The 144,179-nt window shown below is 41.1% G+C and overlaps 1 protein-coding gene and 3 long non-coding RNA genes across 4 annotated transcripts; 3 read left to right on the top strand and 1 right to left on the bottom strand.

The window, feature by feature from the left end:
- The first annotated feature begins 33,113 nt into the window (after positions 1–33,113).
- On the top strand, positions 33,114–38,563 carry LOC140609977 (uncharacterized). The gene is made up of 2 exons (XR_012011750.1): positions 33,114–33,572; positions 33,785–38,563. It is a non-coding gene; the product is annotated as an uncharacterized lncRNA (long non-coding RNA).
- On the bottom strand, positions 37,321–139,179 carry SHQ1 (SHQ1, H/ACA ribonucleoprotein assembly factor). The gene is made up of 11 exons (XM_072785377.1): positions 138,942–139,179; positions 134,119–134,183; positions 131,135–131,257; positions 130,188–130,348; positions 121,408–121,520; positions 114,162–114,289; positions 104,529–104,683; positions 102,673–102,726; positions 100,098–100,221; positions 81,891–82,011; positions 37,321–38,757 (listed from the first exon to the last, which is right to left on the bottom strand). Exons 1-11 carry the CDS (start codon positions 139,082–139,084, stop codon positions 38,205–38,207), a joined length of 1,740 nt encoding a protein of 579 aa, XP_072641478.1. The 5' UTR covers positions 139,085–139,179; the 3' UTR covers positions 37,321–38,204.
- LOC140611283 (uncharacterized) lies at positions 95,999–97,878 on the top strand. Its single transcript, XR_012012561.1, has 2 exons — positions 95,999–96,288; positions 97,438–97,878. It is a non-coding gene; the product is annotated as an uncharacterized lncRNA (long non-coding RNA).
- Positions 109,076–131,124, top strand: LOC140609978 (uncharacterized). The gene is made up of 3 exons (XR_012011751.1): positions 109,076–109,254; positions 128,649–128,870; positions 129,866–131,124. It is a non-coding gene; the product is annotated as an uncharacterized lncRNA (long non-coding RNA).
- Positions 139,180–144,179: the final 5,000 nt, after the last annotated feature.

Raw genomic sequence — 144,179 nt, 5'->3', positions numbered from 1 at the left:
CCGAAGGACAACCATTGCCCTCAATTACACCATAAAGTCATTTTGCCCATTCTCAAATGTGCATAAATGGAATCATGACATATTTACTCCTCTGTCCATAATTTGCTTTCTGCGGCGCTGTGTCTGTCGGATTCATCCACGTTGCTGTATGTGGTCTTAGTTTGTTCACGCTAGCTGCAGCATAATACTCACTGGTATGGATATCTGTTCTGTAGCTGAATATCTGGGTTGTTGCCAGTTGGTGGCTCTTACAAATGGGGCAGCTGAGAACATTCCTGAACATGTCTGCTGGTGCATGTACATGTCTACATATACATTTCTGCTGTCCAAAGTGGCTAGGTCCATTTACACTCCCACCACAGTGTAGAAGAGTTCCAGTTGCTTTACTGCCTCAGTGAGACTTGGGATAGGCTCTTGGTTTTGTACTAGACATTCTTCTGGGTGGATGTCAGATAACTTTTAGGTACAGGGGCAGAGCATCAGACCCAAACATTTCTAGAGCCATGCCTAGCCCGGTGCTGCACACTTGGAGGGTACTTGAGGGATATCTGTTGAATTAATAAATGACCCCAAAATGCTTGTGGTGTTTTTTCAACAGGGTTCTACTGTAGGCTCTCCCTCAGTCCCAGACTCCTGCATATCACAGGCTCTCCTTTCTCTGAAACTACCCAGAAAAACAGCCTGACATAACACCTTCTTAGAAACTTATAGTCAGTAGTGAAAGGAAGCCAAGGCAGGTTGTGAGTTGACTCAGAAGGACACAGGCACAGCCACAGGGTGGTGGGGTCTCAGGTGGTAGAGCAAGACAAAACATCCCAGGTGCCCACCTACAGCCAGAAGTCAGCAGCAACTGTTCCCCTCAAAGAACAGTCCCTGGAGTAAAAGGAGGAAGAAAAACAAGAAGGGAGCAGTGCCAGCAACCCCACACGTGTGCACTAACACAGCATATAGGAGAGAGGAGGTGGGGCATTCTGTGAGCTAAGGACAGAGAGGAGTCTCTTAATTCCCTCGCAAACCATGTAGGTTCGTTAGGGCAACTCAGAGGAAACCAAATAAATAACTGTTCCAATTTTAAATACCCTCCTGAGAACAGGATTAAGTATGATTAAGACAATTCTATTTATTGGGAACAAAAGATGTTGCCCAGGGCCTACTGCCCTCAAGCGCACATGGGCTGAGAGCTTTCCTCTGCCGCTTCTTTGTGATCCCACTGGCAAAGTATGGGAAGGGAACAGTAACAGCAACTTAGCACTTCTGAGTGCTTATTAGATACGAGACCCTGCCTCTGCTGGAGTTGCCTCATTAAATGTTCACAAAGCCCACAAGGCAGGGACTGTCCCTGTCCCCATTTAAAGTCCAAGGGACTAAAGCCTGGAGGGGTAATAGCCGAAGATTAGACTGCTGGTTAGCAAGTGATAGAGAAGGGACTTGAACCCTAGTGCCCCAGCTAGCCACGGCTATGTAACAAATTACCCCCAGAACGTAACAGCTTAAAACAACCACCATCTGGGCAGGGGTAGGCTCCATGCAGTGTTGACTGGGGTCACTGTGGGTATTTAGCTGGTGGGGGGATTCATCTGGAGGGTTGGAGACAGCTTCTCTCACATGCCTGCTGCCTTGGTAGGGAGGGAGGCTGAGTGGCTAGGCAGGGACCATCACCAGAAGAAGAGGTGTGATCTTTCCAATGAAGCCATCTCAGGGTAATGGGGCTCTTACACAGCAGCTCAGGGCTCACAGAGGGAGCCAGGGGAGGAAGTGGAAGCTGCCTGAGGCCTGGGCCCACAGCCAGTACAGCATGGCTTCAAGCCTGTCAGAGAGCCCAGCCAGGTCCAGGGCAATGACACAGATGTGACCTCTTGGTGCGAGGGGTATCACAGACTTTCTTCAATATATTATATTTTTTGTCTTTGTTGATTCCAGAGCCCTGGGCCATAACCATGAATGTATACTCCTTCTCTGGTTATTGTTGGGTGTCTCCTTTGTGCGTGGCATTTTACTCACCTCCTAAAAGAAAAAGTAAGAGAGAAAGAGAAAGAAGAAGAGGAGGAGGACAAGAGGAAGAAGAGGAGAGGGAAAGAAGAGGAGGAAGAGCAGGAGAGGAGGAGGAGGAGGAGGAGTGGAGGAGGAGAAAGAGAAAAGGGGAGGAGAAGTAGAGGAGGAGGAAGAGGAGAAGGGGAGGAAAAGAGGAGGAGGAAGAGGAAAAGGAGAAGAGAAGGAGGAGGAGCAGAGGATAAAGAGAAGAGGATGAGGAGGAGAAGAAGAGGAGGAAAAGGAACAGGAGAGGAGGAGGATTTGAGTAGGAGAGGAGGAGCAGAGGAGGAGGAGAAGGGGAGGAGAAGAAGAAAGGGAGAAGAGGAGAAAAAGGAGGAGAAGAGGAGGAGGAGCAGAGGAGAGGAGAAGAGAAAAGGAGAAGGAGAAGAGGAGGAGGAGAAAAGGAGGGGGAGGAGGGAAAGGAGAGAGGAAAGAAGGGAGGGGAGAGGTGAGTCCAGAAGAAGGGAAGGGAAGCTAGGAGACAAGCATTTCTCCCATTCTTAGATGAAGAAACCCAAGGTCAGAGAAGCGAGTCCTGGCCTGAGGTGCCATGGCTCCTGAGGGTGAAAGTCAGGATGCGCAGCCCCCACTTCTTCCTTCCTTCACCCCTTCTTCCTTCTGGGCCCACGAATGCTCCCCCCTGGCAGGTCTGCAGCCCTACTTTCCCTTGACCCTTCCCTTTTGGTGCAAAGAACCCCTGGTTCCCAGAAGAGGCTCTGCTGAAGCAGGTGCTGAGGCACCACCAGAGCGGCCTCCCCTCCGCGGGGAGCGGAGTCCTGGCTGCAGAGGCTCACCCCTGGGCCCAATTTCCTCCAAATTGCTTCAGGGAGACCCCAGCACCACAGATGCCACGGGGAGACCACAATGCAGGCCCCCGCGGGGACCTCCGCGCGGTGGACAGTGGGAAGGATGTGCGTGGGGGACCCGGACCACCTGGGAGACCCGGCCAGCTGCCTGGGGGGTGGCCCATCCCTCACCCCGACACGACCCCGTTCACTGCGGTCATGTGCCAGTGTGGGCAACATAACGCAGCCACGGAAGGCTTCATTAGAAAAAGGAATCTTTTCAAGACATTTTCCCTCACTCCTTTTTTTTTTTTTTTTTTGGTCTTGACAAGAACACACACACACACAATGTCAATCTAGTTTCATGGGGGGATACTCAGAATTATGGCTAATGTGATTTTCCTAATGCCCTTGGTTCAGTCTTAGAATTTCAAAAATTTCTGGTTGAGATTTTGTTTCGCTGGCAGCAAAGTAGCAAGGAGGTTGAAGGTGGGAGTTCTAGAGACATCCTGCTTGCTTTGAGTCCTGCCCAGACCCAGCAGTGGCTGCGAGGCCCCAGGTACCTCATGTTTGGGCTCAGTTTCCTCAGGTCTGATATGGAGAGAGAAATAGAACCTCCCTCCCAGGGCTGCTATGAAGTTACAAGAGGCAGATATGAAAACACCTTACTCTAGTACCCGGGACTTATGTACTTAGTGTTCGTGTTTATTAAATATTAGGTATTTCCGTTTTGTTATTATTAAGTAGCCCAAAGAGTTCACACATCTAAAGAGTCGCATACACGATGCAGATGTGTGCATCTCTCAGTGTAAAATGACCAGGTGTATATGCCCCTGCCAAGCATCCTTAAACATCTGAATAATTACAAAGGCAATTTGTTTATTCTAGAAGGTTTTTCATACAGAAAAGTAGAAAGAAAAAATAACTGCCACCTATTAGTCCAAGGACCTACAGAAAAGCATTTTTCAACATTTTGGCCAATATACTTCGAGTGCTATTTTGTGTGCATAAACATATTTAATTCTTTTTTCATAAGGTGCTTGCCTTCTTATAAGTCACTCTACTCACTGGTGATATATCATAAATATAGTCACATGTCCTTCCTAGACAGCATCTCATGAAACATCTATGTAATCTTCCATCTCCTGAATACGTTGCTATTTACTGAACTTATCCCCTGCTCTTGGATATGTGGGTTGCTTTCATTATTTTTGCAATATTAAAGACAACAGTGAAATGAACATTCTTGGAAATAAGATCCTGTACACTTCCATGGTCTATTTCCTTTGGAGAAACTTCTAGAAATAGAATTTCTAGTTCAAAAGTTCTGCACATTTTTAACGTTTTAGGTAGGACCGTTGCACCCTCCAGAAAGGGCTCATCACTCCCCCCGGTGGTGAGTGGATAGTTCTTTCCCCTATATTTACCACCCCTGAGCAGTCCTTACTTTTTTGTTGAGCACCTGCTGTCTCCCAAGCACTGCTGAAGATGGCTAGAACAAGTCCTTTTCTCCCTATGCCTCATCTTCACAGGTTTCATATACCCAGCTCTGAGGCTCTGGTTTTAGTGTGGCCCCTTTCCCTCTCTACTTGACTGTCAGGGAAGTGGGACTGTCCGGCCAGTGGAATAGGGTTGGAGACAGAGCTTTAGTCTCTGGGACTATGAAGAATCTGTTCTTCTGCCCTTCGGCCAGGAATGTGCCAGTTCTAATGCCCCTTCCCTACTGCTCTTGTGTCCTCTGTGTCTTGGTCTGTCTTCTAATCTAAGCCTGCTCCCTAAACCTGTGGCAAGGGTTTACAACCCAGACAGGAAGAGAGGTTCAGTGTAAACACCAACTCTCATGGATTAGTAGTGATGACCTGGCTTTCTGACTGAGGACTGAGGCTAGGTCTGAGATCATCCGAAAGAACGCTGCCACAGACCCAGAAACAGAGGAAAACGGTACGTATGCCTATCAATTCTGTTACCTACTCCATTTCCAGGCATTGTCTGTCCTTCAGTCGGATCCTGCTGGATTCATGTGCCATTTCCCTGTCCTTTTGCTTTCTTTTGCTCCTTTCTTCTTCATGCTCTCCCTGGTTCACTTTCTCTTTCTTTGTTTCCACACTTCACAGACCTTTCTCATCTCTGTAAATTGTTTCCTACAGACTACATCCTTGTTGTACTTAGCCTGCCAAGAGAGCTCTCCATTGCTCTCTCTCTCACTCCCTTGATCTCTCTTTCTTGCTCTGCCTCTCTGTTCCTATAGATCATCCACCAAGTTTACCTGTGTTGCCAGAAGCTGTTGGCGGTAAACAGTACTCCCTCCTGGGTGGACAATACGCATTTGATGGGCTGACCACAGGAGGGGCTTCCTTCAGGAAGCCAACAGTGTAGGAAGGAGGGGTCTGGTGCCCTGTGAGAGGCACCAGGAAGCCACCCCACAGGAAGCAAAGCACATGGGTTATGGTGCTTTGTTCATGGTAAAGCACTGCCTGACTGCCTCACAAGTTCCCAGACATTGGTAAAATGTCACTTGTAGAATCAAGTCCGTGCTGCCTCAGCCCTGTGGATTGCACTGAAACCCACTCTTGACAGGGTTAAGTCTCTGGGCATAGTATTACATTTCCCATAAATGGTATCCCCTTACTCAGCCCTAACAACAGATCAAACATTGTGCTGAAATGTCTGCACGTGTTATCTTTCTGGAAGGTGGTTACCAGCATTATTCCCATTTTACAGATGAGAAACTGAGGCCCAGGAGTCTAAGTAGTTTGCCCTAGATCTCTCCACCAGGGAGCGGAGGGACCTCCAACTGGGTCTGTGCAGCTCCACAACATATATTAGTCAATATAATATACACCACTCCCTGGGTGGGGATGGAGGAGATGAAGGGAGGGCAAGATGTCCCACCCATCCATCCCAGTGCACCAGAGAACTTGGAAATAAGGAAGACAGAATCACCATCTGGGAGTTAAACCTTAGAGTCAGTCAAATCAGCAAACTGCAAGGCGGTTCTTTTTTTTTTTTTTTTTTTTGCAAGGCGGTTCTAAAGGATACTGTGGCATCTAGGTCTGCAGGAATGAAAGTATTTGCATATTTAAAGAAAAAAAAAACTGTGTCCCTTTGAAGGAAGCTTAGCTACAAGTAGTGGAAGCTCTCAAAAAGAGGATTAAAAAAAAAAGAAGATTTAAAGGCTGCCCATCCACGCACCACCCAGGAGAGAGGTGGGTACACCAGGTCTACTGCCCAGTGGCATTCGCTGTTAGGCTACTCATTCACTAGCCTTTTATTTCTGGAGCACCTGAGCTGTGCTGAGCCCTGTCCTGGCCCTGGCGGAGCTGATGTCCTCATCAGGAGGCAGATTCATTGTAAACTAATGAAGTCAGAGCAGCGGGGCCTTCGCCCACCTGTGCCCTTCCTAAGAGCCCTTAATAAAGTGTGTCCGCGTGGCCCCATGATTTTGTGAATTTTGCCAGCGTTAAGACTTCAGCAGCAGCAGCAGCTAAGGCCACCATCTCCACTTCTATTTCTTCTCTGTATTGAAAATAAATATTCCCTGTTGTGCTGACTTAATTTGGACCCCTGAGGAAGTAACCCCCCGGGACAAGGACGAGAGTACACTTGGGTTACTTGAGAGGCGCGGGAGACCCTGGCACTGGAGTGGGAAAGGCAACCAGTGAGGGCAGTCGGCCAACAAGCGCCAGCTCCCTGTGTGAACCCCTGGGGCTTAATCCCATGCAGGCCTTTGAGGGCCAGGCTGCCTTAAAATATAGGTTTTCTTATTGTTCAGGTATGGAAAGGACAACAGATCAGCAGACAACTGCCATTGAAAAGACAGCTTGTTACTCACAGTTCCCAAAAGGACAGGGCACACCGCTCCATGATGGGCCACACGAGGGGGCACCTCAGGGAGAGAGTCTTTATTGTGGTTCCTGCAGGAGAGAAAGGGTGAGGCAGGATAAGCAGGCTTAGGACAGGCTGGTTGGAATAATCCCCGGCAGGCTCTGGGATGTAGCGCTGTCCCTGGTTGTCCGGTACCTGGCCCTCAGGAGGTTAGGGCACGTGGATAGTGGCCTGGAGCGTCAGAACCCAATTAAGGAGGTGGTTGGTGGTATGGGCTCTGGACTGGTTGGTCTGCATTTGAAAGATATACGCCAGGGTGAGTATTTCTATCATTTGGGCTAACCTTGGGAGGGCCAAACCCACCAGGGTCAGCAAGCTCCCAGATGGCAAAACAGTGGCAGCACACTAAACAGAAACCGGACCGCAGAGCCGTCCCACCTCCAGGGCAGGGAGCCACTGGCTGAGGGCTTCTGGGGGTGGTGGTGGTTGGGGGTTTATCTCCCCAGCACTCCTGGTAGGCAAGAGGCTTTGGAGAAAGAAGGAGGTCCTGGCAGCTGAAAGGGCTGGAACAAACTGAAGTGCTAGGACCTGTGGGACATGGGCAGGACACCAGCAGCTCTGTTCCCTGCACCTAATTTTACATCTATAACTGGATATTATTCTTTATCCAGAAGGTCTCCAACATGGTGTAAACTTTGAACTCTACAAAAGTGGGTCTGTCCCTGTGGGAGACAATCAATCAATACCTGATTGTCATGGGCTGGATTGTGTCCCCACGTGAATTTGAGTATTGAAGACCTAACATGCAGCATCTCAGAATGTGACTGTGTTTGGAGGAAGGGTCTCTAAGGAGGTGATCACATCAAAATGAGGTCATGAGGTGGGTCTTAATCCAATATGACTGGCATTCTTCTAAGAAGAGCCAGACGCACACAGAGGAGAGGCCATGTGAAGACACGGGGAAAAAGCGGCCATCTGTAAGCCAAGCAGAGACCTCAGAAGAAACCAGCCCTGCCAACACCCTGACCTTGGACTTCTAGCTCCCTAGACTGTAATAGAAATACCTTTCTACCGTTTAAGTCACCCAGGCTGTGGTACATTGTTCCGGCAGCCTGAGCAAACTCATATACTCATTAAGATGTGATAGGCTGGTAACCGAGCAAACTGGTGTCCAAGAACCTCCCTTTACTGGATCCAGCCTTCCGGGTGGCTGTGGGGCTATTCAGATTTCCCACAGGGCAGGCCCAGGCGGGTGCAGGCTCCAGCACTCTGGAAGGCTCCTGTTCCTTCTAAAGAGGGCAGCCGTCCTCAGCTCCAGCTGACTATAACCACACCTGCTTTACCAAGGGAAGCCAGAAATCTGCCTTCTGTAAGAAAACTCCCTATTTCTAAAAGTTGGTAATGAATTCAAACATTTTTTAAAAAAACATTCTTTGGGCCAACCAAAACAACTCTGCAAACAGATGAGACTCGCATCCACAGTTCGTGCCCCCAGGGTGTATTTCTTCCCTTCGGGGAGCTACAAAGTTCCCATCTACTGGGCACTTCTATTTCTGAGTTGTCACTGAATTACCTGGCATTGACCTGGAAGCCAGACCAACTGGGTTAAAAACCTCAATCCTGCCACTGACTAGCTGCAGGAGCTTGAGCAGGTCACGTCACCTCTCGTGCCTTGGTTTCTCATATGGAGAGTGCCTGTCACCAAGGTAGATGAGCACGGAGAGTCAGAGGCATGATCTGCAAATGGCTGGGTGTGCAGCAGGTGTCCAGGAAGTAAAAGCTCTTCAGGCTACCCTCATCGGTTCGCTTCCTTAGCTGTTGTCCACCTCCCGGGAACACTGCAACACGCAGGACTGAGTTTCTGAGCCCACAGGGCCTGTGATAACTAAACTGCAAGGTCAGCATCTCCTGATCATGACCTTGTCAGGCTGCGTGCTGTCCTCTCCTGGGGATGACCTGACCTTGAGACACTGTCCTTTCCAGTGCCTGCATGCCAACATAAAATCACTGCTGTGGTTTGCTCTTAAAGGATCCATAATACTGAGGGCTACAGGCAGGCACGTTGTCCCTAATAAAACTACCATTCTTTAAAAACATACACCCTGAAGCTCACTTCTTAGGCATCAGATCACGACGTCAAGGGGCTCCAGAAGGCATCCTGGAGTCTGCTGCTAGACTCACTGCATCACACACATTCATTTTTAATTCCCAGCCAGGTATGAAAAGACAGGAATATGGATCTTGGGAAATGAGACACAAAAGAAGCTAATCTGTCCACCCTGGGCCCCATTCCAGCAGGTGGGCTAGAACAGCTGACAGAGCCTGCATCTTCCTTTTGTTGTATTTTTCATAAAGTAAACCTGACACCCGGCCCAGGGGTCAATCTGAGAACACGGGCAACAGCACAGCTTCGACGAGCACGTTTTTACATGAATCGGGGGATATTCTTGTTGAGCATTTTGTCTGCTAGGAGGGAGATGGCATAGGCAGGCTTTGGAACTCAGTGGCAATCCAAGCGTGATTATTTCCTAGCCGTGAGGACTTTCAGCAAGCTACTTAATTAACTCTCTCAACCTTGTTTTTCTGATCTGTGAAATGGGCACACAGTAATGCCTGCCTCCTTGATAAGGTAGGAGAAATAAACAACAGAAGGTGAATCCTTAGTGCAGGGCTGCACTTAATTGCTAAAATGCACCCTGCCCCAATGTAAGCACTTTACATGGATTAAATAATTTCATACTCCCAACACGCTATGGGTATGTGCTTTCATTGGCCTCATTTTGCCACTGACAGAATGAAAGCACAGAGAGGTGATGCAAGTCACACAGCAAGTAGATGGGAGAGCCAGGATTTGCACCCCAGCGTCTGGTCTCAGCGTGTATACTCTTAACCATAATGGGAAGGTATTATTTTCATAAATTATCATCGATTTATTTATTTGTTCAGCAAATAGTAAAATAAGAAATAATTGAAAGTGTACTGATATATATTTTTTTAAACATTTAAGTCCTAGATGTGCTGTAGGCAGAACAAAGAGATCTGACTATGGCCTGAGGAGCTAGGAAACACCTTTTTGGTCACAGGACTGGCTAAGCCGAGATGAGAAAACAGAGTTTTAGCTAGCATGATGCTTCCACATTGATGTATTAGAGTCCTCCCTGCCCGGTCTCCACCCCCGCCCCTGCAGAGGGCCCCATAGTGTGCGACTCAGAGCTGGGGTGTAGTCCTCTGTGCATTTGCATCCCTCCCTCTGCCCCCAACAAGCTGGTCTGGGGAGCACACTTAGAGCTTAGAGCTTAGGAAGCAAAGAAGGAGAGGAAGGTAGAAATGGCTCAGGGAGAGGAGACTGCAAGGCCAGAGGTCTCACCTCCTAAATGACCCCAATGCCTGATAGTGTTCGCCCCCATCTGGCAAGTGAGAAAATCGAGGTTTAGAGCAATGAATTCACTTGTCACAAAACTTCACAGTGGGGGAGGCAGGATGCAGAGCCAGGTCCAGGACAGACATAGAGTCACCCCCAAGGGTCCCTAGAGGCCAGGCACAGTGAAGGAGGACTGTGGCACGCTGCTCAGCACCCCTGGCACTCCCCAGCACAAACAGCCTCAGGCCGACTTCCCAGCCCCCCCAACCCCCCAAGAGAGGCAGAGCAGGTGGGCGGAGCTGAAGAGAACCAGTCTCTCCAGGCTGCCTTTCCTGCTTGCCCAAGCTGCTCCTTCCCAGGGCTCTCCCCTGGGGAATGCTGTTTGGAAGCAGGATGCTCTGACCCTGGGATTGTTTATTCTGTCTCTTTCTCGCTTGTGAAGCCAAACAGCTCAGAATTTCCAGAGCAGAACAGCTCCATGAAGAGTGTTATAGGAGTAACAAAAATCTGGGAAGAGGACAGGGGTACAGACAATACCACCCTCTGATCCTTGCAGATCGAAGCTTCCAGAGAGGAGGCTGGTCTTGCTAAAATCATTACAATAATTCAACAATCTCCATCTCTTTCAGTAAAAACAACGCAAGACGAAACATTCACATTGTAATCAGACACTAATGGGTGGTCCAAGGGTTCACAGTCAATAACAGTAATTACTGGGTTGAGGGCGGTGGGTTCCTAAATGCAGTGCTGAATATTTTTTCCTCATTATCTTGCATAAATCTCATGATCATTCTCAAGGGTGGATGCTTTGTTATCCCCATGTTACAGAGGGAGAGACTTGAAGCTCCAAGAGATGGGGTACCTTGTCACAGACACAGTTCGCAATGGCAGAGCCAGGCTTCAGGTGGAGCTGACATCAAGTCCCTGCTCTAGGTTTCCAACCTGCAGAATCTTCCAAAGTTGACATCCTCCTGTACCACACCCCTCTTTCTTCTCTCCTCCTCCTCTAGAGCTCAATGGCCAAAGGAGTGGGCACAGTGGAATCTGACCTAGGCTTGAACCCATACTCCTTGAGCACATATTAGCTGTGTGACCTTGAATATACGCCCTTGAATTAAGCACAAAAGGGAATTTTCTGGTGGTATTAACTGAAGAATCCAGGGATATAGCAGCTTTCGATCTAGTCTGATCCGGTGGCTCAGATCTGTTTTCTCCATCTCTTAGGCTCTGCTTCCAGACTGTTGGGTCAATTCTAGATGGGATATCCCTTCATGGAGGCCACATGCCTGCCACAGGATGCCCTACATCCTCCCAGGTTCCTATGTGTTAGGAAAGTGTCTCAGCCCTAGCAGGCCCAGTAGAAGTTGTGTTATGTTTCAGTGGCTCTACTGGGGTCTCTGGTGAACCCTTGGGGTCAGAGAAACTTGATATGCTGACTGGCTTGAGCCAACTCATGGCCTTTAAGTCTGAGTTGGGGATAGAATCGCCTCCTAAGTACACTTGCTGACAGTGGAGTGATTCAAGGAAATTAGGGAATAGTTAGCGGAAGTCTGAATAAATTCCAGATATGCTTGATGAGAGAGAGAGCAACTGCTCCATGTCTCAATCTTCCCCTGTGTAAAATGGGAATTATTGTAGTGTCTTAGCTCAGGATGTCATAACAGAATACCACAGACTGTGTAGCTTAAACAACAGAAATGTATTTTCCCACTGTTCTAGAGACTGGAAGTCTAAGGTCAGGGTGTCTGTCAGCCTGCTTGGGTTCTGATGAGAGCTCCCTTCCTGGCTTGAAGATGGCTACCTTCTCACTGTGTCCTCACTTGGCCTCTCTTATGTGCACACAAGTGGAGAGAAAGATCTCATGTTTCTTCCTCTTCTTGGAAGAGTACTAATCTCATCATAAGCACCTCACTCTCATGACCTAATAAAACCCTAATTACCTCCCATAGGCCCCATCTCTGAATTCCATTGGAGGTTACATCAACATATGAATTTGGGTGGGTGGGGGGACACAATTTAGTCCAAGCTGCTAGCACCTATCCTATTTAGTTAATGTGAGAATTAAAAGATAATTCTGTGAAGTCTTTATAGTATTATAGTATTTGGTCCTTATTAAGTACCAGTTAACAAACAGTAGCTTAGAGGGACATCTGAGTGGCTCAGTGGTTGAGCGTCTACTGTTGGCTCAGGGTGTGATCCTGGGGTCCTGGGATCAAGTCCCACCTTGGATTCCCCACAGGGAGCCTGCTTCTCCCTCTGCCTATGTCTCTGCCTCTCTCTGTGTCTCTTATAAATAAGATTAAATAAATAAATAAATAATAAGTAAATAAATAAATAAATAAATAATCTTTTAAAAGATAAAAATAAATAAACAGCTTATAGATTATACACTTTTTTGTTTAAGTACAATGTCATTCACCTATTTTAAGTACAGTGCTTGATTAATTTCGGTAATTCTATGCATCAGTGTAATCACCACCACAATCGGAATATAAGAGCGCCTTCAACACAGAGCTCTTTCAAGGTCCTTTGTAGTTGGGCTTCTCCCATGACCCTCAGCCCCAGACAAACCACTCATTTGCTTTGGGTCACAGTAGTTTTGCCTTTTTTAGAATTTCATATAAATGGAATCACACAGTACTTCCTGTCTTTTGTGTTTGACTTCTTGCACTTGGCATTGTGATTCTGAAATCCATTCATGTTGTTATCATGTATTAATCTTTTGTTCCTTTATATTGCTGTGTAGTATTCTATTGCATGGATAGACCACAGTTTGTTAAACTGTAATTAATGGGACTGTTTCTAGCTCTTGGTTATTATAAATCAGCTGCTAAGAGTGATCAAGTGCAGTTCTGTATGTGAGCATATGTCTTCTATTTTTTTAAAAATTTTAGAAGATTTTATTTATTTACCTATTTTAGAAAGAGAGAGAGAAAGTGTGCACGAGCAAAGGGAGGGGCAGAGGGAGAGAGAATCTCAAGCAGCTCTGTGCTGAGTACAGAGCCCAACATGGGACTTGATCTCAAAACCTTGAGATCATGACCTGAGCCAAAATCAAGAGTCAGACACTCAACCAACTGAGCCACCAGGCTCCCTGAACATGTGTCTTCTGACTATAAGATTTTTATGGGAGGTTCTTTGGTTTATCTCACAGTGTTCTGAAGATGTTTAAAAATTATTTATACCAATACCTGCTAAAACATAAAAACCACACACTACACCATCCTATTTATACAGAATGTTGAGAATTGGCAAATATATAGAGATAGGAAGTCGATGGGTGACTGCCTGGGGCTGGGACCCTGGGGGAAAATGAATGTCTGCTCATAGGTGTTGGGTTTCTTTTCAGTGTTGAAATGGTCTAAAATTGAGGGTGGTGATGGATGCCCAACTCTGAATATGTCAAAACCTACTGAATTGTACACTTTAATGGGTGAATTGTATGCTATGTGAGTTCTATTTCAATAAAGCTGTTAAAAATTATTGGTTAAATGAATGAATGATTAAATCATTGGGTGATTCCATGTATGAATGAATATTCTTGTTTCCTGACTGTTTAATCACTCCAATACCCTTTGGTATTTATTTGTAATTCAACACACGTACTGGATATCTAGTAAGTGCCAGATATGGTGGTAGGGGCAGAGGGTTCAAAGACAGACGAGACAAGGGATTCATCCTCTCAAAGACACACACTTGAGAGAGGGAAACAGAATATAACTGCAGCTGTGATTGCTAACCCTGACATACCAGTCACAGTGCTATGTTCACTTGTAGCTATATTCTATATTCTAATTATAAATAAATATATATTTTCAGTTACTCTTCATAGCCACCCTGCAAGAAGGTACTACTAGCATTATTTGTACTCTTTAGATGTGAACACTGATACAGAGAGGGACAGGAACTTCCCCAAGGCTACCCCACTAGAAAATGGTGCAGCTGGGACTTGAAGCCCAGGAAGCCTGGATCAGTGTCCATGGCCTTTACCGCTGTGCTCCACTGCCATTCAGGGTGATGGTGCTCCAGTGGCAAGGGCCACAAGAGGCACAGGAAAAAGGTCACGTGAGAACACAGTGAGAAGGCAGCCATCCACAAGCCAGAAGGAGAGCCTCACCACAAAACAATGTTGCAGGGACCTTGATTTTGGACCTTCAGACCCCAGAACTGAAAAATAAATTTCTGTTGTTCAAATAACCCAGTCTGTGGTATTTTGTTATGGAAGCCCAAGTAGACTAATACCTCGCTACATACCTGCTCCTCTCAGAATGGAAGAAGGGCTGGCCCTGGTTGGGAGAGACAGTGACCCTGGAGAGGAAAGGTCTGAAATATGGGCCCTTCTTGGAAATCTCACCTGACAGAGGGCACTGGATCCGATCCCCTCAAACGAGGGCTGTGCTGTCACTGACTCATACATACCTGAGAGCTGACTATAAGATGTTCAACAAGCACAGTCATTATTAAAAAGTGAATTACATAAACTTTTATCAAATACATCATATTAAACATAAAGGCAATAAATACTCAAAACCACACCTTCATATGTATTTTACTACATTTTACTATCACGTATTACGTATTTACTACATTCTATCATATATCACGTATCTTCATATGTATTTCACTACATTTTACTATCACATCATATTAAACATAAAGGCAATAAATACTCAAAACCACATTTTACTATCACGTATCTAGACAAACCATAAGATGGTGTGCAACTGTACATCACTTCCCAAATCCCCATTCAGGGACATCACCTCGGTAGCATAAAATAGGTCAGGGTGGGTGCATTTAGACCAGAGACATTGGCAAACACTTTAATTCAAAGCCTAGACTTAGGAAAGTGATTGGGAAAATGTCAATAATTGAGTGCTTCCTATATATAGATATTACATGGTGAATGGCACAGAAATCAAGGATGTGCGCTTGCAGTTATTCAAACACTGCTCTCCTATTCAGCAGTCACTCATGCCCCTGATGAAAACAAATGTCTTCACTGTTTCACTTCCATCTTAGTCTTTAACATAAGCAAAACTATCAACCCATATTCATGCTGGAGCTGCACTCGTTTGTCAGTTGCAACTACTGGTTGGATACTGATGTGGGCGTTGGGTGAAAAATCAAAGCATTTTGTGAAAATCATCTGACATGTGGAATGTATAATATTGTCTCTTTAATTTATGTTAAATTGGACAGTATACTTATACCAGATACTTGCATAGAATATTATATTTATTTGTACTAAATTGCTTAGTATACACCACTAATATTAATAAAATGTGTGACAAATATGTAATGTGTGCGAGCACATATATATATGTAGATACGTACTTTTGGGGGCAGAGGAGAGGCATTTATTTATTAGGTGTTAAACATTTGGTAGCACATTGCTGTATCAGATCCCTCCTATTTGAGGAGACTGAGGCCCAGGCTGCAGAGCGTCTGCCCCAAGTCCTACACACAGGGCTCCCGAGCCCCTACCCTGTGCTGCTGCACCCGCTTCATGACAGCACCCTGTGCGGTTATGAAAAGGCAATCTGGCAAGACAGGAGTAGTCCCTGGGATTCCATCATTTCTATTTGTTACTGAAATCCTCTTGGTGCCATACAAATAGCTAAACTATAAATCCTAAGAGGTGCATAATTTCATTATTCTTATTATGCTTAATTAAAAAGAAAAAAAACGCTGAGCCTGGGTTAGTGATTAACTTTCCCTCTACCTCCCTCAGCTTCCCATTAGGGTAATTTGTTTCTGAAACCTTTGAACAAACATAGGCCAAGATTTTGTTTTTCGCTACTTTCATTATTCTTTATGATTTCTTTTTTTTTCCTTTTCTTTTTTCTTAACCCCTCAAGGCAAACTTATTTGTCAAACTTGTCCATGCAATTCCTCGAGATGAATTTTACTCGAGAAAATGGAAAGGATGGAAGGGCAGATAGACTTTGGTTCAAAAGCAGTTCTGACACCATTTAGGAAATGAAGAGGCCAGCCACACATTGGGAAAAAAACAAAACAATCATTCACATTACATATGTCCAACAAAAATTGGCATATGTAAAGAATTCTTTTTTTTTAAGATTTATTCATTTATTTATGACAGACATAGAGAGAGGCAGAGACACAGGAGGAGGGAGAAGCAGGTTCCATGCCGGGAGCCTGACGTAGGACTCGATCCCAGGACTCCAGGATCGCGCCCTGGGCCAAAGGTAGGCGCTAAACTGCTGAGCCACCCAGGGATCCCCTGTAAAGAATTCTTTAATCTCAATAATAAGACAGACAATTCAATTAAAAATGGGCAAAACATCTGAACAAAAACTTCACCAAAGAAGATGTACTGTTGGCCAAGAGGCACATGAAAAATATTCAGTATCATTAGTCATTTGGAAGATGAAAAATTAAGCTATGGTGAGACAATTCTGGATATTCACTTCAATGTTTGAACTTAAAGAGTTTAATTTCGAAGGAAAAAGACTGGCCATACTAAATGTTGGTGAGGGTAAGGAACAAAAATCTCATGTACCGCTGGTGGGAATGCAAAGTGGTGCAAACACTTTGGGAAACCATGTGGCCGTTTCTCATCATGTTAAACAGAGTGAGCATATGATGCAGCAATTTCACTTCTAGGTGTTTACCTAAGAGCAATGAAGACATATGTCCAAATGAAACTTATACCTGAATGTTCACAGAAGTTTTATTTCTAAGAGCCAAAACATCTCACATGTGCATCAACAAGCAAGTGGATAAAGACATTATGGTACAATCATTTAATTGAATACTACTCAGAACTAAAAAAAAAGGAATACACTGTTGATACATACAACAACATGGATGTATCTCTAACAATCATTATGCTGAGCAAAAGAGCTAAGCATAAATGGGTACCTGCCGTATGATCCCATTTTATACCACATTCTAGAAAAAGCAAAAGAATAAGGAGAGAAGACATAACAGGCTCCCAGGGGCTGGAGGACACTGACTACAGAGGAGCACAAGATAGCTGTATTGGGGAATGAAAAAGTTCCACATCTTGCATGGGTGATGGATACATGGGTGTATCCACTTGTCAACTCTATGTTGAACACAGGTGTATTTTATTATATGAAATCTATCCCTCAACAAAATGGTTTTTAAAAGTACTAATCTGGGGATCCCTGGGTGGCTCAGAGGTTTAGCGCCGCCTTCAGCCCAGGGCTTGGTCCTGGAGACCTGGGATCAAGTGGTCCCAGGTCCAGGCTTGGTCCTGGCTCCCTGCGTGGAGCCAGCTTCTCCCTCTGCCTGTGTCTCTGCTTCTCTCTCTCTCTCTCTGTATCTCTCACGAATAAATAAATAAAATCTTTAAAAATAAATAAATAAATAAATAAATAAATAAATAAATAAATAAATAAAATAAAAGTACTAATCTTGGGCAAGTGATTCTACTTTCCTGGGCCTCAGTTTCCTCATCTGTAAAATGGTGATAATGATAGCTGTTTTAAGGATTAAAGAAAACTATAAATGGCCACATAATAGGTATCTATTCATTCATCCATTCAATAAACATTTAATAAGTACCTACTACATTCTCAGTCTTGTTCTAAGCGCTTGAAATATGCCAGTAAACAAAGATTCTTGCCTTCTTGATATTTAAATTCTATTAAGGGAAGACAAATAGCAAATAATAAAGATAACAAATAAGTTATATATTAAGTTAGAGTTATGCTATGGGGAAAAAGGAAAAAGAGAAAACAGGGTGACAGACAAAACTAAGGGCTCACACAGGTTGCACATTTTTAAAAGATTTATTTATTTATTTATTTGAGAGAGAGAGAGAGAGAGAGAGAGAGAGAGAGAAGGAAAGAGCAGGAGCCAGAGGGGTAGAGAGAGAGGAAGAGAGAATCTCCAGCAGACTCCATGCTGAGTGCAGAGCCAGACATGGGGCTCCATCTCAGGACCCTGAGATCTCAACCTGAGCCAAAATCAAGAGTTGGATGCTGAACCAATGGCACCACCCAGGCACCTCACAGGTTGCAATTTTAAGTAGTATAGCCATAGGAGGTTTTAGGGAGTAGATGATGTTTGAGCAAAAACTTGAAAGATACATACTTATAAGACAAAGGAAAAACTACAAGTGGAGAGGCAGGGAAGGAGGAATCATAATTTCCCAAATTAATTATTTGTCAACTGCCTACAACTGATAAGCGTTAATCCTACAGGGTAGGGTTGGAGAAGGGGGTGGTCATGCTCTTTCTACTCTTACTGGTTTGATTATACTGAGAAAGTGACAACTGAAGAATGTTTGCAAATCACAGGCAGGCATGTTGAATCCAAAATACCTAGATTCAAAAGTCACCTCAGCAGCCTACTAGCTATATGACCTCTGGCAAGTCATTCAACCTCTTAGAGCAATAATGGTCCACAAAGAGTGGAATAAGGATTAATGGAGGTAACATAGGGAAGGTCCTACCCTAATACCTGGTGCCTTTCTTACTGAGAGCCCATCTGGATTCTGTGTGGTTGCCCCACCTTGCACGGCCCCCTCATCTGACCACCAAAGCTCTAGAAACAATTACTGCTCTGCTCTCCGCAGTGCCAACACTGCTTCTCTGACTTGCCAATTAGCATGTGTAATTTCCACACTTCTCCAACTAGATGATTTTAAATTCCATATTCAATAATTTATGGAAATGAATGCTGATATTTTCCCCTCCTTTTTTTTTTTTTTTTTTTTTAAAGCACTTTAAAGAGATGGCCCAATCTTCTGACACTTGACACAGTTGATGAGCAATCTGCCCGGTGGCAGAGTGGTTCCACTTTTGCTGGAGCTTGGCCTCCTGGGGAGACCCAGGAGAAAAGAAAGCTTTCTAAAACATTTCAGTTGTAAGTGGAGTTCATTAGTTTAGATCCCATTACAATAAATTATTATCTACGGCTTTAAATCTTCACAAAATGGACACTGCAATGATTAGAGTCTCCTCTGTTTGTAGAAGGACCCTATAATAAACCTACACTTGATGATAACAACAGCAGATTGGTCCTCAACCAAACCGGTTATTTGTCCCAAAAGGGAAAGCCCCCCATTTGACAAAAAAAATAGGAGTCAAGTCTCTGAATTTTCTCAGATGAACATTAGCACCATGTCCACAGGCAAATGTGATCATGGCAGTTGCCTACTTAAAATCCTCCAGTTTCTCATCACTCTTAGGAGAAAGTTCTGTCAAAGAATAATGTTCTGATGAGAAAAACCCAACTCTTTTTCTTCCAGTTTTACTGAGAAGTAGTAGTATTAGTTTAAGATGTACAACATAATGATTGGATACTTGTGTATACTACAAAATTGTCACCACGGTAGGTTTACTTAACATCAGCCAGAGCTCATGCATCTTAAAACTGAGAGTTTGCACCTTCTCAACCACCTTCACACATTTTGCCACTTCCCACCCTGGCAACCATCAATCTGGTCACTGCTTCTGTAAGTCTGGTTCTTTCAGATTCCACACATAATTGAGGACATACAGTACTTGTCCTTCTCTCTCTGGATTATTTCCCTTAGCATAATGCCCTCAAGGTCCATCCGTGTTGTCATAGATGGGAACATTTTCTTCTTTTATATGGCTGCACAGTATTCCACTGTACGTGTGTGTTACACACAATGTATGCAGACACACCAGATTCTCTTTATCTGTTCATTGGTCAATGGACACTTAGGTTTCACGTCCTGGCTACTGTAAATAATGCTGCAATGAACATGGAGGTGCCTTCAAGAGAGTGATTCCTGAAAACCCAACTCTTACACTGATAAAGGATAAATATGTGTCAAACACTTCCTTAACTCATTAATGAGAGAACAAGGAATATGGAAGGGATGGTTCAGGTAGCATTTGATGACAGGGATTTAACCCAGTCCCTCAGAAAAGGTGTACAGAAATAAGTTTTAATTTCCTTGCTCATCTTCCAAGTTAGAAATAACACTGACTGGAGTCCTTCAGGATGATGAAGTGATAACCACTCGGCTTACTTTCTCCACCTGACAGAAACCACTGGCTTCTCCCCAGGCAGACGGCCACCTACAAATGAACCCGTAACCTCCCAGAGATCAGCCCAAATCGGTATGTAGCAAAATCAAAGGCCCAATCCCACAGAGAATTAAGTCATCCTTGGGTGGGCCCGGTAGATAATGCTGTAGTCTGAACCTGAAAGAATCTACAGTCTTCCTTTCTGCCAGATTTCTAAGTTTGGGACAATTTTTTTTTTTTTTTTTAACAGTTCTAAGTCTTCAGCATGGCAGATGAAATGAGCTGCTTCCTGTGCCCCCAGCCCCGTCTGGCAATGCCACCCTCCTGAGATCAGCTCCTTCCCCTGTCTAGACCACACAGCTGCTTCCTTTGAGGGAATCACAAACTCTCCCTTCCCCCACTTCCACTCTACTTAAGGCGCCAGTTAAGTCATTTCCTCAAGGGAATCTTCCTAACCCCCGTGGACTAGGTCAGATCCCCTGTAAACACTGGAAGGCAGCCTTCCATGGGCCTCCCTCCTGGCACTTCTCACAGCTTTGGTTAACTACTTCATCGTTAGCTAGTGGTTGAACGTCTGGCTCCCTGACTGGAAGAGGAATCCCCTGAGGGTAAGGGCGGGTCTGCTTCACTCATCACCACACACCTGGGGCAGAGCCTGACCCCTGACCCCGACAGACTAAAGCAGAAGACCAGGGGGACAACAGCGCTCCTGGGCCTATGGCTCCACTGAGGGCCCAGAGGACCTGTCCCTGAGGGTCTTGCTGTGCCCAGGTCTGGCCCAAAGCCTGGCTGAGCCACTGGTGCTCCGGCAAGTTCACGTGAGGGCAGGCTAACAGGTCACGGGGACACGTGGGACCTCTCAGCCGGGCCACCTCCTGGGCCAACGGGAGGAATGTGACTTGCCTTCCCTGGGGCCCATCTCTCCACCTCATATCTGGGCTCTCGAGCAGAACCCGGGAAAGCAGTGTAATCTCCCCAGGACAAGCGCTGGGTGAAGCTCCTGTGATCAGGACTATGACAGACTGCGAGGAGAGCCACAGGATGATTGAGGGCTTCCTCTAATCACACCAATTGATATAAATTACTACGGCGGCCGCCCGGAGCGGCATCTGTGGGATTTACACCTCATTAGGCCGCCGGTGCCAAAGGAAGCCACGGGGTGAGCGCTCCCCTCCCTGGGAGCCGGGCCGTTGGGGCGGCCAAGGTCCCTGGGAGCCGGAGAGTGACATCCAGACCCCCAGCGAGCAGCGGGCGCCTCAGGGGCAGCAAACGGAAACTGACCTAGTCCCAGGTCTGCGTGGGGGGCGGTTTCTGATTTGCATCAACTCTTTACCGTCTGCCAGGCCCCCTGCGTCTTCCTAAGGTCACCGCCCCAGGACAGCAGAACCGCAGGACCTGGTGGCCTGGGGGCGGTGCTGACAAGGGCGGGACTCCGAGGCCGGCCAGGGGTCAGCAGAGGCAGGAACGGGCTTTGAGGGGGCCGTGCCAAGCGTGGCTTGAACCTCCCGTCACTTCCATTGGCCACCCTCAGGAAATAACCCGGGGGGCAGCCCAGCTGCGACAGGCACAGCCTTCAGAGGCGCCCCCAGGCCCCCAGCCGAGCCCCGGCCCGAGCCTCCCTCCGGAGCTGAGCGTCCGGGCTGCTACCCCCGCTCCTGCCCGCCCTCCCGAGCCCTGGGATGAAAACAGGAAGGCGGGAGGCCAGGAAACCTGGATTTCCTCCTGGGCTTCCAGAGGCGGAGCGGAGGCAGAGAAAGGGGCAGAAAGCGAAGCCAGGACGCCGGAAGAGGCACACACATCGCGGCAGGAACGGATCCCAGACCTGATTATAAGGTCGGGAGGCTTTGTGTCACGATGATGTTTTAGCAGTGGTGGGTGTTTCGGGTTTCTTCCGGAAGCAATCCCGGTTCAGACAGTGGGAGGACAACATCACAGGTGGATGTCTCAGTTGATGGACGGGGACTAGGTGGCAGACGATAGCTCAGCAGATTAGATCCAGCAGGACAGAAGCCAGGCTCACCCACAGGATGCCTAGGGACAACGCGAGCCCCACCCTGCCCCGGTGCCCTCTGCGCGCACCTGCCACCACAGCAGCTCATCAGAAACAACTGTGACCATGAAGGAGTGCCTTCTGCCACCCGGGACAGTGGGGGAGCCCTGGGAAGCAGCCCCCTTGATAACTAATGGGGCACTAGAGTGACTCAGGCAATGTTCTCGACGGTTCCCCAATGGCATCACGATGCACACCTGAATGGTTTGCACCCCTTGCCTGTCTTCCTCACTCCCTACCAGTGCCTCCTGGCATCACCTCCCAGAAGACTCACTTGAATTCCACATCTCCCTCCACGTCTGCCTCCAGGAAAACCCAAACCAAAGCAGTGCCTCTGTGAAACTTATTAAGGGGCACCCCTCTGGTGGATGTGGTCTCAGGGATGCAGGGCTTGGCAAGCAACCATCTCTGATCTGATGAAGTCCAGCACCAGGGCACTGACAGGCAGGTGACAAGTGGGCTGGATTTCAGCCCCCACCTGACTACTCCCCTGCTGTGCATCTCCTGTGCTGTCCCCGACAAAGAAGTCCCTTGGCAGCCATTGACATATCCACCACTTCTCTCTTCTTGGGTTCAGGAAGTAACAATTTACCTGGAACAGACAACTCATCTATTTTTGAGGCATATCAGAAATTTCACCAACATATTCTTGAGAGTCCGAACATTCCTAGGAATTCAGGGAGCAAGCAGGGTGTGGGAGAAGCAGAACAGGCCTTGAGTGTGAATGCTCTGAGCTCAAATCCTCCCTCTGCCCCTTTGGGTAAATCAGTTCAACTGTCTAGAATTCCCATTTCTGCAGCTGAAAGAGAGCACATGCTGGCTTGAGGCATAAGGTTAGGAAGCCAATACCAAACAAAGGTGTAATGTCTGGCAACCAGAAGATGTCCCCTCAGACTTAGTCTTTCTCGTCCCTCCTGAGCCCCCAGTAGCCTACTGGACTCCTGAAGTGGTCAGGGCCTGGTAGAGACCCATGGGCACAAGTCTCTGGGTCCCCTGACATTCACAACTGGGTCAACCCTGCACTAGTGTTGAATGCTGGCCGCTGTTGAGGGCCAAGAGGGAAATATGTTAATGGAGAGGAGGCCACCAACAAGGCAATGATGATAAACCTCACACCCCACTGGTCACTCCACTGGTCATTGACCTCCCCCTACTTCAGGTTGGGCCTGAAAACAGGCCTTCCTATTCCTTTGCTGAGTAAAGTGATGCATGAACCAAGGCCCCCTGAGAGACCCCACACCAGGTGAGAGAACCAAGCCTTCCCTTTCTATTTTGTGATTCTTGTGTCCTGAGGGTAACATCTACAGTTGTCACTTGACTTCTTAGCAGGGCCTAGTGGGTTTGGCACCACCCTAGGTCCTCCTCCCCTAAAGGTGCTGATTTGCACATGCCAGCATACCTCCTTACCTAAGCACAGACCCTACCAAGTTATTTCTGCAATCAAGAGAAACAGCCAATAAGACCTGTGAGAAATAAGACTCTGGAAGCCTGGAGACCTTGACAGAATCTCCTTCAGTCTCCCCATCCACTCACCCCCACCCAGGCAAGGATGTTTTATCCACTAAGACACACACGTGCGCGCGCGTGCGCACACACCCATACCCACACACACACACATACACCCCACTCCACACAGCCACACCTTCCAGGTCTCATAAACATATTAGAGTCCAGGAAAGAATAAGAGATATCAGCTTGAATTTTTTTTTAAAGATTTTATTTATTTATTCATGAGAGACACAGAGAGAGGCAGAGACACAGGCAGAGGGAGAAGCAGGCTCCGTGCAAGGAGCCTGACGTGGGACTCGATCCAGGGTCTCCAGGATCCCGCCCTGGGCTGAAGGTGGCGCTAAACCGCTGAGCCACTCGGGCTGCCCTTGAAATATTTTTTTAAAATATGCAAAATCAAAATGAATAAATGTTTAACTAAATGTCTATAAACATTAGGTCCACTTTGTTCACTGTCAAGTTTAGTTTTCATAAAGGCTTTATTACTTCTGATAACAATTCATGATTTGGTTACTCTGTTTTGTGCGAACTTCTACATATGCGAAATGACTGCTTACAAAATAGAACCAATAGTAAATTAAATGAGTTACTATTCATAGCCAAGTAAGTTCAAAAGCAAATCTTAAAAATTATTTTTTAAAAATATATAATATAAATACATATATATATATATATATATATATATCCCTATATGTGATATGGGGCATTATGATATATAATAAACATAGAATACAACCTATATATGCATATTATATTTATATATAAATATATATACACATATAATAACGGCACATTATAATGTTTGATAGGATATATACTGTAAGGGCAGGTTCTAAAACTAAGAGTAACTAGGGCCAGTGAACATCTTACAATGGTTTGCTACATGGCAATAGTCACAACTGTTACTCTAGTAGACAGTCACCAACGAGGACCCCTCGTTTATTTTTTAACCCTGGATATGCAGATTTGAAAGTCAGTCACTGGTCACTAAAGATGCATACAAATAATTCCTGGCTTATTATTTTAATGGAGGAAAAAGCCATTTTGCCCCTTAGAATTAAGGGACTTTGTGACCACCAACCCATATGCTTTCCTGCAGCCTCTTGTCCTACAGATATGCTGTCACCTATTTCCTCCAGAAATTTCAGGAAGCTGGCTGGGTTCGTAGGCAACTTGACCTCTTTTTGAAAATCTCTGAGAACTTGCTGCCTTCTTCCTGGGGAGCCCCTGAAATCTCCCCTGAGCAGCCAACACGCATGTGCAAGCTGTCCTGGCTATCCCATCCTCCAACCTTGCTTCCCAGAGGCCGTACCCTGCGGGTGAAACCACCACTGCGAGGCCTGTATTCCCCACAAAGCCACTTCCACCCCATCACGGCTTCTGCCAACCTCTTTAGAGCAAAAGATGCGAGGGGCCATTAAACACAGGCCATTAACAGAGACTGAGCCGAGTGGCACCAGGGAAATCCCCTCACAGCGGGCATCTCTTAGACTTTGGTTTTCATGCCACTTCAAGGAGCAAATTGATTTCAAATGCACACTTTAGAGCCTCTTGCTCACCCCATCATCTCTCCAATTAAGGCAAAAGCCTCAGGGCAGCTGAATCTTCATTATGAGGAACCCACGGGCAGGCCTGGGTTGGAGGTGCCCTGGGTAGCTTCTGGGCCCAGGGAGATGCCAGCAGCTCAGCTGGAGACAGATGGGTGTTGGGTTTGTCAGTGAATAATTCACACCCTCTGAGAGCCCTGCTGATACTTGGCATCAAAGAAGGATTCTTTCCAAGCCTGGCCACGGTGCAGATGGGTGGGGGCTCCCGGGCAGAGGCCAGGACAAGCTTGTGAGGGGTTTTTGGGGGGAGGGGAGGAAAGTTGCATTTACTGATTGCTCTTAGGACCCTCTTGCAGCATCTCCAGCAACAAACCAGCTGCTTTCCCAGGCTGGGTGGCAGGAGTCCTTAGTAACTTTGTAAGCCACTCGGCCAGACTCCTAGAGGACTGTTGAATGAGACAAGATTGCATCTCTCCCCATCTCTTTGCAAAGCTTTGCTCTTGGATTCTCTCCTCCTCCTGGTCCCAACCAGCCCATAGGAAGTCACTGCTGCTCATATCTGACAGCATCACAGATACTGCCTTTGAACTCTCCCTAACATAGGACATGACCAGGAGGAGTTCTAAATTGTAAGGTGTGCATCTGATCCCTCGTCCTGTGCTGGCCCTGATGACGGCAGTGAGTACTGCCCAGAATGGCTTCGGGGGACAGTACCCGGCATGGATTTCCCAGCCTACAGGGATGGCTCAGCCTGGATTCAGTAAGTGCCATGGGCTCCTTGCTGAGGTACTGGTGGTCTAGAGCCAGGGTTGGTTTAAGCTCAATACCACAGCTCAGTGTTTTCCCTAGCCATGAAAAAGGCCATGGGGTGATAGATAAGATGCACTCCTTTAGCGCCTTTCAAATACCTTTTCCAGTTTGTTGTGTATCAGCTTTTGTTGCCTAACCATCCACTTTAAAACTGAAGTGCTTTAAAACCTCTATCTTTTATTTAGCTTGCAATTCCTCAGGCTGGAAGGCTGGGCTGGGCTCAGGTGGGTGGTTCTCTGGCCAGCCTCATTCTATTGGTTACCATCAGCTTCCAGTGTGGCTCGGGCTGGCTAGTCTATGGGGCCTCAGCTGGGACAGCTCATCTGGGTTCTACATATCATCCCAAAGGCTAGACTGGGCTTGTTCAGATGATGGCAGAAGGGCTCAAGAGATGCCAAAGAGAGGACAAGCCCCACTGTACCTGCATCACATGTGCAAACATCCCAGTGGCCAAAGCAGCTTGCTGTAAGTCCAGAGTCAGAACATAAGGGTGCTGAAAATTACATGATAAAGGGCTGTGAGTGCCGAGGGGCAGCATCCAACACTCCAAGGTACCTGGTGAAACCCCTACATTGCTCAGGAAGTAACTGGATACAAGTAAAAGAACATTACCCCAGTCAGCTAAAATTTTTTTTTAAAGGTTTTACTTATTTATTCATGACAGACAACGCAGAGAGAGGCAGAGACACAAGCAGAGGGAGAAACAGGCTCCGTGCAGGGAGCCTGATGCGGGACTCGATCCCCGGTCTCCAGGATCAGGCCCTGGGCTGAAGGCAGCGCTAAACCGCTGAGCCACCCGGGCTGCTCTTTTTTTTTTTTTTTTTAAAGGAAATTTACCAGCTTGGGTAATTGATCCAGGGTTGAACTAGCTTCAGGAATGGTTGGATACTGAGTTCGAAATGATGTCAGATCTCTCTCTCTCTGAGATAGCTCTGGCCAAAGTTCTGAAGAGGAATTTCATTGGCTGGCCTCGTGACATCAGTCCATCCCTGAATCAATCACTATGGCCAAAGGAACAAGATATTCTGATTAGCCAGACCTGGGCCAAGGGTCCAACTCTCTGGTGGGATTACAGGGTAATATCAAGCCCTTCAGATAGACAGGGAAGAAGCAGCATTATTACAGGGGTCAGGAATGGTTTCCCTAACAGGATGCCAGAAAGACAAAAGGTACCCCAGGTGATTATGGGAAGATGCTTAGGATGACAAGCTTTCTAAAATGCTCAAAAAAGAAAACAGTAGATGGTTACCCCAGATAAAAGGCAATAAGGGTGTATTCATGGTATATGGAAAGAGACCCAAAAGTCGGAGAAGACTGCAGTATATGTTACACTTTCTGGTAAGGCATCACTGGTAGGCTATTTACCTCTTGATCAAAAACAACACACTGGGACAGGCTTGACCTGCCAGGTTATCCGTCTCTGGAATATGAAACCTCTCAGGTTATTGTATGCTGGGCTGGTCTCCATCTTTACTGCGGGATCACCAAAGGATCACAGCTTTTAGAGATCACAGCTTTTAGAGTTCGGTTGGCTGAACTCTACCATTCCTAGTCCTAGGAATGATCAGGTAAATGTAAGGTACCCCCCAACTTGAAAAAAGAAGTGTGCCCTTGGCTGGCCCCTGTGACAGCTGTCAATGGGTTTCTTTCAAAAGCAGGTTTGTCCCCTTCCCATAGATTCTCCCTCCCTCCAGATTGCCATGCAGGGGCCTCACCCCACCTTCCTGCAAAAATCTTCCCCACAGGGCTTGGAAAAGCCCAAAAGCAATAGGCCTGGCATCCAAGACACTACTGAGGAAGCATCCATATCCCACTTCTCCTAACCGAGGAGGTTAGCAAACTTGTTCTCTTCAATGGCAAATTGTAAAGTATGGTAGGCTTTGTAGGCCAAGAGGCCAACTCACAGCTATCATGTAGGTATTTCTGTAACAAGCGAGAGAATAAATTTCTACAAGTTCTTTTCAATCACTTAAAATATACATTTAAAAAACATAGTCCATTTGTGGGCTGCACAAGAACAGGTGGTAGGATGCATGTAGCCCTCGACTGCTAGTCTGTCAACTCCTGCCCTAACTGCTCTAAGTGGAAGGAGCCACGAGGCAAGTGGAATTCATACTGGAAGGGAAGACGGTACTATAGGATCCAAATCATAGACACTGAAATGGAGAAGAGGGGAAGAGGGGGAGGGAGGAAAGCTGTGAGAGTAGAGTCTGAAAGAGAGGCTGAGGAAGTCTGGAGGGAGAAAGGTGACTCTGGGCAGTGACTATGATAAAAGAGTGACAGAGGGCGAGAGAGTGAGGTTATGCAAGAGAGAACCGGAGAAGGCTTTACAACATTTGCTTTATGATGAAATTCACAAAGGACTGCAGTAAATATTCAATTGCTTTTCAGTTATTGTGGTCCTGGGTTTTCTTCCCCCTTCTCTTTACATGATCTGCATTTGCGTTTGGGTCCACAACTTTATGTGGTGTTCTATAAGCTACTGCCAATCCCGGAGCTGGCCTAAGCCTCCCCCTCTGTCTCAATCATCCCAAACAATCTGGTTCTCTCACCCATCACATCCTTCCACCTGAGATACACTTTCCCCACCCCAACCTCCCTCCACTTGACCAACTCTTGTTCATCCTTTCTTCAGAGATCTTTCACGAGTCCTGGGGCGACCACTGCCCGGTGTGCTCACCCTGCAAAAGCCTGAGTGCCTCTGGGGTTCCTCATTTTAAAATGGGACCTCCCCTGGCTGTCCCTGTTGGAAAAGAGGCGAGGCAGAAGCAATCACTTTGCAAACTGTAGAGGGTGTGGCACATGGGAGCTGGTATCGGCATCCGGTTCCAAGGGGAGCCTAATTTTGGTCATCTCCTCTGTGCCATCCTCCGCAGGTGACACTTCCATGGACCTTCGAGCCAGATCTCCGCACACACAGTGTGACTGGGAGGGGAATAGCACGCCTGTGATTTGGGGACCGGCTTCGCCAAATGACAATCTAGTCAGCTTGGGAGGAGCCGCGGGGAGGACGAGGGCGGGCTGACTTCTCTCTTAAAGCCTCCTCACACTCCAGGTGATTGTTTTTACATATCGGGGAAATCCTGAGCGAGCCAGTCTCAGTTAAAGACGCAGGTGTCGGGATCCCTGGGTGGCGCAGCGGTTTGGCGCCTGCCTTTGGCCCAGGGCGCGATCCTGGAGACGCAGGATCGAATCCCACGTCAGGCTCCCGGTGCATGGAGCCTGCTTCTCCCTCTGCCTGTGTCTCTGCCTCTCTCTCTCTCTCTGTGACTATCATAAATAAATAAAGTCTAAAAAAAAAAAAAAAAAAAAAGACGCAGGTGTCTCCCCTCCCCAGCAGCTTCCAGCCAGCTACCTTCCCGAGCTCGGCTCAGAACTCCATCTGAACCTGCCTCCTATAATTCTTAAATGAAACAGCCCCCTCCGTCGACAGTAATTAAACAGAGACTGCGCCGCGGCGAGCTTGGCATCCGCACCTGCCGCGGGGATCCCCTTCCCCCAGGCACCTGCGCGCGGCGGCCGTCCGGCCCCGCCCCCGCCCCGGCCCCGCCCCGGCCCCGCCCCCGGCCCCGCCCCGCCCGCGCGCGCGCACGCGCAGTCCGCCCGCCCGCCCCCCGCCTCCCGCCCGCCCGCAGCCTCCCGCGGCGCCCGAGGAACAGATGGAGCAATCATGCTCCTCATTCCGCCAGAAGGGCCCCGCTGCTCTGGGGGGAGTTCTGTGGTTGTAAGACACATAATTAGACACGTCAGTGGACAATGCGGCGGATTAGAGGGGGTGGGCTGGCATAACGGAGAACAGGCATCCTCATTGATCTGCGGCGCGCAGGAACGCCCGGGCTCCCAGCCGCGATCGCCCGGGGAGGGGGGAGGAGGGAGGGGGGAGCTCGGCCGCCGGGCGCCTTTGCTCTTCCCTGGGGATTTACGTGCAGGGGATGCCACTCCTGCGGACGTGTCACCTGTCAGGTGTCCAAGCACGATAAGGCGGCAGTGGATCCCGCAGCCTGCGCGGTAGGACAGGCGGTGACCATCTCAGCTCATCCACAGATCCCGTCCCTGCCCCCCCCACACCCCACCCCAGGTGACTGCTTCAAGGAAAGCCCAGCAGAGGGGACACACGCTGGAATTCACCCTCCTTCACCCCCTGGGGAGCTAAGCGAACTCGAGCGACGCAGGCCACCTCTCCAGGGCTCTCTACAAGGGGCAGCGCCTCGTGTTGGCAAAGAGCTGGGGCTGCCGAGGGTGAGATGGGGTTTGCACGCCGGGCTGCCCCTTGCTGCGCGGGTGACTGGCAAGTTACTCCGCCTGGAATCCTGGTCTCCTCTTTGGTTTCATGGGAAAGATCCCCCACCCCCACCCCCCCGCCCCAACACACACACAGGCACTTGTGGGGCAAAGTGTGTCTGAGCTGAGCTCCTTTGTAAAAATCAGAGGCTCATTCCAGAGTAGTTGGGATAAGAGGAGTGTCTTCAGTGGGTCCTCTGGGAAGCAAAAGCCCCAAGAAAGGATTACAAGTGCAACCTCTTTTGCTTCAAGTGCGTAAGAAAGGAGCAGGAGAGGAGAGCCCAGGGCAGGGAGGAGGATCAGCACTTGCAGGGAGGGGGGGAAGACTGGGCAGGGAGACCCCACACAGCTAACTCTGCAAGCTCAGAAAGTCTGGAAGGACAAGAGGGAGCCTGGAGCAAAGAGCCTGTGGGAAGGATCCAACACTGGGCAGGAATGGCCCTGTTTTAGCACCTGGCTGTGGCGGTCAGTGGTAGGAGCAGCCTGGAGAGAGTGTGGCCTCCAAGTGAACACTGTATCTCCTTCATGAAGCTGTCAGCTCATCTTGGAGAGAGCTGAGTAGTGCACTGCCATGGCTACCTCCAGCTCCATGGGTGGCCACACGACTGAGACAAAACCAACCGAACATTCCATTTTATTGGCCAACTGGGAATGATTCTAAATTTACCTAAATGGATCCAATCAGACAATCTGAGGACATTTGCTGGAGATGCTGGACCAAAGATAATCTCTTTTCTGATGGATGTTAACAAGAAAGGAGATAGCTGCTGGGGGCTGCTGGAAGCCACCTCAGGACATGCAAGGTGGCAAAATTGGGACGAAATCAACACTTGGGGATAGTAGAACAGAGAAACCACAAGAAACAGGGCTTTGGTCACATCACTGGGCGGCTGGGGTAAGCCTCTCCTGAAATCCATTCTGTGGCCAGACTTCTCAGTTCATGAACTAGTAAACCCTCATTACTGTTTGAAACAGTTTGGTCAATTTTCCTGTTATTTATAAGAAAGGCCTCCAGTTTGATCAGCGATATGGGAAACAGATGCCCTCTGAACTCCACAAGTAAGAACAATCATAGTGTCAAGTCTAATGGAATTGAGATTCATTAAATAGTGATACGGGGATCCCAGGCTGCTCTGGGATTCAGAGCAGATATGTTTGAATCTTCATTTCAGAGAGGAATGTGGTTTAACTCCACATATGTACATCCTTGGGTGCCCCACCACTCTTTTCCTTGACCAGCTGGTGTCTTCACCCTGTTCTTGGTATTCTCTCCACTATGTTGATTCTTCTAATTCATATTTCTTCTCCTTCCTGAGTTTGTAGGACTGACTCCAGGCCTAGTTGTGACTTAATGTATTTCTCACCCTCTGTAACCACTGCCAAGGGCCTATTGTGCTCTGTAATTCACCATGCAAATTTCTGAGGACACAAATCTGATTATTCCAGCTCTTGCCTATTTAGACACTGTCTGCAGAGGAGGCTGGGTATCTCTTTCTTTAGAATTTCTCAGATGGTCCAAGTATGCTGCCAGAATTGTAGAACCCATGGTTTAGTAAAGCTTTCCAGGTCAGAAGCCCCAGCCTGCCCTTGGGTCAAGTTCAACCCCAATGCAGTCAGCTAAGAGCAGAGCTCCAGTGGCAGGTCTGAGCCTAGAGAAGAACTAAAGTGGAGACAGGCCTTGCTTGACATGCTTAAAACAAGAGAGGCCTCACATAGACTTTGGCACAAGGCAGTGGCTCAACATGTGATGGCTGTTAGTAAAGTCTAGTCTCATCTCTAATTCAAAGGTGTACTGTTTCTAAAATACACTAGGCAGCTGCTGTACCTCAGCTGAGGAAGAGCTGCTGAGAAGACACCTAGACAAGATGGACATCCATGCTTGGCAAATACACTGCAGGACAGGAAAATTCTGATGAATCCAACTCTGATTCTCAAGGAAAAGAGTTTTTCCTAAAGCTAATAAATGTCCAGTTTAGAAGACAGACTTTTATTCTGACATGTCTTTTTACTTTTTTGATGTTAACATGCTTTTATGAAAGAAAGTGGAATTTCAGTGGAATACTAGGTGGGTGAGGATACCTATACAGGGACCCTTGAACAACATGGGTTTGAAGTACACATTTCCACGAATACACAGATTTTTTTTTCAATTAATACAGTACCGTAAATATATTTTCCTTATGATTTTAAAAGAGATTCTATCTATCTATTATTTATTTAGAGAAAGAGTGTGGGAGCAGGGGCAGGGGCAGAGGAGAGAGCGAAATCTCAAGCAGACACTTCGCTGAAGCGCAGCCCAATGCAGGGCTCGATCTCATTATCCTGAGATCGTGACCTGGGCTGAAATCTAGAGTTGGATGCTTAACTGAGCCACCCACGTGCCCCTCACTTCCTTATGATTTTATTTTTTTTTAAATTTTTATTTATTTATTTTTTTTGTTTTTTTCCTTATGATTTTAATAACATTTTCTCTTACTTTATCATAAGAACACAGTCTATATTACATGTAACATACAAAATATGTTTTTAACTATGTTTTGTAAAGCTTCTGGTCAACAGCAGGCTAATAGTTAAGTTTTGGGAAGTCAAAAGTTATTATATGTGCATTTTTAACCCCTAACCTCTGTCTTGTTCAAGGGTCAACTGTATATGCAAAATTAAATGTTGGCAGCTTTATGTCAGGAGCCCTCTGCATTCCACAGTGGTTTGTTTTCCACTAATTTTAATTTTGCAGAAGTCTCAACATAGGAACTCTGGAACCCACTGCTCTATAGCATAGCCTCACAGAAATCACACATCCCCACTCTGATCCCTTAGCTGTCCCTTAATTCAAGGCTCTTCCAGCAGGACCTGGCCCCAATCCAGCGGGAGTTCAGAGGACGAAAATAACTTCCAGCCGGGAAGAATGAAGGCTCAATGAGGCCTTGAAGAATGGGTGAAATGTATGTCCACCTATGCAAAGTAACAGGGAGAAGAGAAAGCAATGCATGAGCAAATATGTCAACGTGGGAAAACATAGAGCATAAACACAGTAAATATTTAACTACATACTGTGGGAGAGGCTGTCTGAGAGGCACTGGATTGCCAGAGAGCTACTGTATTCGGGGGGTGGTTCTGGGCTGCTGGTCGAACTGCTGGCACTTCAGGCCGGAAGCCGGCTGCTTCTTCCCCTGAATGCTCACTCCAAGGAGAGCAGTTGGGAAATGTCTCCCCGGAAAGAACTTGAAAGACGACAGCATACTACCGCCATCACTTAAAATCCCGGAGACAGAGCCTAGCTGGACTGAAGTTTGCTTGGCAAACTCCCTGCCTGCAGCGCCCCTGAGATGAAAGCAGAGCGGAGAGTAGAGCCTCCTAGCAGGATTCTTCTTGGAGGTAAATCCTTTCTGGTCGGGTTTCTTTTCTTTTTTCTTTTTTTCAAGTGCTCAGGCATGCAATTCCACATTCATCCTTTTCCTCTCGCTTATCTTTTCATGACTTTGGAGAGCAGTCTTCCTTATCTAGGAAACAAATGGCCTCCACGGAGAACTCAAAACAGCCAAGTCATTTATCTGTCTGACATGTGTTTCCCTGTTTGTTTTCTCCAGCCTTGAGACAAGAGTTGTGTCAACTGTGGATGGCTGTGCCCCAGTCACTTGAGAGGTATGAATCAATTTCCAGCTGCATTTATCACTTGCTGCCTTAAATCAAGTCTAATCAATGCTTCCTTCATTTGGTATGGATTGAAACTATATATAACACGCTCGGAGAACGGCCGGCACAGGGAGCAGATCACAAACAAGAATTCCATCGGGGATTTAGACGGAACGATGTTAAGGAAACATTTGCAGTTTTTGATTCGCTTTAATAGAGATGCCTGACCAAACAGTTAGATTTGTTTATGAAGTTTCACTTCAATCCACCTGACATGCAATGTTGTTACATGACAGATCAGCTGATACAAGGGGGCTCTGGCATCTTCAAATATTTTACAATACATTATGCAGATTCAGTATCTGATTGAGTAAGGTTTTATTCCTCTATCGTCTTTAACTCACTTCTGTTTTCTTTTAGTGGTGTTTGTCACCGCTGACTACATGGGTCAATTTCTAGTTATAATAAAAATCTCTTTGTAACAAAATAGAGGAACCCCCTCTGATTAAAAAAAAAAACACACTTTTTAAATGAAGTCTTACAACGGAGAAAACTTGGTTCTCCCTCTCTCCTCCTCCCATCCCCCGTTCTTTGTAATAGAATTTGATCCACACAACCAAAGTGGATTTTCCACTAGCAGGTGTGAAAACCGCCCCCCAGCTGTTCAACTAAGAAAGTGGTAGGGAGCAGCCCTGGCTCATTTGTAAATTAATCTTGTGCCAGTGAAAGATGATATCAGCATAGTTACTGGCACCTGAAACCCATCATGCCCATGGCAAAGCCCTGGATTATTCTTCCAGGGTAATGGCAGAGGAGAGACAGAACACAGAAAAATAGGTCAATGATAATGCGAACCCAGAAGATGCAGTGCTGTGATTCATTGACATAATTAATATTTCTGTCTAATCTGCTGAACTGTGTAGACTTTTACCACTGGCATGCCTCTGAAGCGATTAACACGGCTGACTCATTTTCACGGTGCCGGCTCCCCCAGTGACCTGTTGTCAGGTAGCTGAACAGAACCCTGTTTCAGCTCTGGGGAAGTCAGGGAAGAGTAATAAACCCTTATGTTGGTTTAATACTTTCCAGTTCATAAAGTATTTTGAACATACAGTCTCATCACCCTTTAAAACAAGCAAGAAAATAGTTCTATTCCCATTTTCAAAAGGAAGGCGTAGGTTTGGAGGTTGGTGTACCTTGCTTGTGGGGCTGCTCACACCTGAGCTCCAGCTCTGGAACTCACCTCCTCACCTCATCAACCCCAAAGTCTAACTTCTTCCCACTGAGCTACAACCAGTCGCTGAGGTCCCCTCCCGCTCTTTTGCCAACATATTTTTTTCTCCCATCTCACCTGGGGCTCTTGGGAAACTCACATGATTACTGGAGATCCCTAGAGTTGCTTGGCAGGTTGTTGAATTCGAAAAAAAAAAAAAATCAAATAAAAGGCAGCACCTTTGGACTTGTTTTGGGTTACAGACGTGGTGCAATCTTAAACAAAGGGTAATGTGATATCACAAAGCTTTAACCCTCTGTGAATAAAGAGAAGGTTAAAAAAAAAAAAAAAACCCACAGCACACATAGAGCCAAAATTAAGGCACCCACTCATATTGTCTTTGATACTCCTGAGAGTTGTTTCATGAGTTCCTTTGCTTTGAGATGTCCAGGAAGGATCATGTTTGCTTATTCTTTTAGGAAGGGAGTAACAGGTTTTTCCACCCATGGCAAGCTTCACAGAGGTAGATCCTGTGTAGATTCCTAAGTAAAGACAGAGTTGGTAAAAGGAAGAGTTTCCACGGCTTTATTAGACAAGAGTGTATCTTGCTGAACTTGACGTTAGAAGTGGATGAGGGGAGTAACAGATAATGCATTTTCAAACTGGCTTCAGGTAATGTGCCACTGAGAAGAAATGCATTTTCAATGGTCATAGGGATTTTGAAGCTCTCCAGGGAGTCTGAGAAAAGTCCTGAACACATTCCGACAAAGCAGTTACAGTGTTCAGGAGTTAACATGCGTGTCAAATGGCACAGTCACCCCAACTATCCCGTTAATACAAACTGAAATTTATATTGGAAATACAAATACTGGCAACCTATATAAACCTAGAGTAAAAGGGAGCATACCCTTGAAATAAAAATGCTACTGAGATTAATACATATCAGATTTCATTTCATTTCCTCCCTAGAGCAAATTGGTTTATTTCATTTGTTCATTCATTCAGCAAATATTTATGTAGCACTGAGAATATGGCACTGATGATTCAGTGGTAACCAGATACGACACAGAACCCGCTCCCTGGGAGCTTACGTTCAAGTGGGAAAATTCACATTTAAAATATTAATGGAGACTTACGCTTCCAATCAAGATGGCATAATAAAGACCAGATTTACTCTCCCACCCAACATAACCAAAAAAGAAAAACAGGAATAGTATACATAACAATGGTTTTCAAGACACTGGATGTCAGGCAACGTAAGACAGTGATCCTGAGGGGTGAGAGACACACATAGTGAGCTGCATCATCACCTGACCTACTGCTCTGACCCACTGTCCAAGCTGCACGAGGAGGGACTCCAGTGGACTCCAGAGTTCAGGAGACAGAGCTGAGGACAAGGGGAGAACCAAGCAGCCAGCATTTGCAGGACAGAAGGCCAAATTATCTGGAGAGGGCCCCTCTACTACTCATGAGAGTACTTACTGATGAGAACATGTCATCTTGGGAAAGTACCATCTGAAAGCATTAGTGGGAACAGTGCTCACTCAGCATTCACACAGGTGCCTATTTCTATCACCCACCCAGACTGGAAAATCTGTAATTCCCAGGGCATGGGAAAATCTTTCCTTAATATCAGGAAATAGTTCATCCTAGACTGAACACTGTTCTAGACCTGCCTAAGAAATTACACATGCAAGACGTACAAGGATCAAACTATTTCCAAGAAACTTAACTGCATCCCCAAACAAAGCTGAAGAATTTAAGAACACATATTCAACAAAGTGAAATTTACAATGCATGGCACCCAATCAAAGATTACATGGCATGTAAAGATGACTCATAATGAGGATTTGTATCCAGAATTTATAAAGAACTCTCAAACTCAAAAATAAGAAAACAAGCAACCCAGCTTAAAAAATAAAATGGCAAGAGATTTGAAAAGACACTTCACCAAAGATTTGTGGAGGACGAACAAGTGTATGAAAAGATGCTCACCAACAGAAGTCTTAAAACATGCAAATTAAAACCACAGTGAGATACCACCTCACTCCTATTAAAATGGTAAAAACGGATCACAGTGATGATAAGAATGTGCAAGACATGGAGCACTCATTCACTACCGGTGGAAATGTGAACTGGTATAGCCATGTTGGGACACAGTTTGGCAGTTTCTTAAATTGTTAAACATACACCTACCATACGGCTCAGCCATTCCACTACTGGATATTTACCTAAGAGAAATGCAAGCATATGTCCACACAAAGACTTGCACACAAATGTTCATAACAGCTTTATTTGTGACAGCCAAAAGCTGGAAACAACCCAAATGTCCATCAGTAGGTGGATGGAAAAATCTATCTAATCAGATACTAATCAGATACGGAAAAAAACAAAAAGCTTTTAAAAAAAGCCCTCTTGAACACATACTGCATCGACAAATCTGAAAATAATTATAGTGAGTGAAATAAGCCTAATTTTTAAGAGGGTACATATTACACAATTCAATTATATTAAATCCTAGGAGATGCAAACTAATGTACAGTGTCAGAGCAAATCAGTGCTTGCTGGGGAATGGAGGAGTGGGTGGTATGTTGGGGTAGGGGAGCAGGATAATAAAGGGGGATGAGGACACTTGGAAATGATGGGTAAGTACAGAATCTTGGCGGCAGTGATAATTTCATTTTTGTGCATACAGATGTCAACACTTACCACACTGTACACTTTAAATACATGCAGTTTACTGTATGTCAAGTATACCTGGGTGAGGCTCCTAAAATATTAATGGGGGGTAGGAGAGGTGGCTAGGGATGCCTGGCTGGCTGGTAAAACATGTGACTCAAGGTTGTGAGTTCAAGCCCCACTTTGGGTATAGATAGAGGTTACTTAAAAATAAAATCTGAAGAAAAAACATATTGATGAGCTCTACATTCTAGGGATTCCAGCTGAACTGTTATTTCATCTTCAATATTAATGACATTTTGGTAAAAATACTTTAAAACTTTATTTTATAAAGTTGTACTAAGGAACCAACAGGTATCAACATCAGCTCACTGAAAAACAGTGTTGTATACACTAAGAAGGACGACAAAGTGAAAATGAAGAATTATCATTCAGTGAAGAAAACCAAATCTGACATAATTCTCAATAGTGGAGAAAACCACTCAGAGTCTGTCACTTGGTGTCTGCCCATTGACTCTGCCCTGCACGCAGCTGTGGCTTCCAGCAGCAGAGTCTTCGGGTTCAGAAACTTGAACTGTTGAGTTCAGTTGCTCTCTGAGCTCCTCTATCAGCGGCCGGGACCCTCCAAGAGCACAGGAGGAGGCAGGTGGCTTGCCCGGACTACCACCAGATGTCCCGATGGCTGAGTTTCTGCACACCCCACTGTCATCAATAAGCAGGGCACTGCCTGCCTCAAAAGAGGGACCTCGTGAGGGATCTACGGTCTCAGATTTACTACCCGTGAGCTCCCCTTGCTCGGAGTCCAAGCCTTCGGTTTCAGATTCGCTGGTGCTGTCTGATTCCTCTGAATCACTTGCCTCGGGACTGGAGGAAGGTGTCTGCTGCCTGGAAATGGAGCGGGCTGCTTTTAATGCTGTTTCTTCCTCCTGCACAAGAAAAGCTGCAGCTTCCAGTTCTTCCAGTTCCAGTCCCAGCTGGGCCTTTGTCAGGGATGCTTCCTTTAAGGCTTCTGCAAGAGCTGCCAACTTGCTGGACCTCGAAAGCCATTTTAAGAAGAAATATTAGGACCATTCATTACCTGGCCCAAGAACACAACAGGGCACAGAACTTAAATTAACAAAATAAAGTCAGAGCCATACTTCACGTGACATACCAAGATAAATCCTGAAATATATAAAAGATATAAATGTAAAAAAAAAAAAAAAACCCCAAAGATGAAGCAAATCAAGTATTACAAGGAAATGTAGAAGAATCCCTTTATGACCCTAGAATGAGGAAGCCCTTTCTAACTAGGACTCAAAATCCAGAAGCCACACAAAAAAGGGAAAGATTGACAAATTAAAAACAAAACAAAACAAAATAAAACAAAACTTCTGTAAGACAAGAAACCAAAAAAATCATCATAAAGTCAAAAGACTAATGCAAAATTGAGAAAAATACTGGCAACTCATGTCATAGAGCAAGGCCTAATCCCCCCAGAGTTCTTAAAAATGGATATAACAATTCATCAGAAAAAAGACATAAGCAGACAATTCTCACAAAAGGAAATATAAATGCCTCTTAAACATAAGAAAGTATATTCAACTCCAGTCAAATACGAGAAATACAAACTAAAGTCACAGTAAGATACATTTTTCATTTATCATAGTGGCAAAAATCCAAACATTCGATAGCACGGCTAGCAAGGCTGTGGGGGAAAAGGCAACTCCCTACACTGCTGCTGAGAAATTAAACAGGTCCGACCCCTGTGAAGGAGAAGTTGGCAAGAACTTACAAAATTGAAAATGTACATACTCTTGACCCAGCAATACCGCATCTGAAAATTAAAGACATATGCTATAGGACAGAGGCCCAAGGTTATTTACTCTGGCATTGTTTTTAATACCCCAAAATGGGAAACAAACAAATGCCCACCATTATGGGACTGGTTAAATAAGTTATGGCCTCTTCATGCAAAGGGAGAGAGTCTACGGCTGCTTAAGGAACAAAGCTCTTCATGGGCTAACCCAGATATACTGTCTAATAGCAACAACAAAAGGCATGCCATATGTGTGTGCTACCTTTTAGGTTAAAAAAGGAGAAAGAAATATAAGCACATCTATTTGCTTGTATACTTATCAATAAACTCTAGAAAGCTATAGAAAACACTAACTTATATGGGGGGATAGTGAGGACTGGAAAGGTGGGAGGTGATGGTAAGAGGGAGGCTTTTCACTGCATATTATTTTTTAAACTCTGTGAATGTAATACCTATTTAAAAATTTTAAATATACAAAAACTAAAATGCAATACCATAGAGAGCAGCATGAAGCACTTTTTATTTTTATTAGAAAATCATTTCATGTTATATCAGAGGATATTCTACATTTGTAACATTACATTATAATAAATAATCTTTTTAATTAACTTGGATACATTAGTTGTTTTCCTTTTGTTATGAAAGAAGCAATGAAAAGTATACTTACTGCAGGTGTCCAAAAACTGTCTTTCCTCTCCCATAGAAGAAAATCTAAAGTGACAACTGAAAAAGGTGGCAGTGTGTGAAAATGGTCAGCATGCTGATATGGCTTCTATGTTTCTCTAAGTCCAAAGGTGAAATGAGTGTACTAAACATTTAGAGGCTTTGACACAAACCTGATGAGGGTGAGTTCATAAGATAAATTCACTTGTAAAAGAGCAGTCCATCCCATAATATTGAGAAAATAAGGCTTAATTTCACTGAGCCTGAAGTGACTGGTGGAGCAATGGGAACTAGTGAACAAAGATGGTATTTTTCACATAAATGCGCCTAGATGTGTCTGAGACCCTTTGGTCACAGAATATGTGGTGTAATGACTTTGTGCAGGGATGATCTGTCCCTGCTGCTGCCTCTCCAAAAGTGCAGTCAGGACCCAGAATCTCTACTGCAGTCAGTGTCCAAGGGCGGGTGCAAGGTACAGGAAGCTGGGTGAATGGCCACAGGCAATGGCCATCACGGAGAGCAACTTTCTCATATGCAAGGAAACCCCTGAGTGTGTGCTGGAATTCCCAGAGATTAGAAAAAGGAAGGTGGCTAGGGTGGAGAGAAAAACTAGGATAAGATCTGCTGAAGTAAGCTTATGATTAACCAACAAGTGATAAACTCTGGAGATGCTCTTGCCAGTCTGAGAACTCTCTAGGAGCACAGAATGAGAGGGTTGCCACGTAATTTACGTCCATGTCTAAGGCAGTTGTAGACAATGTCCAAACAACATGTATTTTGAAATTCTGATGACCCCTGGTAAAGAATTTGGTCTGAGTTAGTGGACCAGTTTGAAACATCTCTGCCCTAAAGCCCTGTCAGCCTAGGACCTAGGTCACTGCCATCTTTTCCACTGAAGCAGGCCCTCTCTGGGTAATAAACCACAGCTTTAATAGATAAAGAGCAAGGAACCTATCTATTTAAATAAATATTTAAAATACAAGCTCTTACGTCAGTGACCATACACCTCACATTCTTATTAGCCATGACACATTCTTTCGACAATCTATGAAAGATGACGTTCCACAAACACTTGCTCCAAATGACAACCTCCTCACAGGTCAGTTTCATTTTTGTCCACATTGCAGATAACAAAACAGGCCTGGAGGGGTAAGAGACTTCCTGCTGAAGTTTACACAGCTAACCAGGGGCAGTCGAAACCAGACTCCCATGCCTTGGGGCTCTAGTGTACTCCCTCCTCCACCATACCCACAAATATCCAGGCTCTGAAAAGTTTCCCATCCTGAGACCACATTCTTCACTTCTCCCCAGTTGGAGCTCCATTCAATGTCTTCCCAATGAGCAAGTTCTGACCGACACGAGCACAGAAGTCTGCAAACACTGTTGGCTTTCGCTTAGCAAACTTCAGTGAAGTGTACATCTGAGCCTTAATCACAGTTTTGGAATGGGAAGAACACATCTGACTTATTTTTATGGATACAGTGAAGGGAGTCGGTATGTCAACTCTCTGGTTGAACTATCTGGATCCTTGTTATTATTGTCTACTACACTGTATCTGTCATGTATAACAGAACAAATTTGGAATTTCAAAGCCTCTTACCTGTAATCCTAGCTCTTTTCAGACACAGCAGAGCCCACACACGTGAGACTAAATAGGATCTACTTTAACAGGCAAAATAGTGGCTCAGATAAGCCATGTGATCCTAACAGGATTTGTGCCTATTACTAGGTACTGTGAATTTATCCTTCAGGTTGTTTCTTACTTTAAGTACTATATTATGTTTAAACGACCTGTTTATATAAAATATGTAAAAAAATGGGGGTGCCTGGTGGTACAGTCAGTTAAGCATGCAACTCTTAGTTTCAGCTCAGGTCATGATCTCAGGGTTGTGAGATTGAGCCTCAAGTTAGGCTCCATGCTCAGCACAGTCTGCTTGAGGTACTCTCTCCCTCTGCCCCTCCCACTTGTGCTCTCTTTCTCTTGCTCTCTGAAATAAATCTTTTTTTTAAAAAAATAAGTATGTAAAAAATGAATTTTATGTTCTTTTTGATTTTTTAACATTCTGATTCATCTCTTTTTCTTAGCAGTCTCACTTTTCCTACGTCAAGCTGGCTAGTTTCCTAAATTAATATTAAAGTTGTGATAGAGGGGTACCTGGGTGGCTCAGTTGGTTAAGTGTCTGCTTTCGGCTCAAGTTATGCACAGTCTTGGGATCAAGCCCCACATCAAGCTCCCTAGTCAGCAGGATGTCTGCTTCTCCTTCTCCTCCTAACTCTCTGTTGCTATCTCTGTCTCTCTCAAATAAATAAAATCTCTTTAAAAAATTAAGTTGTGATAGAAACCTTAAGTTTATGAAAGAGGCATTCTGAATTCTCCCCTAAAGAATGCTAGGATAAAAAGAAATTAAAATTTTCAAAACATAATTGATGTAGAATGTGACCTAATAATCCAAGGAATGAAAGTTGGGTTTGTTTCTATTCAATTATTTTATGCAGATAACTTAGCGATCATTGCTTGCAATAAAAGAAACCTATTCATTAAGCCATGAAAAGGAGCCTTTTTGTTCTTTCAACCACTGTTACAATTAGAGTTGGTTCTAAGTCTGCCACTCCTTGTAAATTGTAGAACCTAACTCTGCAATGGCCCTTTCCGTTTCAGAAAGCACCTCATTTAATGTAGTTAGTGGTTTTTCACTGTCACACTCAAAACAGGCCAGCTAGTTCATGTCAAAAAGCTTTGTCCAGTGACATTAGTTACCCAGAATGCTTACAAAAACCAGGTACATTTAGATACAAAGCAATGAATACATTGAGTTACGAGTTGTACTTAAAATATATATTTTATGTCTAAGTGAAGAGCACCTACTTGTTAAGAATGTATTCAATCAAGAGTGAAGAGATTCATCCTTTAAAGGAGACATGACAACTGGATCACAGTAATGCCAAATTTTAATAAAATACTGAAAACAGGTTTACCTTAGAAAGTTTTTGGAAACGTAATCCTACCACGTAACTTTTTAAAAAGTCTTCATTCTGTTTGTATATGTGAAATAATATCCTATTTGGAGGATTTTTTTTAAGTTAAAAACTGCTCTTTGATAAGTTACAGTAAATACAACTACCATGAAAGAGTAACAGTAACAGCTGGACGTGCATGTCTTTACCATGGCTAAGCTAATATAAAATTTCCTCAATTACTTTATATTTTGGTGAATGAGTTACAGTGGGGCGGTAGGGAGGGGGATTGCATGGCCTTATGAAACAGCCAAAACAAAGTGCAAAAGGAGCCCTAAAATGTAGGAAAACGTGGGTATAAACAGAAAGCATACATCCTGTTTCTTGTTGTAGAGTTTTGTCTCCAACTATCAATCAACTTTTCACCACTTCCTGCAATAGCAGATCTACTATAAATCTCGTAGTAACTGACTAGGTTTCATTTCCTCTGCCAAAACCCACTAACCTGCCAGGCATGACATACTGACACTAGAGCCAGCAACTGATAATGTAAGACAGGGCGCCAGTGAGGCAATTCAACAAACATTTCATACTGGATGATGGAATACACTGACTTGGCCTTTTAATTTCAAAGGACACACACACACACACACACACACACACACACACACACCAAGTTCTGTCTGGGACAAACAAGTACAGCATCTTTCTTTATAAAGGGTATTGATGATAATGGCACATGATCATAATTCCTGCCTCTTGAGAAGAACCAGTTCCAAACTTCAAAATCCCCTGCCCAAAACACATTCACATAGCCTGATTTAAAAGATAATGCATGGGGATTCCTGGGTGGCTCAGCAGTTTGGCGCCTGCCTTTGGCCCAGGGTGCGATCCTGGAGTCCCGGGATCGAGTCCCACGTCAGGCTCCTGGCATGGAGCCTGTTTCTCCCTCTGTCTCTCTCTCTCTCTCTGTCATAAATGAGTAAGTAAAAAAATAAAATAAATAAATAAATAAATAAATAAAAGATAATGTGTTAGCTCTAAGTAGAAGTTGCTGGTCACAGTCTCTTCTTGAAAGGTGCCATGAAACACAAGGGCTGATTGATGCACAGATGAGAAGAATTGTGTGCTGTTATAGTGTACTAGTGAAAACTGCCTCCAGCTCATTCACAGAAACAATCTATTTCTTTAAACAAGAAGCTACTTCTTTAATATAGAAAATACTGCAAGTTATTCAAGCCATATTGAGTTTGGGCCAGTGAAATCACTTTTCACCCTATTTCTAACTTGACGTAATACCTCTGTGGGCCTGCAAATTAGCATGTCGTCTACAGAGTAGCAGAATAATTTTCTGACAACTCCCTATACTAGCTTCCTAGGGCATAATAAACTACCCCAAACTGATTCTTAAAACAATGGAAATTTCTTTCCTGACAGTTCTAGAGGCTAGATGTCCCTTCTGAGGCTCTGAGGGAGAAACCTGTCCCCCATGCCTCTCTCTCTTCCCTCTTGTGTTGCTGGTGACCCTGGGCATTCCTTGGCTTGTAGACCTATCACTCCAAATTCTGCCTCTGTCATCACACAGCACTCTTCCTGTGGGTCTGCTTCTTCACATTTTATCTTCCCTCTGGAGTGTCTGTCTCTTTGCCTCTCCTTACAAGGATCCCAGTCATAATGGACTAAGGGCCCACCTTACTCCAGCATGACCTTCTCCAATCAATTCCATCTGCAGTAACCCTATTTCCAAATAAGGTCAAAGTTTCAGGTTCTGGGAATTCTGAGGTGATACTCTCCAACATACTACACCTCTCACAGCTAAAGCAAATAGACAGTGGAGATGCTCATTAATGGAAGATAAATTAAGACCAAAAAAGGTCCCTTAAAGTAAATCAAACTAAAAGGCCAAATTTTAATAATAAATAGTAACAAAAAAAAAGGTTAAGATCTCAACTAATTACCAACTACACAAAAAAGTTCATAAAATATCTAATGACTTAATATGTAGGTTATGACTGTAACTATGTACCATTTCTCTTGAACAAAGAATGAACCAAATATTATGTTTGTAACTGTTCTAACGAAATTACAGTATAGTGCTATATGACATTCATCACTTTAGGTCAGTCTTTTAGAGCAAATCAGAGAACAAATAATCACCATGACATCATCAGTTTTCTCAAGGGTCTTCCAATCACATGACACTCAAATGATTCCTTTGGCATTTAAAGACTTCTCACTAATGTCACTATTATTGTAGAGTTTTCTTCTTCAACTATTAACTAATCCCACACTTCTAAACCTCAACATCAGTGGGTGTGTGTGTGTGGCTCAAGCACAGTTCCTGTATCACTTTCACCACCCACCCTTCTGAAGTCCTTGATCTTTTGCTGACTCTGCAATTTATCTGCACTGTATAGTATCAAAGATCAGTAAGAAGTCAAACAACAAAAACACCGGCTGAATAGGTAGGTAGGATGCTAGGAAGGAAATGATATGCTAGAATGGGGACTAAATTTATTGGGTGGTCTGATCATTAGTGAATATTTCTGTGTTCTACCATCACTTCCCTTTGTAACTGTAAGCACAGAAATTCGAATAATGAATATTCAGAAATAAGGACCCCCCCCAGCATGACATACATATGTAGCTGCACTAGCTACACCTGCACACATGCGCGCACACACACATGCACATTTCTAGAGCAAAGTAAATGACTTTATATTTTAAAAAATTGCTATGATAATCCCATATATGGAAGAGCATGCCTCAGGTAGGTGAGTGGAGGTTTACCCAAATCCAGAGAGGCTACTATTTATTTCACCACTGATACCCATATAAGAAATGGAAGGGTGAAGGTGATAAACAGATTAAGAAAGGTACAATGTTCATAAAGAACTGTTTGACAGAAACAGACTCAATCCCTCCCTGAAATGGTTTTGCATTTATGCCAGACTGAATCAGATTAGCAGAGATGGAAATGTGAACACATCAACTTGCTACCTTTCCCTCTACTCCCCCTGCACCCCAGAAGAACTGCTTTTGCTGAAATGTGCTTCACGATAATCCTCCACACTGGGGTTCAGAGTCGATTTCAAAATCAGCCACATAAAACTCTCGGCACAGTGAAACTTGGAGGACCCCCTTTCCACACTGGCTGTTAGGAAAGTAAAATCCATGGCCCACCTGGCATGATGGAATGTACCTGAAGCTTTGTTTTGCCTCCCTTTTAATTTTGTTGCTTTTTTCCTTCTTCGACCTCACCTTTAATTAATGTCACATTGTTTTACACACACACACACACACACACACACACACACACAAATGCTTTAAATAATTTCTAGTACAAGGCAAAGAGCAAGTAATTTGAATGAAACCAAACAGCTGGTTAAGTAAAAAATACATAAAAACAGAAACAAAGGGGATCCCTGGGTGGCGCAGCGGTTTGGCGCCTGCCTTTGGCCCAGGGCGTGATCCTGGAGACACGGGATTGAATCCCACGTCGGGCTCCCGGTGCATGGAGCCTGCTTCTCCCTCTGCCTATGTATGTCTCTGCCTCTCTCTCTCTCTGTGATGACTATCATAAAAAAAAAAAAGAAGAAAGAAAAAAAAAGAAAAAAAAAAAACAGAAACAAAGCAAACAACAACAAAAAACCCCCACTTCTGTTGAAGATAAAAGGATCTGGAGAAGTAAAGCTTATAGGTCCAAGGGTGAGAGATAGATTCTTCTCTAAAATGATTCCATGAAGCACGACATTTTGGGTATGTCAGACTTGAACAGTTCTGACAATATTTCTACATTTCATCTATGTGAAAAGGGCAGACAATGTTGTTTAGTAAAAGAGGTGCAGTATTTTGACCTCGTAGCTGTTTAGATGAAATGGCTGTGTGGATTCCATTAAACTAAGTGGAGGTCAAACAAGATGGAGAAGGCATTACTATGAAAGTGGTGGAAGTGTGTCCTCCCACAAAGATATGTTCAAGTCCTAACACCAGAACCTGTCAATAGGGCCTTAATTGGAAATAGGATCTTTGCAGATATAATCAAATCAAGATGATGTCACACTGGGTTCGGGCAGGCCCTTTAATCCAATGACTCCAGGGGGACTGGTGTCTTTACAATAGTACCATGTCAAGATATAGAGACAGAGAAGGCTGTGTGATAATGGTGGCAGAGACTAGAGTAATGTATCTACAAGCCAGGGCATGTCAAGGATTGCTCACTACCAGGAAAGAGGCATGGAACAGATATCCTTCTTAGGCCTCCAGAAGGAACCAACCCGTGGAGGACATCTTGATTTTGGACTTCAGGCCTCCAGAACTTTGAGAGAATAGCTTTCTGTGTTTTAAGCCATCTAGTTTGTGGTCATTTGTTACAGTGGTTCTGGAACAATAATACAGAGGAGTATATAGGGATCAAGGTCTTTAGAGCTGAACAGAAATCAGAAAGCATTGCATACAAGCTCCTGGTTTTACAGATGAAAAAAGGACCCCACCAAAAATATCGACAGCAGGAAAGCACAGAAAAGTTTCCTTCACTAATAAAATGCAGAGAATGGGTCAGTCTGTTTCTAATTCCCCTCTGAATCTAAACACGGTGGTTCTACATTTCTATGTTATGATCATGTTTCCCTGTGTAAAAACCTGCAATGGCTTCCCAAAACAGAATAAAATCTGAACTCCCCAATGAGGACAAAGTCCCAGAGAGATCTGGCCCTTGGGTTCTGCTTGCCTCTCAGTGAGGTCACCCACCATTCATGTCCAGGGCACTGTGTTCCACTCACTGTCCTCTCTCTATCCAGAGGACACACTAATGCATTTGTGCCTCAAGGCCCTTGCACTTGTTGTACCCTTCTTCTGGAACACTCTTTCCCTAAGCCTTCCCATGTGGGCTCTTACTGAATACTCGGCTAAAATCCCACCTCAGTCTTATAAAGCAGTCTATGTAACGCAGTGCTTCCAAAGCTATTTCATGTCATGGAACACAGAGAAAATGCTATTTGCCTGGCATGGCATAGGGTCTGTATCTTACCTGCCATCCTGAACACTGAGGGGCCAGTATCTTCATTCCCCTGACATCACATTCGTGATGCCATGGACCAGCAGCTTTGCCCACTCTGCCCTTTGCCCTCCAACTTCTTATACCCAGACCTACTACTAGGAATTGGTGAAACAGGGCAGTTTTGAGGTCTACAGGAGTGGAGGTTCTGGCTGAATTTTTCAAAAATGTCCTTTTTGTCTCCACTTTCCCATCTTGAAAGCAAAATGAAAATGACTGCTTCCAAATTTCTTGGCATGCTCTGAGAGGGAAAGACCGGGTTAGATGATTTAATGTGTTTATTTCTTTGTGTGCTTGTTCTAAAAGCTGAAAACTTCTCCTTGGTTACAAAATATAAAGTTAGTGTGCTCTGTTGCTTTCACAACACTGAGACAGGAAAATACTTAAGTGCTGGTATGTTTACCACATGCACAAGCTGAAGCATGCAGCTCTCCAAATTATGACAGGAGTCAAAAACTCTGAAAATTCAAAATATTTATCTACTCACTGAGATGATACACAGTGGAAAGTCTTCTTAAGCACACATCACAATGCCATGAAGCAGTTAATCCTGAACCACTGTATGGTTTCTTTTTTTTTTTTTTTTTAGGATTTTATTTATTTATTCATGAGAGAGAGAGAGAGAGAGAGAGAGATTGAGAGGCAGAGACACAAGCAGAGGGAGAAGCAGGCTCCCTGCAGGGGAGCCTGATGTGGGACTTGATCCCCGGACCCAGGATCACGCCCTGAGCCAAAGGCAGGAGCTCAACCGCTGAGCCACTCAGGCATCCCATCTACGGTTTCTTAATGACAACCTTGTTCTATAAATTGATTGACAGTGGTACACTGCCTGCTGCCTGGTTTGGCTTTTCTGGAATTATTAATTGTCTCACATATCACATAAGCGCTGCCTATTCCCACTCACTGTGAAGCATAGTTAATATGCTCTCTGAAGGAAGTTTGGAACCTTTCGCTTTCCTGGGGAGAAAACAGAAATGAGTTGATAGGACACAGCTCTGGGACAGACAGCTTCTCACAAGGGCTGGTAACAGGGCTAAGTGGCCACCTCTGGGGCAGGCCTGCTTGTACCTCCCTCTGCTCTCACACAAAACCTCTGCACGCTGTGCCCATCAGTACAGCTCACTGATATAGTAAAGGCAGCAATTTAACTCATCTCCCCTGCATAGAGAAGTCAGACCTAGAGCTGCGTACAGCTCCTTCCTAAATGCAGACCCACTGGGTCTGTTCCTTGTTGGACCTGGAAAGCTGTGCTCTGGCAGTGAAGGGGTCCTGCTGAGAACTGGTCAGCAAAAGCAAAGAGGAAAGTGCTCAGAAATATGCCACCTGCAACCTACTCAACACCCAACCCTCCCCAATTTCCCTACTTACCACTTCTTATACAACTACAGTTCTACATGACTAGCTGTGCACCTTTTTGGGATTTCATGTCCTCAGACAGATGAATCTGCTAGATTTTTTTCAAGCTGCTCGAATGAGATCTTTAAGATTAATGCTCAGTTAGAATGCTCATAAAAATAATGCTAAAAGAGAGGCACCCAAGTGGCACTGTTGGTTAAACATCTCTTGGTTTCGGCTCAGGTCCTGATCTCAGACTCCTGAGATCAAGTCTCATGGTGGGCTGCAGGCTTGGTGCGGAATCTGCTTAAGACTCTCTCCCTGTCCTTCTAACCCTCCCCACCATTCTCTCTTCCTGTCCCACCCCCCAAATGGATAAATCTTTAAAAAAAATACAAAAACAAAAACCAGTGCTTCATGAAGGAATGAAGCCACACACAGAAGAGTATAACACTGTATTATTTCACTTCTACAAAGTTCCCAAATAGGCAAAACCAACAGATGCTGGCATAAGTCAGGACAGTGGTTACAGGGCAGGGGTTAGAGAATGACAGTACACTAAGGGGCATCTGGGGGCCTCTCAAACACGATTCCTGATTTGGGTGGCTAGTTACACAAGTGTTTTGCCACATCAGAGTTCATTCTTTGTCTACTTATAATCTGTGTGTACTTCGACAAAAATCAGCTTAAAACAACAGCAACAAGAAACATGAATCCTGGAAAAGAAGTCACAGGCTTCTGACATTTGTTCTGGAAAAGCAGACAGAGCCTCTGCAAGAAGTGTGTCCTAAGTGGGGGACAGGATTATGGAGCCAGCCCTCATTACCTCTGGGCAAACCGGCAGGACCTCTCGTACAACACTTCTCATTGCAAATGTCTTTTTAAAAGGCATGGCACGTTCTGCCAAATACAAAGGGAATCTCAAAGTATGCCTAGAGAAAGATCCATTAGTCCTCTCTTTTAATGTGTGAACTACACACTGAGAGTTGTTCCTTACAGAAGCACATAGCTCACGGCTATGGAGTTTATACTGCCCGTACAGGAGAAAGCCTGTTTGTGGGGCGTTTCAAATAACATTTCTAAAGGCATTTCCCCCCACTTCACCTCCCCGGATGTTTGATCTATAGACCAATCCTAGTACTCTCTGAAATATAAAATAATAATTTCTTTTTAAATTTTTTTATTGGAGTTCAATTTGCCAACATATAGCACAACCCTAGTGCTCATCCTGCCAAGTGCCCCCCTCAGTGCCCATCACCCAGTCACCCCAACCCCCCCCCCCCGCCCACTTCCCCTTCCACTACCCCTTGTTTATTTCCCAGAGTTAGGTGTCTCTCATGTTTTGTTAAAATAATAATTTCTACTAATTTTCCTCTCAGTACTACCTCAAAGCCCCTAAAACTGCTTCACATCTATCAAAAAGCAGAAGACGAACCACCAAAAGCATTTACACCAGTTGTATGAGTATTTTACTCAAAGTGAACAATTTTATCTAATTTATGTAGTAAGGAACAAAGCTTACTTTCTTAAAAGTTTTTTTTTTTTTTAACGAGCTTATAAAACGTTTAGAAGACTCCATTCTGTATCTGCAGTCCCAATTAAAATTTATACAGCAACAAGAGAAAACTTTCCACCTAGAGTGGGAGGTAAACGACAAGAACAAGTTCTCAGATCCTTCATTTATTATTATGATGATTAGGAAACTAACAGGGACAAATTTTTGTGGCTGACCTCAGTTGCTTGCGGGTCTTCTGTCTTGATGCTGACATTTACTGTTCTTGCCAGGAGAGTATGTTTACTGACACATTACTCTGTGGAATAATAGTAGAACTGGACATCATAGTCAGATTTTTCAAATCAATTCTCAAAGTAAGGGATTTCTTTTTCTAGTAAACTCCACCCATGTGTAGATTACATGCATGTGCAGATTAACATTCAAAGTAAATATTTCTTGTACTGATAATAAAGTCTTAAGAGAAATCAACTCCTCTGCTTTTGCTTTCATTATGTAAGCTTCCTCTTCACAAAAAGAACTACTAAGCACTCTTCACACTAACCCTGGGGCTTTACTTTATATTACACACTGTCCCCTCAGGACTTACGCCATCAGATTATGGCACTTAATTCTCCTCTCATCAGCCAGAGACTAACCATTTATACCTCTTGCTAATTGCTTCTCAATAAATTACCAATTTCCTCAAAACTTCCACAGAAAATTCCTTAATTTTACCACGAGTCAACAATGCCTTATCTGAAATGCTTGGACCCGTAAGAGTTTATATAGTATAGTAGATCCTCATTATTCGCTGATTCCCTATTTATGAATTTGTCTACTCGCTACAATTTATTTGTAACCTCAAAGTCAATACTCTTCAGCACTTTTATTCACAGACATGCAGAGAGATAAATATTTCCATTTGTTTGCTTGTTCTGCATTTCAGAAAAGTAATCCTGGATATACTACTACACCATATATGACCTAAACCCCCAGCAACAACCTGTAATCAAACACTCTAATATTTTTCTGCAGTGAAATGTATGGTTAGTCTTTCCAAGTGGACTAACTAAAGACTACAAATAGCCTCATGTCAGGTGAGTTCAGCTTAGTCAGGTTTTGCTCCCAAGTGCCTGAAAATACTTGTACTTTCAGAACTTTCTGGGTTTCAGAATTGTGTACAGGGGGTTGAGGACCAGAACCAGAAGCAAGTAAACTAAGCTGAACTTTTTCAGCTCAAGTGTCCAGGTCTAAGGCCAGTCTTTTGACAAATATTTATTGAGCACCTGCTATCTGCCAGATTTGGTGATAAAATGCCATAATCTGATGGCATAAGTCCTGAGGGGACAGTGTGTAATATAAAGTAAAGCCCCAGGGTTAGTGTGAAGAGTGCTTAGTAGTTCTTTTTGTGAAGAGGAAGCTTACATAATGAAAGCAAAAGCAGAGGAGTTGATTTCTCTTAAGACTTTATTATCAGTACAAGAAATATTTACTTTGAATGTTAATCTGCACATGCATGTAATCTACACATGGGTGGAGTTTACTAGAAAAAGAAATCCCTTACTTTGAGAATTGATTTGAAAAATCTGACTATGATGTCCAGTTCTACTATTATTCCACAGAGTAATGTGTCAGTAAACATACTCTCCTGGCAAGAACAGTAAATGTCAGCATCAAGACAGAAGACCCGCAAGCAACTGAGGTCAGCCACAAAAATTTGTCCCTGTTAGTTTCCTAATCATCATTATAATAATAATGGTGAATACAAAATGCAGTCTCTGATTGGAAGATGAGATCATCTTAATCTGCGGAAGGCAAAGAAACAACCCATGACACCTTGGTAAAGTAAGGTTTATGAGAATGATTAGCACAGGGTACTCTGGGAATGTCCAGCTCAGGGGCTTTCAGAGTCCTAGGCCTGAAGAGACAGTCTCTTCCCACAGAGAATTCTATGCAAAAACCATTCTGTATTTTAAAATGAGGGTAAGAAGTCCACTAAAGTCCTAATTCTGCCCAGATTGACTATATCAATGTTTTTCTTGAAATTTCAAATATTAAATTCTGAGGAAAGAAAGACACTTATTTCTTTTCTGTCCCTACTGTCCTGTTCCCTATACCAATGCTTAGTCTATCTATGGTATAGTAGATTCTCATTATTTGCTGATACCCTATTTGTGAATTTGTCTACTCACTAAAATTTATTTGTAACCCTCAAAATCAATACTCTTCAGCACTTTTATTCAGACATGCAGAGAGATGAAATTTTCAGTTGCCAATGAATACATTCCCAGACTACCTGTTTCAGTTCTCAGACAGTGAAAAAGGTATCCTTTTCATGGTCCAGCTAGTGCCATATTGTTTGCATTTTGGGGTTTTCTGTTATAATTTTGCTGTTTAAAATGGTCTTGAACTTACCATCAAATTACTTACTGGAATTTTTTAAAGATTTATTTATTTGAGAGAGAGAGAGAGAAAGAGCACACACACATAAGGAAGCATGGTGGGGACAAGCAGGAAGAGAGGGAGAATCCTAAGCAGACTCCATGCTGAGTGTGGAGTGTGATGCAGGGCTTGATTTCACGACCCCAAGATCAGGACCTGAGCCAAAACTAAGGGTTGCATGCTCAACCGACTGCTCCATCCAAGCACCCCTTTAGTATTCTTAAATGCTCGAAGGCTATAGTGTCTCTTATAAAAGAAAGTATTTGTGTTAGATAAGCTTTGTTTATGCTTGAGTTACAATGCTGTGAATCAATCAACAATACATATTAATAAGGTGCCTTTAAACAGAAACACAGAATAAAGGTGGATACTGTTTGATGAAGATGTTGTGACCAGAGGCCCAAAGGAATCTAACCTTGTATATCCCCTAGGAGCAATGGTTGAGTTTGCCAAGTCAGTGTTTGCAGCAACTTTACAGAACATAACTACTGTAAATAATGAGAATCAACTGTAATTCAGTACTAGCCAAGGACAGCCATTTCAGGGTAGTACAGTAAAGAGAAGGGGCAAGAGCAGAGAACATTTCCTACAAAAAGGGTAATAACCTACACTCAAACATTCTTAAGGCCCGTGAGAGCAGTCCAAGTGAGAGAAGTGGGAAGGTTTTGGTGACACAGGAACCAAAGAATCATAGTACAAGACCAACAGTGTCGTTAAGTCCATGGCTATATCCTTGGACTGCAAGATAGATGGACAAAATTCCACAAGGACTAAATACAAATGACCCTTGAACAACACAGTTTTGAACTCCTCAGACTCACCAACATGCAGATTTTTCTCAGTAAATACAATATAATGCTGTAAGGGTATTTTCTCTTCCTTATCATTTTCTTAGTAACATTTTATTTCCCTCTAGTTTACTTGTTTGTAAGAATACAGTGTATAATATATATATATATAACATACAAAATATGTTTAATTGATTGCTGAAGTTATTAGTAAGGCTTCTGGTCAATAGTAGGCTATTAGTAATTAAGTTTTGGTAGAGTCAAAAGTTATATGTAGATTTTTGACTACATGGAGATAGAGGCAAGGAGTGAGGCAGGGGTGGGGGGGGGGGAGACTTAGCAGCTCTACCCTCCATGCTGTTCAACTGTACTCTATCTTAAAATGTGACAGGAAAGAGAGAGGCACATAAGATCATTTATTTATAAGGGACCTTGACTCTCAAACTCAAATTCTGAAATGTCTGTAGTTTTGCATGGTCCTTTTTTCCCCTCATTAACTCTTCCAGGATGGGAGCACCTGGGTGGCTGGTTAAGCATCCAACTCTTGATTTCAGCTCAGGTTATGTACTCAGGGTCCTGAGACGGAGCCCCACATGGGGCTCTAGGCTCAGCAGGGAGTCTGCTTGAGGATTTTTCTCCCTCCTCCTCTGCCCCTCCCCGACCTCTCTCTCTAAAATAAATAAATAAATCTTAAAATAAAAATCTTCCCGGACAGTAATTCTTTTAAAGGCATAGTGAAGGGCAGCCTGGGTGGCTCAGTTGATTAAGCATCTACCTTCGGCTCAGGTCATGATCCCAGGGTCCTGGGATTGAGCCCTGCATCGGGCTCCTGGCTCCTCAGGAAGCCTGTTTCTCCCTCTGCCTGCCATTCTCCTGGCTTGTATTCTCTCTGTGTCACATAAATAAATAAAATATTTTAAAAAATAAAGGCATAGTGAACCTTCAGAGAATCAAGTGCTGCCAGCTTCTTTGGACTATACAAACAGACTTCTAATTAGAATCCAGACCCCTATGAGACCAACTTGATCCGTAGCTTAGCACATATACACACCCATACTGGGTGCAACCACCTCTCACATGTAAGAAATCAATGCAAAAGTCTGCTAAGACTTGGGGTTTTCAACAACTGCCTTAAGAAGCCTTGGAATTGAAAGCCATTCCTAACAAAAGTGCTGACAAGTGTTCAACTACAGAAAATCAAAATTGGGAAAGGCTGGTTTTCTTGAGGCTTGCTTATGCTATCTCAAAGACTACTTCAACTAAAGCAAAAGCCTCTATTAGAACATCCTGAAATGATGGTTTCTAGCCTATTCAAGGGGCATTTTAAAGTATTTTTAATAAAGGCAACTGATAACAATGACTAATATTAATTTCTCTCCTTAATAAAGCCTTGGTACTTCAAAAGTAATGCCTGGACCAGCAGAGCAGCAGCATTCAGCACTTGTTAGAACTGCAGGATCTGAGGCCCCACCACAGATCTCTGTATCAGAATCTGTATTTTTTTTTTTAATTTTTATTTATTTATGATAGTCACACAGAGAGAGAGAGAGAGGCGCAGAGACATAGGCAGAGGGAGAAGCAGGCTCCATGCACCAGGAGCCCGATATGGGATTCGATCCCGGGTCTCCAGGATCGCGCCCTGGGCCAAAGGCAGGCGCTAAACCACTGCGCCACCCAGGGATCCCCAGAATCTGTATTTTAACAAGCTCCACAGGGGATCTGGATGAAGTTTGATGAGCACTACTCCAGAGAGTTGTGACTATGTCCAAATGATTATTAGCACCGCCTTACGCTTCTATGGCTCCTAATGTTGCTGACTCAATCTAATCAAACATCTAAAAGGGATGGGAGTAGTGTGAGATTCTTTTATTTCTGGGTCAGTTCTGGAGGGCTACACATTTGCTATCACTTCACACATTCTGTAAAGGGGAGCCTCACTATGAGCCAGCCCTCCATCACCCAAAGCACAAACATAACCTTCAAACAGCATTCATTCACCAACGTTGACTCCAGGTAAAACGGTGCAAGCAGCCCTACTCTAATGGCCTTTTTGGCTCAGAAGTCATCACCTTGGCCTCTCTTGATCCTGAGGCTCATTCTCAGAAACATTTTCTTTCTCAATCTATTTTTTTCATTCATTCATTCAGTATTCCTTGAAAGTACTAATGTGCCCAAGCACTGAACAAAACAGACAAGAATCCTTGTGCTCGTGGAACTTATATTTTTCATAGGAAAAGACAGACAATAAACACAAAGTAAGTAAAATACAGAATGTGCCAGATGGTATAAGTACTATGGGAAAGACCAGCTAAAAAGGTGGCCCAGGAGCACTAGGGGCAGGGGATGTTCAATTTTTACGAGCTCTTCAGGAAGGCCTCACTGAAAGGTGACAAAAGGGATCAATATATTTGAATAGCATAAACTGTGGGACTTAGTTTTATTCTTGCTTTTCACCTATTTCATTTCTTCTGGGCTTGAATCTCTAGTCTATTAAGCTCACTACAACAATCACATCTACCCTCTGCTCCTAGATGAAGGCCACCTGGATACCAATTTCCACACAGTTATTCTAATCTTCACATCATGTATGCATGCCTTCACTACTCCTTCTCGTACCTTTTATCCACCTAAGCCTGAGACCCAATCTAACTGTCCCATGTTCAGGAGAATTAATAGGTCACCTTGTTTCTAAAAAAAAAAGATCCAGAGATTTAGCAAAAAAGGAGAAAAATTCTGGCTTGGCCAGAATTTGTAATACTTCATTTTACAAATTTAAACTAGATGTAACTATTTGACAGCTCAAAAATCTATTGTTCTACAACTAACTTATCCCAATAAGATGACATAGGAAGGTCTCATCCTCAGCCACCAGGGCAACAAGGAGTACAGATTTCAGCTCCCATTATGGGTAGGCAGAGATGGCGTTAGAGACATAAATTAATTCTTTTAAAGGAACAGGCAAGCCACTTTGCTGAAATCTCCACAATCTCAGATCAGAAAATACCTTAGAGAAAAGAGAGTCTAAGGTTGTCCAGTGTAGCCTTACATAATGACGGGAAAGTTCTATATATGTGCTGTCCAATAGAGTAGCCCCCAGTCACCATGGCTACTGAGCACTTGAAATGTTGCCAATGTGACTGAGGAACTGAATCTTATATTTTATTTAATTTTAAGTAATTAAATTAAAATAGCCTCATGCAGCTATGAACACAAAACTGGACCACACAGATCTAATCTAAAGCCCTAATTTTCTCTGACAAAGATGAGGCCAGACATAGCTAGGGCCACAGAGCTAATGGCAACCTTGAGTACTGACTGATATTCCACACTGGCACTAGATTGGAGGGTTTTCCAATGGCTTCCATATGCATGAACCCATCTGATCCTCTCCCCAGTCACATGAACTAATAAACAACTCTGTGCAACTGTCTGTTATTTTCACTGGTGCTCAGGAGCAAACATGTGTCTAATGACAGAGAGTTAACCCCAGGGAAGGCCAGAGTTTCTGATGTGCGGACCCACTATGTCCTGGCTCACACTGAAGTAGTGATACCATCTGGGTAATCAGAGCTTATTTATGACATGACACAAGAGGCCAGAAGGGGACACCTGCCAGTAGAACCACTAAAGAATCTTTCCTATGGCGTGGGATCCAATCCTTGTCAAAACAGTTAAGCAAATTAAGTCCCCTGGAGTAGTTTTATCAGGACGGGAACTAGAATTTGTTCCACATTTTAAGGTGGTAACCATGATTCTCAAAAATTAGGACTCAACTACTAGTTGGTTGGCCAGCTCTTTAAAATCCTATATTCACTTTATCATCAAGACATATAAGCAAAAAGTCTTCTATAATTAGAACTGAAGAGTTGCCAAAGTGTCCCAATCAGACCCAAATTACTACCTAGCAAAATTACTGATTACTAAAAATAAGAATGAAAAAGTGGCTCAAAGATAGTATTTGACTAAATATAGGGATACACAGTACAACTTAAACCGCCAGTCAGATGGTTGTTAGAACCAAACCTGTTGGCTGAACAGCATTTCATGTTCCTACATGAACTGGTTGCAAAAGCCTAATTATGGTTTGATTCCAATGATGTTATCAAACGCTCCCCGCATGGGGCGAGATAGAAATGCTTCTCTGCTTTCATTCATTCTCAGGGCATCTGTGCTGGTTTTTCTTGGAGCCACCTCACTCCACAGAGACAAATCCAGCCCTACCACGTGCAGTTTACAAAAAAACAGGGTCTGCTGTCGGCAGGAGCCCCGACTCTGGGCTTTGATCCCAGCTGCAGGTCCCACCTGCCGAAAAAGGCAGCTCTCTTCATTCCCTTCCTCAAAAACACCAGAATTCAGCAGAGATAAGCTGACAGGGAAAACATTACACAAATCACTGACCCTGCTGCAGGCAGCGAAGAGCTGCCTCTGCTTGGCTTTGATTTGCCAGAGCTGGAGCCCGAGGGGAGAGACAGTTTGACTTTCTTCTTTCCTAGTGCTCCCAACAGCAAGGTGCTTTCACGCAGAGCCCCGAGGAATACCAAGTGCAGAAGAAAGGCAAGTAAATAAATAAACAAAATAAGAACACAGGCTAAAACCGCGGCAAGAGGTACCATCAGCGGCCAGGAAGAAAGATCATATCCCTAGTTAAAAGCAATTCGGTTTTACAGGTTTTTGTGAAACCACACAGACCCTGGAGCTCTGGCTGTGATCTCCGTCATGCCATGATCCTGCTGAGTGAGGCAACTAAGTATGTGGCATGAGCCTTACTTATGCATTCCTATTGTTTCGTGGGTGTCCACGGAAGAAAACAACAGGGTAGCTAGCCATCCCCGTCGGGGAGAGGGGCTGGAAACAGAACAGTTCATCACCAGCAGTTTTCCCTGACACACCTACAGATTGTTCTTTTATAAGCAGCCTATTTGCTACTTACTGGTCATCCAGTTTGCCTTAAAAACAGGGCTCAAGGGGTGGCTGGGTGGCTCAGTATGATAAGGATCTGCCTTCTGCTCACGTTGTGATCTTAAGGTCCTAGGATCGTGCCCCACGTTGGGCTCCCTGCTCAGCGAGGAGTCTGCTTCTTTCTCTCTCTCTCCCTCTGCCTCTCCCCCTGGCTTTTGCTCTCTCTCTTGCTCATCCTCTCCCTCTCTAATAAATAAAATCTTTAAAAAAAAAAAAAAAAAAAGAGTGCTCAAAATGAACCATACAGTCTGTTTTCTCCTCAGCATTCTAGAGGCCAGCAACAGCTTCCAAAATTGATCCCACTATAACGTGGTCACTGCTGCCATCCAGGTGCCATGGTTATCGAGTGCCTGCTGTTGGCTGGGCATTTTGCTAGCCCTAGCAGTAAAGCAGGGGCACAAGCCATGTAAGCATAGCTCCTGCTTGCATGGAGCTTGCAGTTTGGCAGGAGGCAAGTACAAGAAACTCCTGGTCCAGAATCAGACCCCTTGTCCGTTTAGCTGAGGTCACCAATTCTGCTGCCCTCCCAAGCCATGCAGATGGGAGTCTAGTGGGGAGGAAGGGAGTGGGGGTCTGTGCCACAGCAGAGAGCACTTGTCTCAAATAATGCAGACAGCTGGCCTCGGCTCTAGCCAACTGTTACCATGTGGGGATGGGGGCCCAGCAACTGCCAGAACTTCCGGTATTTCCAGAGCAGCTATAAATCCAGACTTTTACATAAAATCTTCCAATTTTTAAGTGCTGACAACCAATTCAAAGTTTTTAAAAACTCACTGAGAACCACATGTGACCCAAGGGCCAGTGGAGTGAACTCTTAGCTAACTCAGACTTAGCTGCACCTCCCCTATTCTCTACCATATTCTGGACACCCTACCCGTACCTGCCGCACCAGTGTGACCAGTTCATCTCTGCTTCCACACCCAGCACACTACTGTAACTTTGGAGATCTGTGTCCAGTTGTGTCCCTGCCTAGCATATCCCCCTCCCTTCTCTGTGCCCAGCCAGACTCCACCTGCCATTAATTCCCAGCACGATACCCTACTTCCCAAGCCTCATAGACTACACCAAGTCCCCCATCCCTAGATCCTGATTCTTTCTTAGGAGCATACCACTGGCTGTTGTACTTTGTCAACAGAATGTATACAGTGTTCAAGGAGGTAGTGTGGTGTCACACACTCTGGAAGATGACAGGAACCGATTGACTACAGCAAGGTGGCTAAGAGCTCAGGCTCTGAAGACAAACAGGCCTGGGTTATCTCATCTGTCGGAGCCTCAGTTTCCATATATGTAACCTGGGGCTATCATATAACGGGAACATAACCCAAATTTACATAGCACCCGTACAATGAAGAGAGATGATGACTGTAAAGCACTCAGCACAATGCCTGACATGCAGTCAGCTACTATTATTACAGAGTGGTTGCCTAATTCAGCCCGTGTTATTGTTAAGCAAGCATTGCATCACTGGTACTTTGTTGTTTACAAACCATTCATTGACTACTTACTCTGTGTTAACATGCTCTAATCACACTGCATGTGTCTCCTCAACTAACTCGCTGTATTCTATGAATAGCTGAAGAAGAGAGAATTTAAAATGAGTTGTCCAAGGCCATACAGGCACAGCAGAGAGGTGAAGTCAGCCAGCTGGCTCCCATACTCTTAACCATGATACTCTATAGTCTCTCTACATTCCTCATGGCCAGGGACAACTTTCTAACATCAGCCTTCTCCAATTAAAAGCAGGATTTGGCTTTGTGGACCGTGGCTTAAGATGATCAGGGCCTGGCTTGAGTCAGACTGTATCTCAGAAGTTCTAAGGAATTTGCTTCTCTGTCCGTTTGACCAAGGGCTGTCGGTCTGTTTGATAAACTGAGAATGAAGAGAAGAGAAAAATGCCCAGGAAGAACTGTAAAATGACAACTGTTATTATGGAAGGCAAAACCTGGGACACTGATTACAAGAATTGAAAAGATAGTTTGCTGGAGTGCCTGGATGGCTCAGCTGGTTAAGTGTCTGCCTTCGGCTCAGATCATGATCTCAGGTCCTGGAATCAAGCCCTGTGTTGGGCTCCGCACTCAGTGGGGAGTCTGCTTCTTCCTCTCCCTCTTCCCCCTTGCTCATGTGCTATTTCTCTGTCTCTCTCATAAATAAAATCTTTTTTCTTTTTTTTTAAGAAAAGATAGTTTACTAATCACAGAAAAAATAATTAGTGATGGAATCAGAACGCTGTTTCTAGCCTTCAACATCCACGGAGAAGACAGAAAAGAGGCAACTATATCCTGTTTAACTTCCAAAAGGTAAAAAAGGAAAGTGATGAAACCAAAGATAGTGAACCTAAAATCTATGAACAGCAGGCAGTTAAGAGGTGAAAAGGTAGGCTGAGGCGTGGGCATGGGTGCATGAGAACAGATGCCATCCCCCCAAACTGGCCTGAGGCTGAGAGCCCTGTGCAGAGAAGGCGCCTGGGTTTCAGGACGGCATATCACAATCTCCTCTGGCTTCTTTATGGGCAGAACATAGAACACAGGACGGATGATTATAAAGCTGACTGGATTCACATTTGATCTTACAGGGGAGACCAATTTTAAGCTGAAAGAAAATACGTGGTGTTAGAGCACCAAGTTGTGACCAGACTTCCTAGTTGAGTATCTCCTTCACTGTCTTAGGTGAAAGCAGAAAATCTTTGTCCTGATTCCTTAAGGGGAGAAGCCCTATCTAATGCCTCTTCAATTCCCCAGGGCTTTGCCTTGTGCCCAGCACACAGTAAGTGCCCCGAAAAGGATTGCTGAAGGGATCTCAAGAGTCAAGTTTACAGTGTTACAACAGATGGCAGATTCTGGTTCCAAAAAAGACCGAAACAGGTAGATGGAATCAACCAAATCCAAAAAGGTGCACGTGAAAAAGGACAAATGGAAAGTTTTTCAACCACTAACACAGAAGCAGCATTAAACAATGTCTAAGGCTAAAATGTTAAGGGGTTTGGGCTACTGGCAAACTAAGAATAGTGTGCTGAGATTTCGATCAATAAGTAGATGAGCTCCCAGACTACATGAACACAGGAATGTTCACGAGAAACCCCGAAAACAACAGCTCAAAAGTTCCTCTCTACTTTCTGGCCAAACCTGCAGTATTGTGTTCAGCCTGAAGGATACTTAAAAAAGGACACTGGCCAAAGAGTGGGATCGAGGGCAATACCAACAAAGTAGAGTTTGCCTCAAGACAGACCAGGAAGGCCAAAGATTTGAAGAGTTTGGACCTCTAAGAATAACTTCAAGATGAAAAAGGTGCATCTGGAAAGCCTTAAAAGGGAAAGACTAGTGATGCTCTAAATAGCTGAAGACACATATGGAGAGAGAATGGACTTATTCTATATGGGTTTGGAACTAAAACTAACGTGAAGGAAGCAGGTATCTTCAAGGACTTTTAACCAATCTACAGTGCTTCAGAGTAGAATGGGCTCCCTCACTCACTAGAGAATTCCGAGGCACTGGAGCTCTTTGTAACAAGGCTCAGGAATCACCGAGCGGCAACACACGGGGAGAAGTGATTCACCAAATAAGGCCTTGCAAATAAGGAAGACTCTGCCAGGCATTTCAATTCTCTAAGAGATGGAATGAAAGGTGATCATCACCATGAAAAGCCTTTCAATGGATAGATGACTTTGTGGGGGTCAGGAGAAAAAGGTTCAGGCAAAATGCAGTATTTCTGATGACAGAGAAAATGGGATAAATAAAGGCAAGGAAAAGAAGTTTACGGCAAACTTGGGAAATGGTTAGTGTATCTGTTTGGCAGGAGAGAGCCAGGGAGCCCGGTCAGCAGGAGTGAGGGATGAAGTATAAAAGATTAGGAAGAAGATCTAGAGCTTGGGCTCTGAACCCAGCTCAGGCACTCAGGCTTTTATCCTGTTGGCAAGGGGAAATCACCGAGAACTTCTGAGGACAGCCCTGATCAAAACTGCATTTCACAATGATTAGATCGGCATAACTACAGGAGAAAACCAGAAGGGGAATTGATTCTGGTGGCAAAGAGAACAGACGGAACACTCTGGCAACAATGAGAAACTATAGGCCTGAATTAAAGGAAAAGAGTAAGACCAAAAAGAGGAATTTAAATGAAAGACATTGTATAGGAAGCATTAAAAGGACTTCAAGACTGATTCACTGTGGCCTGGGGAGTCCAAGACAGACACTTGTACATCAGGGAACCCAGACATGTCAATGTGCCTAACAATAAGACCAAGAAACCCCAAAACATCTAAAGTCACGACTGGTTCTCAAATTACTGATCCATCACAGCTTTACATCATATGTTCAGAGTACATTTTTCCCATATAAAAGACAAGATTTTGTAATTATCTCTGAATCTGAAACTAGTCACCATAAGTTTATTGAAGTATGTCTAGAAAAATTAATTCCTCTAAGGACAGAAAGAAGATAGGCCAGGCAAATACTAACCAAAAGAAAGCTGGGATCTCCATATTAATATCAGACAAAATAAATGAAGGCAAAAAAATATTATTGATAAAGAAGGCCACTATGTAACAAAGATTTCAATTCACCAGGGAGACGTAACAATTATAAACTAGTAACAATGAATAGTATGCCTCAAAATATAAAGTAAAAATTGACTATCAGTCTACAGGAAGAAAGTGACACGCTCAGTAACATAGTAGGAGATTCTGACAGAACTCTTTCAGTGAAAAAACTGACACATGAAACAGACATATCAACAAGGATATAAAAAGTTTAAGTTGCTCAACTGACAAGTTCCATCCAATGTACACAGAACACAGAAGCTAACAATTAGAAGATACACATTATTTTCAAACTTTACAATTAATGAAAATGACTACATACAAGACATAAAATTAATCTCGACAAATTTCAAAAGAATGGTAAAATTCTCTGACAGAAATACAAGGACGTTAGAAATTGGTAACAAAGATATCACTATTAAAAACCCATAGGTGTGGGAAAAAAAAAACATACATGTGGAAAGGAGAAACACACTTATCCACATTTCATGAGTAAAATCAGAAAATATCAGGAATGGAGTAATAATGAAAATTCAGTTTATTTCAAAACTTGTGAGACGCACACAAAGCAGACACCTGCAGGAAAACAAATAGGCTTAAATGAAGGCTCAAAGTTAATGAATTTGTAAGCATCCAGATAGGAAGTCGGGGCGGGGGGGGGGAAGCCTAACAAACACCCCAAAATGGAAGGAACAAAATGATACAGATAAAAAGCAAAAAGTAATGCAAAAGAAGACAAACAAAACTAGAAGACCAAAAGAGCAAATATTGGTGCTTTGATAAACTAAACAAATAAACTCCCATGCAAGATTAATAAAAAAGAGTGAAAACACAAATATTATAATAAGATACAATATACTATTACAGTAAGACAATGTACAGATGCTATAGAGAAAATGGGAGAGAAAATATGAATAACTATGTTAGATAGTTTTCAAAATTTATTTATTTATTTATTTATTTATTTATTTAATTTATGATAGTCACAGAGAGAGAGAGAGAGAGAGAGAGGCAGAGACACAGGCAGAGGGAGAAGCAGGCTCCATGCACCGGGAGCCCGACGTGGGATTCGATCTTGGGTCTCCAGGATTGCGCCCTGGGCCAAAGGCAGGCGCCAAACCGCTGCGCCACCCAGGGATCCCAGTTTTCAAAATTTAGATGAAGTGGACAAATTTCTAGAAAATACAACCTATCAAAACCAACTAAAGAGAAACAGAACCAGAAAAGTTCTAAAATTGGAAAATGTGATTGAATAGTTAGAAATCTTCTCAAAAAGAATATAGTCAAGATGGCTTTTTTGGTAAATTTTACTGAAGAATCAAGAAAGATCATTACAAGTTACAGAAATTATCTCAGAGAACAAAGAAGGAAACAAGATTATAAGAATGGAAAAGTATGTGCCAAATCCCTTTCTCCTCCTTCCACTCTCTTCCTTCCTCCTCCATCCCTCCTTCTCTCTCCATCTCTCTTTCTTGGTGTGCACAATACACAAACATAGCAAATCAAATCCAGAATCATATTTAAATAATACATCACAATCAAGATGGGTTTGTCCCAGGAATGCAAGGCCTAACTTAAGTTAGAAATTTCATAAATGCCATTCATTACACTAATACATTAAAGAAGAAAAACCTTAAGAGGCATTTCAAAAGAGGAGGGAAAACATGCAACAAAATTCATGACCATTTAGGATCAAAAGCTCTTTGCAAACTAAGAATAATGGGAACTTTCCTTAACTTGATAAAGGCTATCTACTAAAGCCTGCAAACAACATCACAAGTATTTTCTTTAAGATAAAGAACAAAACAGGAAGTATATTACCACTATCACCTATTCAGCACTGTGCTGGAGGGTGTGGCCGGGACACGTAAAATGAAGAATGAAGAAAAAGAAAGAATATAAAGACTGAAAAAGAAGAAACCAAAATTTGTGTTGCTACTGCCTGTACAGAAAACAGGAGAGAACCTATGCATAATAGTTAACAGAGTTTAGTAAGATAGCTGGACACAGAAATAGATATAAAAATGTGAAATTAACATTTCTATATGCCTTAGTTTGCAAGTCACTTAAAAAAATTATCATTTAACCAGTGACACAAACTATAAAGCAGTAATTCCAACAAAAGATGCACAAAGGTTTTAAAGAAAATATGATAAAATTTTATTGAAAGCTACCAAAGACAACTTAAATACAGAGTTATACCCTGTTATGGAAGAAGACTAAATGTTTCGGTCTCCCCAAACAGATTAATAGATTCAAAGTAATTCCAATCAAAATGTTTTTCATGGAACTTGACAAGCTGATTCTAAGATAGAAAGCCACAGTAATTAAGAATGTATGGTATCCGTTCATGACAGACAACTAAAGCAGTGGAACTGAACGGACAACCCAGAAACAGATCCGAGTATATATGTAAACTTGATGTATGGCAGAATGAGCGCTGCAGGATGCATGAGGCAAGGATGGACTATTTAATAAATGAAGCTGGGGTAAGGTGATCCATATGAGAAAAAATGAAACTGGATCCTCTGTCTCATAAAATACACCAAATCAGTTCCAGGTGGACCAAAGACTTAGATGCTAAATGCAAAAGAATAAAAATTTTAGAAGACACTCTATGAGAATATCTTTATGACATCCACATCATAAAAAGTTTCTTAAATGAGAAACAAAAAGCATGTCTCTGAAGAACATACTGATAAATTCTACAACATTAAAATTAAAAACTTCTGTTTATGAAGACACTACAAGGAACCTAAAAGATAAACTACAAACTGGGAGAAAATATTTGCAACATATTTAACCAATAAAGGACTAGTATCCAGAATACCAGAAGAATCCTGAAAATCAAAAAGAAAAAGAGAGCACTAATGAGCGATAGGCAATACCACAGACAGACGTCTCACAGAAGAGGGAACACGCATGGCTCATAAACACATGAAGAGATGCTTAGCTTCATTAGTTCTCAAAAAAATTGAAAATGGAAATGACAAAAGGAACTCTTTCAACACCCTTGCAGATTGTCAAACATTAAAATCTGAACAAGTGCTGACGTTGAGGTTCAACTAGGGAAGTTCTCATACTCTGCTCTCATTCACTGGTGTGTGTGTGTGTGTGTGTGTGTGTGTGTGTGTGAGAGAGAGAGAAATAAACTGATACCACCATCTTGGAAAATTGTTAGATATCACCTAGTACAGTCTCACCTACATCCATCCCCTAAATCCTAGCAAATCCATTCCCAGGTATAGAGCTTATTTAAAAAATATACACAAGTGTACCATGAAGCATACACTAAGATGTTCAGAGCAATATTTTCCTAAGAACCCACACTGGAAAGAAGCCATTTACCAACAAACTATCTAGAGAACAGTAGATAAACTCACTGCAATATAACCAGACAATGAGAAAGTACACAGTAGGAAAAAAATAATAAACTATACCACTACATATCCTCATGGATAAACCTAAGAAAAAGAAAAAATGTATGTCAAAGAGGCAAGTAAGAGAAAAACACACACGTAGTAGGATTCCATTTACATAGTTGAGAAACAGCAAAACGCATACTGGGGTAATCATAGATGGTAAAACCATAAAAGAAAGCAAGGTCATGATTAACATAAAATTCAGGGTGTGGTTACCACAAGGAGGGGGAACATGATTGGGATCAATTCCTCAGGAAGCCTCTGGGAAACTGGTCAGGTCATCTATCTCTTTTCTTCTCTTTTTAAAGTTTTTTTCTCTTTTTTTTTTTTTTTTTTTGTAATCTCTACATCCAACATGGGACTTGAACTCCTGGCCTTGAGATCAAGAGTCACATGCTCCTCTGACTGAGGCAGCCAGGCACACCCCTGATAATCTATGTCTTAAGGTTGATGGTGGGTACATGCATGTTCAGTTAATTTTCTTTAAAATGTACATATAAAAAAAAAATGTACATATATATTCTATGCATTCTTGTATTAGCTTATATTTCATATGACAATATTTTAAGAAAATAACTCTATAAACAAAAAGGTACACAAAAGGTAACCTTCCACAGATACGTGAGTCCAAGAATTCCTTTAAATAATAAAGGAAACAATAACAGAGATAAAGAAAAAAAAAACCCTTACCCTGAATTATGAACTGAAGTATGAATCACCCACAAAGAGGCTAAGTTCTGTACACAGAAGAATCTCTAAGAAAAGCCAACAGCCTGAGAATCACTTTACGCTAATTAGGGCTCTTCATCTGTGCAGCTGTGCAGGCCATAAACCCAGACATCACGCTCCCCTGTGCCCCCTCCTTCTCTCCCCAACCCATTCTAGTTCCTCAGGCTACTTCCCTGGTCAGGGTACACTCCAGCCCCAAGCAATTCACATTACTTCCCCAGGGATCTTCCTCCCCTATCATATGGCCCATATCCTTCACTGGCTTCCCACTGCTCCAAGGATAATAATTAAACTTCCAAACACTACCTAGGAGTGTTATCTATTGCCGTTATCTCTCCTACCCCAAGTCCCACACATGGACTCCTTCTTCTTTATTTCAGCCACCATCTTTTCTTTTCCAGCACTTTCCAAGGTTTTGATTTCACTTTCTGCACAGGTGATTATTGGATGAAAATTCTCATCCCTTAGACTGTAAGCTCCTTGAGGGTGGGGGCCATGTCTAGTTTTTCCTAGGCTCAGAATCTTCATGGAATGCTGCACATAGTAGGACATCATAACTATGTGTTGCACAAATGGATGGATGGAAGAACAGATACTCAAGCCTAAAGCAGTCACAACACAACCCCTCTAGATACCACTGTAGGGTAACAAGATCCCAACAGATATGAAACAAGGTAAGTAAGTGGCATCACTTCTCACTCCCAAGCCTCAAGGGGAAAGCGCATCTTAGACTGGTAGGGGAACCTTGAAAAAATATGATCCGTGGAAAAATGTTATACTGCCCTACACAGATGATGATAAGATCTGTGTAGCTTTTGTTTAAAAACAAAAACAAAATGTTCTTTTACAAACTGGGAGCATGACTGGATCTTTCTGATAAAAAGGTTAATATAAATCCAGTATTTATCTTCTGAACATTTTAGATTTGGAATTTCACCTGAAATCGTGGATTTTAGTAAAGCTTCTGAAACATAAGTATGTGTAGTGCTGCTGTGTTCAGAATACAAGCTTTGCAACTTCTTCAGTTTTTAAAGCTTGGTTTTTATAATTAATCCAGCATTTAATAGAGTGGAGAGCCTTTGCCAATAGTTCTATTCAGACAGCTTTAGCTTACACAGCTCATAAGTGAAATCCTTTTAACTGCTGTGTCCATTAAAACAAGAATATAGGACATATGCTGACAACTATAATTTTAAACATTAAGTTGAAAATGAAGGCAATTTCTCCCAATAAGAACTAAAAATAAAACTCTTGTTTTCCTGAAGCATTAGGATACTCTAAGGATAGAAATAAAATCTAAGTTGGCTGGTAAGCTTACTTGGAATGGCACAAGGGTACTTAATACTACACGTGTAAAGGTGTTTTCTTCTTTGCTCCAAAGAATATCTCTGGGTTCCAGGAAGGTAGCAAAAAATGACATCCACAAAAAACAACTCTAGGTATGTATGTGGTCTGGGTTATAGGCAAGAACAAGTCTGAAGAAAACAAGATGTTCAGAACAAACATCACTTTCATACTGCATTCCTGTCATTTAGAGCACATCACAGGGCCACCTGGGTTGCTCAGTTGGTTAAGCATCTGCCTTCAGCTCAGGCTGTGGTTCCAGGGTCCCGGGACTGAGTCCCACATTGGGCTCCCTGTTCTCCTGGGAGCCTGCGTCTCCCTCTCCCTCTGCCCTCTACTCTCTCATGAATAAAGCACACCACAGAACTACAAATCTGTGCTACATATCTGCCGCAAGACTAACAAAAGCTTAAACAAAGGGCAAATATGCTATAACAGAAGTATATTCTATTGCTTGACATATTTTTTTTTTTTTTTTTTTTTTTTTTTAATTTATGACAGGCAAACAGTGAGAGAGAGAGAGGCAGAGACACAGGCAGAGGGAGAAGCAGGCTCCATACACCGGGAGCCTGACGTGGGATTTGATCCTGGGTCTCCAGGATCACGCCCTGGGCCAAAGGCAGGCGCTAAACCGCTGCGCCACACAGGGATCCCTTGCTTGACATATTCTTATGAGACTAAGGACACATGCACAGTAGACTTCTAATGGTGGTCTTTTTCCTGCTGTGTAATTTCATAAATACAATGGCACATGGAAACATTGAGAGAAACTCTTGATTTGAAAATAATGTCAAATTACCACTTGACTTAAATGCAAAGTGGTTCATATCTGAGAGATCTCAAACCAGCACTGATGGATTATCTAATTATTCTGTTTATTTCATTTCACTCATGGCATGAAGGTTTTCTTTTTCATTTATTTATTTTATTTAGTTGAGCCTTGTGAGGCCACTGCACTCATTTTAGTTTTTTTTTTTTTTTTTTCAGATTTATTTATTCGAGAGAGTGCACATGCATGCAAGCGGCAGGAGGGATAGAGAGAGGGAGAGAGAGACAGCCTTAAGCAGACTCCCTGCTGAGCAGGGAGCTGGACACAGGGCTTGGGTCCCCAACCTGTGAGATCATAACCTGAGCTGAAACCATGAGTTGGATGCTCAACTCACTGAGCCACCTAGGTGCCTCTACTTAATTTAGATCTATAATATACTATAATATACTGTTATACTTGATGGAAGAAAAAAATAACAAGCATTTGTAACAGTCCCATAATTTCTTAAAATGTGTATCTGGGAGAAAAATAAAATATATGCTAACTAATAAGTATAAAATAGAAAAGACGCCCATGAATCCATCAAAAAGAGATAATTTTTTACTAACATGAATGAGCTTCCTTCTAGGATTTTTGCTCTGTGACCATATGTTTTAATATGATTCCCCCCCCCAAATAAATAAATAAATAAATAAATAAATAAATAAATAAATAAATAAATAAATATTTCCCCACTTCAGCATATACAGCTTTGTATATGCTGTTTTTTCCATTTAGCTTTCTAGTTATGACTTTCCATGATAGGAGAGCATCATTAACCCTCCTAGACAGTGGGCTCCTTGATGCAGAAATCTTGACCTTGCTTATCTCCAGCACAGAGTACAATGCTGGCCATACCAGGTGCTCAATAAATTTTGGGTTTAATCAGACTCTAAATTCATTTAAAACAAGTGAGTCACAGAAAGCAGAAATATGTATAAGTCAATATTTTAATAAATAATTGATAAAGTATTGATAATTAATAAAGACATAAATATTTCAGATAGAAGTGGATTGATCTACAAAACTATTTTCACAGGTGTATCTCCCCATGAGAAAAAAGAAATCAAATAGCTATACCTGTTTCCTTCAGTCACATCACAGATCACTCAATATGTCTCCTGGTCATGTGAGTAATTTGAGGATGAGAGTCTGGGCAACATCTTGGAACCGATGCCTGAAATACCTTCTTCCTTCTCAATCAGCTTACACACTCTATGTCTCCAGACTTGGGGACAGCAGATGCATACAGACCCTGGGATGGTCGATTCTAAAGCCTGACTCCTTGGGGAAGGTGCTTGGCATTCCCAGTACAACACTCTGGGCCCATGTTGCACACCAACAAATAGGTGGCATGCAGGAGAGCTGAACATTCATCCACCTGCACGTTCAAACACCCATACACTATTCTCTGGCCCTTACACACCTCCAACTCACCTAAGTAAACAAGCATGTTAACTTCATCATTTATCCTAATACATAACATCTCTGTAAGTCAGAGCATATATCCTTGTTTTATGCTAGGATATGAAGAATAGGACACACACTACAGGTCCTACAAGAGACAGGCTGAGTACTGTGTAAAAAGAAGGTAATGCTGCTTCTTGTCATTGAAGCTTTTAGCTAAATTAGGAAGGAAATTTTCAGTTCAATAAGCATTTACAGAGTGTTATTACTAAGCGGCATGCCTTTGGCTAAGGTGCTGGGATACCAAGTTGAACATGACCTTTGCCCTTTAGAACACTTACAGCCCAGGTTTCTCTGGGCCTTTTGTCCTTGAGTCAGTAATTAACAACGAAAGCACAAAATCATTCTTCATGGAATCATATATCTTGAGAATAAACCCCTATCACATCCCACTCCTAGACAGATGATCATCTGTTTCAAATTTCATTTTTTTCTTTTTAAAATGATAGGTGGGTTTTTGTTCTTCAGTGTTTTAAATTAACACAAGAGTCCCAAAAGCAAAGACTACATAAGGCTCAGTTGTTTGTGCTTGGAGGAAATATGTGCTGCCATCCTGACAAAGACTCTGCATTCAGAAGTTAGGCTTCCTTTTCTCCCTCAGGCAAACACAACAGACAACTAAAGCAGGGAATGAGCACTTCACATCTGGTATAAGCATCTCAAGCTCCAGCACGTGAGTTTCTGTCTTCAACTTAGTTCAAGCAACTGGCGGAGACCAACTAGAGTCCCTAAGCCCTAACTTCCAATGGATTAAACAAGAAAACCCTCCCTAGTCATCATTCAGAAGAAACATAGATGTTTCTCTTTGGAAATAAGGAAGGTTGTTCCTCCCAACTTCTGATCAAGCATCCCATCACTAAAAAAAAAAAAATGTCTGGGACCCACAAAACATGATTTTTGCCAGCAATCTGTAGGTTAAATATTAATGAACTTAATTTCTTTAAGATAAACAGATATGCCTATTATAGTCTTCTTCCATGACAAAAAGATGGTCCTCTGTGCTCCAGGCGGTAAGTGCACCTCACTCTGGAGGTCATTGCTATAAAAATTTTGGAGAATGAATGTATTAATCAAAATCACAATCTTACAACATTCTAAAACCTTACTTCGGGGGATCCCTGGGTGGCTCAGCGGTTTGGCGCCTGCCTTTGGCCCAGGGCGCAATCCTGGAGTCCCGGTATCGAGTCCTGCATTGGGCTCCCGGCATAGAGCCTGCTTCTACCTCTGCCTGTGCCTCTGCCTCTCTCTCTCTCTCTCTGTCTATCATGAATAAATAAATAAATCTTTAAAAAAAAACAACAATAACAAAAACTTACTTATCCAGAAAGAGGTAAGACAAACATAAAATAAAAACAGAAAACATGATGTGCTTTATGAAAAGTACCAATTAATCATTAAGTTTAAGAAAAGCACAGGGCTTCTATAAGACAATACAAACATTTAACAGCTAACATTTTCTTCAGTTTAAACCTTTCAAAAGGCCACACTAAGTGAAAACATTTAAAAATGAATCAGAAATTTGTTGATACCCACTCATTTAAAATAGTCTGTCAAATTCTTTCAACATTCTGTTAAAAAAATTTTTTTTTTTTTGGTTAAAAATTATTTCCTGGAAAGCTGCTTAAATTGAGAATGGTAAGTGAACAATCACTGATAAAATGATCTAAAATAAATATCATATATCACTTAAAATCTGGAACCATACCTTAAGCAGGTCTGCTCCCCACTCCAGTCCTGACAATACACTTGGTAGCTCTATTTATTATTTTCCCAGCTTCTATTTATTCAGAAAAGTAGTCAGAGCAGGAAATGGGACAAGTGAAATGATCACAATCAATCTCATCACCTTCACAACATGCTGTGAGTGTAATTAATCCTCTATTTATTTAGGGGACTTCACACCCCTTACATTAAGGCAGCGATTCCCTGCTGGCTTCGGTGGAGATAATTATGTTATAACAAGGATTGGGTTTCAATCATAATAGGCAGAAGAAAAAGGAAATTGTACTTGAAGTTGACAGTTTTTTAAAAAAGCTTTCTTGTGACTCCATTCAAAGGACGCTCTTGACAAAGCTCTCCTTAAACAGAGCACTTTCCAAGTGCGATAACCACACATATGCCACATTAATCAATGTAAGCCTCTTCTCTGAATGAGACATGAAGACAATCCAAGCACTTTGACAATTCTACGTGAAGCTGAGAATACTAGTTTACAAGACCAGACTAAATCAAGCCTACCTGAACTCACCTGATCCTGCGAGCATCCTCCCAAGACGTCTGATAGGTGAGTATGCCTCAGAACAAGGAGGTGAAGGAAAATACCAATTTGCTCACACAGTAGCTAATTATACACTGTAAAAAGCCCTGGCTCCAGCAAGCCAAAACCAAGGATTTGAGAAGTGTGGCGCCAAGTACCTGGGACCAAAAATGAGTAAGGACAGAGACAAACCTAACACAGCCACTCAGTCACGGCTCCAAAATGTGCTTGATGCCTGCAAGCCTCCTTGTACCAAAAAATGCTGTGTGTTTTCCAGTTCAGAGCCTGCCTATTTCACCTCTGAAACTTCTCATGTTTTTTATAAGAACTCACAGGCATACTTCCTCCTCTAATCTCTACCTTGAGAAAATATATAAAATATATAAAAATATAAAAGCCTTGTTCACTCTATATTTAATATTTACAAACTTCTATTTTTTCATTACAATAGCATAATTACGATGCCTACAGTACATGTAGGAAGTACAAATAAGATATGAATTAAACTTTTTTCCAAATTTCTAAAAATTCTCAAATATGCCAAACCTATCATTTTCAAAGTCTGGGTTCTTGAGGTTCAAATATTTATTGTATTAAGCTCCTGAGGTATCTTAGCATCTCTGCAATATTTCATTACCTTTCAAAAGCATTGAAGCTCTTGGATAATCAAAATGTGCAATAATCACTACTGCTTTGAATTCCAATTCTTTGTAAACAAAATGTGGTATCCCAGAATAGGAAAAGCCATTAGGTAAAAACTAAGAAAACCTAAATAAACTAAGGACTTTAGTTTATAATAATATGTCAATAATGGTTCATCAATGGTGACAAATACACCTACCAAGGTAAGATGTTAATCATAGAAGAACTGCATGTGGGTTATTTGGGAACTCTATATCATGTTCAAAAATTTTTTAGAAATATAAAACTATTCTAAAAAGTTTACCTTTAAAAAAACAGTAGGAGAAAAATTACAAATAAAGAAAATATAATAAGCAAAAAACCCCACAAAAAAACAAAACAAAACAAAAAAACCAATAACCTCCCCCCCCCCCCCCACGCAACTTTAACATTCAGATAAAGAATTCTTTAGCCAGTTTTCTCAATACATATAGTTACAGGGAGCATTCGTATCTTTACAAAGAGTCATTTTAGTCTGAAATCTGTAGGAACATTCATAATCCTAAGATTTATTGGCACATTTCTTGTAAGAGAAGTCTAATGAAGAGCAACAGTCCCCAGTGGGCACTGCTGAACGACTGGTGATAAGGTAAAGAACCATTAAGTAAATCCTTTCTATATGAAACCCCACGGAAGGGATACAAGTGAATGAATATTGGCATGTACTAATCTTTTCTTATGGAGATAAAACCCACACCCATCCAGGATGAATTTGTGGATTTAATTAAAAATAAACAGTAAAACCAAAGAACAACTTGACATGCCAGAATAAGCACCTTAACCAAGAATGATTTCAATTCAAGAGAGCTTTAACTTGCTTGAAATTATGCACAATTGTTTCTTGAAATTTCTATATGCTAATCATTAGCAGCTAATGTAACGCTTAACATTTTACCATTTATCACAGAAGTAACTTCCAATACAAATGTAAAACCACCTAGAGTGTCTGATTATTATCTGGTGTGCCTGAATTTAGCACAGTCCTGAAATCCAACTTCAATGCTATATCTTTATTATGAATATCGGTGACATAGGTGATGGTAAAGTGTCAGGGTTCTTCCTCAGCGGTGGCACACAATAGCATCACGGAATTATAGCAGTGTTCTCCCGTAAGGCGCCTGCAAGCCCTGCAAGCCCCCTTCTCTGAGAATGCCACTCACTGGTGACAGAGTGGGCCCCAGCACCATGTGTGTACTACCTTAGGGAGCATCCCCACCCTATTCCCACTGTGACCAAAGCAACTGGACCAGGAAAAGACACTGACCCACGGTTGGGCCAATCACATTCTTCCTTCTGGGAATTATAAGCAAGGGACTCGTAGTTTCCCTCTCCTGAAACCAGGTATAGGTGAATTCAGCTGTGGACTAGCCATTCTCCATGTGCATCAAAAGAGAAGAGTGGCAGGGCCTTGTGGGAAGAAGCAACATCAGAGACCATATGTCACTGGAGAGGAAGTTGCCTGATGCACCAGGACTAGAGCTCACGAGGCCCAGCTAAACTCCCCGCATCTGGGTTCCAGAAGATAACCTATAGCCTCCTAATAAAGCTCCCATTTCTTACTATAAAGGTCTGAGTGTGCTCCTCCTGTATAATCAAAAAGAGAAAGGGATTTCAAAGGTGGTCCTCTTAGCAAAACATCATGACCCCAAACTAACTGTGAACTCTCTTATTCAATAATAAAGGGATATTACAAGGATAGATAAAACTGATCTAAATGCAAAGAAGCCTCACATCCATTCTCGCCCTTCCAACACATCATAGCTACAACCAGGAAATCTGTTCATCACGTTGCTTACATGTTTTATTCGTCTGCTCCTCTGCATGATGCTATTTTGCAGCCTGGAATGTATCCATTCCTGATTATTATTATACTCATATGTGGAACAGTACTATGCAACCAGATACCACTGTTTATGTTTTGCTATTAATTTATATCCCTTCTTTGTCCAAATTCTCTTCCACACATTTTTTCCAGCTGTGAACCAAATGTTCCTGACTACTTCTTTATGGATATTCCTTAGAGACCTCAAATCAGCATTTCTAAAACTCCTGTTCCCTCCTTTCTGTCTTCTCTTCCACCTACACCTTCTCTCCACTCTTGTTTAACTTCAGCAAGTGCACCTCCAATGGCCCCGTTAACTGGCCAAGTCAAAATCTGGATCTTTGATGCTTCCTCTTCTCACTCTTCTCTGACATCCTGTCATTACTAAGTTTTGGCTCATCCGCCTCTCAAATCTGACCAGTCTCCTTCCCTGCTCATTCCTCTGGCTCAGTCTATGCCTTCTGCCCACATCACCCACAATTTGGCGAGGCTTTCAGTGTTGAGTCTGAGCTCTGCCCCACTCAATTCACTGCGTACAACAGGACCTGATGGCTCTTCGCCAAATCTGAATCTCATCACATCATTCACCCAAGTACTGCATGGCTTAACCTCTTCAGTTGCTCCATACTTTCCCAGGATAAAGTCCAAGCATCTTTAAGTGGCCAATGCTCCACATGAACTCCTTGGCCTCATTTCTTTCTTCCATCCCTATACTATGACCCATCCATTGTGAACTTCTGAGCTCTTTGTAAGAATCATATTCTTCTGTCCCTACTGCCTGAAATACTCTTTACCCCTGCTTTCCCATCTGCAACTGACCAACTCTTACTCACCTTTCAACTCTCAGCTTCAACTGTTTCTTCCAGAAGCTGTTTCCTCTACCCCAAGGCTAGACATGTGGCTTTCTAAGTGCTTCCACAGCATCCACGCTTTCCAACTATAGACACCATCAGGCTACAGCACTGTGTCCCCCTCACATCTGTACTCCTCATTACAAGATCAGCTTTAAGATGGTGTGTCTCTCGTCCACCCGAGTAGCCCCATTGCGAATCTCAATACCTAGCATATAGTAAGACTCAGTAACTAGTGGTTGGAGAAATAAATAATTCTCCTTTTACACTCAATGCTGATCCTCTGTCTTGGCATTTGAGTTACCCCCAAACTCATGTCTTTTGGCAGATAACCCTAGAAGAAGAGAGAGCCCAAAGAAGAGATCTATGCTGCTCCCAGAAGCATAACTCTCTCCCCCACCAAAGCACATACACAGAGGAAGCAACAGGAACAGTATAAAGCAATGATGAGGTCCTAAGTTTCCTAGAATTTTAAGATTTCAGTCCAAATTCTTTGTCCAAATTGACTAAAATGACTATGTTCACTCATAACTGAGGTGCAAGATTTATCAAATGAGATAGAATTATTCAGTGATAGAATGGTTTCCCTTCAGACTTTCCACATTAGTGTTCAAAGGGCCACAGAATAAGATTTGGTGGAGCAAAGTATGCTAAAAAGCAGTGAAAATAATAAATGCACCAAATGTATTAATCAAAGTAAACTATCAGTTCAATATTAAATGAGTCAGCACATCAAAGATATTTTGGTTCTTTTCCCCATAACCAACTACCCTAAAAAAACTATACTAGAGAGAAAGGTGTGATTTAACACTTTCATGACTAGCTCAAATTCAGAATAAAGACCGCCAAGATTTTAGATTTTAATTTCATTAAAAAAAAATTTTTTTTTAAAGAACCAGGGACACCTGTGGCTCTGAGGTTGAGCATCTGCCTTAGGCTCAGGGCATAATCCCAGGTCTGGGAACGAGTCCTGCCATTGGGCTCCCTGTGAGGAGCCTGCTTCTCCCTCTGCCTGTGTCTCTGCCTCTCTCTGTGTCTCTCATGAATAAATAAATAAAATCTTTAAAAAAATAATTTTTTTCTATGTAGCAAAAATAAAATATATCCTATTTAATCCCTCATGTTTCAACATACACCATGCATTAAAACCATAAAGTATTGAATTTTCTTCAGTGGGCATATACTTCTTTTATAATGAGAAACAAATTAGTTATTTTTTAAAAATAGTATGCTATGGATATTATGTTATAAAGGAAAATGATTTATGGGGTACTATACTATAAGGATAAGACAGTTACAAAATGATACGTGCAGGATTACTTTCACTGGTTTAAAAAATGCTCTGGAAAATAACTAAAGGAAATATTAAAATACAAATTTTAATTATTAAATTAAATAAATACTGGCTGCATTAAATAAAGTGATAAAGTGACTTGCTAAAGTCTTACAGCCAATGAGAGGAAGAACTCGAATGTATTTTACAGCTCATGCTTTTCTATCCTGACTTATACAAAAAGGTGTAGACTTTCAGAGGCTCAGAACTATCCCTGCTACTGATAAGTGCAGCCCACAAGGAAAAAAATCAGGGAAGGGCAAAATCCACCAAATGTAGCTGAAAATGTCAAAATAAGTAAGAGTGGGGAAAAAAGATACAACGTGCAGTTTTTAAAGTGCTATGTTTTGTTTTGTTTTAAATAATGAAAAGTGCTCTTTTAATTGGCTCTACTAAGGTACCATTCAATTTAACGAAAACTTACTGTGCTCCTAAGGCATTATGATGGGCCGAGAGAAGTGCTTGTTCACAGGGATTTTTTTTTTTTAAGATTTTATTTATTTATTCATGAGAGACACACACACAGAGAGAGAGAGAGAGAGGCAGAGACACAGGCAGAGGGAGAAGCAGGCTCCATGCAGGGAGCCTGATTTGGGACTCGATCCCTTGTCTCTGGGATACAGCCCTGGGCTGAAAGCAGCACTAAACCTCTTGAGCCACCCGGGCTGCCCATTCACAGGGATTTTAAAACTTCAGAGGGAGAAAGAAATAAACACTTAAATTACTACAAAATGAGGCAGGCATAAGGTGTGCCCATAAATTCTTAAATCAAGTGCTCTTAGATTATCCAGGAGGAAGACAAGTGAATCATTAATTCCTCTTACTAATGAAAAACCCTCTAAAGGGAGGGGTTTTCTTCTTTTGGGTGTTTTTGTTTTTTTTTGTTTTTTTTTGTTTTTTTGTCCCCCCCACCCCCCGCCCCCCACATGCCATGGGTAAAGAAAACTGGTTATCTAGGTGGCCTAACTGGGAAAACATAAAATCCAGACCCAGAAACTCTGAGACTATCACACAGTTGTCTCTTATTGGTTACATGACCTCAAGCAAATCACTTCCTCATGCTGCCACCCAGGGAACTTGTGCTGTAGTGACCACTACACTCGCAATTTCCAATGAAGCTTCTGATGAAGGATGGCAGAGTTTTCCTTTTCAGAAAAATAATTTGTCATCTGTAACTTAGAATAAGCATACAGAACCTTCCATTTTGAAAATCTGTGAATATGTACAAGACACAGACATCACAAGGAAAAATAACTACACAGTATAGAGCAAAACTTAGGTTTTAACTGTTGTCCTAACTTCATTAATTCAATGTAAGAATGACTTTGCCACCCACATTCCAACAACTTTTTGCCAAAGTGAGTGTCTATAAAAATGAAATGCTGTTCTTTGTGCTCATTATAATTTAGCACTTGTCTGATATTTTAGATTATAGTCTTTAGTATTATCACCAAAAACATCAAGTAGAGATTAAGGAAAATACAGAACTATTTTAAAACATAAAAATAAAGAGCCAGATTTCACTGATACACTATAATGGAAAAGAAAGAAATCAGAAGGTAAAAGATGAAAATCATGAACATTAACTACAGTATAACTAATTTAAAGCCAAGATAGTTCACAGTAAAGATGATATTGGAAGGCTCAATTTTGTTGTATTTTAAAAATTAAGGATCAAATTAGAAAATTTAATAAAAATCAAGGAAATGAACAAATGTATTATTTCAAGGGAGAGAAAAAATAGCCAGGCTCAACCAGAGTTAAAATATAACACGCGAAGTGAAAAACAATACAGCCTATTTAGGGAAAAAAAAGTTATGGTCAAATTGGTAAAGTAGAAAAAATTTTTCCAAAGTAATCTGAAGAGTTCCTGCTGGTTTTCCTCTTCTGTCTCACTTCCCAATACATCATATCTCCTTGAAAAAATTACTATAACAATTATTAGGGACCTAAGAATTTCATTTCCTGCAACTTAAAACCAAGCGAAAAAGGATTTTTAAGCACAAGGAGGTGTGCTAATCCCCACATGGACATGAGGGCACACACCCTTCTACTTTAATGAAACCTGATCTTCTCTCCAGTTAATAAGGAATGCCACAGAGAAAAGAGGCGCTCATAGAAATGGGATCCTCACACAAACCTCAATGCTCATTATGTGTTTATAAAATTCTCACCCTGAAGGGAACAAGAAAAACCTAAGCCCACACAAATAGACTATTTCAATTTAATTTTATTATGAAAACAACAGGAAATGGCAGCAGGGTACTTGATAAGCTCAATTAGCAGGAGGATGAGATGAAGTGATGATGTGCCATGATGACCTCAGGGGTTAAAGATGCAATTTTCCATCTGGCGAAACTGAGATTTCCACCACAAACATCGTCGCCACCTGCTGTATGGTAGTAGGCGTTAAGCTGAGCAGACCCTCAGCTTCTTACAGCACGTACAGCCTCAACTTTTTGTCTTATTTCACTCTGCAATATAATTGCTTCCCCAAGAACAAAGGCCAAATATAAATTCTATATAGTACCTCACTCAAAACAGGCACTAAAGGTATAATAAAGCACTCCTTTACTAATCACAGCAATAGGACAACTATCATGATTGTTTTTCTTCTAAGTCAAGAATAATACTGTGCCATCATTTTCTGGAGTACCTACGAAGCACTCCCACAAGACTCTATTTGTGTACTCTTAATTAATCGTCTTCTGCTATTGAAATGGATAATTTGGGTATAGTTGTTGACTCTCTTCACAAAATAAAAGTTCTCTGCCTTTTTATACTTCATATGGTTCCCTGGGGGAGGCAATGGTAAACACTCTCGGTATAATCTCCCGTACCACGTGCAAGGAGCCCATTTGTGAGTGTTTGGTCCCTCAGATGCATGTGTTACCAAGAATCATGTTATTAAGTTTTGAAGGTTGTCTTTCTTATACTTTGAATAATGGATTCTGTAAGCCAGAGATTAGCCAATGGGGGGACAGCTCATTAGGTCTGTGTCCCATGATGTTTGCACAGGTGCCCACATGCACATGGGCACGTGCGTGCACGCCCACACACACACATACACACCCCACTCTAAATAATCTGCAGACACAAGTTGGGGTACCCAAGTATGAAACTTGACATTTAATATTGGACAGTCAATAGCACAGCAATGAATATTCACAACTGTCTGTGTGCATGCCTATTTTCTAGGCTAGAACCATGCTTCCCAATAAAATTAACTTTTCACCATCTATAACCTCCTTCCAAAGCAAATTCACCAAGCTCCTCATGTTGATGTTCTTTAATGTGTTTAGTAGCTAGATGGGGTTTCTTTATCATAACAACTTACCTCTCAGGCTTTTTCACTTGCTTCCTCCCAGATCAGGAGGCCTTTCAGAAATGGAAGCATGTAAAAAAATTCATAAGTAACTTGAAACTTACTTGGCTTTTTGAATCCACACACAGTAGTCTGAGATGTAGAGATCGTTCAGAATATAAGCGGGGTCGTTTTCCTGAAAAATTTTGTGAACATCCAGTAGACACTTTAAGACTGCACTTTTACCTAAAGGAAATTTTTTAATAATCAAGTCATTCTTAAGAAAAACATATCTGATTATCTTAAACTGAGAAATTCAGATACTGAGAAGTAATAAATGTACAATAGTTCAGAATCTTAACCATGTCTTTAGAATATTTAACATTCCTTTATCAGTAGTATGAAGCCCAAAGTTCCTTATTTCTTTCATTAAGAATTATGAGTAATCATTATGCTCTATTTCCATAGCTGATTAATTATGGTTACTATAAAAAACACTATGAAACACAACTAAGTACATTAAGCAAAAAAGGGGAATGTTCTCTTCACTAATATTTGAATGCATTGCAGTTTTAATTATAAAATATTCTTCTAATTCAAGCTTTCAAAACACCACGAAAAATTAAATTCTGGTTTTTAAACTTCTTTATTTTTTATGTCAACATTTTTCCTTAAGGAATTATCTGGTACTAACTTAAATTTTTGCACCTTAAAGAACTGGAGAAAACACAGACTGAAAACTAAAATATCATAGCACTCATTCAAAAATAAGCTGACAAAATCACTTGGAAAAAAGCCATCAAGTACTAAAGTCTTGTTCAATCTAACTACTTCCCCCTGATTATTAAATGAACCTAATTTTAATCCCAACGAAAGCCTACAAAAAGAACCTTTGACAACTCAACAATTCCTAGGTGTCCTGAACTTCATGACATTCCCTTAAATGTACTGACTATAAGGCAAATTACCAAATCTATAGTAGAACCACTTCCTTTGATCAGTAAAACACAGCATTTTCAGTTTAACAGTTTCATTCTTATCTTTACAGTCCCAAAACATAAAATACTGTATATTGATTTCCTAAAGATATTGGATGTGCTTTCATCGACATTTCCCATTTGACTTTTAGACAAGATAAAAGAATCATGAGCTACATAACGACATCTCAAGGTGCCAAAATTGCTGCCACTAAAATTTTAACACAATTAACACTGAAAAATACATTTCAAAAGAGCAAGGACAAAAAAAAAAAAAGCACAAGGACTTGTTTGAATGAATGAATGAATCACACAGTGACCGCCTGCCTTACACCCTCTTAATTCCTCTCATCCCATGGCCTCATACACCAGGCCTGATGATTCTTCCTGGAAACACCCCTCACAGCTGTCCTTTTCCCCTACTCCCGGTGCAGCTATCCTCACCTGTACTCTGATTATCTCATGCATGGATAAGATCTTCCTCCTTCCTCACATTCCAGACTCTCTCCTTCTAGCCCTCTGACACACTTCTCTATGCACTACTTTCCTCAAGTCCCCTCCCAGCACATGCTTTCAAGGTCTTCTGCTTAACTGGCTCCCACACCCAGAGTGCCTGTTCTTCTCCACTCCACCTAATGCATCTTAGCCTGCCTTCAGGGCCTAGCCTAAGACTTCACCCTTCAGGAAGCCTAGGTTCACCTCCTAGTCTTCAGAGCTCTTTACTGAACCCTGCCAAGGGAAGAGGACAGAAAACAGCTGATCCTCCCTAGAGCTCCCCTGCTCATTTCACAGAAGCAGAACCTGGAGTTCAAGGTTGTAAAATACTCATAGGATCCCAATTCTGAACCTACTGGCTTGTAGCTAGCCACAGTACCACACTACCCACGTGTTCTCGGTGCATTCTGTCTATAGCACATTTTTATTATTTAGGAGTTAAAGATTAAGTTCAAAGCAGGGGCCATGCTTTTTTTAATAAAATTTAACTATATAGCTTCTTCGCGCGCAGATGGGGAGAATGCCAGTAAAAACCCCCAGTGCTCAACTGGTTAAGGGAAACCAAATCTTAGAAGGCCTAAAACTACATTTCGTTGTTAAGTCAAGGCCAGAACTGTGGATATTAGAGTGGCCCAGGTTAACAAGATCAAATGACTAGTGTGGACCCCCCGCAGCAAGCCTATTTTCATTGCAAAGTATGCAATGCTGAAGGCAGAGTTTGATGATAGGAGGCAAAAAAATAATCAAAACTCACAGAAGTGATAAAACCAAGTTAGCCACGTTATCCCAAGTGAAAAAAATCAAGGGAGAACTGTGTAAGAACTAAGTGTAAGAATTTCTTGAACAGTTTTAATTGGCATAGAGAAGAAAATGTCAGGGCAAGCATATGTCAATCTCTCTCTCTCTCTCTCTCTGTTTCTCTCTCTTTTTTTTTCAGGGCAGCGTCCAGGGAGAAGGAGTTTACTTTTATAACTACCAATTTCAACTTTTAAAAGTTAACCATAGATCTTTATTAAAAAAAAAGAAAGAAAGAAAAAAAAAACCCAACCACCAAAAAATAACCCCCACAAACAAAAAAGAAAACTGTGGACTTGAAAATTTCAAAAGCCTCTCTATAGTGTGACACCCCAGAATACTGCCCCTCAAGATCACACACCTTACTAATATTAAGCCAGTTAATAGAAAATGCAGGATTTGGAGCAAGACCTCATAGCAAATAACTGAGTGAAGAGAAAGCGGAGACATGCTGGCTTGAAGGATGGTGCGAAAAGGACCAAAAAGGAGACTTAAAATGGGGTGGGTTGTGGAACCATAGGAAAAGATCATTAGGTTGGAGCAAATGGCTCAAGCAGGGAAGTGGAGGGAGGAACAGATGAGTCAGGAGGAAATCAGAGAGTGACAAGGGTTAGGGAGACAGGTGTAAGAAGGATGAGGTGTGAAGGCCTAAATGCAGTTTTCTAAATAGGAGTGTTTGGAAATAAGGTCGTATGTGTAATGAAAATCCAAGGCAACCATTACCCTAATGAAATTATATAGATTCCTTTAGCAGACATGCCTCAAGTAAGCTTGCCCCTTTGTGAAGCACTGCAAGCAAATCCACATCTTCACTATCATAAAAGAAAATAATATAAGAAATGTCAAAAATAATCAATTTTTTTAAATATAAAGAGAAGTTACATTGTATTTGTACCTTTTGACCCCTACTTCCTTAAAAAAAAAAAAAAGACAAATACACATAGGAAAAAAACCCTTAAATATATTTACACCTAAATGGTATTAACGTGTGTGTCTACATTCACTGAGAAAGTATATGAGCACCTGATGTGTGCCCAGCACTGTTTTACATGTGGGATTACAGTTACTTGCCCTTTGAACTTTCCTCTTTTCAAGATATCCCCACAGTAAATATTTATCTGTTTAACACAAAGTTAGACACACTCAGCTACACAGCCAACCCTCGAATATTGGCAAAGAATGCTAAAAAATTTTAATTCATATTTAAATTTTCTTTAAATTGTAGTTCTGAACAACCGAGAGGCAGTATTTAGATCAGGTAATTTTAGAAAAGCACATGCAAGGCAATTTTGAAAGGGAAAGTTGTGCGCTCTTCGAAAGCTGTGTTTTCACTGTATGTCTCATTCAAACTATTTTCACAGTATGCTATGTGACAAAAAAGGTACAAGATAACTTGGCTACTGGCAGCTGACAATCTAGAACAGCAAGTACATTTAAATCATCCTTTCCCCAACAATATGTATTGTTACCCCAAGGTCATACTTGGGTCTCTTTTGTTCCCACTAAATTACCATAGACAATTACAATAGCTACACAGCCAGGAGACTTGTGAGGCGCAGCAAGTTTTTTTAGTCTCTTTTGTACAGACTGCTCTTTCTCCCAGGTTGTCAACCACTTATCTAACAGCTATCAGCAGAGAAAAAAACTGGCCTTGCTCCAAGCTGTCACATGGCCAGTGGCCAGAAGCCTTCAGGGACTCAAAGTACCTGGCTCCTGTGAGGGCTTTATCCAGTCATGGGCTGTCACATAGCATAGAGGTATAAAAAGCTGCTCAAGCCACATCTGAGAAAACTTTTTCTGCTCAAAGGCACTGGAGGAAAGTGACCATTTTCAACCAGTTTGCTGCCTGATCCAAAGCAGGAAAAAAGAAGGTGCCTTGCACAGTAACCACGGTAACTGTTTACACTATTACAATGTACTAACAGGCCTCTCCAAGAGTTAGGGATTCTCCAGATTGACATGGTCTTTCCTTAAGCCAACCATAACCATGCATGGAAGAAAGGCTTCTGGGACCAAGATCTCTTGTTCACTCATGAAGGCAGTTTAAAATTAGTATCCTGTATTATAAATGACAAGTACCATGAATGTTTTACCTCAGGGAAAATGACTGTACAATAACAACACAGAGAAACATAATGACAATATAAAGAAAAATATGGATGCCAGTAACAAGCAGGTGGGCAATAAACACTATTTAACACTTTCTCTGGCTACTCCTCCAGCTTTCCTTTAAAGAGAAGGCAAACTGGGATGCCTGGGTGGCTCAGTTGGTAAGTGTCTGACTTTTGATCTCAGCTCAGGTCCTGATGTCAGGTTGTGAGTTCAAGCCCCATGTTGGATGCCATGCTAGGCATGGTGCCTACTTAAAAAAAAGAGAGAGGGAGAGATGGTAAACTAGTAGCAGTGTTTTCCTATTCTGGACAGATGTGCCATTTCAGGCTACTAGAGCTCAAAAGAGAGACAAGATTGAGCTATTTTATTTTATTTTTAAAGATTTTATTTATTTATCCATGAGAGATACAGAGAGAGAGAGAGGCAGAGACACAGGCATAGGCTCCCTGCAGGGAGCCCCATGCAGGACTCAATCACAGGACCCTGGGATCACAATCTGAGCTGAAGAAAATGCTCAATCACTGAGCTACCCAGGTGCTCTAAGACTGAGCTATTTTAAATCAGAATCCACTGGCTATTTGAATTTTTCCTATTAGCAGATCAGGTTTGGCAATGTCTTACTGACAGACCAGCTCATAGTTGAAGCACACTCAACTTCAAGCACTTAAGAAATGGCTCCTATCACTAAGAGATGATCAGAATAGTGGCTTTTTAAATTTTATTTATTTATTTACTTGTTTGTTTATTTATTTATTTAGCTGGCCTTTAGCCAGCAATAATAATAATAATAATAATAACAACAACAACAACAATAATAATATAAACTGCTAAGTCCATATAATAAGAGCTAAGTTTCTATTCAACTACTGATACATAATAGCTGCTATATGGCTGTGGTTTTCTGGGTATCTAGTTCTATCCTTTAAAGTTTTGAGCTATGTAAGACAAGGAGCCAAAAAGAGTAAAGGAAAAAGACGTAGTTATTCAGAATACCTGAAGGAAAGCACTGTTTGGTCTTTATTTATAAAATCAACTCGGAATCCTTGAGTGGCTCAGCGGTTTAGCGCCTGCCTTTGGCCCAGGGCGCAATCCTGGAGTCTCAGGACTGAGTCCCGGGATTGAGTCCCATGTCGGGCTCCCAGCAGGGAGCCTGCTTCTCCCTCCTCCTGTGTCTCTGCCTCTCTCTCTCTCTCTATGTCTCAAATAAATAAATAAATAAATAAATAAATAAATAAATAAATAAATAAATATTTTTTAAAAATCAACTCAACATAAAAGTCAACAATGCTATCATTTTAAGATGAGATATCAGATTTCTGGGATTTTGAGGAGACCACATGATCAGAAAGGATAACTTACTAATTACTTCTAACATTAATTTTCATAGATTAAACCATAGAAAGAGATGATAGGGTAATTGTGTCAAATTAATCAAAATTAAGAGAATCAAAGTGTGGTAATTTGCTTCAATACCAGGCTCTGTCAGGAAGTAGCTTAAAGTCACATCCTTAACAATGAACACAAACATACATTAAATTCAATTTTATGAAAGTTTTTCAAACCATCTCACTGTTTTATCCTCAAATTCCTCATAGGGCTATTTAGGCTCCTACATTTCAGAGCTGTAATAAGAATCACATATGAAGTAATTAAGAGTTACTATTTTGAACACAAATTTATGATCCTATATCGATTTTTAAACATTCTTAGTTATTAGAATTACGTATATTATTATTATAGCCACAAACAAAATTAACACAAAGCAAACATATACTTTGTAGATGTTCCCTTTGCCTAGAATGCAAGTCCAATCCTAAGTCACTATCAAGTCTCAAATTAGGCAGTACTGCTTCTAGGAATGGGGTCCCAATTCTCCCTCCAGCTGATAAGGGCTCTTTCAAAATGCCTGCCATACCCATCTAATATGGGAGTTTGTAGCTACCCACTTGCTCTGCACCAAGTACTTTCCACACATTACATCACTTAAGCCCACCAATTAGTTACTGCCTTCCTCACTTCATAGATGAGAAAAGGGAGGCTCAAGGATATGGAATTGGCCAAGATTACAGCTATGAAGCAACAGTCAGGATCTGAAAATAAGTCCATCTGCCTCCCAGCCACTGTGCAATAAATACTGTGTCAGTATCGATCATCTGGTATGGCAAACTCCTGGAAAGGAAAGAACATAGTGGCTCTTCACCTTTTTTCCCTCATCTAGAACAATGTCTAGCAAATTGTAGGATCCTGTTTGGTAAAGCTGGTTGCTAATAAAGTCTGGAGTATAAAGACTAAGTTCAGAAACACTTGGTCAAACTGCTCAGTTAGTGTCTAGTTATAACACCTGTGTGATCTATGAATTTACATTATTGTGCCATGACAAATGTAGAATATCCAATGTGTTTATACCTTCCTTTATCCTATCTATTCCCTGAAAGAATGTAGTATGCCAACCTTTTTAATATTATTACACCATCAAAAGTTCAAATAATGGATTTAACCCAAGGCTGCTATTTGCCTTTTGTGCTCTAACAGTACCTGCAAGGTTTGCTGGTTTAGAAGGACAGCCTCGACATTAACTCCATTTGCCTTAAAGTCAAAGTAGTGATTGCTTCAGTCTAGAAATATGTAGCAGGATGTCATCAAAACTGCATAATGGTAGTATAACTAATTTCAATTTCTTTTGAAGAGCTGGGCATCCAAATTTAAGATAGAACATTTAAAAACAAAAAACCCATCTATATATTAAGTACAAATGTAGAAAGCTTTAAAAGCTGAAGATTTATGGAAAAAGTCTCTGGAAACAGTTGCAATCTAAACCTGGATTTTAAAAAAACAAAAAATAGGGGCACCTGGGTGGCTCAGTCAGTTATGCATCCAATTCTTGATCTCAGTCAGGTCTTAATTTCAGGATTGTAATTCAAACCTCCCACTGGGCTTTATGCTGGGTGTGGAGCCTACTTATAAATAATTAAATAAATGAATGAATGAATTAGTAAATGAATGAATGAATAAATATTTTAAAACAGTGTTTAAGATTAATTCTACAGGTACAATTTTACCTCAACTATTCTACCTTATGAAGACAGGATGTATCTCAATGCCTGGTAGCTCAACTTCAAATAATTCATTTTAATGTTGTTTTAATTAAGACTGTGAGATTGTTTTTCCAATAGGTATTACTTAATATTCACAGTTCTGACTCATTCTTTGGATTTTGAACTGGGAAAACTAAAATTGTGCATGAAGTCAGAAAGAAGAAATATATAGGAAGAAAGACAACTGGATTCCTCAAATGGCTCATAAAAGGAAAAAACCAACCCAGTCCAACCAGCCTTATGAGTTCCTTCTGACGCTTTGATACACTGATGAGTATGTCAAGGGAAAAAGAACCAACCTTTCTAAAATCCTCCCTGTATTACAGTGAGTGTGTCGTCACTGCTAAATAATGGGCACACTGATAAAATGGAGTTATGCTTCTTTACATTTTAATCATGTATAGTAAATAAAATTTAGTAAAAATGATTAAGTATCCACAACTACATGGAAGTTCAATGCGCACTAAAAGGTTACATGAGAATTTTGATTATGAAATTAAGTTCTTGGAGTTCTGGTTCCAAATTCTAGAAGGCTAAAGAAAGATCATTAAAAAGTCATATTTACATAATCTTGGTGCAGTTCTAGCTGATTTGACTACAATGTAAAAATGGTAACAATTATAACTGTTCTGTGTGGAACAGTTATGCAGCCTGTGGTCAGTCATGGGGGACATGGGTCGGCTTGCCTGGTGTTTGATATTTAATCCAAATCTGTTTCCATGTGTCAACAGAGAGGGTAGATCTTTAGAACTCCTATGGAAGGTAATGAGACAATGACCAGGTAAACACTACAGATGACAAGGGAAGGAGGATAGCAGGTCAGACGGGATCCCACTTGCTTCCTTGCTACTGGTGAAGCATCTGCCCCCATATTCCTTCCCACTCCACACCACCTCGGGCACTCCAGTTCAGACCATATTACCTGCACCTAAACTACCTGTCTCCAGGTAAGAATAGCAGTTTCCTCTCTTGTCTGTGCCACTCATCTCACTCCTCAATGACTGTCCTGTGTTACTGCTGCATGAATGTGACTTTGTGAGCCCATCACACACATTGCAGCAGTACCTTCGTAAGTAAGGCCCAGTTTCTTCAGCAAGGCCCTGCAGACTCTCCACAATCCTGGCCCAACACACTATTCGTACCTTTTTCCCCACAATTCCCCTCTGCATCCCACACTTTCAGACAAACTAGAATACTGGCTATTTTGTGGACCTAACTCTTATTTTCCTCTAGCTGCTTTTCCTTATCTTGTAGCTTTCTCAGGGAATACCTTCCTTCACTTCTTTTCTACATCCTACACATTCTTTAAGTAGTAACTACCACTAAGCCTCCCTCACTAGGCCCATGCTGTGTGCTTCTTCCTTATCAAGCCCTCATCTCTACTCAAAAGCACCCTATTGGGTTCACAGAGAGGTATGACACTGGAATCCTATGACCCATCCCCTACATTCTGACTAGGTTCTGGCTGAAGAGAGTAGCACAAAGTTAAGTGGGGAAAAAAGGTAAGGGATCTGCCTTGTTTTTGTGTTTTTGGTTTTTTTTTAAAGATTTATTTTTTTATTGGTGTTCAATTGGCCAACATACAGAATAACACCCAGTGCTCATCCAGTGAAGTGCCCACCTCAGTGCCCGCCACCCAGTCACCCCCACCCCCCGCCCTCCTCCCCTTCCACCACCCCTAGTTCGTTTCCTAGGGTTCGGAGTCTTCCATGTTCTGTCTCCCTTTCTGATATTTCCCACTTATTTTTTCTCCTTTCCCCTTTATTCCCTTTCACTATTTTTTATATTCTCCAAATGAATGAGACCATATAATGTTTGTCCTCCTCTGATGGACTTATTTCACTCAGCATAATACCCTCCAGTTTGTTTTTAAGGTTTCTAGGCATAGCTACTCAAGTGATGCAAGATATGTCCCACCTCCTTCTGCCATCTACTCCTGGAACCCATAAGGTTGAGGGTCAGTCTCAAGCTGGGACTGAAAGAGCAGAGATCTGGTGCAAACCCTCAACGCAGCTGGAAACTGGCAGGTGTAAGAGGGTGTGAGAAAAACAGGCTGGCACTTGGAATGCTTGAGAGTCGAAATGAAAAACTTAGGACCCACACAGGTGGACTCTAACGTGCCATGGCTCTTAGGGTATTATTTACCACCTCTACTTCATTGTTAATACTTTTACTTTTGAAAAATCTTATCTTAAAGATCACTGCTTTCTAATTCTTTTTAAGTTCCCCAAATGTGCAATGCTACAGAACCACATAGCAACAACAGGCTACGAATGGGGCATATGTGTATCCAGTTCACACAGGCCTCATTACTCCTGACTGTCTTAATCCCTGCCATTGTAACTCACTCATCTATTTGGACAAGAAGGCATCTCAATTCACTTCTCCTAATGTTGAGGAACCTACCCTTATGGGAACCAGCTAGATCAGCTACATCTTACCTACAGGGAGTAGAGGAAAAAGCTGAAGTGATCCCCTTCAATACTGGCCAGTATTTGGGACACAAGGCAGCCAAAGACCTCTGCTCACTCATCAAAGTCTCCCAAAAGTAGCCATAAGTGAACTAGCATAGATGTATTCCAATAAAGCTTTACTTGGGCACTAAAATTTGAATTTCATATAAATTACATGTGTCATCAAACATATTTTGATTTTTCGTTCAACATTTAAAGACATAAAAAACATTTTTGGCTCACAGGTCATACAAGATGCCTTTGGATTTGGCCTGTGAGTCCAGTTAACTTCCTAAGGGACTTTCCTCTTTGTATCTTATAAATACTTATATTTTGTATCTTTCCTTCGTTTTACCATTACTGCTACATAATAAACTCCTTAAATGCTAAGGCCAAGTCATATATATTCCTGTAACTCTTTGCTGATACTGTTATGATGCCTTAGAGAGAGAAGGGATTTGATTTATGTATGTTGCATAAGTGTCTCCAGCTTGTTATTTTTCAGTATTAATTCCTATTTAAAGGAACTCTAAATTGCAAGAATATAATTCTTCCATGTTTTCTAGATAACATATGAAGTACTATTCAATGAATTTCATCTAGACCTGACCCTATTACTATGATTAGGGTAAAATAAAATGGTTCCTCTTTGTTCTCCCAGATTTGTCTTAAATATATACAATTTTCTGCCTTTATCCTCCTTAAAAGAAGCAAACTTAAAGTTACTTCCTTGAAAATTCAAATGAATAAAAACAATCTCAAAACTGACTTTAGATTTATTAAACAAGGCACTAACTATAGAAAATAATTTTAAGCCATAATATCAAACCATGTAACTAACCTGGTTTTCCACACTGCTCAGCTCCAAAACTGCAGAAATTACAAAATTTATCTTAAATAGTATTAGAAATATAATACAGATTTCAACTGATTATATCTGAGTAAATATTTATGAGATCAGTTGATTTTTTTGAGCTATACCCACCAGTACATTACTATATAACTCAAATTTCCAAAGAACACTAACATAAATATTTCAAGTGATTTTTTTGGTAGCAGAATAACCATAGGCTCTTAATCATCTGTGACAATTAAAAGGCAATTTATTATCTGTAAACCATACAGGAAATGCTGCCCCCTACAGAGTATTTTAAAACAACGATGGTTTTACATAAATGCAACTCAGACTTACCATGAGAGCAACTTTTTAAAAATTCTAGTGATTAACAGTACTTACTGGTTAACAGGATTATTGGAGGAAAAAGGAATTCTATAAAGATGACTGGAATTTTATTTACCCTCACCTTTGTGTTTATGCTCATATACAATATCCTTCTATACATAAGAGTGTATGTATAAACCCACAAAGGCTCCAAGGACAAACAATATTGATAAATAGAAAGAATGTGCCAATTTAAGAGACTAGAAAACACAAATTTCGGCTCCGAGGAAGACACTAACCAGGAATTTGCTTCGCCACATGGTAGGACAATCCAGGGAGAGAGAAAGAACAAGGATCAGTTCCGTCGTGACCACACAGCAGAGCCCTATCCTCCTCTTACCCATCTCAGCTGCAGCGCACGTGCTCCGGAGCTCTGAAGCCCTTGGTTTCTGGATCAGCTGGTACTCAAGTGGTTAGCAGAAACAGGCACAAACGGCACTTCAATATTTTATTTGAATTCCATGCTATTTAAATTTCCTGAAAGCACTAGGACTGCTCCATTCTTAGAAACATTTTAACTGGAATGGGGAATTGACTAGGAAATAAAAAGCTCAAGAACAATTCAGGAGAGGAAGAGAACATAAAGTAAGAATTTCCTCCTGTATAGGGGAAGGGAATAAAGTGATAATCATGAAGAAGTAGAGAAACCAATTCTGGTGAACCAGTTAACTCAGACAGGAAAGGGAACTAGATTTAGAGGCTGTGTAAGGCAAGTCTCAGGATCGGAGAGTCTATCAACTTGAAATAATCGCTGATGAAACCACACTATTCTATGAACTTCTTCACACTGTTCACTCATAATATTTAGAATACTTCCCTCCATTCTACTGTATCTAAATACCACTCATCCTTCAAGTCCCAATTCAAATCTCATGTCTTAAATGAAGCTTTCTCTGATTCCTATTGAAACAGCCCTTCTTTTTTGAACTATTTCATCCACATTTCATGTACCATACTTAACCACCATCTACCATGTATTTTGTTTTTGATGGATATCTTAGCTCCTCTATGAGCACGTATACTCCCCAAATACAGTACCCAAGTCTAATTCATCTTTCTGCAGCTCTCTGTATTTACAAGGTACTCCACACATAATAAATCGCATTTTTGTGGGTACTGACGAAATACCTGTTGAATGAATAAATACATGAACTCATCAACCAATTAATAAGTACTTTAGAATAATAGGAAACAGGAGTAGGAACTGAGAATCAAAAGTCAAATAAGGTAGAGGCTCCATTCCGTAGGAGGTTACATGTTTTAAATGACAACATGAAGGCAAGCCCATTACCCTGACTTTACACTTTCATTCAATGTATTTCTTCTGTGAACTACTTACCACAAAAGCAATTTAAAAAAAATCCTAATATTTGTATAATTCCATACCACCCCTACGAGAATCTTAAGCTCCCTGAGTGCATGAGCCACAGTTCCCCTATTCACGAGTATACCTCCAGACCTAGCTCAGCACCTTGACATAGTAAGTGCTCAACATTGGCAAGTAGCTTGCAAAATAATTTTACATAATGTATTTGAGAAGTAAAAATTAGAAAGTCTAACAGTTCTTTAAAATGTCCATAATAGGAAACTCATAAAAATTAAATACAAAATGGGGTACCTGGGTAGCTCAGTTGATTGAGCATTCAACTCTTGATTTCAGCTCAGGCCAGCATCTCAGGATCATAAGATTGAGCCTGGTACTGAGCTCTGTACTGAGCATGGAGCCTGCCTGAGATTCTCTCTCCCCTTCTCCCTCTGCCTCTTACCAACTCCTCCCCAAACCTTGCTGATGCAGGAGCTTACGGTCTCAATCAATCAATCAATCAATGAATAAATGAATGAATGAATGAATGAATGAATAAATATTAAATACTGTCAGATAAATGTCAACATTGGAAAATCCTAGTGATTTCATCTTTTAGTTTTCAAATTGGGAGTAATTTCTACAACTCAATGAAAAGAAGCACTTGCTAAACTGACTTTGGGCTAAATAGAATTTAAGTGGTAAAAACCAATTCATCTCTAAGGTCGCATCAGAACTCAGAGTTCACACAATACACTTGCCATACCCCAATTTCTTGGACAATCATTTTTCTTAAAGAAAAAGAGCAGCTCCAAGCCCTGTCCTACGATTCTTGTCTTTCACATGGACTGAGATTATAGCTATCTACAGAAGGACCAAATAAGGCAGTCATTTCTGAAAAACTGATTGTTAAGCCCAATAAACACTAATATGTAAGGGCTATTAATTATAGGAAAAACCACTTTTTAGTTGGTAACAAGAACTAATCTCATGAAGGCTGTTCCTAGAGTTATAGCCTACCTTGGAGCTACTAGGCATCAGACCTCAAACATTTATAGAAAGGTAGGTTTCTGTTAGCCTTCAAAACAAAACAGAACTGGAAGGCCTGGCTGGCTTGGTTGGTATAGGATGCAACTCTTGATCTCAGGCGTTTGAGTCCAAACCCCATGCTGGGGAGAGATTACTTAAAAATAAAATCTTTAAAAAAACAAAACAATGGGCAGCCTGGGTGGCTCAGCGGTTTAGCACTGCCTTCAGGCCAGGGCGTGATCCTGGAGACCTGGGATTGAGTCCCACCCACGTTGGGCTCCATGCTTCTCCCTCTGCTGTGTCTCTACCTCTCTCTCTGTCTCTCATGAATAAATAAATTTAGAAATCGTTTAAAAAAATAGGACAAAAAAAAAAAAAAACCTGATTTCAAACATATGTTTTCATCAGCCAAAAAATCTATATAACTGTCTGAACAGGAATTACAAGGTTTCCACAAAATGGTGAATATACTTAAATTTAAAACATTGAATTATAGTGGTTAAGAGCCCACACTTAAAAAAACCAAAAAGCTTTTTATGAAGGCAAATCATGTGCAAAAGGAGACCACAGGATGGTGAGCTGCCACATATGCATCACCAGCTTCACACAGGTACCAACTTGTGGCCAACCTGGCCACACCTGGCCCACTTCCCCCCAAGACCTCTGGGATATTCTAAAATAAACCCCAGGCTTCCTATAATTTCATTTACAACTATTTCCACACTTCAAAAGGCACAAACTTTTGAGTCCAACTTTTGATTTGGTGTCAAATCCAGGCTCTACCAACAAATAGCTTTGTGACCCTGGACAAGTGACTGAACTTCTCTGAGCCTGTCTTCTACCTGCCAAATGGGAAAAGTAATCCTCCAGGATTACAGTATGGACGAAATGAGATAAGGCATCTAAAGTATGGAACCTAGCACTGGCCCACAGGAAAGAGTTACTGTGGCAACTGTGGTTATTATTACTGTACTAGCACAGTAAACCAAGATTCTTTCTGACTCATTTCCAATAGCCCCACAAAGGACAAAGCAAATAGCAAGTATATGTATATATTAAAAAAAGATGCTAACCTCTCTATGCTAAATTTAGACTAACAAAACACTGATGATTTACGACCCCCTGGCCCAACACTGATCCCCAGGAGTTTAAGGCAAAGAAGTCAAGAATAATCTCTTTGGCTAAGACTGTAGTACTATGGATTTCAACCAGCCTCCATGGGAGAGGGGAAGAATTACTTTCCTGTCAACCTAAACCAAGAGAAAGGGAGGTTTGTTTTTTTTTTTTAAAGATTTATTTATTTATTTATCATAGACAGAGAGAGAGAGAGAGAGAGAGAGAAAGAGGGGGGGGCAGAGACACAGGAGGAGGGAGAAGCAGGCTCCAAGCCAGGAGCCCGACCTGGGACCCGATCCCGGGACTCCAGGATCGCGCCCCGGGCCAAAGGCAGGCGCCAAACCGCTGAGCCACCCAGGGATCCCCCTGAGAAAGGGAGTTTTAAGAGGGGCCTTAGACAGTGTAACCTACCACCTCTGGCAGTTGTAGGGTACAAAGATTGGTATCTGCCCCACACCTGATAAAAGCCCCCTATCGAGAAGCAGGAATAGGTAGCCTGTGGTGGCTATGTAGAAAGAAGCCTGCTCTGGAAGCAAATGGTACTTCCTGCAATAGCAAAGAGGAGCCTCCTCTCCCCGGTGCTGGCTTCCCAACCTGAGGCAGCCCTGAGATGGGAAAGGGAAGATTTACTTTTTTAATCAAGTTCAAAGAGGACATTTTAAGTACTTAAAAGAGACCCCTATAATTTAAAGTGATATAAAAATTTACAGAATATCCATTATATAAGATAGGTATGTATGTGATATGATATTTATAGGATATATATTCCATCCAGAAACAATAAAAGAACAGAAAGAATGAGTTCAAAGGGAGAACTGAGAGAAAAAAATTAAGTTGTTTCCCATGATGTTCAGCACCTTCAATGTAATAGTTACATTATATGTTCAAAAGCTGAGCAAGAGCAGAGTGAGGAATGTCATCATAAAGATTAATGAAATGCAGATATTAGTACGAATAATAAACCGTATGAAGTGTATAATCAAATATTAAACTATGCCACTTCTAAACAGAATAAAATTTCAAGGCATATTAGAAAAGCTGTTCTCTTTTCATCTCTTTTTTCACTTATTTTCAGTGAGTAACCACAGCTAAGTGATGCTCTCATCAAGGATTCTACCCACGTCTTCCCAAAAGAATGGAACAGGGGGAGGAAGTGAAAGTTGCTCAAGACACAGGACAGAAACAAAAAACAGGGATGATCATGTGGCCTAAGGTTACTGATCAGGGACAGAAACTCCATGCACAAGTACTGTGTTAAGCACTAAAATAGTCCTTAAAGGGGCAGAGCGGGTTTTCTGCCCTAAGGAATTTGGAATAGACATGTAGCGACAGTGAGAGATCAATGTACACAGTCCCCACAGAGGTAGAGAAGCGGTGGGAGAAGTAACACAAGATTGAGACTAACTCAAAGCGCGGGAAAGAATTCTTGTGAAGGCTCCTGTGAAGTCAAGGCAAAGCAAATTCATGGTTCTTTTAAAAACTCAAATCTTAAAATAAAATGAAAACTCAGATCTTAGTCAATCTATGATAATGAAATATTCTATAAATTCTGAAGTCTTGATACATTGGTTTTGAAAGCTCCTTCCAATTATGATCAATATTTCTTAAGGGGGAGAGTTGTTACTTTCAAACTATGGAAGCACTGAACTGACCTTTCTCACGAAAAGTGTGATCACATGATTACATTTTGAATTATAAGTAGGCACAAATACATTCTTGGAAAATACTGAATGCTACAGAACTACCCCTGCTTCAATTACAGGGTATCTAAACAAAACGAGATTCTTCAATAGCAAAAATGGCATCCCTGTGCCATCCACCTATACCAACACAGCTTACGACCCACATCCAGAGCTTGTCCTCCCCATAGCTTATGGTATGAATTCTAGACAACCCAACTCTCTGTTTCAGCACTAACTAACCATGACCCAAATTAGCCTCAGAACATGCTTTGTACAGTTTACAGAGACTTCAGATTCTTTTGCAACAGACAGACCTCTGGTGTGTTACCTAAGGTTTGACGTTGCTACCAAGACACAGCTGATAAAAAGTCAAAAGTGATAATGATGAAAAGTCAAGTCTCAATTTCAATTCTCACCTACTAAACTGTTTGAGTAATTGATTACCACATAATAAGTCAATGCAATCAAATTTATTTCTGGTCATGCAATCACAGAACTGATTACTTTTCAAATGAAAATCCAGAGAACTAGATTAGTTCCCAGAATAAAAAGCAGCAACCATGCGCACGAGTGTGTGCACACTTGCACACGCACGTACACACACACACACACACGGGGGTTTTGCCAGTTTTCCATCTGGAAACCATGATGTAACAGGATAATCGCAAACTCATTCTCACTATATAAATCTGTGAATAATGAGATCATCTAACATGACTTAAACAAAAAATTAATTATGATGACATGTAACTCAAGTTCAACAGTCATTTATAATAGGTTGATTTTCCAAGGCAATGTTTTGCAACTCAAGAAATATCTTAGAAGCCAAGAAGAAATAACAGGAAAAAAACCAAAGCAGTTTCTTTCCCACCAACAAGATCGATTTTTCAAAGGTAGTAGCTCTGCAATCTTATGAACAACAATTCTTCAAAACAAAATACAGCCAGCCTAATCCAAGTGGATTACTAAAAAAGGTATCTTTCATTTAACTATAATTCATTTTTAGAATTATTATCTGCCTTAAAAGAATCTACTTCAAATATGATTTTTCCCCCTAGGACAAGGTGATAGGTTACACAAAAGTCAAAGAAAAACATAGGTATACTTCTAGAAGGGGACAAAAGATTAGAGATGGGATTCTTCCTCTTAAGCCAATGATGTTACCTGGGTGGTAAAGGGAAGGGCGTCCTTACTTTCCCTTCTTATCCTGAAGTCTGAAAACTAAGCCCCAGAAGTATCTTAATCTAAGGACAAAGGAGCAATCAGACTCCCCAAGGGAAGAATATAAGAAATGACCATAAAGGATGGAAAGTGATTTTTAAATAAATGTGCCAGAACTAATCCATACAAACGGATGCCACTACCTTCAAAGTCATTACCTTGGAAATTATATACTTCATCCAATGATGCTGTTAGTCACTTTGGAATTTGTTTCAGAGCTCAACATTTTCCACATCCTTAAAACTAGCAAATATTTGTCTTTTCCAGGTTAGATTTGGCAATAGTCAAAAGTCCTCAGAGTAAATGTGTTTTCTTTGGAAAGCCTTTCCTGACATCCCAAGTCCGGGTTCTGTGTCCCCTCCCAGTGATCACTATGTCCCTGGACAGAGTGCTTTTCACTCTATGATGGAATTGCTTACTTATTTGTCATCTGTCCCCCTGGGAAAACTGTAAACTGCATAAAAACAGGGAATATATCTTATTATTACTATTATACCCATAATCCTAGTGTAATGCCTAGAAAACTGCAGACATCCAAGAAATAATGAATGATGCAATCCACTATACTACAAACTGGTTTGGAATACTATGTGAACCTTCTCCACCAACCCTTCCAGCATCTCTCAGGAAAGAGTACCACACCTCACTTGTGATTATATATCTACAGAGAGGAATTATTACTTTATATACCTGAGGGGGGAGAAGTGATTGAATTTGATGATTTTCATTACTCATTTATGCAGAGAAAAGCAAAACTCACAACATCCTCACTGGCTAAAAACATAACTTTTCCACTCTCAAATTTGCAAGCACAAGAATATCTTTATCTTACCCAGTTGCAATATCTTTATAGTGTCTCTGTAGGCTTTCATCACCAGCTTGAAGTGGCGATAAAGTGGGTAGCACAAAACTCTTCTTCCAAAAGACACAAGGATTTCATGAACATTGGTCCAAGTCTGTGAAGCAGAGTTTAAATAAGTAATCATTTCCATATTATATAAACAAAAGGACACCAAGTAATATGAAGCTACTCTCAATTAAAAACTCTAAGTTTGGATCACCATGAAGCCACACAAGAGGGAAATACAAAACCATGAAATGAGATTCTTTTTGTATACCTTACATTAAAACACTTAATTGCAGTCTTTGTAATTTCTCATACTTTATCAAGATATCACAAATGCTCCCCAAAAATCACATATGCAGCAGGAAAGTTTTAGAAAGTCTTTTAAGAATTACAAATATGAATCTAAAACACATGGCACTAACAAAATGCAGATGCACATAAAAGACACTGTTAAATAATATACGTTTCATATTTTTGTCCTTTAGGACTATTCAAGATAGTGTAGATGAAAGATGTGGAACTCCAGTGAAGTGCATTCGCAGTCTCCTACCTCTCCCTCTTCTACTCTTTTTTTTAGTGCTTCGGGCATAAGTAATACTTGGTAAATACGTGGTATTTACTTCAGTAATTTGTTTTCACTTATTAAAGTGAAAAGTGACTTCTTGAAAAAAAGTATTTTATATTGAATAGTACCAAACTGAAACCATCAGCAATTCAAAACTTACTGATATCACTTTGTGCAAAATTGTTTATTGGATTTTGAGTAAAACTGTAACTGGTATATAAAACTTAAAATATAAAAAGTAAAACTAAGAGAGAATAATTTCCATGTATGTTAATCCTTAACAAATGAGAGATCTGGTTGAGAATATAGAGTACCTGACAAAGAACAGTTTATAGCTAAAAAGAATTATAAACATTTTTAAAATTCTACCGAAAACTAAATACTTTAATAAGTTTCACATAGCTTTTTATATCTCTGGCAATTCTAAGTTATCTCAAAAACAATAAAAATTTCAAAGTAAAATCATGAATAGGTGAATTTATTCACGTAGATTTTAATAACTGAGCTATGAAATTATTTAGTCACCAACTACTTTGTTTTCAACCTAAGTAACCAAAGCAATCATTAAAAAACCAGTTTTTCCATTATATGCTGATCACAGAAATAAGAAGAACCCAAGTGAAATCTAGAGAGCAGTGCTCCTCCATCTGTAATATGCATATGAATCCCTGGAGACCTTGCTACAGTTTCTGCTTCAGTGGGTCTGGACTGAGATTCTGTCTTTCTAACAAGCTCCCAGCCAAGGATGCTGGTCGATCCACTGGTTCATGGAACATTCTTTGGAGTAGCAAAATTTTCTGACAGAGCTGAATGTCTCAATTCTTGTTCAAGTCTTATCTATTATTTGAATAAACAGCCCTGGATTTTACAATTTAACCATCTCTGTACCTAGGATTTAAAGTGGAAAAAAAAAATAGCACTTAATTGATGAAGCAATTATCAGTTATTTAAATTGACACTTCTTTTAAATGCTAGCTTTTCTTCCTTCCTTTCTTTTTTTACATAATCTCTACACCCAACATGGGGCTGGAACTGACGATCCCAAGGTCATGGTCATATGCTCCACCGAATAAGCCAGCCTGGTACTTCCCTAAAATGATACTTTCTCAAAGTTCCTATTTATTTATTTCATTTTATTTCTTTTTTAAGATTGTATTTATTTATTCATGAGAGACACAGAGAGAGAGGCAGAGACACAGGCAGAGGGAGAAGTAGGCTCCATGCAGGAAACCTGATATGGAACTTGATCCCGGGTCTCCAGGATCATATCCTGGGCTGAAGGCAGTGCTAAACCGCTGAGCCACCCAGGCTGCCCTAAAGTTCCTATTTAAATTACTGTTTTGGTGTTCAACAATTTGTTCAGAGCTAGTACATTTTAAAATATCTTTTGATAAGACTTACACAACTATTTTCTAGGAAAGAGATATAAAAACAATGATTACTAGGAGAGTTATCAGCTCTGACCATACTAATTGTAGGACCTAAGATAAGATATTTAAACTATATGATCTAAGTTTCCTCATCTGTAAAATAGCAGTAATACTTATCTTACAGACTTATTAGAAGGAACAGGAGACTTAATATATATAAAATGCTTAGCACAGTCCTGATGGTCAGGAAATGGCAGCTAGTAGAACTATCACCTAGGTTTGATACCCAACTTTGAGCTCTGAGCCAAAATATATGCCAACTTACAAACATGCTCTAACTCCACCCTACTTGTTCCCCCAACAGACTACATGTGATTCTTCCTCCAAAGGGTGTTCTCCTGCTCCCAAATTCCACAACACCTTCCCTAGCTTCATTTGTATACTATGATTAGTGGAATAGTTACAAATGCAATCAGAATTTTATTAAAGGTGGGGGAAATTTTGTATAATAAAGTTTCCACTTTTAGAAGTTAAGAAATTGCTTGAATTACACCCAAAATGAACTAATGGCAAAAGAAAAATAACTTTTTAAATAAATCTAAAAAATTACAACTGAAAATCATACCTCAAACCAGCAGAGTGTGGAACTCAGTTTTCTAATATTCCATGCAGATTCAACCTTTATTTGTTTTGGAGAAAAGAGTATTGTCATTTTAAAGGTAAAGTCATTCTAAAATAAAGCAAATATACCCATTTATCCAACTAGTTTCTCAGGAGCACTGACATACGTTAAGAACTGAGAAGTGTCCATGACTGGAAACAAATAATTGCTTTGCAGTAGCTATCAAAGGCACGTTTCTGCCTACTTTCCTTGGGATTTCACAAAGTAAAGCTTTTCCAATGATAAGAGTACCAGAACATAAGAGCAAATAAGCAGGGGCTTTGAAACTAAAAATTAAAGCAAAGCAAGGCTTGCTCAATTTCTGTCCTTCTCAACTAAGTTACTTGCCTCCCAAACATTCTATAAATAATCTGCCAAAGGACTCAAAGATAATGCTCAAGTGCTGACTGAGGCACTTAAAAAGCTGCTCAAGAATGTGGCCTTTCAGAAAATGCTTATGAGAGAGTAAGTACATTCTAGAGAAGGTCTTGAAGTTGCAAGACTTCATGATGTCAAATATGAGAATAAAAGAATCAAAAATGGCAAATTTTATTGAGCATAACTGAACACTCTCACTCATCTCCTTAAGCAATAATGTGAAGTACTTTCTTTGTCAAAGAACATTTTTTTTTCAATTATAGTATCCTTAAAAGATGAGTGGAAACAAAAAACATTTCCAGCTATATTATGCCCTTGATACATTTATTAATATTCATTTTGGAGTCAAATGCAAATCTCAAGAGTCACCTTTGAAGTTTTCAGAATAATAACAACAGAAAATTTGGCACATATCAAATTCTAATCCTATACACTAATGCTATGATGTTGAGAAAAGCAGATTAAATAATATACATCATGACCCAATTTAAATACACATACACACAAGTACACAATAAAAAACTGGAAGGGAGGTATCTCCTTGTAACACTAGTTATTTCTGATTGGCTGAGATTACAGGAAATTTTAATTATTTTCTTCATATGTATATTTTTCCTTTTATGCTGATATGAATTATCTGTGTAATTTGTAAAAAAGGAAAGCATATGCTCAGCTGGAAAATAACCCTTGAGCAAGTACAATTATAAACAGCTGCAGGGGCACATTAACTGGAAAGACTTTTTTTGGCTTTCCAACCTTTTTTAATCATACAATCACTGATACAGGTAAGGGGACGTTTAGCTCTTCATTTACAAATCAAATGTGGATTAAGAAGAGAGAGAACAAATTTTATATTATTTTTAAAAAGACCATTTAAGAAATAATGTACTTCATAAAAGGTTTTACTTTTTACAAGATTTCTTTTGATAGCAAAAAAGACGTGATTCAAGTTTTTAAAAATGTGATTTACATAGAATTTTCTCAGAAGCAAATCTACCATATAAATTAAAGGACATCTGTGGATAAATGCTCAGATTCCCTTTTTTTGTAAAATGCTATACCTTGTGTCTGCTAATGGGACAGCTTGGACAGAGGCTATAAACAGGTATGGTAAAGTTTACCTCTTGTCAATGTCAAGTGTCATGTGGAAACAGCTCTTTTCTTTGGACAAGCCATCTCCTAAGAGATAATCTTTCTCTACCCTCAGCTTTCTTGCCTCGCTCTACTTGGTAGACACTGATACCCAGAGAGAAGAAAAAAGATCAAGCAAGCATTATGCGTTCACATTGGTACTCACCACCGACACACACATGCAGCTCTGCCAGGAGCATCCCCTGAATTACTAATCACAATGGCTCCTACTCTCGACAGGAGGAGTGATGTCTCACAGTTTATTTAGTCTGGTCACTTAAGCCAACATGCATAGACATACGTGCACTTACATTCCTCTCTCCTTCAGTGACACAAGTTTCATAGCAATATGCCAGCAAGATATCAATCAAACCGTAGTATACTTGGCGATGAGCTCTCTTGTCCAGTAGGTAAGATTTATTGACAAATTTTCGCAGCTGGTATTTCTCTTCTTCAGAAAAAGATACTAGGGGGAAAAATGCATTTCAAAATTAAATGTTCCATTCAGTTTTGTAAAACCCCCAGTGTGAAGGATTTGTCAAAATTAGAACTTCGATTATAGAAACTGAGGAGTTAACTCTGAATATAGAGAGAACTTTTAAATTAGACTTCACAGTTTTATTAAGGGCTGTGTATCTGCTCAAATATCTATTCCTTATTTCTAGGATCCCGCTTTTGGCTATACTCTCCTGTATTCAAGTCATCTAAATCCTGGAGCTGTTTACTTTAAAATAAAAAGACAGTATAAGAACAGAAAAAATAATAGCTAAATAAAGCACGCCATAAATACCCATTATCCATTTTGAAAGTTCTAAACAAAGAAATAGGAATATTCCCACACTATAGTCAACATTAAGGGCAAAGTACTTATTGATATTCTTTATACACAGGAACAAAGTGTTACATCACACATATTTGAAGAGGGAAGATGGTTCTTTTCGACAGTGTCTTTTCTTCTTTGGCTTGTCACCCTGTTTCCATCTTCACTGTCAGCCTTGCCCACACTAATAACCTAGCATATATCATTTCACATTTTCTCTATTATATAATGCTATACAGACACAAAAACATATCAAGGGAATTTATATCTTCCCCCCCATGCACCCCGCCAAAGAATTTGATTATTTTTCTCCATCTAGCCTACCTCACTCAGTATTTCTGGCAAATCTCTCCAAGTCAATTGGCACTTAGCTAATTTTTGTAAAGGAGTAGAATATTCCATGGTGTAGTATGCTCTATCCAACCACTCCCCCTACTGATGGGCATCCACTATGCTTCCAGTTCTCTGCCCCTGTTAATGACACTGCATAAATGTCCGTAGCACATGTCCCTGGATACTGGAAGCTTTATTTCTGATAGTAAATTCCCAAGAGTAGATTCACTGAGCTAAAAAGTGCATCTGTTTTTTAAAAATACTTCATTTAAAGGCTACAACTCTCCTTCTTTTTAATGGTCATGGACACAAGTTCTCTTTCCTACACACATCCCTCACACTCAGCAATAAATGTAAGAGCTTCTCCTACTCATTTCCAGTTTAACAGATAGGAAGTATCCGTGGTAGGAAAAATTCTAAGATGAGACCCACTGAGTCCCATCGCTTGAATGTGGGCAGAACCTGTGACTTGCTTCTATCAAAAAGAATATGGCAATGGTGATGGGATAGTCACTGTCATGATTATGTCTCATTAAGAGCAGACTGGAGCCAGAGGCTTGCCGATGGTTTTGAAGAATTACAATGCCATGATGTAAGAGGGCTGTGTGGCAGGAAACTGAACGGGGGGCGGGGGGGGTGCTCTGAGATCGAAGAGTGGCACAGCAATTGAAGTCTGCCAACTATTATGTGAGCCTGGAAAAGGACCCTTACTCCAGAAAAGAACATAGCTACCAAAACACATTTAAAAAAAGAGAGAGACAGAGAGAAGATACCCAAATTTACCTATAGCCTTATAAGATACTGAGCTAAGTAAGCAAGTCCAAGTCCTAAGCCATAGAAACTGAGTAAAATTAGAAGAGTTTCTATTTTGTGGTAATTTGTTACACAGCAAGAAAAACTTCATACAGTGATTTATCACTGTTACTGCAGTTAGTATTTTTCTAACTGCTGAACTTTGAGCATTACTTTATAGATGTGTTGGCAACCTGTGAATGAACCATTTAAATGTGTTTTGCCCATTTTTTTCTATTGGATGGCTTGTCAAATTTTTAAGAACTCATAATCATAGATATGACCCTCATCATACCTCCAAATCTATTGCATTCTCCCAATGACTTTGTGAGATCTTTTGCCAATGAATTATTTATTTTTTGTGTAGCTAAATATGTGCATCTTTAAAAAAAAAAAAAAAACAGACTCTGGATTTACAGCCTTCAATAAGGCTTCCTCAACCCCTGAATTGTACATGAAAGCCTCTCAGCTTTTCTTAAAATTTATGATTTCCTTTTAAAAATATAAGTCTTTAATCCATCTGGAAGTTACTTTTTTCATATTTTAAGATTTCGGTTAATTCCAGATGAATAGTTAATTGTGCCAACACAGTCTGGTCAGTAATCCATCTTTTCCCACTGTACTGAACCACCAACTTTGTAAAACAGATATGTTGCTTTTCTTGCTAAAAATTACCTCCAAGCATTTTCAACTTTTGTGATTGTAAATACAACATTTTCCCCCATTTCCAGTAAGCTATTGAGAGGAGAGAGAAAATATTTCTTTTCACATACCCTCTTAACCAATGTTTGGCTACCCAGACCAAAAAAACTAAAGTCCTTAATAAATGCTAATAAGAAAAAAAGAAAAAGTTTAGGTCAACATTAGTAAGGTAAGCAAGTGTGAGACTAAAGTTCCTTCTAAGTTTCCTTTGATGTCTATAATACAGGTAAGCTATCAAGTTATCTATTTTTTCACATTAAAATATAAGCATTATCAGTTATTACCATACCTGCAAAGTAAAATACATCTGGTCTTAAAGCAAGATTTATGGAAAGAGTAACAGCTAACCACACACAAGTACTCAGTTCCTGGCCAGTGTGAGTAAAACATGGCCTACTATTTGTCTTAGAGCGATTTCCAAAGAAACTCAACCATCTAGGTATTTTAAGTTACCTCTAAATAAAGTGTTATCTCTCTCTTACTTTGCAAAGTAATCCTTAATTTTCCTTCCATGCCGTATCAATCACCTTCAAATTCACTTAAGAAAGTTTTTAAGCCCAATAAAAGAGGAGCATCTGGATTTCAGTTTCAGTGCTTCCTATCAACCTCCTTTCAAAATAACTTTAAAAGGTTCTTTCTCGGGGCAGCCCCGGTGGCGCAGCGGTTTAGCACCGCCTGCAGCCCAGGGCGTGATCCTGGAGACCCTGGATCAAGTCCCATATCAGGCTCTCTGCGTGGTGCCTGCTTCTCTCTCTACCTGTGTCTCTGCCTTTCTCTCTCTCTGTGTCTCTATGAATAAATAAATAAAGTCTTTAAAAAAAAAAAACACTGAATATGTATTAAAAAAAAAAAAAAGGTTCTTTCTCCAGGGTTTAGAATTGCCCATTATATTTAGGTAAGGACAGGCTAAACTGCTAACCAAAAGATCCCAAAATACAGTGGCTTATATAAGAAGTTTTTCTCCCACGCTACTATTCTGAGTGAATGATCCAGGACTGGTGAAGCATCAGCATCTCCATTACATGACTTCCATCTATGCATTGAAGAAAGCTGCTGCGGGTTTTTACCATTTTCTAACCAATGGGAAAGCAGAATGGGACAGCAAGCATCTGCTTTCTAAATGCTCCAGTGCACATAGAACTGCCACTCATTTCCCATCATCCGGGGCTCAGTCACATAACTACACCCAGTGGCAAAGGAGGAGAGAAAAGGTAGTCACCCAGGGCAATCACTCCTATACCCAGCTCCAATTCAGGAACCCTCTTAGGGGAGGAGGACTAATAAAAGACACCTGGCTGTCTGTGAAGCTAACATTTAGATAAAAAATTATTAAATCACCTTTTTTTTTTTAATTTTAAGTAGGCTTCATGCCCAACATAGGGCTTGAACTCATCATCCTGGGATCAACAATCACACACTCTACTAACAGAGCCAGCTAGGCACCCCTACATTGCCTTTTCAGTATTCCCAGATCACCCTCTTGATACCTAGCTACCATCCCTTTCTATCTCTACTCAACAAAAACTGCCCTTCTGCTCCTCACAACTGAGTAAAAAAAGTTAAGAGAGACTATGATTACTGACACATGCTGGCCCCTTCTCACAGAGTTCCCCTAACCCACTTCAGTCTTCTCTTAGGAGACTTCACTTTACCACAGCTTCTTTTTGTTTAAAGGCTTCCTTCCAGCAGTTTTTACCATCTATCCTCTGGGGAAAAGAATCTTAAATACAGTCATTGGAAATTACTAGAAGCAATATTCCTTTACTCATTAAAATTTACTTAGTGCAAAAAAACAGGTCTTGAAATATATTCATTTAATAATTTTTTCAATGATGTTAGAAATTTTATGATTAAAAAGTACGAGCAGAACAAAGAAATATATTTGCACAAGCATTGCTCACATAAATGACAAATAACTATGAAAATGCATTTACTTCATTTGCTGGCCATAAAAAATGTGCGTGTGTGTGTGTGTGTATTTTTTTTTTTTTTTTTTAAAGAGGGAGAGAGGGGGGCCGGGTGGAGGGAGAGGGAGACTCTCAAGCAGGCTCACCTAGTGTGGAGTCAGATGCTGGGCTCAATCTCATGACCTGAGCTGAAATAAAGAACTGGACACTTAACCAACTGAGCCACCCAGGTGCCCCAGAAATGTGTATACTTTTTTTTTTTTAATGATTTTTTTAAAAATTTTTTTTTATTTATGATAGTCACAGAGAGAGAGAGAGAGAGAGAGAGAGAGAGGCAGAGACATAAGCAGGCTCCATGCACTGAGAGCCCGACGTGGGATTCGATCCCGGGTCTCCAAGATCGCGCCCTGGGCCAAAGGCAGGCGCCAAACCGCTGCACCACCCGGGGATCCCGAAATGTGTATACTTTTAAACTTAATGCAGGTAGGTTCAGGTAAAGCATTTTTTAAAGACTAACATTTGGAAACAAAATTAATAAGACAAAATTAAAGGGCTCATATGAAGATCCCTTAAACAAAAGCTCTCAGTTCAATTAAAGCAATCTGATATAAGGAAAATGTAAGAAGGAACATACTCACTCCATGAAGAAAGCATACCTAACAAAGTATTTTAGTCCTTTAGTATTTCATAAGGTTTAAGGCAGTATTTACCTAGGCATAGTTTTTGAGATGTTTATTACTTTAGCTAATAAGAAAATGCCAGGTGTTCATGATGATATTCTCACTTGAGAAAAGCCTTTAACCTAGTTGATTAATAAGGACTTCTGCTTCCAGATAATTCTAAATCATAAGGTAAGCATGCCCAGAACCATTTAGTAACACATTAACTCATCTAAATGTTTACTCCTTCATTCTTAAATAGTCATCCCTGCATATATGCTTCATAATTTGTAAAGGCTGACCTGGGAACTATAGGTTCTGATGCTCCATTACACACAAGTAAGGGCTTTGGCATAATACAGGTCATTGTCCTGACTGTAAATATAAGAAAAGCCTACTTAAATGTGCTCTTCTGAATTCTTGGATGCCAGGTACCCCCTAGCCTTTCCTTACAACAAACCACCTTTTTCCGAGTGTTTCCAGTCCCATTTTGCCCTAAATAGTTCATTAATAATATACAGATATATCTAAATTCTGAAATTCGAGCACAGAAACCAGAGATAATAATAATATCAACAAAATAGGAAATCACTAGAGAAACCAAAAGTCTGGGCTCCCCAAGGCCTTTTTTTATTGGAGTTGTAAATCCTATCAGCCAAAGAGGAACTTGGGAAGGTTTGCACACAATCAGGTCTAACCAGCAGCAGCAATGGGAAGAACTACAGAGGCAGTGCCAACAATACTTGGATGATTGCCACCATGAGTAACATTTGTCAAGCATTTGTATGACTTAGCTACACTACAAAGCAGCTCTGCTATATAGTTCACAACATTTCAGTTAATTATACTTCTATAAATAATCTACAGTCAAACAAAGGCAGCTGAAAGCTCAAATCATTTGGGGAAGAAACTGGTGCCCTATCAGGATGCAAAAGGCCCAGGGCCACCTCCCAACATTAAAGACCCCACTCAAAAAAAAAAAAAAAAAAGACCCCAATCAATATGTCTGACGACTGACTGTAAAGGGGCTTCCTTCAAAAGGGAAAGTGACCTTCTTACTTCACTTATAATATTTTCTAGTTCTGTTACTTTTTTTTTTTTTTAATTTTTATTTATTTATGATAGTCACAGAGAGAGAGAGAGAGAGGCAGAGACACAGGCAGAGGGAGAAGCAGGCTCCATGCACCGGGAGCCTGATGTGGGATTCGATCCTGGGTCTCCAGGATCGCGCCCTGGGCCAAAGGCAGGCGCCAAACCGCTGCGCCACCCAGGGATCCCTCTGTTACTTTTATATCATCCCTTCTCTCTTAATCCCCCTCCCAAATATCTGTCTTCCATGGGTCAACAGTGAAATAATCCCAGAACTGGCTCCTCTCAGAGGAATGCTAATCTGTTGATTGTATTGTATACTTTCTGGAAACAGATCAAGGGAACCCAAAGAAAATGTGCTGCATTCAAACCTCTAGCCTAAATGGGTAGCCCTGCAGTGCTACAACTTTCAAAGCTGACACTGACAGTTAGCTCTACAAACACTGAAGAACTCACTGGTGCCAAACAGGATGTCCCTGTTAGGAAGTTCATTGACTAAAAATGTTATGTGGTGTCACACCAAGAAACCACGTGCCAAGACTCTCGGGCTGAGATTAACCACTGAAAGACAACATGGGAAATGTGGTGAGTCCATCCTCATGAAACCAGAGCTCAGGGGGAGCACAGCATTTTAACACTTCCATTTAAAAGCCTTTAGGGAGGAAGACTGGGATCATTGCTGAAGATGTTAATAAAAGTCTCCATGTTGTAACTCAGGGCTACAACGAAAGTGACAGGAATCACCATCCAGGCAAAGGCAGGGAACAAAGTTCACCATCCAAGCCTTATCTGGAATTCAAAACAATCTAGCTTACTATTTTATGACCAGGAGGAATCAAAGGTAAGCCCTCACCTGCGCTGTTGTATCTGCCTGGCAACGGCTGATGAGGGAGCATAAAACAGAAAACACCCCACTGCAATGCCAAAAAAAAAGGAAGGAGACTCAGGAGGCAAAGAACAAAGAGGAAATGAAAGGGAAAATACAGCAGTAGCACACTCCCTGAGTAGGCTCAGGACTTCAAGGTTTATTTCTTGGCTGATTCCTTTCTCCCATATTGTAATCTGGTTTCAACACACTTCAACTTATTTTCCCAATTCCAGGTGTCTCAAATACTTGAACAAGGGAAAAGAAAAGAAAAGAAAAGAAAAAAAAGGCAGGCAGGAAGGAAGAACAATCTCATTAACAAAAGCTTTATAAATGTACAAAAATTTTAATTTCACAGAGAAGCCATTCAATTCCTGACTCTCCTGTCATTGATTTTACTCTACAATAATAATCTCTAACATTTACGACATGCTAGGGATTTTAAGTACGTCATTTCATTCAATCATCAAGACAATTCTAGGAGGTAGGCAGGTATAGAATTTTGGCAGCCACCCAGCAAAGATGCCAGATCACACCACTAGCCTGTGGTGCAGCAAGGCATTGATGCCTGAGCCCCAGCTTTAGTTCTATCCCATCCTTAACCCTATATTTGGCACACATGGAAAATGTACTTTCTGTACAACACAGCGCTCAACTTCTACCTTTAATCACATGTCCTTGGTATTTTTAAAGGTGATATTTAAAATGAATCTCCACACTAGGTTAGTGGATAGATACATGCCCCGGGTTGGATGAAGATGAAGGGACGGGAGGGCAGATGAATTGGCTTACTCTTCTTTTACAATTACACACAGAAAACCAACCTAACACAAAGGCTCACTCTCATAGAAAATAGGACCTAGAACAAGCCACAACTGAGCAAAGTAGAGCAAGTTAGAATTTGAACCATCTGGAATGCCTTTTCTTGATTTTTAGGGCAACTAGCTCACCCTTGTGGACAGAAAACTTAACTGCACACCACCTCATCAAAATACTGCGCTAAAATTGGGAAAACTGATTCAGACCACTAGATAACCTCAATGACTCCAGAGTGAGCAAGCTTTCCAAACAGATCTACATGACATAGATAATTAACTATACTGTTTTAGCAATCTTATACCCGAAAATTTGTCAATATAACGTGGGAAGTCTCTGAAAGATTCTTAAACTGAAATCAAACATAAAACCAAGGATTTGTTGAAAACAATGTAATGAGTCATTATTTATAAATGACTTTCTCTTCTGCAGTAGAGTCAATTATCAAAGATTAAAGTAGCAATTTTTCAATCTGGAAGAAATCATATAAGCTCTTAATAAAACTTAACTACGAAAATATCGACAGCAATATTTATTTATTCTCTAAATATTCACTGCATACTTAGTATATAGCAGGCACTACATCAGACAACAAAAACAGGGCAAACGACAGGCTACTGCATTACTACACAGAGAATCAAAAACCATTCTGCAACAGACCTATAGCTACTTCAGGCTGAGTGGCCAAAGAACACCACTACAGAAAACTGTAAATGACCTAAATGTCCACCAGTAGTCATGAGCCCAAATGTTCATTTGTATATACAACAGTACACGAGGTAGACACTAAACCCTAGGTAAAAACCCTAAGTGCGGATATGGAAGATGAACAACAAAGAATACAAACTGGAGAAAGCAAGGGAAGAACAGACTGCACAGGAGACTGTATAAACTTCTCACAGCAAATATCGAGATGTGGGTATATGCAGTAAAAACACCCCAACATTGTTAACAGTGAGTACTTTCAGAAAGGGGAGTTTGGAGTGAGGAGATTTTATATTCCAATTCATGTATATGTTTGTGTATTCCTTTCATTTAAACACTGAAATTTCATTTTTTTTATTTAAAGATTTTATTTATTCATGAGAAGCAGAGACATAGGCAGAGGGAGAGGCAGGCTCCCTGCAGGAAGCCTGATGCGAGACTAAATCCCAGGACCTGAGCCAAAGGCAGATGCTCAACTACTGAGCCACCCAGGCGCTCCTGAAATTCCATTTTTAATAAGAAATAAAAGCCAAATCAGTATGACTGAGCACGAGCCTTCTATTTTTGATCTATCCAAAACTGTTAAAATTCTAATGTACAGAATTAACATTCTGAAAAAACTGGGGAGGACATATCAAATTCATTCAACAGCCTAAAGGGAATGAAAACTAGATCTTTTCCACCATTAGTAATACTCAAATGCCCTTACCAGAGAGGAATGTTCAAATCTTTTTAAGGTTTCTTTATTTGAGAGTGAGAGAGTACGCATGTACACGCGCACGCACACACACACATGCAAGTTGGGGAAGGGGCAAAGGAAGAGAATCCCCAAGCAGACTCCCTGCTGAGCACAGAGCCAGCCATGGGGGCTCCATCCCACAACCCATGGGATCATGACCTGGGCCTAAACCAAGAGTCATATGCTCAACTGACTGAGCCACCCAGGTACCCCTAAATGTTCGGATCTTTCAAGCAGATTACTCAACTGCTACAAATGTCCTGTGTGCTCATGTCCCTAAATTTACTTAAAAAATAAAAATTTTAAAAAGGACCTCAATGATTCAAAACTAAAACATACTTCAAAAGACTGTTCCAAGACAATTCTAATCACTGAGTAGCATTTTCCAGTCCGGGGTAAAGATTCCATTTCCAAAATTAGCAAACCAAAATAGTATCTTCCCTCTGAGGCAATTAGAATTGTGTACTTAAGAACAAGGAAGACGGTAAACAAATGAGCCTAATTTTGAGTTTCTTACCTAATGCAGCATGATTTTCTTGCTCCTGACTCTTTCCCAAAGAGGCCATCATTTCTGTATATGTATCAGTCCACCAAGGATTATACTTCAAAACCTGTTCAACAGCCTCATCTTCAAAAAAGTCAGCTCTAGAAAGAAAACAGTGAATAAACTTGTTACATAGAACCGAGCTGGTGGGATCCCTGGGTGGTGCAGTGGTTTAGCGCCTGTCTTTGGCCCAGGGCACGATCCTGGAGACTCGGGATCGAATCCCACGTCGGCCTCCCGGTGCATGGAGCCTGCTTCTCCCTCTGCCTATGTCTCTGCCTCTCTCTCTCTCTCTGTGACAGTCATAAATAAATAAAAATTAAAAAAAAAAAAAAAAAAGAACCGAGCTGGTTTTCACCTTTTTAAATTTTATCTTAACTCATCACATTTGTACTAGAAATATAGGTTATTAATTCAAAGTACAGATCAATGAAACAAGCACCATATTTACTTTCTCTGTGGTTATTAGTCATCATAAAATGAAAACCATGCATCTGACTAAAGGGATATCTGATACTTCTGCTCTGTTCTGAAGCAAGGTGCCAGTCCTCCCCTGAAAGCCCATCCTCTGTACTGCAGTGGCATGGGATGAAGCAAATCTGAACATACAATGGACTGGAGAACCTATGCTAGATTTGTAAGTACCACTTATTTAGGTAAAGTTACAACGAAGAAAACAAAAAATTTTAACTCCACCAAGCAAAGAAAAATAACCATATCAATAGGAAATACAGGATACTGCTACCCACAAAAAGGCTACACATAAACACACATACACATTTTTTAACACGTGCTTTCATATTTTTCACCAAGATACAATTTCTCTGACATAGCTCTGCTAATCTTAGTAATTTTAGTCTTTGCTTAAAATTATTTTTTTAAGATTTTATTTATTTATTCATGAGAGACAGAGAGAGAGAGAGAGAGGCAGAGACACAGGCGAGGGAGAAGCAGGCTCCATCCAGGGAGCCCAATGTGGGACTCGATCCTGGATCTCCAGGATCACACCCTGGGCTGAAGGTGGCACTAAACTGCTGAGCCACTGGGACTGCCCTGCTTAAAATTATTGAAAAAGAAAAAAGCAAGAAAAAGAACAGAAAATTTTCCTGTACTTTACTTTCTCATTTAAAAAAAAAAAAATTAATTGAGAGAGAGAGAGAACAAGAGAGAGAGCACGAGCAGAGGGGAGGGGCAGAGGGAGAAACAGACTCCCAGCTTGAGCGAGGAGCCTAATGCAGGACTCGATCCCAAGACGCTGGGAGGGCAACCGAAGCCGAAGGCAGACACGTAACCAACTGAGCCACCCAGGGGCCTCTACTTTCTCAGTTTTATCTTGAAAAATAACTGTTATATTCAAAATATACTCCTGGAGGTCATTCATTCACAATTATACGACCCTGCATTCAAAGTTGAAAACTGGTATTCAATGGAAGAGAGTGACAAAAAGTATTAACTCTTGGAGAAAAAAATTATTTATAGTTCAGTTAATTAGAAACTCAAGAAATTGGATGATTTCATAAACTGATCTTCTGGCTGAAAGTTTTGTCAACTGAAATATTTTTTCTTTCAACTGAGATAGTGAAACCTTTCTAAAAAGAAGTATCACACGTAACCCACAGAATTCTTCATATGTGCCAAGCACTGCACTGAATGGTTTTCACCCATTATTTCCTTGAATCCTTACACCACCCCCAGGGGCACAAGAACTATTAACACTCCCATTTTATGTGAGTGGAAACTCAGCGTCAGAAAATGTGTATATCATGGCCAAAGTCAAAGAACCAGTAAGAAGTATAGCCAGGATCTGGACCCAATTAAGTCTTATTCCAGAATCCAAGCTATTAACCAGTATAAACATTTCATTTTTATGCTTAAGGAAGTAAAAGTACATAATGGACAAAACTGAATAGCAATGATCTTGAAATGGTAATTCTCAATATCAATTTTGTCATTCGCACGAGAGAGATTTCAAGAATATAATACCAAAAAATGGCTAAAATGCTAAATAAGTCAACAAAAAGTACTGACTCTCTGCCCTGTTCCAACTTCATTTTGGGCAGTGGGATTATGCCACTGACAAGACATAGGCAGTCATCATCCTTACGAAACTTACAGCATCATGGGAGAGTCCAAAAATCACAAGTGCTAGGTAATTGCTATGATTTAATAGTACAAGCAACTACAGCAAAGTGAAACTGGGACAACAGGAAGGTTGTCTCTGGAGAAAAAACTATCTAAGCCAATAGCTGAATTATAATTAACAGTTAACTAGACTAAGAAGGGTGGGAGAAAATACTCTGACCTGAAGGAATAGTTAGCAAAGGCTAGGAAACAAGAAAGCATATTTAAGGGGGAAAAAATTTGAGAACAGCTGAAAATTTTATGCTACAGTTAACAACAACATTGTTAACAACCACATCAAAAAATCCTAGAGGATTTTTATCCCCCCAAATAACTGAACTCTTAAAAGCTTTTGCATCGTCTGACATTGCTATGTCTTGGAGTATCACTCTCACTGCAGTCTGGAAAAAGGTCTAAAGGAACAAGCCCCTAGGCACAGAAATCATGCAGGCCTAGAAGAGGGTAGCAGCAATGGACAAGGAGCTAAGTGGATGGAGCCAACCTACAGCCAGAAGTTAGAATCCTTAGGATGCAGGAGTAAAGGGAGACAGAAATCAGGGTTCATGACCAGCATTCTGGCCTGGACAATTCAGTAAACAACAGTGCCCTCTGATGAGACAGGAACATAGGACAGGAACAGAGATGACTGGAGATATAATGACTTTCACTTGGAACAGGCTGAGTTTGAGAGGTCCTTGTAGGACATACAGAGACTAGAGCAATAGGCGGTTAGCCATACAAATCTGATGCCCAAGAGACACACATGCGAATCATGAGCATTTGGACAGTGACAGAGGCCAAGATAGAACACAGAATTGCCCAGCAAGAACTTGCAGAGTGAGTAAAAAAGGACTCCAGACACTGGAGCACTGACAACATTTAAGGCAAGAGTGGAAGAGCCCATCTGAAATGAAAAGAGGCTAGGTTTCTCTTAGAGAAAAGTGATGGGGAAGAAAACAACAAACACGACTTTGTAAAATATCTCTGTCTCCATGCCCTCCTTCCAAAAAATTCAAAATGTGTAAATGACTCCTTTGAGTGAAATCTCACAATATAGTCCCAATAGTTTAAAATGTGATGGTTTATTCTTTATACTGTTCCTGGTTTAAGAGTTTCGCGAACAAGATCTGAGGTTCATCGAACGTTCCACTTTACAAAATAAATTTATTTTCAAGCGTTTTAAGTGTCATTCGTTCAACGAGCATTTACTGAGTGCCCTGTACACAAGCAGCATCAGGGAGATGAAGAGAAGTAAGGCACTCCTGGCCCACAACTTAATGGGAATGGATACAAACACAGAACACTATACAATCAAGATGAGCTGTAACTTGGGAGCACCGAGGAGGGCTTCCTCTGCCTGTCTGGGAAAGAGGGTGCCAGGAGATGACAACAGGAGCTCAATCTTAAAAGAGAAGTCAGAGTTATTCAAGCAAGGTAGGGCAAGGGGGAAAACAGCTATCAAGGGAGTATCACGAATAAAAAGTGTGCAAGAAGCACTATAGTACATACAAGTGGAGAAATACTAAAATTCTTTACTGCTGCAGTGTAAAATGTGGACAGAGAGGCAAAAGAGAAGCTCCAGAGGCAGGTACAGTCCAGATCGCAGAGTACTTTCTATGCCATTCCAAGGAGGTAGAAGCTTATACCTCAGACAATGGAGACAAAGTAAGGTTTTAAGCAGATGTTCATTTTCAGTACTTAAGACATTATACTGGTGGTTTTATATGGCTGACAGAGTTGCAGAGGTCCAGGCTGGAGAAAAAAATACCAAATACAAAGTCAATAGATGGCTGCACTAAGGCAGACACATACAAGGACCAGACAGAGACTGAGTGAAGGAAATAAGAAAGAGATAAATGGTACCACTTTAGGATAGATTAGAAGTTTGGGGTAAGAAAGCAGTCAAAGATAAATCCTAGGCTTCTACCTTGGGTGACTGGCATGAAAAATGGTACACTTCGCAAAGAGAAAATTCAGGAAGACTCTCCAGGTAGAAACGATGAATTCAATTTTGGACATGTTACAATAGTAGAATCAGCAAAATCTCAGTCGCTCTCCAAACCCTTAACAGCTCTCCAAACTCTTAACAATGTGGCTTTTCTTCAGAGCACTTGTCACCATCAAAGTATTGTCCCCATGAGGGCAGTGACCTTGTTGTAGTCATGCTAATCCTCAGTGTATGGGACACTACCTGGCATGCAGCTCATCCAAACAAGTATCTGTTGAATAAGTAAGTGCATTCGTGAAAAAATGAACAGATGAAATTTTACTCTAATGCTTTCTCCTAAGCTTGCCATTTTGAATAGAGACGTGTCAGAAGCAGGTGACCCTCTTCCTAGCCTCATCATTACTACTTACAGTCTTGAGATTCCTCAATCAATTCAAAAGCCTAATCAGTATACCAAGGTCTTCAGTGAATCTATAGTACTGAAAAGTTACAATTTAAAATGGCACCCCAAATGTACTGATCATTTTTGTACCTTTTCTTATCTCACCGATACTTAGAATGCTGACTAAATTCTATTTTCTCCAAAAGAAGGAAATAGGCAAATTTTATGAACTGGTTAAGGCGAAAGATATGCCAACAATTAAAATACAATATGTCTGGGGAAGGAAAAAAAAACATTCTAGCAAAAGAAATATGAAAACTTGGCTATAATAGACAGAACAGGAATGTCTATTAAAGAATGTTTCAAGATGCCTTCGACAAACTGTAGTGTAAAAATAATATCCAAAAGGAGTTACAAATGGTGAAAAATAGATATCAAAAACAATATGTGTTTATGGATCATCTATTATATGTCCAGTATTATGCTGGGCTGCAAAACACACAGCAAGGGGGTAAACATCACACGATGGCACCTAGAATTTACAACCAAAGATTTTTAAAATAATGATCATCCTAAATCATTTATATGTGCCTTTGAAATGTATGAATTTTTCTATATGATGAATTTACCTTACTGTGTTCTGCCTTGGGATGGATTTAAAATTGGTTTTCCCTAAGCTCCCAAAAAACATGACACCATGAGGAGACACCATGACCCAGTAAAGACAAGTGAAACAACTTGAAAAGTATATTACACACTAACATAATATATGTTATGCATTACACATGTACATTGCATTTACATACATAAACGCGTAATATAAAATACTCAACGTATTGCCTAGAAGGTAGGTAAAAACTGAGGTAAACCTTTTCTTCCACTGTATTAACCAGTGAGAACAATTTAAAAAGCACTGGGCTAAAAAAAAATTAATTGAAAATTTAAAGGAATTTTACTTGCACTTCATTTATTATTAACATATTTGGGTGAGGCACACAGCTAATATAAATAATGAGTAAGAAGTAACACAAAAATTACAATTAGCCAAAGTCCTACCCTACCAGAAAAGTCACAAAGAACCTTTACCTCATGGCTCCCACTCTCCGACCTGCCCATGACTAAATTTAAACCACTCGTGTAAAAACTGTTCCTTGAGAAATGGAAAGAACAGTTCATGCATACTGTGAAAGAAAATGAGCTTCTGGATAAAGAAACACAGAAATGGAAAAAAATAAGGACTGCATATAATATCACACTGTTAAGTATAAATTCCAATTTCCTAATTCTCTCAGGCCATACAGTTATTCTTCCAGTTTTAGAAGAGAAGAGATAGGCAGTTCTTCTAATTAAGCTCCCTCCCACTTGAAATTTTAGTCTTGTGAAGCTCATTCTGTTTTCATGCCGGCCGGAGAAATTTGCTGACAATGAAATTTCCCACTTTAAATATTCAGCATGATTTTAAATAGGTTTTTTCAAATTACTCTTCAGTGGACCTTTAAAACTACAATTGGAGAGATAAAGGTAATTAGAAATGGCAAATGGTAAATGGTAAATGGAGCTGAATATCTCAGATGTCCTCCAAAATATAATATACCCTGTTCTTACCCAGCTCCCCCCAGGACATTGAATAGTTTGACCATTTATCACTACACATCACTCAGTGCATTTGCACATCACAAGATATATTTCTGCCATTCCAATTAGTCTCCCACTGTGTCAAAGGAGATAGAATGTTAATCACAAGTGCAACAGCAGTTAAACTGAAATAATGTACATAAAAAGGAAATACAAAATGACAAACGGAAAGACGCTTTTCAAGTTCTGACAGAGCCACTCAGTAGTGGTATGACCTTGGGCAAGTCCTTTAACCTTCTTTCCCTAACTGTTGTGAAAAGTGATTTAAATAATCACTTGAGAGTGCTTGATAAGCTAAAAGCACCATACAAATATAAGGGAAAATGATGATTATAGCAGCACATATAACAAGTTTAGAAATTGCTGGCCCAGAGCTTGGGAAGAATAATAATTGAGGCGACATCGACATATGACTCACATCCTAAGAGATACGAGCTAGCATCCACAGAGGCCAGGTGACAATCCCTTACTCGGAAAAAATGCTACTATTGTGGCCAATGAGAGACATCACAATGTCTCGAGTGATATTTACCTATTCATTAACTAGATAAGTTTGTTAGGCAAATACAAGCCTGATAGAGACACATTATGATGAAAGACACAATTAAAGCAGATGGGAAATACAGCAAAACTCAAAATTAGATTTTATTTATACCCTACCACAACGAATAAGTATTTGTAATTAGACTCAGATCCTCAAGTACAAGTGCTCGCAGATCAAGTGTTGGGAAAACTCTGCATCAGCCAAGAAGTGCAGTACATGTAGATTCAAACTCTTAAAGAAATTGAAACATCTTTTCATTTACATATACTGTTAATTACAACAAAAAGTCTACTGAAAAGAACTAAAATTAATCTCATGAATGTGGTGTTCTACTTTTAAGCCTGGCGAGACAAAATTTAAAGAAGTACATTAAGAGTTCTCCTCTGTTGGAGTGACCTATTGAGAAACATCTTACAAAAATCAAAGAGGCCTAAGTTTATAGGTTAATTCAAATGTCATTTAAGGTTCTGAACCATCACTAATTTCTAGAATCCCAAACCACATGCTTAGCATGGTTAAAAAGACACTCAAAAAACTTTCAAATCAATGTCAAGTCAATTATTTAATCCTTAAAAAACTCAATACTCACAGATAATGATCAGGATCAAATTTGGCCAGCTCAGCAGCCAAGCGCTTCTGCCTTCGTTCAGCTGCAGGAGTGAAATCTGGGTCCTTAATATCAATAACATCACTCAATTCATCCTAAGAACACCCAGAAAAGAAAGAATAATTGCTACTTCCCATTTCATCATTGAAAAATCTAACTTCCCACAAAAGCCCAAAACAAAGGAACCATATGACCAGTGGGCCATAATATTACCTGTGACATTTCAATTCAAATCTAGCAAATGTTTGTTAAACACCTATTGCTTGCCAGGCCCTGTTGGAAGCTTTCGCATAAATTATCTCATTTAATTCCTTACAGCAAAGTGATCAATATATATTAGAGCTATAAAAGTTCATCATAAAAAAAGGAAAAACCAACAGAATAAACTCGTGCAAGCAAGTGGGGACATTTATCTCTTTCCCATTTACTCATAGAAATTTTTAAGTTATTAACAGTATGTTTAAATAAATTTCTAGACTGTAAGATGGAAGTACTCCTGCCATGTTAGCAAACAGAAACTTAGATAACTTTTGTATCCCTATATATTTCTGCTTGACCAGAAATGCACTACATCCAGTTAGCCAATCTCCAGAGGCCAAGCCAACCATGGGCCCCATAAGTCTTTCCTTGTTCCCTCACCCAAAACAGGGTGGACTGCATAGCCAATCAGGTATTTCCTATCTTTCTCCTCCTTGTTCTTTATTCTTTATCCTATAAAAGCTTTCTACCTTTGGCCCCATTTTGCAAACCTCCAGCGGAGACTGTTTGCTTCCTGAAGTATTAAATAAAAGTCTGTTTGTATTACTGAAAATTGTCTTTTTTTTTTTTTTTTTTTTTAAGATTTTATTTATTCTTTAGACAGAGAGAGAGAGAACCAGCAGGCAGGGAGAGGTGGAGGGAGCAGACTCCCCACTGAGCTGGGAGCAGGGCTCGACCCCAGAACCTAGAGATCATGACCTGAGCTGAAGGCAGATGTTTAACCATCTGAGCCACCCACGCACGCTGATAATTTGTCTTCTTTAATCATTTTTTAACAAGCAAAATGGTTTGAATGTCAATGGTTTGAATATCTACACATATGCTTTCCTTTTGTTTCTGTCTGAAACAAAAGGAAAGTCAGCTGGTCTGACTGGTCTCCATAAGGATTACCAATTAAAACTTATACAATGTATATATATGTACAAAACTGTATACATTCTACTGTGTAAGCAGAATTTAAGAATTTTTAATGGCAATTTTAATGTATATGACTTTCCATCTGCAAATTTAAAAACCTAATCCTAAGTAATGTTCAACTTTACTGTAAAAATCTTCACCTGGATGTATACACACTGATACGCAGCATGTTTCCTAGGCCAAATCCTATAGGAAACAGGTAGAGTAGGAAAACTGTCTGGGATACCACAGAGTATTTTCTCTTTTAATTGGAATTATAAAGCCAAGAAACTTCACATGATGCATAATATTCCTAAAGCTACACCTTTTTCTTCTTTGTTTAACCTCCCCACTCCAATTGCTGACTGCAAGCGAGAAAAATGGGATTTGGAAGAACCTTCAGTATTAGCTGAAAAGAAATCAAGGGAAATAACTTGACAGAGTGGAGGCAAACTGAAAACAAGATTTGTAAATGGAACAACAGATAGGTTAGCACCTAATAATCGGGCTTAGAGTAGAGAACTATAAGATAAACTCAGTACAAAGAAATGACCTAAGCTGGAGAAGCCAAGGAGACACACTAGGATACACACTCCCACACACACAATCAAAACTTGTACATGTAAAAAAAACAAAAAAAACTCTCTCATCCCTACCGCAATCCACTTAGCTCAAATAGTATCAACATTTAATCTAAGCACATTCTGATACTACAAAAAGGTCCACAGAACTTTGTAGAAGTCACATCCAGAACATGTTAATACTTCTAACTACAAATATTCTAGGCAAAAACCAGATCACTGGTGGTCCCCAAACAAAATTTTGCATTTCAAAAGTTCCTTTACAATTCACTTTTGGGAAATTAAGAATGTATTTTCCTATAGAAATACTACTATAAATAGTAGTTACAGGCTCATGGTAACCCACAAATTTATTCAATTCACAATAAACTTTAAACAAGGTACTCCTGACACAGAGTTTAACAATCCTATGGCAATGTTTCCATGGGAAAATGCTTTCAGAGTTCCATTTTAATCCACCAGAAACATCTCTTCTCCAAGTTGGACAACCTGGATTCTTCCTCTCTTCCCTACTTGCTTGGCTGCATGAAATCTGTTCCCCCAGGCAAGAGTTGACAAAGGTGCTGAAGTAGGCCTTGGGGGTGGGGGAGGTGGAGAAGTCGAGTTGTACTGTGCACACAGGACTCACCTCAGCTAGATGACTCCTAGGAAAGTCCTTTCCTGCCCACAGACTCTAAGTCCTTCTCCCCAATACCTGAGTCACCCACTTCCTCTCCCCCTTGCTCCAAGGAGTTCTTTGCACATACATACATACATATGTGTACACATGCACACACACACTTCTGAAAGCAGCCTGATGCAACAGAAAAATTGTGACCTATGGTCAGACAAAAAAAAAAAAAAGAAAACCCAGCTCCAGCTGAACTCTGTGGCCTCCCTGAGCTTCAGCTTCCTTTCTGTGAATGAGCGTAGTCACACTTCCGTCATCCAGGTGAGTATTACTCTTCTCTTGCTGCTCTAATAAACAACTACAAACGTGGTGGCTTAAAACAACACAAACATATCCTCTTCCAGTTCTGGAGCTCCAAGGTCCAGAATCAGTGTCACTGAGCTAAAATGAAGGGAAGGGAGGGCTGGTTCTTTCTCAAGGTCAAGGGGAAGAATCAGCTGCTTTCCCTCTTCCATCTTGGAGGGGTGGCTTCCTCATTTGTTGGCTTGTGGTCCCCCGTGACAATACTCTTCCTCGCTCAGCTTCCAGCATCACATGGCCTTCACTTTTTTCACTCTGACTTTCTTATCTCCTTCTTATAAGGACCCTGTTATTAGACAGGACCCGTTATGCTGGCTAATATCCCCATCGCAAGATCCTTAAGTTAACCATGCATGCAAAGTCCCTTCTGCCACGTAATGTAATGTGTTCCATGCTCTGGGGACTGGCACACAGACATGTCGGAGAATGGGATGGAAAGGAGTATCATTCTGCCTACCACAGGCTGTTATGAGGATTAAATGAAATAATAGGAGTCAGGCATCAAGTACAGGGCTTGAAATATTCAATAAAATTAGTTTCCTTTCTCTACATCTCCCTGTTCCATTGCTCTTCCCTGTTACTCACTGGCCGCCACCCTACTGAGATTACCTATCCTCCCTCTCCTGCCATTTCCTTACTTGCCCACAGCAATAAAAAAAAGGGGGGGAGGGGAATTAAAATGTGCCACTTCATTATTTCACCTGGACCAGAGATAAGGTCACAAGTGGGATATAATCTGGGGGTTTCGGTAGGTAATTCTACATTTAAGGATAAATGGACTAAGGGACCTGCAGGCATTTCAACATACTAATTGCACTGAGAATAAGCCCCAACTTTCCCCACTCACAGCTCTGTACCATGCAGCCCCTATCCCTCACTTCACCCTCACCTCCTACCTTCCCCTTCTCGCTCGAATCCCCCAAGCCACACACCAGACTGCCTTCCATTTCTAGAACTCTGAGTCTTTGCACTTCCAGTATACTTCTCAGCATTCAGGACTCTGTGCAAATGTCACCTCCTACAAGAGGCCTTCTCCAAGCATCCTCACCAAAGGAGTACTCCCTGACCCCACCCCCAGCTCTTGCATCACCCCATCCATTCCTTCACTTGTCGCTATCTGAAATTCTCATGTTTGTTGTTTACATGGTTACTGTCTACCTCCCCACCAGAAGACTCTGCGAGGAAAAGTCTGGACAATCTCCTTCCTCACTGTATCCCCAGCAATGTTTCTGGCCTTCAGTACTAAATCATTCATTCAGTAAATACTGTGTGAGGGCCTGGCTGAGGTGCTAGAGATCCCCAAATAGACACAAAGACAAGATCCCTGCTCTCAGGAAACGGGAATTAGAAAGGAGGGATGCAGCTATCCTTCCTCTCTCCCTCTTCTTCCCCCTTGCTTCCAGACTCAGGGCCTCTACATGTAGCTATGCAGCCTATACCCCCAAGAACATTTTTTTTTTTTATTTTTTTTTTTTTATTTATGATAGTCACAGAGAGAGAGAGAGAGAGGCAGAGACACAGGCAGAGGGAGAAGCAGGCTCCATGCACCGGGAGCCTGATGTGGGATTCGATCCTGGGTCTCCAGGATCGTGCCCTGGGCCAAAGGCAGGCGCCAAACCGCTGCGCCACCCAGGGATCCCCCCAAGAACATTAATATCCACAGTACTACAAGCCCCACCAGGCTTGTCCTCTGCATAGTCATACACAGTGGCCCTGTTCCAACTGGACCCCCAAGAGGAACCAGAACAAACTACAAAGCAAAGTTAGCTCGGGGTAGAGAAACTGGTCTACAGCACCAACTAAAGGCAGAAAGATAAGAGGATGGGAAAGGTTCAGCTACAGCACAGGGGAAGGGATTCTCTCTCTTTTTTAGAACACTGCTATGGCCACTGTGAGTAGAGCCATTTAAAGAGGGGCATTGCCAAGAAAAGGTCGTGTAGGATTTAGATCCGGCTTATGTGAGGTTTTGGCAGAGCTCTGGCAGAGACTCTCCAGAGAGAAAATGAAGAACTGTGTGCACATCTGGCCAGTAGGTCTCCTGGAAACGACAGCCTCGGGTCCTTAGTGCAGCTGAGGGAAGGAAAGGGCCAGCAAGCCAGCGTCCTGTGGCTGCTGGCAGCAGTGGTCCTAGGAGCTGGCTGGGTTGGCGCCCAGAGACTCCAGGATTGTTGCTCCTGGCAGCCACCACCGCCTAAACCTTGTTGTGAAGGCCTGACTTTGAGCAGCCAGGGCAGTTTTCCAAAGGCGTCCTGGTGGCTGGCAGCAATTTCAGAAGGGAAAGGAAAAAGGGGACAGGGAGGGGGGGAGATATGTTAAAAAGAATTTGTTTCAGCAAAAAAAAAAAAAAAAAATGCCTTTATTTTCTTCTCATTATTAGTATGAAACACAGAAGTTTCCAAGCAAATGTAAATGGTTGGAGGGAAAAAAATAATGAAAGAATATGCTTTCTCATAAAGGGTTAAGTTATTCAATTAAGAGAAGATACCTGGGTCTTGGAATTATGGATGCTTCTCTTTGTTATATTTTCATAACAAATTTATATTGCTTTTATCATTAGAGAAAATAAAGCTATTTTTCACTTAAGGGGGAAAAAAGAGTACAAAAAAAATGAGTAAAATATGAGCCATCAACAAAACTTCATGGATATTTTCTCACCAAAGGCAGAACGAGAGAAACTCTAAACTTGTGAGAAAACAGTATTTGAGAAAATGGTGACATTTCTTAAATACATCATTTGAAAACAGAAGAGATGTTCTCAAATTTCTTAATGCAGCAATCCTTTCAGTTTCTTCTAGCTGCTTCACGAGCAAAAAGAGTTACACCACTAACCTTACATGATCACTGTTTATAACCACATGGTATAACTCACAAATCGAGCAATCATAAGTGCAAAACTCTGCGAGGAATACCAAGTATGTAAGTTTTTTGCCACTATCTCATAAAATACATCTACCTTAATACCCCAGAGAGGGTGGCCTCTGGTTCACATATGATTTTTGAAAGTTCTCGTATTTCCTAATGTCATGGGGGTGGGGAGAGAACGTGGGTGGCTCAGTCTGTTAAGCAGCCAACTCTTGATTTCACTTGGTGGTCTCAGGGTCACAGGATCCAGCCCCGACGAGGACTCTGTGCTCAACAGGAAGTCTGCTTGAGATTCTCTCTCTCCCTCTGTCTCTACCCCACCTCCACCCCCTGCCACACATGCGTGCTCTTTCTCCATTCCTCTCTAAAATAAAAATAAATTGTTCCTAAAACCATGAAGGACATCACAGTCTTCTAATTTCATTCATGTAAGAAAATATACTATTCTTTAAAGCCTACATGTGTCTGCTGGTTTGTCCACTGGTAAAAGGTACACACATTACAGCAACAATACAAGGATGGAATAGTAACGTGGAGCCTGGTACAGTGCCTAGCACAGGAACACACCAGCTGTTAGCGGTCAATGCACAGACACTAGAGGTCCACATCTCTTACTCAGATCCTCTGGAGAGGGGTGAACTTCAGGATTCAAACTCTTCAAAGAGTTTCAAAAAGTAACATGGTATACATATATCCCGTATTTTATTTAACCTCCTCTATATCTGGGGCATCACCTCATATTCAAATACATAACATTTTCTATGGAAAAATTTGTGAATATGCACACTAACTGGGATTTAAAAACTAGTAAAAGACATCGGCTCAGATCAGGTTTTGCCACCAGACTAAATACAAAAAAAAAAAAAAGAAAAAAAAGCTTAAAGAACTTTCTCTGATCTCAATACTACAGACATGGGTTATGAACCTATACTACTAGTAGTATAACTACTTACATCATCCCTCAGAATGTTCGTGCATGTGTATATCTTTTTTTTTCCTATGCTGAGAAAAATATGCATTCCAAGTATTTAGAATAGCAATGTTCAATTAAAATGTGAACAGTTTAGGGACACCTGGGTGGCTCAGCAGCTGAACACCTGCCTTCAATCCAGGGCATGATCCCACGGTCCTGGGATCAAGTCCCACATCGGGCTCCCTGCATGGAACCTGCTTCTCCTTCTACCTCTGTCTCTGCCTCTCTCTGTGCGTCTCTCATTAATAAATAAAATCTTTTTTAAAAAACTGAACAGTTTTATGATTTTAGATAATTAAACTAGGGACACCTGGGTGGCTCAGCTGGTTAAGGTCTGCCTTTGGTTCAGGTCAGGATTTCAGGGCTGGGATCGAGCCCTGCATCAGGCTCCCTGCTCAGTAGGGAGCCTGCTTCTCCCTCTCCTTCTCACTTGTGTTCTCTTTTGCTATCTCTGTCTCTCTCTCGAATAAATAAATAAAATCTTTAAAAAATAAAAAATTCAGTGGGGGGAACAGAATGATGTAATCAGGGGCTCCAATTATGCTATGTTTTATTTTTTAAGTTGGGTGATAGGCATCTAGGGATTTGGGGCCTTAGTTAAGATATTCAGAAAAACATAAAGAATATCCCACAATAATTTTTTTTTAAATAAACCTAAGTTACTAATTGAACATTTCAACAGATGCAAGAAGTTGTGACTTAAAGGACTTGGCCTAGGATTGATCACATTACAGTGTCTGGCAGCTTCGCATCAAATTGGCAGAAATACCTTGAAAGGACCTTTCCTCAACGGCAGTGGCAAGAAATCAAGTTCCCTGGCCTCAGAAATTATATTCCATCTGAATGTACAATCTGTACTTAGCCTGTGTGACTTGAATTAGCATTCATTTAGAGCTCCAAACAGGTAAGCCCAGAACTGACTGACCACAGAGTCGCTCTTGGCTAACCAACTTTAGGTCCACTCGCTGTAGTTTCTGCTGTAGACAAAACTGACTCTATTCTTACTACCTCAGAGATGACCAACCAATGCGATTAGGGAGAGAGAACCCAGAGAGACTGTAATTCAGCAAAAAAGCATTTTGAAGGTAATTAATCAGCATTATTTGCTCAAGTAAATTCCAATTTTTCTCCCTTTAAGGAGTCTCAAGAGCATTTAATATTTTTCAAGGGCAGAAGTCTTTCTAGCATCCTATTTTTTTTTCAAAGAGTTTTCACAATGTACCGTCTCCTTAAGTTTTCTAAATGGCCTTTCAAAGTCAGTGAGCAAATTTATCTCTATTTGACAAAGAGGAGACAAAACTTGTTTGTAGTCAAAGAAGTGGCCTATCATCCTAAATTTAAACAACGTAGAAGTGGGATTAAAACATAGGTAAACCACTCCTGAGTAGATTCAAATATGTCTTACTACAATAAACCACACTCTGAACAGATTCAACATCCTCTCCCCAGGCAGGGAAATTTAAAAAAAAAGAAAAGGCTGTTGTTGTGGTTTCTTTCACTTAAAAAAAGAAATGAAAAACCCAAGTTAATGGCTCACAAACACTTTCATTATATAACGTTCTAGGATGCATTTTCTGTAAAACAACATAGTGACAAAATAGTTCAAAATCTCTCCTCTCCATTTCATTCTCCCCACATAGCCTAAAATAAAGTAGCATTTCCTATGTGTTTTGCGGAAGAGAGTGATGTCATTCCTTTTTAGTCTGACAAATGATCGGGTTTTAACAAGAGATTACATTCAATCCCCACTACCAAGAGTAAATAGACAAAAGTGCCTACTGTACACCAAGAACTAAACAATTTGATCAAAAGACACAAACTCACTTCCACCGGGAACATTTGGTCTCATTTATATTTATAAAACAGAAGAGACATCATGTAATAATTTTCATTTTTCAGAAGTATAAAACAAAGATTGCCAAGAAGTATGAGAGAGGAGTTCCGTTTTGTATTTTGGAAACTTCATGTCTAGAATACTGAATGAAGTGGAGAAAAAAGAAAGTAACAGGACATCTGACATCTGTAAGCACAGTATAACTGGGCAGAACAGCCAAAGCAATGGAAAGGAACAAACATCTGGGTCATCGCTACATACAAGAAGCTGGGATTTTTGCTTTAAATACGTCATCTCCTACAATCTTCATAAAAACCTCCCAGTAGGAGCAGAAATAAACTTAAAATATCCAGATGATAAAACCAAGGTGTTTTATAAAGACCACACCTGCAACCGCTGAAACACTCCAGATCTTAAGTTTCCAAAGCCATAGTGGTACTGCGGATTCAGAGCACTTTCCGATGCCTCTTCATAGGGGGACTGTTCAATTTCCCAGTCAAACTCTTCATCCTCCTCTTCTACTCTTTCCTCAGAAACCTCAGATGCACCTGAATGTGTTAAATATTAATTGTTCAAGTATTAGATTTCCTGGGTACAACTTGGGGAAGAAAAAGTATAGGGGGAAAAAAAATGTCTTCCCATGTGCACCAAAAGGGACACAGAAGAATATGTGTAGCCACACTATTTTTAAGTCAAAAAGTTAAAAATAAAAAAAAAAGGACGACCCAAAAGGCCCATCAGTAGTAGGATGTATAAATGATAAATGCAATGAAAGCAAACAAACCTGAGCTATAGATGGATAAATCCCACAAAAATATTAAGTGAAAGAACCCAGACAAAAAAGCATACATACCGTCTGAATTATATACACAATTCAAATAGGCAAAATAGAGGCTAATGGTAACCTGGAGAGAAGGGAGGGAGAAGTGACCAGGAGGCGGCTCAGGGTAAGATTCCAGGGTATTGGAAATGTTTCATTTCCTGACTAGGTGGTGTTTCTTTTTTGCAATTCATTGGATTATAAACTTTTGATCTAAGCTCATGAGGCCATTATTTTGCAAAAGACAGAGATGCTGTTTTGAATGGTCCAAAAACGTGACTGACATGTGGGTTTGATAAAGTTCTTTTTGTCTTTAAATTATATGTTACCAAATGAACTATTTTTTGCATTTTCATGTGATATCCTTACCTTGTCACCTTAAGGATTTTTCTGATTTCCTATTTGCTTTATCCCTCTTCCCCTAGAAACATACAGCATTCCAAATATTGTATTAACCTGTATTTCTTTTTCTTCTTTTTAAACCTGTATTTCTTCTTAACTACAATAAACATACCTATTTCTTCCACAAGTGGTTTTGCAGTCCTGGATTTTCTTGGTGCCAGAAGAGCAGTTAACATGTTCAGCCCCTCAAAATGCTGGCCAGGAGTCTCTTTGGGCAATCGAATGGTAAAAATTCCTTAAAGATAAATTCATTTTAAGCTTAGCTCTATTAAAAAATTCAAAGACTTCACAAATACATCTAAGAAATATGTATCTTAGTAAATTATAACTCTATTTCATGGGGCTCCAAAATTATGCCATTATATACTTAGTGAACAAAAACCAGGACAGAAAAAGGCTCAAGTAAGGTTTTTCAGAATCACTGATTCAGCTATCATCTCTATAAGAAATTAATCTGCTAAAGCTGCAGAATGCTTTAGTCTTATACAGTATCCTCTTAACCTATTGATAATATTAAAAGTCCAAGTCAAAAATCTCTAAAACTCAATGGCCTGAGAAGGTAGCAGCTTAGAGTTAGCCCGTAGCTACTTAATAGATTTATTTCTGGACTAGAAGAGAAAAAAAAAATCAGGATATCTAATCCAATGAATAGCAGTAGTTTCAAAAACACACAAAATCTTAAAGCAATTATAGCTTAATAAAGTTCTCTGCTATCTCAAGAGACATAACTCTAAGGAATAAGTCTAAGGAATAAGTCATAAGTCTAAGGAATACTCAAATTGTATGTACTTCTTTTCTTTCTCTGATTGGGCTTATCAACTTCATCTAGGCTCCCCCCATGAACTTACATTATCTGCTACTCTGAATTTTAAAATATTTAACTCTTTTCATTGTACTTAACCATACTCCAATACAGTTGACCCTTGAACAACATGGGGCTTAAGGCCTGACTCCCTGTACAGTCAGAAATTTGTGTATAACTTTGACTCCCCAAAAAGTTAACATCTGATAGCCTACTGTTGACTGGAAGCCTTATCAATAACATAGACAATTGATTAACACATACTTTGAAGAAAAAAAAAAAAAAAACACATACTTTGTATGTTATATGTATTACATACTGCATTCTTATTACAATAAAGAGAAAAGGTGAGATATTACCTCACACCAATCAGAATGGCAAAATTAACAACTCAGGAAACAACAGATGTAGACAAGGATATGGAGAAAGAGGAACCCTCTTACACTGTTGGTGGGAATGCAAGCTGGTGCAGCCACTCTGGAAAACAGTATGGAGGTTCCTCAAGAAGTTAAAAATAGAACTACCCTATGACCCAGGAACTGCACTACTAGGTATTTATCTAAAGGATACAAAAATAGTGATCCAAAAGGGCACCTGCACCCCTGTGTTTACAGCAGCAATCCCCACAACAGCCTAACTATGGAAAGAGCCCACATGTCTATCAACAGATGAATGGATAAAGATGTGGTATATATACAATGGAGTATTACTCACCTATCAAAAAATTGAAACCTTACCATTTGCAATGAACTGGATGGAAGTAGAGGGTTATTATGCTAAGCAAAATACGTCAATCAGAGAAAGACAATTATCATATGGTCTCACTCATTTGTGGAATTTAAGAAACAAAACAGAGGAGCATAGGGGAAGAGAGGAAATAATAAAATAAGATGAAAACAGAGAGGGAGACAAACCATAAGAGACTCTTAATCATAGGAAACAAACTGGGGGTCGCTGGAGGGGAGTCGGGGGGGAATGGGGGTAACTGGGTGATGGACATTAAGGAGGGCATGTGATGTAATGAGCACTGGGTATTATATGCAACTGATGAATCACTGAACTCTACATATGAAACTAATGATATACTATATGTTGATTAATTGAATTTAAATAAAATAATAAAAGAAAAAGAAAGAAAATGCTATTAAGAAAATCATAGGGAAGTGAAAATACATTTTCGGTATGGTACGGTATTTATTGAAAAAATCTGCATATAAGTGGTCCTGCACAGTTCAAACCCATGTTATTTAAGGGTCAAGTGTATATCAGTTAACTTAAATACTTCCACATATACAACCTTCCTAAGCTCCTGGGTACTTTTAAATTTTAATAAATTTGTTTCAATATATAACTTATCTGCAATTAAAACCAGATTTACTACCTAGAAAGGCAGTTTCATTATATTTCATTATCATAGTAATTACATTGTGTTATAGGTTATAACTTTGTCATTTAACTACTTCATGCCATCCTTCCTCCCTTACCCTAGTTTACTAAGGTCAATAAACATTCACTTAATAAATTACACGAGTTTATAAAGGTGTTCTTTTTCCACATCCACAGATAAAGGAAAATCCAGTGGCTTCTACAAAAGAAAAATAAATGGTTTCAAGGCTAGATGAAATGAAGGGCTTATCAATCATGAAAAGAAAATTCAGTCAGCCTTTAATGCCACTTCTGGACAGTTTCTCTCCCACCTACGCATTATTAGGTTTTAAGTTTGAAAGCACATAAGAAAAATTCCATTCAGGGCTTATAAAAATCACCCACATCTTTTGTAATCACTTCACATAATCTGACTTTTAAATGCTTACTAAAAGTAGAGGAAGTAGAAAATAAACTTCTAGAAAAAAGAAACAGTAAACAACTTTAAAAACTACTGTAAAGCACTTGAAAGGACTGAGAAAATTATACCTATTAAGAAATCCACGAATAGGGATCCCTGGGTGGCGCAGCAGTTTGGCGCCCGCCTTTGGCCCAGGGCACGATCCTGGAGACCCGGGATCGAATCCCACATCGGGCTCCCAGTGCATGGAGCCTGCTTCTCCCTCTGCCTATGTCTCTGCCTCTCTCTCTCTCTGTGACTATCATAAATAAATAAAAAAAAAAAAATTAAAAAAAAAAAAGAAATCCACGATTAATAGGCACTGGGCTTGTTAAGAAACAAGAATATGTGACCAGGACAGACTGCACTTGCAAAACATCTAAAGGTCCCCATCGAATCTTGAAGGATTACGACGTAGTTATGCTAACATGAAGAATCTAAAGAATAAACAAAATCCAAAAAGCAATACCTTTATCTGCATCATAGGATCCTTGTTCACTTCCATTTTCCACAACTCTTCCAGGAAGGGTCAATCTGCAAATTTAATATAAGGTTTCATAAAGTACTAAAAGCACAAAGTATAATAAATGACCATCAATGATAATATACATTTACCACTGAAATCTATCAACCATTTTATTTATTTTTAAATATTTTATTAATTTATTCATGAGAGACAGAAAGGCAGAGACAGGCAGAGGGAGAAGCAGGCTCCATACAGAAGCCTGATGCAGGACTCAATCCCAGGACTCCAGGATCACACCCTGGGCCAAAGGCAGGTGCTAAACCACTGAACGAGGGAACGAGATCCCCTCTATCAACCATTTTAAAAGGCAATTCCCCAGCATTTCTTTAACATTTTACAAACTAAATAACTTACATTTTTTTCCTAGCTGAGAAATGAGAAATCACAGGTGACTCATCTTTGTTTGAATACTCCATAGTCACCAATAAAAGCAATACTGAAAAAAAAAGTGATACTTAAAAAAGAAAAGCCACAATAAATATTGGTTACCACTATTGTTACAACACTTTTGTCTTCCTAAGAGACTTATTAATATACCTGGTGCCTGACACAGCAGGGGCTCAAACAAGGTGTATTCATTGACTCCTACCCCACTAAAAAGAATTTTTAAAATGGAAAACAATTAAGAAACAACAAATCAATTATTTATTTTGGGCAAATTACTACTTAAAAAAAAAAAAGCAAAAGTTTTTCTCAAGTCTCATTATTACTATACAGAGATTTTCCCCCTCTTTCATATTAAAGGAAATGAACTGATTTCCCTGTGCCCAGTTTTACTCTGATTCAGTCAGCCTTCCACTAAGGCTCCAAAAGAACTTTTCTAAAACAGAAACCAGACCATCACTTTCCTATTGAAAAAACTTCTACAGCTCCCTAACACCAACTAAATAATTCAAACTCATTGGTACCATGTATCAGACCAGCTCCCATTCTATTCCAAAATAAAATATTAGGCTCCTTTCCTCCTATATCCCCCTTTTCCTTTTGCTTCCTATTCTCTCCTCCTCCTCCTCCTCCTCCTCCTCATCATCATCATCAAAACTTGGCAGGTCCCAAAGGTCAAGGGCTTCACAACCTAATTACCTTTGATCTTAATAGTTTCTGGAGCTATAATGCATCTTCCAAACCAAAATACCTTCTAAGCCCAACATAAGGAGTCAGTTTGTGCTTGTTATAATGGTAACAAACACTAAATTTACAATTAGAATCTGAGTTGAATCTCAGCTCTGCCATTTACCACCTCTCTTTCTTTGTACAAGTTAATTAGCTTCAAAGCTCATATTCCTCATCTGTTAAAAGGAAAACCAACAGAATGTACCCCAGGGTCACTGTGAGAAGGAAAGGAAAATGCAAGGGGCTTAGTGGCTAGTGAAACAGGTAAGCATTAAAAAAATGTAAGCTATTATTACCAACTTCCTTTTCCTGAACTTTTTGTAAGTATAAATTCTTACTGCATAATAGTGAAACTATATTTGTTCACAGACCTACCACCCCTACTAGACTCTCAATTCCTCAGGGAGAGAAGCGAGGTTTTATTCACCTCTGGTATACTGCAATGAACTGTATTTTCAAAGATGGCCTGTCTCATATCACTCCTCCCAACTGTGGCATATATCTCCTCTCTCCTTAAAACTGAGTGAGCTTGCAAGTGTCCATCGATAAACGAATGGATTAAGATGTTGTACACACACACACACACACACACACACACACACACACACAGAGAGGAATATTACTCAGCCATAGAAAAGAATAATATCTTACCACATGAAACAACATGAACAGATCCAGAGTATAATGCTAAGCGAAATAAGTCAGATAAAGGCAAAATACCGCATTTCACTCACATGTGAAATTTAAGAAACAAAACAAAGGAGGGAAAAGAGACAAACCAAAGAACAGACCTTTTTTAAAGATTTATTTTATTTTAAGATTTATTTATTTGAGAGAGCAAAAGGACAAGCAAGAGAGCAAGCACAAGGTGGGGGAGGGGGAGAGGGAGACAAGCTGAATCCCCACAGAGCAGGGAGCCCAACTTAGGGCTCCATCCCAGGACCCCAGGATCATGACATAAGCCCAAATCAAGAGATGCCCAACCAACTGTCTGAGCCACTCGGGGCCCCTAAAGAACAAACTCTTAACTGTAGAGAACAAACTGATGGTTACCAGAGGGGAGGTGAGTGGGAGGGATGGATGAAATAGGTAATGAGCACTGAGTAATGTATAGAATTGTTGAATTACTATATTGTAAACCTAAAGCTAATATAACACAGTATATTAAATATACTAGAATTAAAATAAAAATTAGTTTTTTTTTTTTTAACTTTGGAACTGTTTTAACCAATATAATACAGAATTGACAATGCGATTTCTGAGATTAGGTCACAAATGGTGACATGAACCTGCCTTGCCCCCCCCCACCCCCACCCAATACTTGGCTATGAAACCTTCAGCTTCCACCTCCCCAAAGGAGGCACAAACTAGACCATGCAAAGACCTCACACAGTAAGGTCCTGAGACTACACAAAAGGAGATGCCCTCCCCCAGCCACCAGCTCTGGCCCTTGCAGTTCCAGGTCCAGCCACAATATGACTACAAGTGAATTAAAGATCTCAAGTCAAAACAGCCCAGTCAAGCCCTTACCTGTTCCTGACACACAACCAGAACAAGCGAGTTAAATAATTGTTGTTTTGCAACATTAAGTTTGATTGGTTATGCGGCAAGAGAAGACTGGAACAGTAGGCCCTCATAATAAATATCTACTGTCTATTGAACAACTGATTGCCTGGTAATGAAAACTATGCATGCATTATCTCAATCTTCAAATCCACTCTTTAGGATCCCTAGTATTAGTCCCATTTTACAGATTAGGAAACTGAGACTGAAACTTGCCCTAAGTCCCAGAACTGTTACGATACTAGGACCCAGGTGTGCCTAATTCCCAAGCTCCTGCTGCTACCCAAGCATATGAGTTCATGTGAAGAATACTCTTTAAACTGTTTCACACACAACCTCTTTATTTGGTCTTCATCAAAACTCCCAAACATAAGTGGTTTTTACTTTGAAATTTCTGTGAATGTATTTTTTATTTTACATTCCTAATCTCATTTAAGATCTTTTCTCAGGGCCTCTGATCCCTCATCTACAACATATGTAAATAACAGAAGCTACCTTGCAGTACGGTCTGTCCTAAAATCAAATGAGATCGCCCACCTTAAGTATTAACCTGAAGTAAAACATTCAGTAAATGTTTGCTACCACCAACACCATCTTCTTCCCATTCTTCATGCCTTACCTTAAATACCACCTCTTCAGAAAGTCTTTCTTTGGCCACTTTGTATTTAAACAGACTCCCTTTTCTTTTCTTTTCTTTTTTTTTTTTAAAGATTTTATTTATTTATTCATGAGAGACAGAGAGAGAGAGAGAGAGAGAGAGAGAGGCAGAGACACAGGCAGAGGGAGAAGCAGGGTCCATGCAGGGAGCCTGACCCGGGACTCCATCCAGGCACCCCAGGATCACCCCCTGGGCCGAAGGCAGACACTAAACCGCGGAGCCACCCAAGTGTCCCCTACTTTTTATTTTCTAAAATAAAATGCTAAAAAAAAAAAAAATTAAACAAAATAAAAATTAAAATGCTCAGTGCTCTCCACCCCCCTTTGGAGCACTTGACACACTTTGTAGTTATATGTTTACTTGTCTGTTTGTTGTTCTCTCCCTACTACAATGTAAACTACATGAGACACCACCACATCCCCAAAACTGAAAACCCATAAATAAATAAATAAATAAATAAATAAATAAATAAATAAATAAATAAATAGCGAGAAAAGTGCAATATATGCAGGTAGGTGGACTAAGTCGGGGCCTAAGGGAAATTTGGGCAAAACTGGATCCTCTTGACTCAAGAGGAAGTTTTGATTAGGAAAGCACATGGGCAGGAAGGAGAGGTCGCTGGGAGAAACTAAGAGGATGGATTTTTACCAAGCAGGAAAAGGGAAGGATAAGGATGGGCCATTTTTTTTTAGAAGAAAATACTCCAGCGGTGTCCTCTGTAAAAAAAAGAGGCTGATAGGAACGCCTATTTCCAAGGAGTGCGGTCAAGATTGGAGGAGACGATGCAGACCCATCACTACACTTAGCCCGCGTGGCTTCAGGCGTTTGAGGGAGCAGTTAGCTGTTAACCACCGTTGCTATGGTTCTGCAAAGGAGAAAAATGCAAAAAAATGCAAAAAATGCAAAAAAAAAAAAAAAAAAAAAGCAGGCGAGGGCTGACGGTACGACCTTCCTGGGGGAGGTGCGAGAACCAGGCTGACCCCACCGAAACTGCAAGGGCTCCAAGGTCCCCAACGCCGCGCCTTAGAGTCCCCGCTGGGGATTTTTTTTTTTTTTTAATTTTTATTCATGAGAGACAGAGAGAGAAGCAGAGGCACAGGCAGAGGGAGAAGCAGGCTCCATGTGGGGAGCCCGACGTGGGACTCGATCCCGGGTCCCCAGGATCATGCCCTGGGCTGCAGGCGGCGCTCAACCGCTGCGCCACCCGGGCTGCCCCCCGCCCGGGATTTTTAACAAAGTCTAAGGAGGGAACGAGCCGCTGCGGGCGCGCGTCCCAGATGCTGCGGAAACCTCGGGAAAAGGCAAGGGACGCCATCCCGCCCTGTCCTCCTCGCTCGGTAGGCAGGCACCGGACGAGAAGATAAAAAAAAAAAAAAAAAAAAGAGTGAATCCGTCAACTCCTCGACCCCAGGGCCGGACAGCGGGAACTCGCCTGAGGAAGTACGGCTTGGCGTAGAACCTGAAGTCCACCCCCTCGAAGTACACGTCGAACTCCGAGACCCGGGCGTAGGGCACGCGGATGGCGACCGTGAGGAAGGCCGGGTCCTGGCTGAGGTCGAACGCAGGGGTCAGCATGCCGACTCAGGCGCCCAGGCCGCTCCAGTCAGTCCCCACGCCGCCGGCACCCAGCCTGCCGGCCGGCCAGCCAGCGCGCTTCCGGCACCAGAAGGAAGTGCTCCTGCGTGAGGCAGGAAGTCCCGCCCCACGCCGGTCTCCATGGAGACCCGACGCTGCTAGCGGCGAGAGGGCGTGGAGCTTGCGGACGGGACCGCAGGAATGCAGCCAAGGGGCATGCATAACTTTGGAAAAGCGCGGACAAGCGTCCTCCTGCGATTCGCCAAGCCTGGTTCGACATCCTAAGAGATTAGCTGGGGCAGGCATTATTGGCTTTGCAGGGAGGCAGACCTGCGTTTGAATCCCTTCTCGGCCCTGTAAGGTCTTGGGAAAGTTGCAAGACCTCTCTATGCTTCAGATAACTCTTGTATTAAATGATGATAATACTGGCCCGGTGAAGAGGTCAGAATAACATGAAGTTATGCAAGTAAAGCCCTAACGACGTACCTGGCAAGCTGTCAACGCTCCCTGTGTGCAAGCAGTCACCGCAGGAGCCACAGCCCTGTCGTTACTGTGGTTTTCCTCAGCTCTCACCTGCCTTGTCACCAATTCCCTTTTCTCCCTCCCCCTTCCGTCTGTGTCGGTTTCTCTCTCCCTCCCTTTTCCTCTCCCTCTCTTTTTCTGCTACTTCTCTCCCCTTCTGAATTCCTTGTTTATTTTTGTTTACAGAGTGTCCACCCCACTAACCTCCCTGACTCTGTACTGTGAACGCCAAAGAACACGACTTAGAGAGGTTAAGCACCATATCTTATAATCATGCATCTTAAAATTACCAGAACATCTGATTCTTCAACCCTGTTAGTGTCTGCATTGACAAGCTGCCGTTCCTCTGTACCCCTTCTTGCTTTTTCTCACTTTTCTCCATACTCTTTAGTCCATGCTCCTCATACTCACCCAATGCTAGTCCCACTGATCTCCCTTTTCCCCCTACCTATTCCCTTGGCCTGCCTTCCTCTTATTATGTTTCCTGTTATCCCACCAGAAACTTAGAGTAATCGGGAAACAGTATTTACCTCCCAGCTTTCAATGTCAATGGAAAAGGGATGAGAGTCATCTCTGTGGTAGTGAGTGGACCAGATAAAGCCAAAAGCCTTTTCGACCTCCAATTTTTACGAATCTTGAAAATTAATTAGGACTCCGAAAAACATCAGCAGGAGCAAGTAAAACAAAAATTTCAAAATAAAACGACTCTGCTTAACTCTGGGAGTCTTAATAAACATTAAAAAAGAGGCTCTGTGTGAAACAATGGAAAGAATACTCTTTAAATATTCATCTATTTCCTGGGTAGCGGGGCAGCCCGGGGGGCTCAGTGGTTTAGGCCACCTTCAGCCCAGGGTGTGGTCTTGGAGACCCGGGATCAAGTCCCACGTTGGGCTCCCTGTATGAAGCCTGCTTCTCAACCTCTGCCTCTCTCTCTCTGTCTCTCATTAATAAATAAAATCTTTAAACATATATATATTTCCTGGGTAGCAGGAGGATCATTGAATTAGTTGGATACTTACCATGTGCCAGCACTGTGTCAAATCCTTTATAATGATCCTCTTTTTCCCTTCTGACTGCTCTTTGAAGTAGGCACTCTATATCCCCAGCGCTCACACAGGAACACACTGCTGTAAGTGGTGCCATGGGAATTGAAACCCAACTGGACCCTCGACTCTAAAATACTATAGTTTCCTCCTTCCAATATTACCACCTACCCAACTGTTCCACATTCTGAGTCTAAGCCTTCCTGCTGTAGACCATAATGAGCTTTACAAATAATAGGTGCCCAATATTGGAAATGAATTGGGGCAAACTTGGAATTAGCAAAGTTCTCAAAAGGTCCCTTCAGATACGCCTTTGGCTAGATAATTTCAAATTAGCTTATCTAGAAAGAATCTTTACTTCTACCAGGGGACCTCATTCCTGTAGGTCACAAGCATTAGTATTTTTAAATTATTAATGCCAAAGAAATATCTGAAGCTGAAGCTATTCTCTCCATGGGGACACTGTAAGTGAAAGCACTTTACAAAGTAGACCTGTACACTTCCTAGATATTTTATTCTGTGTTTGACCATACACTTGTACACGCACACACATATACACACATACGCACAGGACTGCAATACAGATAAAGAGACTATATGATTCACTGCTGCTGTTATTTGTAAGAAACATGTTGCATCTTCTATAATCACAAAATACTGACAGTTGCAACTAATTTCTAATTAGTGGTAAATTACACAAGTTAAATACATTTTTAAAAAATAGAATGTTTTAGATAAGTTTCCCTCTACTGCCATCTAACTTTGGTCCCCTTTTCCACTTCCCCAAAGTTAATTCCTCTAAATAAACTTGCAAACTTTGTATATTTCTATATGCATTTCTAGGTACCTGTTACTTTATGTTTGCATATGCATGGGCACGCTATCACACAATAGATGTAAATCTATCGTACATGTTGTAACGATAGATGCAATCTATTGTAAAATGTTGTAAATGTACAACATTTTATTTTTTACTTTGATCATTTTTTAGACCTATGCATTTTAGACTCATGGATCATGTTGAGTCAGTCGAGTTTCATGTCTAGATATAGAAATTGCTTGAAAATCAAGACATTATTTCAACATTTCATGTTAACTCTTGGTGTAAAGGAAAATCAAACAGGAATGAATTTTTTCATCATTTTTTGAGTCATTCAAAGGGTACAGTATTTGTTTTCTTTTTTTTTTTTTTTCTTCACACTTACTTTTGGATGCCCTTTCAGTGTTTTAAAAATAGTTTTTTCATTGGTCACCTTATTGAGGACATGTATATAATTTACCAGCTCTGGTTATATTAAATTAGCCTATCTTCTAACAAACTTGATTGTAATCTGCAAGGTTCAAAATTAAGTGTTAAATTTAAAAATACACTTTCTATAAATAGTTCCAATTTCAGCCATATGACAAAATTCTATTGTTACAGCAGTCTTTTAATGGTGAAATGCTCCTTGTTTCCAGAAGGTGGCATTCATATAGATGATTAAGACAGTGTTATCACAAAGAACAGAGTTTTAACTTAGGTTGGAAATAGCTTCCTTAAAAAGCTATTTATAGCTCTAGTTCATTCTCTGAGCCATTTTTGGGAAGTGGTGGGATCTTACACAGAACTTGCAAACTACACCTTAACCACTGTTATTATTTTGGTGTACCTCCTTTCAGATTCCTATTCATAAAAGTATAGAAAGGTTCTTGAGCAAAAATGGTATCATCTCTATATTTTTACTTTTTCACCTAATGTAGCATTACAATATTTCTGTTTGACTACTTTTTTGGTCAATAATATTGTACCATAATTTTACCCTTCTTATTTATCTGTGTTAGTATCATAACACTTAAAAGATGAACAAACAAATGATTGGTTTTGAGAGAAGAAAAAAACGAAACCAATAGTAGAATCATAAACATAGATCACAACCCAGGAATAAAAATACAAAAGTTAGAAAACAAACTAGATAAGACATTTTGAAGTTTGAAAAAAAGTTATCCTTTTATAGAACAGTAGTATGTACTATAAAACTAGACATCCTAAGTTTTGCCATTCCCAGTTATAAACTGCTTCCAAGAGGGCTTGGATGAATTCTTGGGTAACGTACAGATGAATACTGGATTGTAAAAGAGGCTTAAGGGATGATCCCAACAGGATATAGACAGAGCAGACCATGAGTCTCCAGTGTTTTTTAAACCCTTTTATAGTTAAGCACAACTTTTTTTGATCATCACATAAATCCTTCAGCCTATTCAAGTTATGTAGTTAAAAGAGCCCAGCACTGGACAATAACCTAGCGCAGTGATGAGTATTTCAGGTAGGAGTTAGTCCAATTCCGATTTTCTACAAGCTCCCTAAAACTCTGAAGAAAATCCAAAGTGGCTGCCATTGACACCAGTAAGCTTTTTGCAACATGTTTGTGTAGTGTGTAGCTAAGGGCTTAGCAACATATATTTCAAGATGCTAGTCCCATCCCATTAGATGAAATGCAGACCACTTAGAAAGGCTAACCAAACAGCATTCCAAGCTTCCTTCATTGTTAAACATCATATATCTAAAGGATATCTACAGGAGATGTTTTGATGTCCTGCCCAGATGACCTTAATGGAAATAGGGAATCCATCTGTCACTAGCAGCAAATGTGGTTAATGGCTTGCCCTTGACCCCTTCTCCAAAAAACTGCCCTAATCCAGTGTTTGTCCACCCCAAGTATTTCAGGAGATAATGCTTTGTTGTGGGCAGCTGTCCTGTGCATTGTAAGATGTATAACAGCATCCTGGCCTCTTAACTTCCCAATGCCAGTACCATCCCTGCTATTGTGATAACCACAAATATCTCCCCAGACTTGGCCAAATGTCTCTCAGGGGACAAATTTGCCTACGGTTGAAAATGACCTAGATTGATTGGAGGATCCAGGAAGTACTTCTCACCATCACCACCACCACCACTACTCTGCCATCCAGGCCCACAAAAATGAAGACTGATCTGGGGTACAGATACTGCCTTAAATGACATATTTGACAACTCAAATATGGCTTATGCTCCAGGGTTCCTTTTGGGATCAGGCCAAGAGTAGTTTTCCCCAAGTCCATATCCTTGTTCAGTTCTTTCCTTTTCCCTGTCCTTCTTCACATCCTTCCTTACAGGTTTCTCCTATAAATGCCACCTGGATAAATCACATGCATCCAAATTCTTGTCTCAGGCTCTGCTTCAGGGAAATAAATCTAGGGCACCTGACCCACGAGTTCATCTTGAGAAACTCCTTCCTTCATGTTCTTTACACTTCAGCAGAACTACTAGAGAAGAGGATCTACAATATCTACCAAAAATACATGACAAGTTTTTATGTAACTTTTTAAAGTTATCATAATCTAATTATCAATCATTAATTATTATTAATCTAATTATTAACCATAATTAGTTATGATTAATCTAATCTTTTCTTTGATTCAAAGTGAATGTGTTTTTAGTCCTTTGTGCAGATCTAAATGCACCTCCTTTGGCATCAAAGATTGTAGTAGGATTGTATACTGGCACAACTACC

This window comes from Canis lupus, chromosome 19, assembly GCF_048164855.1.
Source record: "Canis lupus baileyi chromosome 19, mCanLup2.hap1, whole genome shotgun sequence".
Lineage (NCBI taxonomy): Eukaryota > Metazoa > Chordata > Mammalia > Carnivora > Canidae > Canis > Canis lupus.
This window is presented reverse-complemented; position numbering and strand designations above follow the sequence as displayed.

Excerpts from the sequence above, each read along its gene's own strand:
- SHQ1 (XM_072785377.1), bottom strand. The coding sequence starts at position 139,084 with ATGCTGACCCCTGCGTTCGACCTCAGCCAGGACCCGGCCTTCCTCACG. Across the intron at positions 104,684-114,161 it reads AGAAAATCATGCTGCATTAG|TATCTTTTTCTGAAGAAGAG; the intron begins GTAAGAAACTCA and ends TTTTCCCCCTAG. Across the intron at positions 82,012-100,097 it reads TATAAAGATATTGCAACTGG|GTAAAAGTGCAGTCTTAAAG; the intron begins GTAAGATAAAGA and ends AATTTCCTTTAG.